The sequence below is a fragment of the Argentina silus genome (assembly GCF_951799395.1).
Source record: "Argentina silus genome assembly, chromosome: Y".
NCBI classification, from domain to species: domain Eukaryota; kingdom Metazoa; phylum Chordata; class Actinopteri; order Argentiniformes; family Argentinidae; genus Argentina; species Argentina silus.
The window spans coordinates 27,438,317-27,560,212 of record NC_139654.1 but is presented as its reverse complement, the minus strand read 5'-3'; the positions used below and the strand labels follow the sequence as shown (position 1 = coordinate 27,560,212).

Genomic DNA, 121,896 nt, shown 5'->3' with positions numbered 1-121,896 from the left:
ACGTTGTTCCATTTTTTAAGGAGATTTACGTGATACACCTGCAAGCTATCCCCCCCGTCCGAGCGTACTACCTCATAATCCACATCCCCCATGCGACGTGTGACCACAAACGGCCCTTGCCACTTCGCGAGTAATTTTGTGCTGGAGGTGGGTAACAGTACGAGCACCTTGTCTCCCGGTGCAAATTCTCGCAGGGTAGTTCCCCTGTCGTATAGGCGCTTTTGATGCTCCTGGGCTTGCTGCAAATGCTCGCGTGAGATAACCCCTAGGGCGTGGAGCTTCCTCCCAATTTTCTTTAAGAAGGTCTAGGACACCCCGGGGCTTACGCCCGTAGAGTAATTCAAACGGGGAAAACCTGGTGGAAGCTTGGGGAACTTCCTGTACCGTAAACAGCAGGGGATCTAGCCATTTATGCGAATTCCGACTATCCTCGTTGTACAGAGCCTAAATTCTCGGGAGACATTTTTGGCGCCCAACGTGGGGCTCTCAGGAGAAGCTACAAGCCCGCATTTTCTTGGAGCGGCACTGCTTAATCTTGGCAGCTCTTGACTTGGGACTGGAGAACTCAGGACTCATTCAGGACTCAGGACTCACTCTCAGTCAGAGAGGACTCATTGGGGACCTTGGAGGAACAGTCTTGAGGAACTGGGGCTCTCAGGAGAAGCTATAAGCCCGCATTTTTCAAGAAGCGGAACGGCTGGATCTTGGCAGCTCTTGACCTAGGACTGGAGAACTCAGGAGCCAGTGAAGAAGAACTCATTGGGGACCTCGGGGGACCAGTCTTGAGGAACGTCGACCCGGGAGAGGAAGAGAGAAGTAGTCGCTGGTGTTGGAAGGACGACATTGCGAGCGAAAACAGCTGGGGTCTGAGAAACAGGCTCTGCAGCAAACCGCGGGCACTCCCAAGGAGGGAGTGTCTTAGCAGACCACAGGTACGCCCAAGAAGGGGTGCCTTAACAGAACAGCCCACAAACCTCCACGGCCGGCCCAGGAGCACTGGGAAGGGGGAACAGCAGACTGAAGACAGTGAGCTCAGCTGTTGTGTGTAGGACAAAGGGTGTTGGGAGAAAGCATTCGTGACCAGGGCTTCTCTTGCCCCGAAGAAAATAACCCCAAAGAAGTATCAAAACCATAGACAACCTGGGGAGATACGTCGAGGTTGAAGAAACGACCAAGACTGAGCAGACCTGGAGGGCCAAGGCTTGCAAGATAACCTGGAGTCCTCGGTCTTTCCCGCTGCCGACTATCCATCGGCCCAGAGGGGCAAAAGATTCCAAATCAGGAAGGACCTGAGGAGGAAGAAACGAATACAGAAGTGAGAGACAAGCTTGAAAAGAAGTTCATCGAAACCAGCACCAGCCTGGACGAAGACAGAAGTGAGAGACGAGCCAGTTTTTCAGACAGAGGAACCCCCGAGACCATGGAGGGGGAAACCACCTATGTGATACCCTTAGTAGAAGAAGAGGAGGAGCAGCGAAGGAGGTGAACCCATCCCCATGGGAAAAACTGGGGGCTAAGCCTAAGGCCCTACAAAAGGAACCACCAACTGCCCCAGTAGTAGCACACTGAGGGTACTGGGAGGAAACCATGGGGGGAAACCAAGGGGGCCCCTAGGCACCTATGTGGGGAACTTGTGGGGAACAATACGAAGAGTGAACAGAGAAAAATAAAAAGGGTGAGGTTAATCACCAATAGCTACTATTGTGCACAAGGTCTGAAGGAGGATCTGGACATATGGCAAGGAGAACGGTTTCGAGGGAGCTAAAGGCAAAGAAGTGGCTCACCGAGACCTATGGAAAAAGATAGCCGAAGTGAGGCTAAAACTAACAATGGAAATAGTGCACCAGCGAGTGCACACAACACAAGGAGAGCACTGGCGAGGAAACGCAGAAGTGGATCGCTACGTGCAACTCCGCAGAGTCATAATGGTCGGCAGTGGGAAGTGGGAGAAATCACCTAAGGGCAAGGTGGTCCCACCGGAAAGCGTGGTGGAGGTAGTGCAGGCTGTGCATGACAATGTGGGCCATGCAGGCCTGGTACCCACACGCAAGGAATTGGAGAAACTGCTACTTTGGATCCCTGAGCGCCATGTCCGTGAAGTCCTCAAAAGCTGTGATGTATGTGGTCAATATAACGCAGGCCGGAGAGGGCAGGAGTGGCAGGACAGACAATCAAGAGCACCATCCCATGGGGAGCCGTTCGCATGCACGTGGCCGGGCCCATGGGGGTGAACGGGAAAAAGGGAGAGAAATATCTCCTAGTACTCGTGGACTCGAAGTCCGGGTATGTGAAGGCCGTGAAAAAGGCCGACGGGAGCAGTATGGTGGTAATGTTGGATCAGACTTGTGGAATTCTGGGGGTGCCTAAAGAGTTAAGGACGGACAATGGATGGAGCACGAAAACACTGGAGCTAGGGGAGGCGCTGAATGACAGATGTCGAGAAGGCCGACCCTCCCCAGCAGAAGAATTAAACCGACGCCCATTCCGGTCAGAGGATATAGGAAGAGGCACCCCAGCAGATAAACCAGAGGCCAAGCCGAAAGTACCATTCAAGGTGGGACAGAGGGTCTGGATAAAAGCAAGATACCATCCAACCGATGCTGCAGTAAAAGCAAAATACGAAAAGTCAGACATAGTAGTACAGATACTCGACCATAACACAGTGTTATTACAGAGTACGGGGGTCCAAGGAGTGGCAGCAGTTGAAACCAATTTTTTAGCTGGATAAAACCAGGATCCCAAAATGGCCACGAATGTACAGAGTCTACCACCCTGGGTCCGTGTGGCCACGGTTAAGGGGGTGGTTGTTACCAGGAGAGATGCAAGAGGGCTCAGAGCAGGCCGAGCCCTCAACCTATTGAAATTAGCTAAGAACGGATTCATGTCAAATGAAAAGGAGGTGTTGGAATGGAAGCGCATTGGGAATGCATGTGCGATATGCCTGGAACCGTCCCCCCTGGAGGAGAGATGGACTGGCCCAGGAAAAGACAAACCAATAAGGGTGGACGCAAGAAATACATGCCCAGAAACCGCCCAGTCAAGACATCGGTGATGACATGGATGTGGGTGTGGCAAAGGTTTGATGTACCTGAAGGCACATATAAAGAAGACCTCCGGCTGGAGGGCAGACCACTCGGAGAAGCCAACTGGGGAAGACAATTAGAAGAGGATCTAAGGAGAGGAGCCTCTCTCAAGAAGCAACACCAGGAGTATCTAACACTAAAAACGGAAGGGATGCTTAGGAAAAACCCGGGGGAATTGTAGGCCGCAGTAAGTGAACCAAGAAACCACTAACAGACCTCCCTACCAACACGACCACGGACTGAATAACGACAATGAGATGCTACATGATAGGAAATTGTGTGATAGGGATGGCGGGCCTGATGGCGGTCTTAGCCATTCTTTATTTTTGTGGGAATGAACCATGGGAGGACACGCATGAGCGGGTATACTATACCAGTACGAAGAGGTTCAACCAGTCATGCTGGCTGGCGGAGCAGAAAATGGTAACCCTTCCCGGCTGGGAAGCGGATCTCCAAACAAAGGGAAGAAATAGTACCATCCCAGCGTTGAGAGTACTGCTGGAATTATGGAATGAAACTGAGGATGGAGGAAACCACATCCCTGGGTGGACAGAGAATAATTCCACAGCCCTGGATAATGGAAACACAGAGGTACTGGCCTACTGGCTACGAATATTGAGAAATGAGACCACACCGAAGGATGCCTTGGAGGGGGTAGAACCAGTGGGACAGAATTTAATGATGATTTTTCTAAGTCTGAATACCAAAACAAGGAAAAGGGTGCAATGTAATTGGATACACACAATGACATCCACTCCTAAATGGTACTGCACGGAGGGATGCGTCCTGGCACCTGGAAACAACCATAAAACATAAGGACACTGGATAAAAGACTAAGTATTTAGTGCTCCCTATAAAAATGAGTCATGTGTAATGATACTCCCTAAACAAGGACCGTTTTGGGGTACCTACAACCTGGCATGTAAACAAACTCTCCGGCCTATAAAATGGCCTAACGATACAAGAAGGCAACCAGGCCAGAATTCAATCGATACAATTGAGCAGACGACTGAGGAAAATGTGGAACCCCTCACCCTGGCTCTATTGGGAGTCAACACCACTGATACCATGGAGAGAAGGCGGGCAAGGATCAGCAAGAGTAAGGACCTGGCCCTGCAATGTTTCAGAGAAAAGATGATGCCCCTGACCGAACCACCATGCTATTGGAACCTAGGACTGTTGGCACAGAATTGTTCAAAGGGACAACATCGGTTGGTGCTAAGTCAAGTAAATAAACCAGTCTTTTATCTAAACAAAGCAACTTATATAAATACCCCATGGGTGTTTTATGATCATTGGCTGAACGACACTCTCCCTTGGATATGGATAACTAAAGTTAAGCATTTGGAGACGGACTACCGACCCGGGACTCGGATAACCGGCAGTAGCCTAGCAGGCCAAGTGGAACAGGAAATGTTCGTGCAAACCATGCCAACACCAGACGAGTTAATGGAGGCGCCCACAGGAGATTTCAACAGTATTGACGAATGCACAGCAGAGAAACTATTCGAAGCAATGAACGGGACCAAATTCGTCAGCAATGGAGCCTCACCGAGGTGCGAGTTATGGCAGGTCTGGGATGGCTTGTGGGGAACCTGGAAGAATGACTGCTCCTATGTCAAAGGCAACAAAACAGTGAAGGGTGTGATGCAAGCATGGTATGAGGGGTACAACCGAGACGCTGCTAGTACCTGGTGGGGCTTCCAAGAAGAGGAAGTTAAGGCATGGGTGAAATCGTGTTTAGATAAATCCAGTAACTACTGGGTGAAATATCAATACTTAGCCACTGTATACTCTAGGTCAGGGGCTATTCTACCAGGACAGTTGTCCAGTTATCAACCAGAGCTCTATGTGACGCCTAGACCATGGAAAATGACCTGTGACAACGCTAACACCACATGCCTGATCAAGCTGGCCAGGGGAGACTGTTCAATGGTGACAGGATGGGTAGGAAAGACACTTGCCCAATTATGGCCATATCTCCTGTTGTTGTTGGGCATACTGATCGTGGGGGTGGTTATACTGGTGATGGTGAAAGGAGGGGCAACAGCTCTGTGCGAGTCAATGATAAAACGACGACAAGATAGGGAAGGGCTTCTTCAAGGGGAGGAGCTCACACACGCATAAACGCAGCAGGCAACAAAAACTTGGGCTCATAACTGGCTCTGTAGTCTGAGATTACGCTGAAGGAAAAGAAGAGCATGACATTTAGTCTCACTGTTGCTGCCTTATCAGAACGACCATGACTTCTAACACCAGCTGCTGGAAGCACTCTGTACCTAATAGAACTGAAAAAAGCCTGTTACCATATTACAAGAACAGGAGGATTCTTCGGTCCGGAAAGAGGATGTTCAGAGCCGGGATCCAGGCCATGGAGGGGGTGTCGCCGAGGGCGAGATTAGTATGGCCTTTTCCCGGCCTAAACACCATTCCCAACGTTACCCAGTTAAGCACAGCAGGATTGGCCCGAGGTTTGAGAGCAACCTTGGTGAATCACCATGACACTGCTAGAAAGAGAAAAAGCTTAGCAGCTGGGGGCCCAACCTGACGAGGGACACCGCGGCTGCGGATGTTCCTGAAACACATTCTATCTTTGATCTATGCTTCAAATAGGTGCAACTGCATAACTGCATATGAATGATAAGTTGATTAAAATAGGTGTAAACTGCATTACTGCTTATAAATGATAAGTTGATTCAAATGTGTGAAACTGATTAATGATAAGTTGATTCAAATGTGTGTAACTGATTAATGATAAGTTGAGTCAAATATATATAATTGGTTCATGATAAATGAGTTCAAATATGTGCAAAAGGCAAAACTGAATAAGAGAAATTATAAGGGTAGTGTATGACTCCGGGTCAACATATCTGGTTGGACCTCGTAGTGATAACGGTTTAACTGATACTGAAGTAGGCAATCAAATGCATTAATGTTTGACTGTATAATTCTTACTCAGAAATGATTACTGAAGTAGGCCACCATACTAATGTTTGACTGTATAATTCTTACTCAGGGATGATTACTGAAGTAGGCTAATCATGTGTGCTAATGTTGATTGTATACCATATGTACTAAATGTTAACTTTGAGAAATGCCTAGATTAGTATGGCACAAAAAAGGATTAATAGTGTAGGATTGCAGAAGTCCACAATAAAAAGTGTCCTTGAGTCCATGTTTGAGCATGAGAGTGATGAGTATGACCAGTAGACATAACAACAGGTGCCCTTATGCCCATGACTAAGCATGGGTGCGAACTCAGGGTGATGAAATGAACTAGATCGAATTCTATGCCTGACAAAATGGGTGGGGGTAACAAAAAGCCCCATTGCAAGATTATAAAAAGAGCTCCCTGGAGCAGTACAACGGACTTTCCCCGCTGCGGAGCGTAACACCAGAAGGCCCGGAGCAGGACTGAGTGTGTTGAAGAATACCCCGGAGTGGAAACTGGAGTTTTTCATACTCTAGCACCTGAGCAGGATCTCCTTGTCCGGAGCTCACACTCTGATTAAATTCTGACTTCAGGACTCGCCACTCGAGTACAACGGAGGACCTTGGCGGACCTTTGTTTGTATAACAACAGCTCTGGCGGATAGAGGAACCGGCTTCGCTCTGATCAAGTGACACTGGGGCTTCTCTAAATTTCACAGGCAGAGTAGGGACAGACTGATAGGTTTTATTCTTTTCAAATTTTTATAATTTTTTGAATACTAGCATTTTACCATTTAATCACTCTGCCTGTAATGCTGCAATGTTTTAAGCCATCATTAAAGAATTTAACTTGCATTTAAAGGAACAGTTTTCTCAATTTTAATTCATATATATATATATTTTTTTTTCTTTTTTCTTTTTCTATTTTTTTTTTTTAGTCATTCCATCCCTCATAAGCCTTTTTACCTCCTCCTGGTAACATAAAATATTATAGACTACTGTGCATAATACATCTTAGGATCTGAAGGGTTATATCTGGCCCCTTATTACCTCCTTTGGGTAAATTATCTTTACCGATAAACCCTTTATCCGCAACCACACCAACTGGCACTCATATCAGATTAGAGCGGTCGTTAACCATAGAGACTACCCACTTCTGTGTACGGTTTTTATTTGGGGTGATTTTTCAGTGCAGCTGAGGTGGGTAGAGGAAGATATGGGAGGAACTATGGGATGTAGACCGTTAACAGCGGAGTGAATCTAATCGACACCAACCTACATAGGACCAGTCAGCATCTGACAGGGTAAGACCCCTCAGGCTGAGGATCCATAACCTGTTATCAGAGGGTTGGTCGGGGGTTCTGTACAGAGCCTAAATTCCCGGGAGACATTTCGACATTTCGGGCACAAACTTCCGGATCATCGATTTCAAGGTCCGATTGAACTGCTCACAAAGGCCATCAGTGGCCGGGTGGTAAACACTGGTTCGAATCGCCTTGATGTTCAACAACCCGTACAGTTCCTTAAGGGTGCGTGACATAAAATTGGTGCCCTGGTCGGTGAGAATCTCTTTCGGGATTCCCACCCGGGAGATTACTTGAAACAATGCCTGCGCTACACTCCTGGCAGAAATATTGCGCAGCGGTATTGCCTCGGGGTATCGGGTTGCGTAATCTATCAAGACCAACACAAATCGATATCCCTGTGTACACCAATCAAATGGCCCGATAATATCCATGGCAATGCGGTCGAATGGGTTCTCGACCAATGGTAAGGGCCGCAAGGGGGCCCGTGGAATGGCTGGGGGATTTACCAACTGACATTCGCGACAGGAAGCGCACCACCTACGCACCTCTGCCCGAATTCCCGGCCAATAAAATCGAGCCATTATACGGTTTAGTGTCTTATCATAACCTAAATGGCCCGCCATGGGGTTAAAAATGAGCCGCCTGGAAGACCATTTCCCGGCGGCTACGGGGAACCAACAACTGGGTTACTTCCTCCTGACTATGTGAGTCACGACTTACTCGGTATAACCTGTCGCTGATGATCGCAAAATAGGGGTGGGCGCGCACTGTGTCTGGCCGTACCAAAGTACCATCAATCCCTATCACTTGGTCATAGGCCGATCGTAGGGTCTCGTCACGAGACTGCTCGAGGGGGAAGTCACCTAGCAGCGGATAGTTCGGCGGGGAAATCTCGGGTTGAGACCCCCCCGCCGGCTCCGGCTCCTCGGCAGTGTCGCGAGGTGCCGCCTCAGCACAGAGCACATTACACGCCTCACACCTCCCTCTCTGTCATGCCCGGTAGCCCGCTTTACCGCTTGAGGAAACCCCTCCCAATCTCCACCCAGAACAAGGGGATGCGTGAGGCGCGGGCTAACCGCCGCCTGTACACTATGCTTTTTCCCCTCATAATGAATTTCGATAGCGACCACAGGGTATTCGTGAATGTCCCCATGCACACACTTCACCAACACCCTCGATGCCTTTAACAATGCCCCCGGTCGAACCAGGCGCTCCTGGATCATGGACTGCATGCAGCCCGAATCCAAGAACGCCTGGTGCGTATCGTGTTGTATCCTTACCGGAACACAATACGCCTCTCCTGGTCCGGGGGGAGGGCCCGGTATGTTGCCGATGCGGACGACCTGCCCCACCTCCATCACTGGGCAATTCGCCTGCACATGGCCCGGCCGTCCGCATCGCCAACACATCCCCCCTGCTTCCTGTGGGGCCAGGGCTGGTTCTCGATATGCCTGCCCCTGCCATCTCGTCCTCGGGGCGGGCGCCGGCCTCTCCTCGTCCGGCACCACGGCTCCTTCCGGGCGCCGGCCCCCCACCCCCTGGCGCGGGGCCGGGGTTGGTTGCCGGGGCTCCCGCGGTGGGAGGGAGAGATGGTCCTCCGCCAAGGTCACGGTGGCCGTGAGATCCTGGGGCCGGTGGTACTGGACCCAGGCGGCGGTCCGGGCCGGGATCCCCGTGAGGAACTGCTCCATCACCACCCGGTCCCCGACCTCCTCCGCCGAGCTGTTTCTTAGGTCCAGCCACCGCCACGCGCTGTCCCGCAGCCGCTGTGCGTAGGCAAAGGGCCGGCTCCCCTCATCCATCGTCAGGGCCCGGAACCGGCGACGGTGTTCCTCCGGGGTGAGGCCCAGGCGGTCTCGAATTGCCCGGGCTAGGGACGGATAATCCCACTGGGCGGCCGCTGGCAGGCTGTGGGCAGCGAGCTGCGCCTCACCTGACAGGAGGGGCAGCATATGGTACGCCCACTTGCCGTCCGGCCACCCCGAGATCCTCGCCGTCCCCTCGAACACCGCCAGGAACACCTCCGGGTCGTCCAGGTCCCCCATTTTCTGGAGGTAGACCTTGGGGGGGGACCTTGTGCCGACCCGGGCACCGGCCCCGCCTTGATGGCCCCGACGAGCTCCCGGAGGAGGGCACGGTCCTCAGCCCTCGCCGTCACCATCTCCCCCACCGCGGACTGCTGCTCCTGCTGCAGGTGGGCCTGCTGCTCCAGGATAAGGGTCATCCTGGAGATGGCCGCACTTAATGTCTCCATCTTCCTCTGTGCCCCACGTTGGGTGCCAATGTAGCAAGGTCCTAGACACAGAGGCGGACTCGGTGGTGGTGATAAGGGTAGATTGCCTGTTTATTTAGAATTCTGCTTCTTTCTCCGGTCCTCGTCGACTTTTCAGACTATTAGCTTTTCAGCCTTCTCCTCTACCTCTCCGTCGCTGTCGTCCAGCCCTCCGACTAAAAGCAGAGGCACACACATCTTAAACCATTCGTTAACGAGGCTTCATTCGCAACAGGTGTGCGACACCTTGGCCACGGTCCTGTAGCACCCTCTACAGGCCGAACGCTGCATGTGTCCCCACATATAAATAAATAGAAGCCTTTTTTTTATTTTATTTTATTTAATAAAGGCTGTGCAACCTTGCCAGTGTGTCTCTGGTTTGAATGAAGTTGAGAAGAAGTTTTAGATTTCTGTATTCTCACCTGATATGCATACTAGAAGGGTTGTTGAGTACAGTGGTAGTAAAAATCATGTTTAGCCTTGGAATATTATTTGTGTCCAGTCCATTATGTGTTCCCTATGCAATCTAGAGGTGGTACTTTTAACTGTTGGGCCACAGTAAAGGGTCAATAAATCTTTGTATGACACCCCTCATGATTGAAACTCAGTTGATATACAGTCGAAGTCGGAAGTTTACATACACCTTAGCCAAATACATTTAAACTCAGTTTCTCACAATTCCTGACATTTAATCCTAGTAACCATTCCCTGTCTTAGGTCAGTTAGGATCCTTATTATATTTTAAGAATTTGAAATGTCAGAATAATAGTAGAGAGAATTATTTATTTCAGCTTTTATTTCTTTCATCACATTCCCAGTGGGTCAGAAGTTTACATACACAGTTAGTATTTGGTAGCATTGCCTTTAAATTGTTTAACTTGGGTCAAACGTTTTGGGTAACCTTCCACAAGCTTCCCACAATAAATTGGTGGAATTTTGGCCCATTCCTCCTGATAGAACTTGTGTAACTGAGTCAGATTTGTAGGCCTCCTTGCTCGCACACGCTTTTTCAGTTCTGCCCACACATTTTCTGGAGGGTTGAGGTCAGGGCTTTGTGATGGCCACTCCAATACCTTGACTTTGTTGTCATTAAACCATTTTGCCACAAATTTGGAAATATGCTTGGGGTCATTGTCCATTTGGAAGACCCATTTGCGACCAAGCTTTAACTTTCTGGCTGATTTCTTGAAATATTGCTTCAATATATCCACATAATTTTCCTTCCTCATGATGTCATCTATTTTGTGAAGTGAACCAGTCCCTCCTGCAGCAAAGCACCCCCACAACATGATGATGTTCTTCGGCTTGCAATCCTCCCCCTTTTTCCTCCGAACATAATGATGGTCATTATGGCTAAACAGTTCAATTTTTGTTTCATCAGACCAGAGGACATTTCTCCAAAAAGTAAGATCTTTGTCCCCATGTGCAGTAGCAAACTGTAGTCTGGCTTTTTCATGGCGGTTTCTGGGCAGTGGCTTCTTCCTTGCTGAGTGGCCTTTTAGGTTATGCCGATATAGGACTCGTTTTACTGTGGATATAGATACTTTTGTACCTGTTTCCTCCAGCATCTTCACAAGGTCCTTTGTTGTTGTTCTGGGATTGATTTGCACGCCAAAGTACGTTCATCTCTAGGAGACAGAACGCGTCTCCTTCCTGAGTGGTATGACGGCTGCGTGGTCCCATGGTGTTTATACTTGCGTACTATTGTTTGTACAGATGAACGTGGTACCTTCAGGTGTTTGGAAATTGCTCCCAAGGATGAACCAGACTTGTGGAGGTCCACAATTTTTTTTCGGAGGTCTTGGCTGATTTCTTTTGATTTCCCCATAATGTCAAGCAAAGACGCACTGAGTTTGAAGGTAGGCCTTAAAATGCATCCACAGGTACACAACATTTTCAAAGTCAAAGTCAAAGTGGCTTTATTGTCAATTCTTCACATGTCAAGACATACAAAGGAATCGAGAGGACGTTTCTCACTCTCCCACGGTGAGACAGATAAAGTCCGTAGTGTTTTTTTTTGGGGGGGGGGGGCCTGAAGGGTTGGGAGGGGATCGGGGTGGTTGGGAGGGGGGGTGGTGGTTTCAGCTTCCTGACAGCTTGGAGGATGTGGCTGGGGGAAGTGAGGGGAGAGAATTTAGCTTCCTGACAGCTTGGGGTATGAAGCTTTTCGTGAGTCTGGTGGTGTGGGCACGGAGGCTCCTATACCTTCTTCCAGAAGGCAGGAGGCTGAACAGACTGTGTGCGGGGTGGCTTGCGTCGCTCACAATCGAGGTAGCTTTGCGGGTGAGGCGGGTGGAGTAAGTGTCTTGCAGGGAAGGGAGTGGGGCACCAATGATCTTAGCAGCTGTGTTCACAATGCGTTGCAGTGCTTTCCTACTGTGTTCGGTGCAGCTACCGCCCCACACAGTGATGCAGCTGGACAGGATGCTTTCAATGGTGCCTCGGTAGAATGTTGTCAGGATCGGTGTGGGAGCTTTCGCTCGCTTCAGCTTGCGGAGGAAGTAGAGGCGCCGCTGGGCTGTCTTCGCCAGTGATGCGGTGTTGGTGGTCCAGGAGAGGTCCTCACTGATGTGCACCCCCAGGAATTTGGTGCTGCTCACTCTCTCCACAGCAGCACCATCGATGGTCAGTGGTGGGTGTTCGGTGTGCCCTCTCCGGAAGTCGACCACAATCTCCTTCGTTTTGCTGACATTCAGCAGGAGGTTGTTGTCTCTGCACCACGTGGTCAGAAGGTTGACCTCCTTTCTATAGTGGGTCTCGTCGTTCTTGGAGATGAGACCCACCAGAGTTGTGTCGTCCGCAAACTTCACCATGTGATTGGTGCTGTGGGTTGATGTGCAGTCGTGAGTCAGCAGGGTGAAGAGCAGGGGACTGAGCACACAGCCTTGGGGGGCCCCTGTGCTGAGTGTGATGCTGCTCGAGGTGTTGTTGCCGACTCGTACTGCTTGTGGTCTCTCGCTGAGGAAGTCCAGCAGCCAGTTGCAGAGGGAGGTGTTGAGCCCCAGCTGGTCCAGTTTACAGATCAGTTGTTGCGGGATTATGGTGTTAAATGCTGAGCTAAAGTCTATGAAAAGCATTCTCACATATGAGTCTGCTTTTTCCAGGTGGGTGAGGGCTGGGTGGAGAGCAGAGCAGATTGCGTCCTCTGTGGAACGTTTTGCTCGGTATGCAAACTGAAAGGGGTCCAGGGTGGGGGGGAGGATGGACTTAATGTGAGACATGACTAGCCGTTCAAAGCACTTCATGATGATGGGGGTCAGTGCTACAGGGCGATAGTCATTGAAGCAGGATGGAGCGGATTTCTTTGGCACAGGTATGATGATGGAGGTCTTGAAATGTGATGGGACAGCAGCTTGACGCAAAGAAGTGTTAAAGATGTCCGTGAAGACATCCTTAAGCTCCTCTGCGCAGTCCCTCAGCACACGGCCTGGGATGTTGTCTGGGCCTGTTGCTTTGCGGGGGTTGATGGTAGAGAGTGTCCTCTTCACACTGGCAGCAGACAGGCACAGGACCTGATCGTGGGGGGGGGGTGGAGTTTTCTGTGGGCTTGTAGTGTTTGTTGCTTCAAACCGTGCAAAGAAGCTGTTGAGGTTGTTGAGCAGAGAGATGTTGTCGCAGGTCTGTGGCGCGGGCTTGTAGTCCGTTATGGTCTGAATGCCCTGCCACAGGCTCCGCGTGTCTCTGCTGTCCTTGAAGTGGCAGGTAATCTTATTTGTATAGTCCAGTTTTGCTTTCTTGATGCCACGGGACAGGCTGGCTCTCGCTGTTCTTAGGCCATTTTCATCCCCGGCTCTGAAGGCTTTGTCTCTGGCCCTCAGCAGCCGATGGACTGCCCCTGTCAGCCATGGCTTCTGGTTAGCCCGAGTGATGATAGTCTTTTTGTGGGTCACATCATCAGAGCACTTTCGGATGTAGGAGAGGACAGTGTCTGTAAGCTCCTCATTGTCCGTATGGTTGTTCTGTGTGGCTGCTTGCTTGAACATGTCCCAGTCTGTTGTTGCAAGACAGTCCTTGAGAGCAGACCTGGACCCCTCCGGCCACACAGTTATCTCTTTCCGGACCGGTTTTCCGACTTTCACTCTGGGCCTATATGCTGGCATTAGCATGACAGTGATGTGATCAGAGAGTCCGATGTGGGGGAGGGGGGAGGCCTTGTATGCTCCTTTGTGAGAAGTGTAGACCAAGTCCAAGGTGTTTTCCCCTCTTGTTGGGAAATTGACATGCTGATGGAGTTTTGGTAGGACAGTCTTAAGGTCAGCATGATTAAAATCTCCAGCGAGGATGGTAAATCCATCTGGGTGTGCTGTCTGTTGTTCACTGATGGCCTGGTACAGTTCACAAAGTGCCGCATTCCTGTCACTGTTGCTGGAGGTTGGAGGGATGTATACTGCGGCTAGCAAGACCGCAGTAAACTCCCTCGGCAGATAGAAAGGACGGCACTTTATGATCATAAACTCCGCCAGTGGTGAACAGTGTCTGCATACTACCACAGCGTCCCGGCACCACGCATCACGAATGTAAACACAAACTCCGCCGCCACGCTGTTTACCTCCGTTGACGAGGGCTCTGTCCGCTCGATAGCATGTTAGCTGCTCAAGTTGTACAGCGGAGTCGGGGATGTTGTCGTTAAGCCATGTTTCAGTGAAAACAAGTACACAGCAGTTACTCACTGTCCGATTCGCTGACCTCAGCAGTCGTATATGATCCATTTTGTTGTCCAAGGATCGTACGTTGGCCAGGATGATGGATGGTATGGCTGGGCGAGTTGGACTAGCCGCTAGCCTAGCCCGGATACCTCCGCGCTTGCCCCTCTTCTGCTTCCTCGCGCACCGCTTCCGACCTCTCCTTTCCGGGGGAGTGGTGGCAGTCGAGTCGAGTCGGGTCGGGTCGGGTCGAGTAGTCGCGGGCCGGCGAAGTAATCCGAGCTCTTTGAGTGTCTCTGTTGTGGTGTCCAAAACGTTGTAAATCTTGCTCTCGCAGATGTCTAGCAGAGCCTGTCGACTGTACTTGTATTTCGACGCAGACAGACGAGACGAACACGACAAACTTTCGGGCAAACACTTATTAAACAAACAAAACACCGCATTCTCTGGAGCGCGAGTGGTCGCTGCGTGTGCACGCGCCGCCATCTTGCTAACCTTTTCAAGCTGTTTAAAGGCACAGTCAACTTAGTGTATGTAAACTTCTGACCCACTGGAATTGTGGTATAGTGAAATATAAGTCAAATAATCCGTCTGTAAACAATTGTTGGAAAAATTACTTGTGTCATGCACAAAGTAGATGTCCTAACCGACTTGCCAAAACTATAGTTTGTTAACATGAAATCTGTGGAGTGGTTAAAAAATGAGTTTTAATGACTTCAACTGAAGTGTATGTAAACTTCCGACATCAATTGTATATACTAGAAGGGTTGTTGAGGACCAGTGGTAGTAAAAATCATGTTCAGCCTTGGAAAATATTTTGTGTACAGTCCATTATGTGTCCTACTTTGGCACTTTGAGGTGTTTGGCCAGAGTAAATAGCCAACAACATTTGCTAAGACATGGCTTTAGAGTCAAACTCATCTGATCCATATTCTAGAAGTGTTCCCGGGTATTCCCAGGTGAAACATTCCATGTATCCCAGGTGAAACAGGTGTGTCCGTACTCTCTGATGTGGAGACCAAGGTAATTGCTTTACCTTGACCCAACAGCGAATCTCAGCTCCTGAAAGTGAAGTTTAAAAGAAAATTGAATTACAAAGGCCATTACCATTTCCAAACACTGAACATGTGTAAAGTACTAGCAGCATTATCGAAACTGAGGGAGGTCCATTCCAAGTACAGAGACATATCAATAAGAGACGAGACCTTGCTTGTGATGAACATTGATACATTGAACATTGATGAGAGTGAGGTGACTGGGGCACAAAATGGTGAAGGAAATGACGATGTGATGGCACATATTGATGTAAACGAGGCTGAAAATGATGACACCTGATTCAGAACAAGCGAGAAATGAGCAGAGGGTAGGCATTGCCCTAGATACATGCTTACAACCAGCAGACATTGGACAGGAGATAAAGGAAAGCCCATGACCAGAGACGGACGCAGAATAAGCACAAGGTTGTTACAGGACAAACATGAGGTTGAAAAATTGGTCCACGGGGGTTTTAATATAGCAAAAGTGGGGAGTGGGGTACAAACAAACACGGGGACCAAACGATAAAACAAAGGTGGAGAAAACAAGCTCCATTAAATAATGTACACACTTAACAAGTGGAATAATAAGTCAAACGGGAATCACTGGAACGAACGATACAGGTGGACAGACAGGGTACTCACTACAGACGGGGAGAATCTCGGACAAAGACATGGGGAACACACAGGCTAGATATACAGATAGGGGACAGAACACACAGGTGAGATGATTCAGGGTAGATTGGGAGGCACTGACCCATATAGCCAGAGGGGGGCGCCAGAGTCACCAGACAGCAACCTCAGGCGTGACACATGGTTATTGAAAGCCAAGGAATGGGAACAGAGAGGACATAAGTACCACCTAATTTGACTTAAATACTGCTACATACACCCCTGCTCACTCACTCACTCATTCACTCTCACACACACACACACACACACACACACACACACGGAGTGGTTTAACATTCCTTGAGAGTTGGCTAACCCACCACCGTCTCCCCACCCTCTAAAGTTGGAATATCCCTTGGGAATGCTGATTGTTCCAGACCTTCATTCAGGAAGCACTTTCTTACTTTCATGTTTATATTCCGGCTTGTAGATGTACTTGCTTTCCTGTTCTACTTACACTCACCAAACACTTTATTAGGAACACCTGTACACCTTCTCATGGTGGAGGTGGTGTAATGGTGTGGGGAATGTTTTCTTGGCACACTTTGGGCCCATCAATACCAATCAATCATCGCTTGAATGCCACAGCCTATTTGAGTATTATTGCTGACCATGTGCATCCCTTCATGGCCACAATTTACTCATCTTCTAATGGCTACGTCCAGCATGATAATGCACCATGTCACAAAGCAAAACTCAAACTGGTTTCATGAACATGACAATGAGTTCAGTGTCCTGTAGTGGCCTTCCCAGTCACCGCATCTGAATCCAATAGAACACCTTTGGGATGTGGTAGATTCACAGCTTGAAAGTGCACCTGAAAAATCTGCAGGTATTGCGTGATGTCATCATGGACCAGAATCTCAAAGGAATGTTTCCAACATCTTGTGGAATCAATGCCACGAAGAATTGAGGCTGTTTTGACAGCAAAGGGAGGCCCTATCCAGTATTAGTATAGTGTTTCTAATAAAGTGTTTGGTGAGTGGTAGTGTTCCTAATAAAGTGTTCCGTGAGTGTATATATCTCTATCAATCTAACATTCTATCTATGACCTTCTGACATATTATCTATCTAATGTTCTGTCTTTCCAACCGTATAGCGAACCTTTCAACTACCTGGCCATTATCCTTTCACCAGTCACTACTGCTTCACTCAGTATAAGGCATACTGATTAACCTCTTAATTGTTTTGATCTTTCAATACCTCCCCTCTCTCATCTATCCATCCTCTCATTCATCTATGCATTCACCTCTCACTTTTTTTCAACTACCCAGAAAATCAACAACCCTGATAAAAGCTTTCTGATGCCCATTAAACCTTTAAAACGATAAAGCTTTTTGTAACTCTCATATGGTTAACCAACCAACTCTCTACCCACTCCACTGAAGTACCCCTGTCTCTTTCTATCTATCTAACATTTTATCCCACCGACCAACTAAATCATCTCTAACTTTATCCACTACCATAATAAGACTCTCACTTTCTTTCAACTACCCAGGAAATCTATCTGTCGAAACATCTTTAAACCTTTTCCACAACAAAATGACACTTTGCAAGCCCACAAAGTTTATTTTTTAAATTATTTGTTACAAGCATGCCAAATTAGGCTGCAAACTTTATGGATATTGGCTCAACCAAATTTTACAAACGGGTCATTAGGCCTATAGTTGCAGCTTTCCTTTTTTCTTTCCCTCGACCTTTTCATTTTTATTTTTCCATTATCAGAGTGATAGCCTAATGCTATGGGGGGCTTGGTAGATTCCTGTGCCACATTCTTAACGGGTATAAAATATTTTCACTCCTTTTATTGTTTTGACTGCTCCCCATAGTATGATCGGTTGAGAAATAACCTAGGAAGTCTATTAAACGAAGGGAGAGACTGCGAGTTGGATAGCCAGTTTAAGGGTGTGTTCGAGTCTCATTTGGGGAGACTCAGGGTACATATTTTTCTTATGTTTTACTTTTTTTATTACTTTGCGTTATGAGTTTTAACATGGTAATGAGGTTTGATATACTGTATTTGTTTGTTGAACACATTAAGGTCTCTCTGGCTAATATCTATCAAGATGTTTGATGGCACATAATAATCTTAAAATCTCAATCTGGAATGTGAGGGGTCTTGGGGATTACCTAAACTAAAACAGGAAATTACTAAGATTAAACATATGCAATCGAAAGTGGTGTTCTTACAGGAAACACACCTAATACCAAGTGAAGTTCTCAGGCTAAGGAGGTGGCTGGGGCAGGTTATAACAGTTGAATGTTCTTCTCAGTCAAGGGGAGTGGCCATCCTTATTCATAAATCTGTCCCCTTCCAAGTGAACAATGGCTCTACTGATCCAGGGGGTAGATTTACAATCCAAGGTGCTTTATTGGGTAAACATCTACATTTGATCAATGTGTATGGGCCAAATAGTGACAACTTTTCAATTGTCTGTTTTTAACCCTTCGTTGAGAGGTACTTGGGAGGTGCCTTTAACTGTACCCTCAATCCTCTCCTAGATCGCTCATCAGGCTGAGACACCTCCCATGTACAGACAAGGAAAGTGATCTCACAGTTCATGATGGATTTGAGTCTGTGTGATGTATGGAAGGTTTCAAACCCTAACAAGAAGGAGTTTTCATGCTCCTCCTCCACACACCACATACATTCTCGCGTAGACAATTTTTTTATTTCGAAAGCACGATTGCCAAATATCATGATGCTATGATGCTTCTATAATAGCACAGTGATTTCCGATCATGCTCCGCTGACCATCAACTATGCTGCAGCAAAAACATTTAGAGGGCCTCCAAGATGGCGTTTTGAACAAAGTGGTTGCATGATCCAAGCTTTTTAAAGCTTTGTTGATTCCTATGGAAAGTTCCAATCATAGATTCTGTTACAGAGGCTATCAATAGATGGACATTGCTTGTCCTTGATTGACCATATTAATGTTATCAAAATGAACCAATTTTCGGCTATCCAATGTTTATTGGTACTAATAGGTACTAATGTTTATTGGAAACCAGCGGTGTTCTGGTTTTCAGATGAGACTTGTATATCTTGGGTGCAAATCGAGCGCGGTACGCCATCCCCTTTGCCCTTGAATCTGTACCTACACTCACTGGCCACTTTATTAGGTACACCCTGCTAGTACCGGGTTGGACCCCCTTTTGCCTTCAGAACTGCCTTAATTCTTTGTGGCATAGATTCAACAAGGTGCTCGAAACATTCCTCAGAGATTTTGGTCCATACTGACATGATGGCATCACGCAGTTGCTGCAGATTTGTCGGCTGCACATCCATGATGCGAATCTCCCGTTCCACCACATCCCAAAGGTGCTCTATTGGATTGAGATCTGGTGACTGTGGAGGCCATTGGAGTACAGTGAACTCATTGTCATGTTCAAGAAACCAGTTTGAGATGATGTGAGCTTTGTGACATGGCGCGTTATCCTGCTGGAAGTAGCCATCAGAAAATGGGTACACTGTGGTCATAAAGGGATGGACATGGTCAGCAACAATACTCAGGTAGGCTGTGGCGTTTAAACGATGTTCAATTGGTACTAAGGGGCCCAAAGTGTGCCAAAAAAATATCCCCCACACCATTACACCACCACCACCAGCCTGAACCGTTGATACAAGGCAGGATGGATCCATGCTTTCATGTTGTTTACGCCAAATTCTGACCCTACCATCTGAATGTCGCAGCAAAAATCGAGACTCATCAGACCAGGCAACATTTTTCCAATCTTCTATTGTCCAATTTTGGTGAGCCCGTGCGAATTGTAGCCTCAGTTTCCTGTTCTTAGCTGACAGGAGTGGCACCCGGTGTGGTCTTCTGCTGCTATAGCCCATCTGCTTCAAGGTTGTGCGTTCAGAGATGGTCTTCTGCATACCTTGGTTGTAACGAGTGGTTATTTGAGTTACTGTTGCCTTTCTATCATCTTGAACCAGTCTGGCCATTCTCCTCTGACCTCTGGCATCAACAAGGCATTTTAGCCCAGAGAACTGCTGCTCACTGGATATTATCTCTTTTTCGGACCATTCTCTGTAAACCCTAGAGATGGTTGTGCGTGAAAATCCCAGTAGATCAGCAGTTTCTGAAATACTCAGACCAGCCCGTCTGGCACCAACCATGCCACGTTCAAAGTCACTTAAATCACCTTTCTTCCCCATTCTGATGCTCGGTTTGAACTTCAGCAGGTCGTCTTGACCATGTCTACATGCCTAAATGCATTGAGTTGCTGCTATGTTATTGGCTGATTAGATATATGCGTTACCGAGCAGTTGAACAGGTGTACCTAATAAAGTCCCTGGTGAGTGTATACTCTGACTCTCCCAAGAAGTTAAAGAAAAAAACACAAAACCCCTTTGTGCTTTAAACCAGATCTCTACTGTGTTTCTAACAGAGGTACTTACTGACTTACTCAAGCTGGAGAACAGGCTTCAGGCAGGATAGCCACTGAAAAAAAGTACTTACTCAGACTGGAGAACATGCTTCACCACTCACTCAATCTGAGTAAGTCCGTTTAATCTTGTTTCTTGTCAGAGTGCTATTAGGAGTTTTTTTTTTTTTCAGTGGCTATCCTGCCTGAAGCCTGTTCTCCAGCCTGAGTAAGTCAGTTAATCTGTCTCTAATCAGAGTGCTATTAAGAGTTGTTTATTTAGCTATCCTGCCTTAAGTAGTTTCTATTGGAAGCCATCTGTTTGAAGTCAATTAGCTGTGTAGTGCTGTCAATCTCCAGTGGGAGGGCCTAAACACTATTTAACTCCTGCTCACCCTGGACCACGACTAATACATTTGGGATTGAGTGAGTGGTGAAACCTGTCTGGTCGTTAACTGATCATCAGGAATCACAGAATCTGCATTTATTTCGTAACGAGCGCAGAGCGACAGCTTCTGTGACAGCCTCCTGAGACGAAGACATCGGAGTCTATCTGTGGAGGAAGGCCTGAGAGGAAGGCCATACTACTAAGTATTTGTATTCTATCTTGATAATTTCTTTATTACCCCGAGTGTATTGTGTATACTCTTCCCACTAACCCTCTCCCTCTACACCGGCAAAAAATCACAATGTGCTTTCTCCCCATTCCTGTTATTTCCTCCATTAGGAGGACACATCGACGCTACACCTCCCCTCGCAACCCTTCCAATCTAATCAACCCACCATCCACAACTGACCACGACCTCACTGTCACAGGAGGACTTTGGAACTGCCAATCGGCGGTCCGGAAAGCAGAGGCTATCTCAGCCTATGCCTGCTTCATGTCTCTCCACTTCCTTGCTCTCACAGAGACATGGATTACACCGGATAACACAGCTACCCGGCAGCCCTCTCTGATGCTTACTCCTTTTCTCATTCCCCTAGACTCTCTGGTCGAGGAGGAGGAACAGGACTCCTCATCTCGCCTAAGTGGTCACAAAATGTCCTTCCCCTGTCACACCTGTCCATATCCTCCTTTGAATTCCATGCTGTTTCTATCACCTCCCCTGTCAAACCTCACATTGTTGTTGTCTATCGTCCTCCAGGTCAGCTTGGCCACTTCTTAGATGAGATGGATGTCCTTCTCAGCTCCTTCCCTGAGGATGGCACACCGCTCACACTACTGGGAGACTTCAACATCCAGTCGGAGAAGTTTCACTCGTCTGGAACGCTTGACCTTCTATCCTCCTTCGGCCTTACCCTCTCCTCCCACTCATAAGGCGGGCAATCAGCTTGACCTTGTCTTTACAAGATCCTCCCATACCTCAAACCTCACTGTTACCCCTCTTCCGGTTTCGGACCATCATTTTGTATCCTTCTCCCTCCCTTTCAAATGCTCACCTTCCCAACCAGTCTCTACCCACACTGTGTCCTCTCGTCGCGGCCTGCGCACCCTCTCACTCACCACTCTTTCTTCCTCTGTCTTATCTGCCCTACCCTCTGTTGAATCCTTCTCTCTTCTATCCACTGACGCAGCTTCCTCCACCCTCCTGTCCTCTCTTTCCTCATCCTTCAACTCTCTCTTTCCACAGATCTCAAGGCCGGCACCATCCACTCCACGCGCTCCCTGGCTGTCTGAAACCCTGCAAGCTTCGTAGAATATGGCTCCGGGCAGCTGAGAGGAAATGGAGAAAATCTGGCTTTCCTGATGATCTAGACCCTTATCTCTCTCTCCTCCTCAACTACACCTCATCTGCATCAGCTGCTAAAGCCTTATACTACCATTCCAAAATTCAATCCTCTGTCTCTGACCCAAGGAAACTTTTCCTCACTCCTCAACCCTCCTCCTCCCCCTCCTCCCTCCTCTCTGTCTGCCGATGACTTTGTCACCTACTTTGAAAAGAAGGTTGATGACATTAGCAGCTCCTTCCCTCTACCTCTCACCAACAATGCTCCCTCTCCTCCCAAACCCACTGCGCAACACCCAGTCTCTGGTTTATCGGATTTCTCCCCCCTCTCCCCTGAGGATGTTCTGAAGCTGGTCACATCCAAGTGGGCAACCACCTGCCCCCTCGATCCTATCCCCTCCCCCTTTCTCAAATCCATCTCCAAAGACCTCCTTACGTTCCTTACCACCTTAATCAATTCCTCTCTATCCACAGGATCTGTCCCAGCTGCCTTCAAGACAGCCAGAGTCAAGCCTCTTCTCAAGAAACCAACTCTTGACCCGTCTGCTGTCCATAACTACAGACCTTTATCCCTTCTCTCCTTGTTATCTAAAACCCTTGAACGTGCTGTCTCTAACCAACTGTCTAACTACCTCCTTCAAAACAACTTCCTTGACCCTCACCAATCCGGCTTTAAAGCTGGGCACTCTACTGAAACTGATCTCCTCGCTGTCTCGGAGGCCCTCCACTCCGCTCGAGCTTCCTCCCTCTCCTCTGTTCTCATTCTTCTGGACCTATCCGCTGCATTCGACACAGTAAACCACCCGATCCTTCTCTCCACCCTCTCAAAATTGGGCATCTCTGGCTCTGCACTCTCCTGGTTTGCATCCTACCTGGCCGGTCGCTCCTACCAGGTGACGTGGAGAGGATCGCTCTCCTCTTGGATGTCAGCCCACCACCTAAAGCTCAACCTTGACAAGACTGAGCTGCTCTTCCTCCCAGGGAAAGCCCGCCCTCTCCATCACAGTAGAAAACTCTACATCACGCTCCTGTAGATTCTTCCTCAACAACATCAGAAGGATACGTCCATTCCTCACCAGAGAAGCAGCACAACTTTTGGTCCAAGCACTTGTAATCTCTCACCTTGACTACTGCAATGTACTCTTGGCCGGACTCCCCGCCTCCTCCATCAGGCCTCTGCAGCTCATGCAGAACGCTGCTGCTCGTCTGGTGTTCAATCTCCCCAAATTCTCCCATGTCACGCCCCTCCTCCGCACCCTCCACTGGCTCCCGGTAGCAGCTCGCATCAAATTCAAGACCCTGGTGCTTGCCTACCGGGCGGCAAAGGGAACAGCCCCTCCGTACTTGCAAGCAATGGTTAGCTCCCAAACCCCTGCAAGATTACTCCGCTCGTCCACCTCGGCTGCCCGCCTGGCACCGCCGCCTCTACGTGGATGCAGTGGCCGCGCTACTCGGTCACGGCTTTTCACTGTCCTGGCACCCCGCTGGTGGAATGAGCTTCCCACTACGGTCAGGACTACAGAGTCACTTCCGATCTTCCGCCGTAGATTGAAAACCCATGTCTTCAAGCTACATTTTAACAGTCCCTCCTAAAGACCGCTTCACCCTCACTACTCCCCCTATACTAACCCTAACCCCGAGACCTCTTCTCCCCTGCTACCCCCCTGTACAAGTTTTCTCCTGCTAATAAAATATATTTTAATAAAAAATTAGCCTACTGGCATTACGACTGCCAATGGCCCCTGGTGTGAGCATTGATTACTTTGTCTTATGATGACTGTTGGATAGATGATTCACTTACTTAAACAAATGTATTGTTGTCAGTCGCTTTGGATAAAGGCGTCTGCTAAATGCCATAAATGTAAAATGTAAATGTAGGTACTTTGGTACATCTTCACAGCTCCCTTCTCCTTTTCTCCTATCTGGGGTAATTTATACCGGGAACTCACAACCTTGGATTCAAAATGTGGGCAGACAAGGTGTGGGGGGACATGCAGCGTTCGGCCTGTAGAGGGAGCTACAGGACCGTGGCCGGGGATGTGTCGGCGAGACTTTGTTGCACACCTGCTGCAAATGAAGTCTCGTCGGCGAATGTTTAAGATGTGTGTGCTTCTGCCATTTCAGTAGGCGAGGAGAGCTGAGAGCTGACAGTGGAGAGAGAGACACGTTCTGGCGAGGCTGGAAAGCCCAGACAAGTGCGACAGTGAAACTAAATGAATAAACGGGAAAGTTGTTCCCTTACCTCAACGCTGCGTCTGCCTCTGTGTATAAACGGACTTTGTTACATTGGCACCCAAGTGCCGAGTGAAGGCGGAGAATGGAGACGCTAGCAGGGGACCGGAGCGGCACCAGGTCCCCCCAAGGTCCAGCTACAGAAGATGGGGGACCTGGACGACCCAGAGGCGTTCCTCGCGGTGTTCGAGGGGACGGCAAGGATCTCGGGGTGGCCGGTCCGAGAGTGGGCCTACCATCTACTGCCCCTCCTGTCAGGGGAGGCGCAGCTCGCGGCCCACAGTTTGCCGGCGGCCGCCCAACGGGATTACACGTCCCTGGCCCGGGCGATTCGGGACCGCCTGGGCCTTACACCGGAGGAACACCGGCGCCGGTTTCGGGCCCTGGCAATGGAGGAGGGGTGCCGGCCCTTCGCCTACGCCCAGCGGCTGGGGGACAGCGCATGGCGGTGGCTGGACCCCGAGAACAACTCGGCGGTGGAGGTCGGGTACCGGGTAGTAATGGAGCAGTTCCTCGCGGGGCTCCCGGCCCGTACCGCCACCTGGGTCCAGTACCACCGCCCCCAGGACCTCAAGACCGCCGTGGGGCTGGCGGAGGACCATCTCTCCCTCCCACCGCGGGGGCCACAACGACCAACCCCGGCACCGCGGCAGGGGGGGGGGGGCCGACGCCCAGGAGGAGCCGAGGGAGCAGAAGGAGAGAGGCCGGCGCCCGCCCCAAGGTCGAGATGGCAGGGGTGCACCCATCCAGAGCCGACCCCGGCCCCACAGGTAGCACCTCGAGCGACAGGGGGGGTGTGTTGGCGGTGCGGACGGCCGGGCCACGTGCAGGCCGAGTGCCAGGCGATGGACGTGGGACAGGTCGTCCGCATCGGCGAAATACCGGGCCCTCCCCCCGGACCAGGAGCGGTGTATCGTGTTCCGGTAAGGATACAGCATGATACGCACCAGGCATTCTTGGATTCGGGCTGCATGCAGTCCATGATCCAGGAGCGCCTGGTTCGGCCGGGGGCATTGTTGAAGGCATCGAGGGTGCGGGTGAGGTGTGTGCATGGGGACATTCACGAATATCCGGTGGTCGCTATCGAAATTGTCTGTGCCGAGGTGGCGCCTCGCGGCACTGCCGGGGAGCCGGAGCCGGCGGGGGCGCCTCACCCCGAGACTTCCCCGCCGAACTATCCGCTGCTAGGCGACTTCCCCCTCGAGCAGTCTCGTGACGAGACCCTAAGATCAGCCTTTGACCAAGTGATAGCAATTGATGGTACTTTGATACGGCCAGACACAGTGCGCGCCCACCCCTATTTTGCGATTATCAGCGACAGGTTATATAGAGTAAGTCGTGACTCACATAGTCAGGAGGAAGTAACCCAGTTGTTGGTTCCCCGCAGCCGCCGGGAAATGGTCTTCCAGGCGGCTCATTTCAACCCCATGGCGGGCCATTTAGGGTATGACAAAACACTGAACCGTATAATGGCTCGATTTTATTGGCCGGGGATTCGGGCAGAGGTGCGTAGGTGGTGCGCTTCCTGTCGGGAATGTCAGTTGGTAAATTCCCCGGCCATTCCACGGGCCCCCTTGCGGCCCTTACCATTGGTCGAGAACCCGTTCGACCGCATTGCGATGGATATTATCGGGCCATTTGACCGGAGTACACAGGGTTATCGATTTGTGTTGGTCTTGATAGATTACGCCACCCGATACCCCGAGGCAATACCTCTGTGCAATATCTCTGCCAGGAGTGTAGCGCAAGCATTGTTTCAAGTCATCTCCCGCGTGGGAATCCCGAAAGAGATTCTCACCGATCAGGGCACTCATTTTATGTCACGCACCCTCAAGGAACTGTATGGCTTGTTGAACATCAAGGCGATTCGAACCAGTGTTTACCACCCGGCCACTGACGGCCTTTGTGAGCGGTTCAATCGGACCTTGAAGTCAATGATCCGGAAGTTTGTCCACGAGGATAGTCGGAATTGGCATAAATGGCTAGATCCCCTGTTGTTTGCGGTGCGGGAAGTTCCCCAAGCTTCCACCGGGTTTTCCCCGTTTGAATTACTCTACGGGCGTAAGCCCCGGGGTGTCCTAGACCTGCTTAAAGAAAATTTGGAGGAAGGGTCTAGCGACAGTAAAAGTGAGATCCAGTACGTCCTCGACTTGCGCACAAAGCTCCACGCCCTAGGGGCTATCTCACGTGAGCATTTTCTGCAAGCCCAGGAGCGTCAGAAACGCCTGTATGACAGGGGGACTACCCTACGAGAGTTTACACCGGGAGACAAGGTGCTCGTACTGTTACCCACCTCCAGCATGAAATTACTCGCGAAGTGGCAAGGGCCGTTTGTGGTCACACGTCGCATGGGGGACGTGGATTATGAGGTTGTACGCTCGGACCGGGGGGATAGCTTGCAGGTGTATCACGTCAATCTCCTAAAAAAATGGAACAACGTGGTCACTGTTGCTCTGGCTACGGTAATTCCAGAGAGAGAGGAGTTCGGTCCGGAAGTCCCAAAATCGAAAGTTAGCACTCCGGTCGATATTGATAACCATCTCTCTGCTAGCCAGGCCGCGGACGTTGCAGATTTGCAGCTTAAGTTCGCCGACGTGTTCTCTCCCCTGCCCGGTCGGACTACGCTCATCGACCACCATATAGAAACGCAGCCGGGTTTAACGGTGCGCACGCGTCCCTATAGGTTGCCGGTGCACAAACGAGACGTTGTGTGCAGGGAGTTGGAAGCCATGCTGGAGCTGGGTGTGGTCGAGGAGTCCCGCAGTGATTGGTGTAGCCCCATCGTGCTTGTCAACAAGCCAGATGGGGCTATACGGTTCTGTGTGGATTATAGACGGGTTAATGCGGTCTCCAAGTTCGATGCATATCCGATGCCCCGGGTCGACGAGCTCTTGGACCGGCTTGGTACGGCCAGGTACTTCACGACATTGGATTGCACGAAGGGATACTGGCAGATTCCACTCTCGCCGGTGTCCCGGGAGAAAACGGCATTCTCCACTCCGCTCGGGTTATTCCAGTTCACCGTGCTCCCTTTCGGGTTGTTCGGAGCCCCAGCCACTTTTCAGCGCCTCATGGACCGTATTCTGCGGCCGCACGCCGCCTACGCTGCGGCCTACCTAGATGACATTGTCATTCACAGTGACACCTGGCCGCAGCATGTGCGGAGTGTGGCTGCTGTTCTGCGGTCCCTGAGGCAGGCGGGGCTGACGGCCAACCCGAAAAAGTGCGTGATCGGACGGAGGGAGTTCTGGTATCTGGGGTACCACTTGGGACGGGGGGAGGTGCGACCGCAGATTGAAAAGACTGCGGCCATCGCCGCCTCTCCCCGGCCCAAGACAAAGAAGGAGGTGAGGGCCTTCCTGGGGCTGGCGGGATATTACCGCCAGTTCGTACCTGGGTTTTCAGAGCTGGCCAGTCCCTTGACGGACCTCACCCGGAAGGGTGCCCCGGATCCGGTCCAATGGTCGGGCCAGTGCCAGGGGTCGTTCGAGGCCCTTAAGGGGGCTCTTTGTGGAGAAACGGTCCTGTATGCGCCTGATTTTAACCTCCCTTTCTCCCTGCAGACGGACGCGTCGGATAGAGGGCTGGTAGCAGTGCTGACCCAGCGCGTGGAGGGGGCCGACCGACCGGTGCTGTACCTGAGCCGCAAGCTGTCGGAGAGGGAGGGCCGGTACAGCACTGTGGAGAAGGAGTGCCTGGCCATCAAGTGGGCGGTCGGCACCCTCCGCTACTACCTGCTGGGTCGCGCCTTCACCCTCTACTCCGACCATGCCCCCCTCCAGTGGCTCCACCGCATGAAGGATGTAAACGCGAGGATCACCCGGTGGTACCTGTTATGGAAAATACATTCATAGAACCATTTTCAGGTTATACACTTTCATATGACTGATACAACTTGTGTAACTACTGTGATGACATTTTCTCTTGCCACTCCTCTAAAGTTCTATAGCCATTGTTCTGAGAAGCACTGTATGATTTACCATATGAACAGCGGTGATCTCTGAGGGAGTGGTAGGAGAGAGCAATAGTGGGGGGACAGGCGCATCCTGTCGATAGGTGTGAAATGTTGAACGGCGATTAATCAATAAGAAAGTCTCCCCATTGTTCATTCTCTCCCGCCCTTTCTCACGTAAGCACAGGCCCATCAGCCGATAGCCTTGGCGGCGCCTGTATTATGTTTAAACTGTATAAAAGACGAACCTGATCATTGTCTCTTTAGACTTGTGCTGAACGGACCCCCGGTTCTACGCTGGGCTGCTGTTACGCTCTTGTCTCTTGTTTGCAAGCAATAAATACCGGACTCAGATATTGTGGCTACTCAGGACTTGTTTCTTGATTCTTACCTCCGAAGAGCTAAAGTACAGAGTGGTAAATCCTAGACTTCCACCACAATTTGGGGGCTCGGTCCGGGATCGCCTGCCCTGATTTCGTCGTCTCTCTGCCAAGAAGGTCAACTCGTATACGGTCAGGATATATTCCTGGAGCCCAAATCCTCCCTTTGAAAGTTCAGAACGCAAAGGTTGAGAGAAAAGGCGCCTGAAAGGAGAGAGATGGCGTTTTCAGGCACGGCGAGTCCGAAAAGACGTTGAGCTCGGAAGAGGTAAGACCACAATATTTGTAAAAAAAAAAAAAAGGGGGAAAAAGGTGCTAGCTATTGGGTTGGATGCCCACACGGTTAGATTCCGTGTAAATTCTATCGGGTTGGATGCCCACACGGTTAGATTCCGTGTAAATTCTATCGGGTTGGATGCCCACACGGTTAGATTCCGTGTAAATTCTATTAGGTTGGATGCGGTTAGATTCCGTTGTAAATTCTATCGGGTTGGATGCCCACACGGTTAGATTCCGTTGTAAATTCTATTAGGTTGGATGCGGTTAGATTCCGTTGCAAATTCTATCGGGTTGGATGCCCACGCGGTTAAAAGTCCGTGTAAATTCTGGTTAGGTCTGCAGTTTGTTGTTTGTGTGTGTTTCTGTTTTTGTTTTTAATCTAGATAAACTTGTTGCTAAGAGCCGACGGGCTGATTGACACTTCGAGAAGTGGTGTCGAGGACACTCAACGTGTGGAAGGCACACATATATGAATATATACATATATTTTCTATTATAATTTTTTGGTATACCTAATAGTTAGAATTTGTATGAAACGCGTAAAGACCGGTGTGGAGACACGTGAATAAAAGGTAAGGAACTCACCTATTGTCGTTGACGACACTTAACCTTTTTGAAATACCTGAAAAAGTTGCTACACTAATTGATAATGGGGAAAGCGGCCAGTAAAGCCAACCCGCTGCCTTCGAGCACGGAGGGATGCGCTAAGATAATGATTGAAAAATATGGTCGATGGACATGCGAACAATTGCCTATGTGGGAGATTTTGGGTTTTCCATTGAACGGTAGCTTTAGCCAACAACAGATTAACATGCTAGAAGACAGGCTTGAAGTATTAAATTATTATGCTACAGATAAAATTAAGAAGTTACAACAAGGGTCACGCCGAGTAGATTGGAAGGCGTTTTGGGCTTGGAAAATGGAGGGGGCAGTCAGACAGTCACAACAAGAACAGGCTGAACAGTTTAAGAAGGTAAAACAAGTCGAATTAGAAAAGGTAAAGCCAGGAAAGGAACCACAAGTTGAGTCAGATAGGCCAGGGCTTTCTAACCAGTGTCCTATAGTATTCTTGTCCGAACAGGTTGATGCGGATCTCGACTGCTCCTCTGTCCGTCCTCCACCCTACAGACCCTTGACAGCACCACGGGCAGATCTGGCTCGCCCGAACCCAGCGTCGACTTACGGACGCAATCGAGGGCGAGGAAGGTTCGGAGGCAAGCGCAGCAAGAACGATAATTTTACGTACCCTAGACAGATGGGGTGCTTCCGCTGCCAAGCAGAGGACCACTGGCAAAGAGAATGTCCCGAGCAAGCGAGAAACGGAGAAGAACGGAGCCTTAAAACAAGGAATTACGGTCAACAATCCGAGGGGAACGGAGCGGGAAGGATAGTGACGGTCAGAGGAGGCGGGAGAGGTCCCATCAACGGCGGTACCCGGTGAGATAAAACCAATACGCAAGCACACACGTACACCACAAGTAGACATACAGGCTATTAGGAAAGAAAGTGCATATGAGGTACTACCTAGAATAACATTGAAGGTGGCTGGCAGATCGGTTACATTTGTTAATAGATTCTGGAGCAGGGTACTCTGTCTTAAGAACAGAGGATTGGCAACCCCCACCGAAACTCAGTGGAAGGGTAATCACCATAGTCGGAGCAGAGGGAAGAGGGGTAAAAGAGAGATTCACAGTGTATGATGAAGATAGTTATCAATATAGTAAACATTCATTCATATTATCTGACTGCTGCCCAATTAACTTACTAGGTAGAGACTTGATGTGCGGGATAGGACTAAATCTGTGGTGTTCAGAAGATGGGATTAGAATAGAAAGACGTGTAATGCAAACTATATCGTTGGGTAATGCACCACTAAATTATTTTTACGAATGGAACTTGCCCGTCTCTCGGCTGAGATCAATTGCACAGAAATTGTTGGCGGAAGCCGAGCTAAGAATTAGAATTATTAAGTATGTTCACGGATAAAGATAATTTTCATTGTATAGCTAAGGTCTCGGAAATTCAGTATGAGTGTTGGAAACGTTTGGTTCAGAGAGAAGCCATAGATGATATTTACACTAGCTTTTTAGGCATTATTGGAAAGAGGCATTATTGTTCCATGTCCTGACAGCCGTTTGTCGTACTCTCATGTTCCCCGTAAAAGAGGCCAAACAGGAAGGCCAACCACAAACCTGGCGCTTTGTTCGGGATCTTAAAAAGGCTAATGAAGCAGTCCAAGCGCGCGCCCCTATTGTTACGGATCCATATACTAATTACACATATACGAAGTAATGCTACATATTTCTCAGTGGTCGACCTAGCTAATGCGTTCTCCAGTATTCCTGTACATAAGGATTCCAGTTCTGGTTCGCATTTCGCTTTAAGGATAAGTGATATGATATGATATATATATATATAGATAGGTATAGATAGATAGATAGATAGATAGGTAGGCTGATTGATTGATTGATTGATTGATTGATTTATAGATAGATACATGGTCTAGAGCCCCTAGTAAGAATTTGGTGTTGAAAGGGGGTAGGCACCCTTAACATATTTGGCAGAACAGAGCCACAAGGCAAGCCTGCAGAGAATACTATTTGTAAAGGTGTTGCTGTTGTTGTTGTTGTTGTTATTGTTATTTGTTTTTGGGCCATAAGCTCACCAGGGAGGGCAAAAGCCAGAGTACAAACAGAATAGACACATTTACTAAAATACCTAAGATAATTACTCAGAAACACCTGTTATATATTTTTTAGTTTTTGTTTTGGGTTGGCCTAAAATGATAACCCATGTTTACCAAATGTTTATTTTATTTTGTTGTCACATGGAGAAGATCATGTGTCAAAAGGGGGGATGACGGATATTGTAAATAAGCATTATTCACAGAATTTGGCATAGTGTAGAAAGAGGGCAAATGGTTCCCCAATCAAGCCATCCTCCCCCTGATGGCCCATTTGATCATGTTATGATGAACTTTGTTGTTTTGTTGAGTTAAACCCCTGCGAGGGAAAGAAATATTGTTTAGTTTTTGTGGGCATGTTTTCTGTGAAGAAGTCGGACTGAACTGGGTTAAAGCTTTTCCATTGATCCTCACAGCTAGGCAAGGGAGGCCTAGAGCAAAGAACGGCCTGTCTCCTCATGGGATCCTGACTGGTAGACCAATGCTACGTGAATTACTCTATGCTAACATGCTGTGCTAACTTGACCAGAGTTTTAAGAGGCATCCACAGAACCATGAGGGAGGCACTCCTCACACCACTAGGGGGACCTCTCCACGACATCCAGCAAGGGGAGTGGGTGCTGATCAAGAACTGCAGGAGAAAACACTGGAGCAGTCCATGGTGGTTGGGTCCTTTTCCAGGTACATCTCGTCATGCAGTCTGCAGAGAGAGGCACGTGGGTACATGCCACACACGGCAAGAAGGCACCACCACTGGAGAGACCAGTGGGGACGTCAGCAGGCAGACCAGGAGCAACCCAGTGAGACCAGCCATCAGCGGGCAGACCAGGAGCGACCCAGCGAGACTAGACGTCAGCGGGCAGACCAGGAGCGACCCAGCGAGACTAGACGTCAGCGGGCAGACCAGGAGCGACCCAGCGAGACTAGACATCAGCGGCCAGGACCAGGCATGACCAGAACACGACAGGACCAGGCATGACCAGCCAGGAGGAGAGAAGCAGCAAGGCCCAAGACAAGGACAACACTGAGCCACCGCAGGGCTCCAACAAGAATCACGTGCTAGTAACCTCTGATTCCAACATAATTGAAACACCATGAAGCCGCCGAGACGATTGCGGCCTACGGAGTGGCTGTATATGAGCTACATAATGTGACATACTGTTCTCTAATAAGACAAGAGGCAAATTTTATCTGGGAAAGAGTGATTGTTCATGATAACGCAGGAAACCAAACCCAATTCGACCTCACCGTAGCTAAACCACTGCCAGCAAGTGTACTTAGTCTGCGGTCCAAAAGCTTACAGTTGTGTACCTAAAAATGCAGGTGGAACTTGCTATTTGGCCTATGTGACGCCCTTAATCAGGTGTGCACTTATCGCTTTCTTGATGAAAAATAGTTATATAGTGATGTCGGTGGTTGGCAAGGCATGTATAAGGAGGGCGGCCACCCATATAATGACAACTAACATGGTGCTCGAACGAATGGAGACAGGGGATGACTTTTCTAACCTGGATCCCTTTCCCGGGTTTAACTTATTTGATGAGGAGGATATGAGAACCTCCGTCCAGTGAAATATGATATTTAGGCTGAAGTGTTGTTAACATTCAAGGAATTAAATGTTAAAAGGAGGGATTGTTATGGAAAATACATTCATAGAACCATTTTCAGGTTATACACTTTCATATGACTGATACAACTTGTGTAACTACTGTGATGACATTTTCTCTTGCCACTCCTCTAAAGTTCTATAGCCATTGTTCTGAGAAGCACTGTATGATTTACCATATGAACAGCGGTGATCTCTGAGGGAGTGGTAGGAGAGAGCAATAGTGGGGGGACAGGCGCATCCTGTCGATAGGTGTGAAATGTTGAACGGCGATTAATCAATAAGAAAGTCTCCCCATTGTTCATTCTCTCCCGCCCTTTCTCACGTAAGCACAGGCCCATCAGCCGATAGCCTTGGCGGCGCCTGTATTATGTTTAAACTGTATAAAAGACGAACCTGATCATTGTCTCTTTAGACTTGTGCTGAACGGACCCCCGGTTCTACGCTGGGCTGCTGTTACGCTCTTGTCTCTTGTTTGCAAGCAATAAATACCGGACTCAGATATTGTGGCTACTCAGGACTTGTTTCTTGATTCTTACCTCCGAAGAGCTAAAGTACAGAGTGGTAAATCCTAGACTTCCACCACATACCTCGCGTTGCAGCCCTTCAACTTTTCCGTCGTGCACAGACCGGGGGCGCAGATGGTCGTGGCAGACTTCCTCTCCCGTGCAGGGGGGGGGGAGTAGGTCGTCGGCCGTCGGGTCCCCGGCCTGTGTCGGGCGGTGGGGGTATGTGGGGGGACATGCAGCGTTCGGCCTGTAGAGGGAGCTACAGGACCGTGGCCGGGGTTGTGTCGGCGAGACTTTGTTGCACACCTGCTGCAAATGAAGTCTCGTCGGCGAATGTTTAAGATGTGTGTGCTTCTGCCATTTCAGTAGCGGAGCTGGAAACGGCGAGACGGGCACGCTGTCGGAGAGAGAGAGCGTAACTTGTGAAGTGGCTGGAAAGCCAACCAAGACTTGTGACGAATCACTGTATGAATAAACGGGAAAGTTGTTCCCTCACCGTAAACGCTGCGTCTGCCTCTGTGTATCACGGACATTGTTACAATGACATACTCTTGACTTTCAAGGACTTGGAAAAAAAAAAAAAGACATCCCGCCAAAACATTTCTTTAAGTATTTACAGCTCAGGAGTTATATGTCAAGGACACAAAGTAATTCACTCTAACAGCCATCTCTTTCTGATGATGCTACATTACTCTGATGTCCGTGGTCAGGTGTCTTTGATCTATAACATATTTGTTAAGATGTCCGATGAGTCCTCGGAGAGTAGAAGACTTGCTTCTTGTGATAATTTGAATGTACTGGTAACAGATGATGAATGGGAGGAAGTTTGCCATAAAGGACTATTAATACAAGATTTAAACTATTACAGTACAAGTGGATTGTGCGTACATATATTACCCCATCTTTACGTCATCATTTTATTCCAGACCAATGTGTAAAATGTAATGTTGAGAAAGGCATACTGTTTCACTGCTTATGGGACTGCCCAAGAATCACAGAATTCTGGAAAGATGTACTTGATATGCTATCACAAATAATCTCTGAAAAATTACCAGTATGCCCGAGGTTGTGTAATCTCGGCCTGTCCCCTGAGGGTCTGAACATTAATGGCACCAAGAAGAAAATGATTACATTTTGTCTTCTCCAAGTTAAACATACACTCACTTAACACTTTATAAGGAACACCTGTACACCTTCTCATGGTGGAGGTGGTGTAATGGTGTGGGGAATGTTTTCTTGCCACACTTTGGGCCCGTTAATACCAATCAATCTGTTACACAGGAACGTCTGAGGAAGAAAATGACGGCACACAGAGAGGGTAGGGTTTAGCCCGAAGGCGTATTTATTATTAATAATAATAATAATAATAATAATAATAATATAGGGAGAGGGGTAGTGGAGAGAAGGATAATCCGAGGGGTCGTCGGGGTCCGGTCCGGGGTCGATAGCGGGAGGTCCAGTAGCGAAGAGGGGGTAGGGGCTAGGTCCGTGCAAGGGTAGACGGGGGGGAATCTGAGGGTTCTGGGGGGGCACAGGAGAACAAGGTGAGTCACAAGGGAAAAGACAAGACACAAGGAACAGCTAGGAACTCTAGAGGGCTAGAAGCGGCTGTGGGTCTCGTGGAAGGTTTACCGCAAGTACGATCTGGCACTGGGGCGACGACTGGACAGGGTTCTTATTGGTGTGCTGATTGGGGATAGGGAACAGGTGCGCTGTCGACTGGGGGCTGGGCGCTCCAGAGATGATCGCCGTGGCCTCGAGGTGATGCCAGAGGGTTGGTTAGGGGGAGGGACCGTAACACAATCATCGCTTGAATGCCACAGCCTATTTGAGTATTGTTGCTGACCATGTGCATCCCTTCATGGCCACAATTTACCCATCTTCTAATGGCTACTTCCAGCATGATAATGCACCATGTCACAAAGCAAAAGTCGTCTCAAACTGGTTTCATGAACATGACAATGAGTTCAGTTCTCAAAGGAATGTTTCCAACATTTTGTGGAATCAATGCCACGAAGAAGGCTGTTTTGAGAGCAAAGAGAAGCCCTACCCAGTATTAGTATAGTGTTCCTAATAAATGTTCGGTGAGTGTACAATAGCAGTCTTTTGGAAGAATCCAGACAAGCCGGTTATCAATCAGTGGTTCAAGGACCTCTCACATTGTCTTGCTTTAGAGAAATTAACCTTTTGAAAACCTGATGTTTTTCAATACATATGGGGACATTTCCTACATTTTATGGAAAATAATCCATTGGGACCAGTATTAACTAGCTAATAGTGTACTACTGGAAGTTTATAATATGAAGCGTATTCGCCTAATTATTCAGCTATCTAACTTTACTGTAACATTTCTGTCTTTCTTTTAATGCACTTTTACACTTGTTTATTTAATTTAATTTTAATTCTTATTTTGGCATTTCTGTTGTGTTTTACTGTGTATTTTATTATTTTCTTTGTCAGGGGTGGGGTGAGTGAATGGGGACATAGGGGGGAGTGGGTGGGAGATGGGAAGTGCAAGTTGTTGTATTGCGTTGTTTTTCGTTCATTGAAAATGCCAATAAATATATATATACAGTTGTGGTCGGAAGTTTACATACACTTGTAAAGAACATGTATGTCATGGCAGTCTTGAGTTTCCAATCATTTCTACAACTCTTATTTTTCTGTGATGGATTGATTGGAGCACATACTTCTTTGTTACAAAAAACATTCATGAAGTTTGGTTCTTTTATGAATTTATTATGGGTCTTCTGAAAATGTGCTTAAATTACTACGTAATTTTTTTTTTAAATACCTCAAAACAAACAACAACTGTAGATGGCTGCAGTACAGGCCTGGCAGAGCATCACCAGAGAATATACCCAGCATCTGGTGGGGTCAATGGGTCACAGACTTCAGGCAGTTATTGCATGCAAAGGATTGTCAATATTTGGACACGTTTGACATAGAGGGGTCCTGACATATATATATATATTTTTTTATATGTTTTTAGGGCATTTCCGCTTTATTGGGATAGAGACAGTAGAGATTGACAAGAAGGATGGGAGAGAGAGGAGGGATGACATGCAAGATAGGTCGAGGGTCGGAATCGAACCAGGAACCTTGCGATTACGTGGTAAGCACATTAGTGTGCTAACCCTAAGCGCCCCAGAGGGGAGTATGTTTAAAAAAATGTGTACTTTCTAAATGGTGAACCCAATGTGAAAAAAAACTAAAAAAACATTGAATTAAAGCTGAGAATCTCTACTTTGACCCCATAGAAATTGTTTGATTTTAAAATCCAAACTGTTGGTGTATAGAGCTAAAAGAAGACAAAATGATTCCTCTTTTCAATACTTATGGAGGGCACTGTATATCTATCTATAGATACAGTGGGGGAAATAATTCTTTGATCCCCTGCTGATTTTGTTAGTTTGCCCGATTACAAAGAAATTAGCGGTCTATTAAGGCCACTCAGGTCTGGAAGTAGATTCTGCTTCCTGTTAGCTATGCTCTGGTCTTTGTGATTGGCTTGGCTCTCAATGCCAGGGCAATGTATGTCATAGTGTTCCACACAAAACGCTGGAAACCCTCCATAGTCATACATGTTCAATCTGACGGTCTGCAACACTCTCTATATCCTCACCCTGACATTCCTCATCTACGCAGACGAGAATGACTGGCCTTTCAGGGAGCCCCTCTGCAAACTCATCTGCTTCCTCTTTTACGCCAACCTCAATGGTTCCACCCTGTTGTGCTGTATTAGCCTGCATTGTTTCCTGGGTGTGTGTTATCCAGTCCACTCACTGAGCTGGATTAGTGCCTGTTGCGCCCGCCTGGTTTCAGTAGCAATGCGGGTGTGTGTTGCTCTATCAGGCTACTTCTCACGCACAAAGGATGAGGGGACGGAGAGGGTGTGCGACGACACAACCAGCCCAGAATTATTTGACAACTTCCTGGTATATAGCTCAGCTGTGTCGGTGCTGATGTTTGTGCTCCTCTTCATGGCGGTGATGGTGTGTTATGGCCTAATGGTAAGAAAGCTTTTGGAGCCGGGCTGGGGGGCAGGTGTGGGTGAGGGAGGCACTGGGGCCTGGCGGCTCTGCACTCCAAAAACAGAACTTTTTTTTTTCAACCTTCAACAGTGAAGATGATTATTTTTGTGCTAGCGGCCTTCATGCTGTGCTTCCTGCCCTTACACCTGACCCTTCAGATACCTGAGGCAGGTCAACCACTCGCACGTGAGGTACTTCGTTTGGGTGCCACAGTACTATACTAACTTAGTATTACTGTAACTACTGTATTGATTACAGTAGTTAGCTGTATTGGCGTAACTATAACAAGCTTCCGAGGTGAGCTGCGAGCTGTTGGAGGCTGCTAGCCTGGCCTATAAGGTGACACGCCCCCTCGCCAGCTCTAACAGCTATGTTGACCCCATCCTTAACGGTCCCTCCTAAAGACCTCTTCACCCCCACAACCCCCCTGTACAAGTTTCTCTCCTGTTAAAAAAAAAATGCCATGAATGTAAATGTAATCCTCCTCTCCTCCTCCTACTTCCTGGTTGGACAGAGAGTCCGTAGCAGCGTCACATAGGAAACCAGGAAGTGTGACAGCAGCCCTATCGACGCAGCTTTGACCAACACAAAGGTCAATCCAAAACAATATCATTTATCTCTATAGCTCTGAGGATCTTTAGAACTTCCATTGGAATTAACCCCTTCGATATGTCCCAATGAAGGGACGGACAAGAGCAAAGACACTTGATAACTGGTCCCTCTGAATGGAATATCACCATTCCCAATCGGATCCCTGGGTACCCTGCAAAGTTTTTGGTCACCATAGCAGAGATATCATAATTGCACCTTGATAATATAGTTACAATACATTTTATTTGTATCATATGGCCATGTCTATTATTGTAGTGTGTGTCTGATACACATTTATACACTACGTAGAGGACCTACCCTTCAGAACAGGCAGTAGAAGTTATTTCGCCTACGGCATGCCTGTACTACAGTAGATTCTACTAGGGTGTGCCTGGCAAGTCATTACGGTAACAACACAAAGACACACAGAGTTGGATATTAGCCAGCTATAGATATCTGTATTAGAACCAACACAAGCTTACTGCTGGCATGGACAGTGAAAACTCATAAATGTGTGATGGATACCAACCTGTGAGTGCATGAGTGTTCTTAAATGTGCATACACATGCATGTGTGTGTGCGCATTTTGTGGAATCAGCTGTGATCGTGGTAATTAGGACCTGTTAAGAGAAAGCATAAGGAGATAGGAAAAGTACAAGGATATCTACCATGATCAGCTGCCAATGGATTCATTATACCTGAAGCTGATCAGAGTGATGAGAGCTGACCACTGGAGGGTAGTGAAGGGCCGGGCAGAAGAGGTCATAAGTCAACTTAAGAGTTTGGTGCCCCCGCTGCCATTGAAAGTAAATAAAGGCCTAGTATATAGAAGCACGGCTTTAGTGATTTTGGTGGTGTATTTGAATACTATTGCTCTGTTTGATATATTGTGTTTGTGACAATGTAGTGAACTTTTGATAACACAGTCTCTTTGTGAGTGTGAAGTTGTGTCCAGCATGAATTACAGCAGAGTTTTACTTCTTAATGTTATCTTGTGGGACCCGGAGAGTTTGTGGTCAGCAGAGCCTGGCACAGGGCAAGATAAGACGGGGAGAAGAAGTCGCCCATTATTTAGTGACAGTCTCACATCTGCACGTGATTTCATACCCAGCGAGAAATGTATGTTAACAGCTCACTGTATGGTAAATTTCTATAGCAAATAAAGAGAGAACATAGGAAAGGACAAAGAGGCCAAAAGTGAGTTATGAAAAACAATTATAAATGTTCCATAAGAAAACAGGTTGATGTAGAGAGGGAGTAAAATCAAGAGATAACCAGAGGTAGAAGTTGGTGCATGAAAGGATCAGAGCCTAGAGGAAGTAGATACCCAGAGCATGAGAACAGGAAACAGTAATAAGGAGTACAGGGGGTGATGTAATATTAACCAATTATAAACATTCCATATAAGACAGGACAAAGAGGCCAAAAGTGAGTTATGAAAAACAATTATAAATATTCCATGAGAAAACAGGTTAAGGGATAGAGGGAGTAATGATTTATGGAGGGAGTGATATCAGGAAGTGCCTAGACGTTGGTACATGAAAGTAGCAGATCCAGGGGTACCAAGCACTAGAAATATTTTAACAGGAACAGTACTAATCAGTACCAAGGATGATGTAATATTCTTTTTGATAATTACGATGAGCTCACCACCAATATTGTAGCAACCTGAGAACTATCTTTAGAAATGGAAGGGGAAACCAAGCCGTGACGAGGTATAGGAACTGGGTGAATGATATTGGTGGCGAACAGCCAGGAAGTGGAAATGATTTGCATATGAGGGATGGAACCTAAATTTGAATTGTATAAAAATGGTGTACTGGGAGACAAAGGGGGATGCTTCGTGAACCACCTCTGCTTTTGTTACTTGTAATAAAAGTCTCTGAATAAACCATCAGCTCTAGTCTTTGGCATTTTATTTCAAAGTATTTTAACTTAGAATTCCACGACAACTGTTGATTTGATCAGTTGATCAGCCCATCAGTGCAACGCTAAATCTGACATAGAACCAGGTATAACTGTGAATGCACAGGAGAATTATACTTTGAGAAATGGCTGGTCCCGAACTTTCTCCCAGGCACCTGTCTTGTCTGTTGCTTTTGGCCTGTGTTGTTTGCACCTGTCTTGTTCGTGGGTCCTTCTGCCTTTAGTTTTGTCTTCAGCAAGTGAAATGCATGCTCGATTGGGTTGAGATCAGGTGATTGACTCGGCCATTGCAGAATATTCCACTTCTTTGCCTTAAAAAACTCCTGGGTTGCTTTCGCAGTATGTTTTGACCCACGAACAAACAACAACTGAAGACAGCTGCAGTAAAGGCCTGGCAAAGCATCACAAAGGAGGAAACTCAGCATTCGGTGATGTCCATGGGTTCCAGACTTCAGGCAGTCATTGCCTGCAAAGGATTTTCGACAAAGTATTAAAAATGAACATTTTATTTATGATTGTTAATTTGTCCAATTACATTTGAGCCTGTGTATAATATACTGTGTATAAAAATGGTTGCAATTCCTAAATGTTTCATACGGGTAACAGGCTAAAGTCAAGTACATCAGAAGCGCACTGCAAACTCTCACCAAACTTGTACAAAACAAAAAGAGCTGTAATAAAAACCAGGGCAATTCAGTTTCTCCATTTCTCTCACACCTCTTTTAACATGTATACAAAAATGTACAAGGCCCCCTACACATCAAAAATGAATCTGATGCAGTCAAATAGTTAAAAGTATAATTAATGCTATGCCTGTTTAAAATCAGGACTATGTCTTACTCTGTCAATGTCCATGTGATGACGAGAGCTCAACCACAAGTATTGTCTGGTTAAGACGACTACATTCAAGATTATCAAGAGGGCCTTCAACAGCTAATCAGCATTTCAAATGTAAGAAGAGCTAAAAAGGCTATTAAACTATTATAAAAAATGTTGAGACCTAAGATTTGAGTGATGTTCTTCGTGTTGTTGTTTCATTGTTAATGGATGTGTGATTGTGTGTGTAAGTTTGTTTGTATGTGAAGGTGTACAGGTGTTCCTAATAAAGTGTTCGGTGAGTGTATTTGTGCATGCATGCTAAGTGTACCGTGTCTGCGTGTTTATTGCACAGCATTGAGTGCAGACAGTTAAGGTCCTCCACCCTATCCACAATCTTATGGAAGCATACAACCATGTGGGCTAGGTGTGTGTTGAGAGTGCATTTTGTTCCTCCTCTCTTCTCGTTTCCTTTATCTCCTCTCATTTCTTTCTCTCCTCCACTCCTTTCTTTTAAAAGATGAAGATTAATAAGAATAAACAATGGTCTTCCTTTCTCTGGTATCCCAAGTCTCCATGGAGGAGGTCTCTCAACCCCTGGCAGCCATTGTTGAATCCATCAATTATGATGTCATCAACAGCAAGATGGAGTTATTACCCTTCCAATGATTAGCTGTTTACCTGTGTGTGTGTGTGTGTGTGTGTGTGTGTGTGAGAGTGAGAGAGCGAGAGATGATTAGGAACATGTTGACACAGGATTTTTGTCTCATAGAGAGTTTACTTTAAGGTAAACTACCTTAAGGTTAGTCACTAGGTGGCCATGGTAGAATAAGCATGTATGTACACAAGCTCTTTGTACTCTTTGAGCTTTCAGGGTAAGTATTAGGATTAAAGGGGCATCTGGGATTCCAACACCAACAAAGCGGTCACCTCGCCACTTTTTCTGCTAAACAGCTGAGGATAGGGCTGGAGAAATCACTCTCAAATTCATAGATGGAGCTGAGGATGCAAGGATTGACCATCCATGAGATCAAAGTCATAGTTTTAACCATGTTTTTGACGCTATACAGTGTTATTTACAAATTACATTGTTAACAAACAATGGAGTAAAACAAGCCTATATTTGTGGTAAGAGAGTTGAACTAGGCATTTATAATGAAACATGTTTAAGTTAAAGTGTATTCTTCAAGAATCAATGGAATGGCTATATATAATTATTTTAAAGCCCAAAAATCAATGTACCAATCACAGATTGCCCCTTTAAGGTTAGGGTAAGTAATTCAGAGCACACCGAGATCGTGCCATACTTCTGTTGGCACCAGAGGGCAGTAAGGAGCTTCCTTGCTAACTAGACACTGACAAACCATACTGGGGAACAGGCAGGACAAAGGACGGGAAACAGTCTCAGAAACTCCCTAACCAATGGGCAGGGCCAGGAATGGAACTGAGCCAACGGAATGAGTGGACTTATGACCATGTGTGTGTTTGTCAGGACTGTGGACATTCATTGGAATCATTTCAGCAGACGATATGTAGCGTTTTTGCATGTCACAAAGAGACATTCTGGTGTGTGTGTTAAATAATTCAGTGGTAACTACAAGAACATGACCTAACTGCCTCTGTGAAGAAAGTGAGAGAGCAAGAGAGTCAAAGAGAGAGAAACAGCTAAAAAAAGAAAAAAAGGAATGAAAAAGAAAGAAAGAAGAAGAAATAAATAAAAATAAACACAGCTGTACATAAGCATTCCTCACCTGTTGCCTCCCCCTTGTGGCTAATTATGATGTAGGTGATGAAGAGTTGTTCCCCCCAAGAAGAGCTTTCTCCTTCGCTGAGTCTAAGTCATTCAACTCTGCGGGGGTTGTTCTTTCCATTGATATGGTCCTCTGCTCTGGGATCTGGGCAACCTGGAACCTATCAATCAAACAGATGACTGGCACATTCAATTCAGTTCAGTCATTTGCTTCTTGTGGATCCAAGTATTCAAATGTGTTGTCGTCCATTCTCACCTCCCAACAGACAGAATGGTCAACTCCTCAGGTTTCTTCCCCTTCCCCTCTGGCCCATCCACCTGGCTCTGAAACAGCTGGGGTGAGGTGTGTGTGTGCTGTGTGTCCACACACACTCCTCTCAGCAGAGGGGTGTCCAGGGGGGTCAGGAGGAGGGTATGGGGGGGTTTGATGGGGTTGAAGGGGGGGAAGAGGATGGGGGGCCATTTCCGCTGGGCACAGCGAGAGCAGCAATAGCCGTGTCGGGGGGCGAGGCCAGAGAGACCACTGATGGTGTGGAGATGGGACTGGTGGGGGCACAGTCTTGGCAGGGAACGGAATTGAGACAGGGGAGACAGCACTGGGAACCTGGGACACAGACACATGTGAGCTGTGCACTCTCGCACGCATGCACGCACGCACTATGTTTTTGTATGTGTGTATTTAGTGCCTGTCTGGTGGGGATTTCTACACAACTTATCTGCCACAACAGTGTAACTACTGTATATCATAAAAGTGCCAGATTGAAGTCTGAATCCCCAACCCCTTTAATGAAACCCCACATTGAGCCCCATCCTACCCGTCTATAAAAAAAGCACACTTCCCAACCCCAGCCCCCTGGTCCTGCATTGTTCCATTGTGTTGGGTAGAAAGGCTGAGCCATAGAAATGAATAAAGATATGGGCCCCAGCTCTATGCAAACTGGTGTGACCTCCACAACCCTGAATGACCCCAGGCAGGTGTAAAAGAGATGGGTATTTAGAGCTTTCCAGAATTAATGTGTGTGTGTGTACGCGCACTCAGAGCTTACCTGAACATACATGTGCATGCAGTTAGAGATTTCCAGAACCCAAAGCTCCCATGCTACAGCAGCTGAGCTACAGTACAGTGACTATAGCGACAGAGAGGCAATGGGACATTTTCGCTCATCTATCTATGATGGGCTGTAGCCACTATAGTTCTGTAAATTCTGATTATTGAATTATCATTCACTTTAGTACAGTGAGGCTCTATGGGGTGAAGAGAAGTACACTCACCAAACACTTTATTAGGAACACCTGTACACCTTCTCATGGTGGAGGTGGTGTAATGTTTGCTTGGCACACTTTGGGCCCGTTAATACCAATCAATCATCGCTTGAATGGCACAGCCTATTTAAGTATTGTTGCTGATCATGTGCATCCCTTCATGGCCACAATTTACCCATCTTCTCATGGCTACTTCCAGCATGATAATGCACCATGTCACAAAGCAAAGGTTGTCTCAAACTGGTTTCATGAACATGTGTTCAGTGTTCTTCAGTGGCCTTCCCAGTCACCAGATCTGAATCCAATAGAACACCTTTGGGATGTGGTAGAACGGGAGAATCACAGCTTGAAAGTGCACCTGAAAAATCTGCAGGAATTGCGTGATGCAATCATGTCATCATGGACCAGAATCTCAAAGGAATGTTTCCAACATCTTGTGGAATCAATGCCACGAAGAATTGAGGCTGTTTTGAGAGCAAAGGAGGCCCTACCCAGTAATTAGTATAGTGTTCCTAATAAAGTGTTCGGTGAGTGTAAGTATTTGCTGTAATCGAACACGACAGTTCAGCAGAGGAGCTGATTAGCATCACTTCACAGCACTGGGTGACATATGCTGTGACATTCAATCCCAACATGAAAGAGTGCTGTGCAGCACTTTGCAGCATATACAGTTGCAGAAAGTGCAGTATAACAGATATTAAATTCATCACAAATAAGAAGAGCCTGGGTCTACATCCAAAGCTGGCAGATGATGCTTCAAGGCCCTCACTCGCTATCAATCTCAATCCACCTCTATCCGTCCCTCCTCAAGCTCCATCTCTCTCTCTGTTCTTTATTCTTCTCATTATCGCCCTCTCTCAGTTGACCTTGAAGTGCATGACTAGGCTTAAAGGGTTGGTTCAGCCTATTTTCATGTTTAGGTGAAATATCATCTTACCCTGAGTTGTCCTCATAGGCGAGTAGCAGTGTTGACTACATTTTGCTACAACTACATTTGCTGTAGCTTGGTGGTAGTTAAACTAAATTCTAATCTTAGCAGTGTTTTCAGTAGTTAACTACTTTTTTGTCATGTAGTGGTATAGCTACTGTCACGACTCACCCCAAAAAACTAAAAAAAACAAATCACACACCAAATAAAAAGGAATTCCAGGAATTATTCCAGCCTTTAGACTTCAAAATACCCTACCACCCCCCCCCCCCCTTTTCACTTGGTTGCACCTCACTCTCTCTCTTGACTCAATAGTCTTGTGATTTCACTGTGATTGCACGCCTTCTTCAGTAACACACAAACTGTTTTGTACGAGTTGCAGTACAGTATGGACCAGGACCAAAATGTCACAGAAACACTGTGGCCATACTTAAGCACATTTATGAAAGTAACCAGGTCCACCCAAAATACTTGTGTTCACATGTGAGCTGCGCAACCCAAAGTTAATACACTTTCTACAACAAAGACGTTGAAAACAAACTTTGCTAGAATACATATCAAGGTGAGTTTGTTTGCTAGCTAGCTAGCTGCCCAGTACAGTAGATGTCTCATAGCTATCCGGTAGCCATATGTTTGACTCTGGCTAGCCTAGTAAGTTCGCCATCTTAGCTAGCTAAATATCAGCGTCATTTAGACTCAAATGGCAAATGTTAGCTAATGGAAAAAGGGAGCTTGCAATATTTGGATGAGAGTTGGTAGTCCTAGATTATCTATACTTCCTAAATGGAGTAGAAATATGCACACTTCTCTGTAATTGAATGTAATGTCAGAATAAATTGCATTAGGAGCTATTGTGTACAGCTAGCTTATGAAATACATTTTTATAATAATAACTAGTAGATCACAAAAGGTGTACTACAGGCCTCTCCCCATGTCTAGTTTACTGTCAACTGGTGGAAATATATTAACTTGTTAGAAATTATTTTTTATGAAAACAGTTCGTGACGGCCGCCGGGGTGTGCGGGCGCGTCACGGACCCAAACACAGTGTAAGCAGAGAGGTCCACACCAGAATTATAATCAAAGATATTTATTCGGTTAGCGGGGAGAGGGAAATGATAGAGAGAGGGTGGGGGTGAGAAGGCGTCGTGTCGTGAAGATAGCAGGGGGGTTCGGTACACGGTGGGTGGTCCTCTTACGTTCCAGGTCAGACAGGCGAAGGTTGGCAACGTAGCGGGCTCGGGCTCGGGCTCGGGCTCGGGCTCGGGCTCGGGCTCGGGCTCGGGCTCGGGCTCGGGCTCGGGCTCGGGCTCGGGCTCGGGCTCGGGCTTCAAGGGCTCTCTCTCACTCTCTCACTCTCTCACTCTCTCACTGCTCCTTGGTTCGCCATAGCAACCCTCCTCTACTGGGTGCTCCGTTGGCTCCTTTTGTACGGTCTCTGCTGCTCCTGCTGATGCCCTTCAGCTGTGCCTTGACGAGCAGGAACTCCATGTATGGGCATACGGTGATTATCTCCACGGGTTGCAGCTGTGGCCCCCTGGGGCGCAGGAACTCCATACATGGTCCTGCCAAAGACAACACGGGGCAAGAGAGGGACAGCAGAGACGAGGCGAGATATACACTCCATTTACCACCTTCCCACACTCGCGCATGGGCTTAGGCACGGGGCGGGCGCCACAAGTTCCATTATAATGCTCAATAGCAGACGAGTAAATAAAGCTATTCAGTTCTTTATTTTGAGGTGATTAAAATAATTGTTTTATAATCATCTGATTCAGGAAACATTTATCTTTGGTAATCATTAACTTTTGATTGAAAAGTTGTTGATAATTGTATTTGATATTCCATGTGCAAATCAATTGAATATTAATCATCTGATTTAGGAAACATTTATCTTTGGTAATCATTAACTTTTGATTGAGAAGTTGTTGATAATTGTATTTGATATTCCATGTGCAAATCAATTGAAGCTTCAAAACTGGCCTATGAGGACAACTCAAATTAGATGACAATTCACCTGAACATGAAAATAGGCTGAACCATCCCTTTAGTCTGTCTGAGTGTGTAGATCGAAGACCCATCTCTTCAGGCTACATATTAACGGTCCCTCCTAAAGACCTCTTCATCCCCACTACCCCCCTGTACAAGTTTCTCTCCTGTTAAAAGTAATTTTTCCTTCTTCTAGCATTGTGACTGCCAATGGCCCCTGGTCCGAGCATTGATTACTTTTTCTTATGATGACTGATGGGTAGATGATTCACTTACATAAACAAATGTATTTGTTGTTAGTCGCTTTGGATAAAGGCGTCTGCTAAATGCCATGAATGTAAATGTAATGTAAATGTGTGTGGGTGTACACTGTATACTGTATATGTGTGCATGTGAGTGTACAATGTATACAGTATGTGTGTGTATGCAAGAAGCTAGGTTCTCACTTGATTGATGAGGCTTTGCTGATGGCCATCTGTTTACTCTCGTACTCCAGCAGCAGTTCCTCCAGTGCAGCAGCATTCTCTGTCATGCACACAAAGTTACTGCAATCCGATCTTTAAAAACAAAATCCTGATTCAATGTGTTTCATTCAGTGTGTTTCATTCATGAATGTTTCCATGAAAGCTTTGACATTTACTGGGAATATTCCATCTATTTGCAACCCCAACGTTGACAGACCGAATTTGGTTCAAACCGAATGACTGAAGAAACTCAACAATAACTTGATAGTCCCAGGTGGGAAATCAATTGACTCCTGTTAAACTAGCCCTCTGGCACCACCTTGAGGCCCCGGCGATCATCGCTGGAGCGTCCACCTCCCAGTCGACAGCACACCTGTTCCCTGTCTCCACTCAGCACATCTGCGAACCATCTGCAATCACCGCCCAATAAGAACCCTGCCTGAACTCCACTCCAGTGCCAGAACATACTGTGTCCCACGGTAACTCTTCAAGTATCACATACGCTTCCAGCCTTTTCATATCCTCCCGTGTTTCCAGTGTTTGTTTTGTGTTTCACCGCGTTCTCCTGTGATCCCCTAGAACCCTCGTCTACCTTCCACGGACCTAGCCCATTCCTGTGTTTGTCTACCCGCCTGCCTGCTGACCCCTGCTCGTCTGACTACCTGTCTGCCTGCCGAACCCCTGCTCGTCTGACTACCCGCCTGCCTGCCGAACCCTGGACCGACCCTGGACTACTCTCACTTGGATTATCCTTCTCTCCCCTACCCTTTTCCCTTTTATTATTAAATACGCCTTCAGGCTAAACCCCACCACCTTCTCTGTGTGCCGTCATTTGGTTCCTCAGACGTTCCTGTGTAACAGAACGTTCTGGCCAAATGTCGGAACCAGACGGCATCAGATAGCCGGGTCGGAGGGAGGCACCAACCATCCCCTGCTCGTCATCATCCAACAACACGACGCCCTCCTGAACCGGGTCACGGACCGGATCGATGGCGCTTTCCGACAGATGAATGAGCGCCTCACCCACCTCGAGCTCCACGCCTCGACCTTACCCCAACCCTCTGTGCCAACACCGATGCCGTCAGATATGAGCCCAGCCCCCGGACCCAGTGTCCAGGCTCCTCACGGCCTCCGAGAGCCTCACCTTGCGCCTCCTTGCCCCTTCGGAGGGCAGTTCGATCTCTGCCGCGGCTTCCTGGCTCAATGCGAACTTGCCTTCCAGTTCCAGCCCAGCAGATTCTGCTCCGGAGGGGACAAGGTGGCCTTCGTAATCTCATTGCTGACCGGGCACGCGCTGAAGAGCTCCGCCTTGGCGTCGAACTACGAGGATGTCAAGGCGGAGTTCCGCTTCGTCTTCGATCACCCCCAGGAGGGTGCCGATGCAGCGTCCCGCCTCCACGTCATCCGCCAGGGGATTATTCCGCACCCTCGCGGCGGAGAGTGGCTGGGGGAATAAGGCGCTTCACAGCGCATTTAAGCGAGGACTGAACGATGACATAAAGGACTGGCTTCTGAAGAACCGCCCCTCGTCCTATCAGGAGCTGGTCACCCTCGCCCTGCGTTATGAACGCAGTCAGGTCAGGACTCCGTCTCCAGGGTGGACGACCACCCTTGGCCGCTCTCCTCCCAGTTCCCTTGCCGGACCTCCCCGAGCCCCTATTCCCACGGCACCCCCCATTCCCACGCCGGTTCCCAGGGTCGAGGAGGAACCGAGGCAGGTGGGCAGGTCCCGTCTGTCCGCAGCAGAGCGAGAGCAGCGTTTCCGGGACCAGCGTTGTCTCTACTGCGGGCAGACCGGTCATTACATCCGGGCCTGCCCGACTCGTCCGCAGCAAAAGGGCATGGCTTGTCAGGACCCCTCTCTCTAGTAAGCCATGCTACTCTCGCCCACCCTGGCACCCCTCAAACTCGGCTCATCCCCACAACTCTCGCCTGGAACTAGGAGTCCTATAGCCTGGGCGCCCTCCTGGATTCCGGGGCCGACGACAGCCTCATTGACGCCACCCTGGCTAAGGAGGCTGGGATTCCCCTGCTCCCGCTGGATGCCCCCATTCACGCCCAGGCTCTGGACGGTCGACCCCTGGGTACCATCACCCATCAAACCACCTCCCTTACCCTCACTCTGTCTGGTAACGACAGCGAGACTCTCCAGCTCCTTGTCATCCCCGCATCCACTGTTCCACTCGTGCTAGGTAGACCTTGGCTGGAGAGGCACAACCTCCACGTGTGCTGGACCTCTGGGAGGATCCTGGGATGGAGCGTGAGGTGTCATGCTAACTGCCTCCGCTCCGCCCCCCTCTCCACCCGGACCTCCCAGACAGGTCGCCCCGTCCCCAGACCTATCCGGCGTGCCTCCATTCTACCACCACCTAGCCGAGGTCTTCAGCAAGGAGCGTGCCCTTTCCCTTCTCCCTCACGGCCCCTACGACTGTTCAATTGACCTCGTTCCCGGTGCCGCCCTCCCGTCCAGCCGACTGTATAACCTCTCACTCCCGGAGAAGCAGTCCATGCGGGAGTATATCTCAGAGTCCCTGGCCTCGGCATCATCCGGCCCTCCTCCTCCCCGGGGTTCTTCTTCGTGAAGAAGAAAGGAGGAGACCTCCGGCCCTGTATCGATTACCGGGGCCTCAACGCCATCACGGTGAGGAACAAATATCGACTCTCTCCTGAGCTCGACCTTCGAGCCCCTTCGTCACGCAGCCGTCTTCACTAAGCTAGACCTCCTAACACTCACCTGGGGCACTTTGCGTATTTAGTGATGCCTTTCGGGCTCACTAATGCCCCGGCCGTCTGCCAGGCCTTAGTGAACGATGTGCTGCGTGACATGTTGAACATCTTTGTGGTGGTCTACCTGGGCGATATCCTGGTGTTCTCCAGGGGGAGCACCAGCAGCACGTCCATCTGGTCCTCCAACGACTCTTGGAGAACAGACTCTTTGTGAAGGCCGAGAAGTGCCAGTTCCACGCCGCCTCCGTGAAGTACTTGGGCCACGTCGTGGAGACGGGTCACCTACGGGCGGACGAAAAGAAGATCCAGGCGGTGGTGGAGTGGCCTCAACCCCTGAACCGCCAACAGCTAAGACGCTTTCTGGGCTTCGCAGGATTCTACCGGCGGTTCATCCGGGGTTTCAGCCAGGTGGCCGCCCCACTGACCGCCCTCACTTCCACGCTCCGCCCGTACTCCTGGACCACGGAGGCAGAGGCCGCCTTCTCGACGCTGAAGAGTCTGTTTACGGCGGCCCCGGTGCTCATCCACCCCGACCCTACCCGTCAGTTCTTTGTGGAGGTGGATGCATCTGACACCGGCCTCGGGGCCATCCTGTCCCAGATGTCCGCGGAGGACCAGAGACTCCACCCCTGTGCGTACTTCTCCCAGCGGCTGACACCGGCAGAGAGGAATTATGACGTGGGCAACCAGGAGCTGCTGGCAGTGTATGCGGCCTTGGTGGAGTGGAGACACTGGCTCGAGGGGGCCCAGCAGCCTTTTGTGGTCTGGTCCGACCATAAGAACCTGACCTACATCCGGTCGGCCAAGAGGCTCAACTCCCGCCAGGCACGCTGGGCCCTCTTCTTCACACGTTTTGAGTTCTCCATCACCTACAAGCCGGGCTCCACTAACACCAAGGCCGACGCACTCTCCCGCCTAGCCCCGGAGGAGGTGGCTCCGTCAACCCCCGGCACCATCCTTCCCCCCTCCCGAGTGGTTGGCATCGTCACCTGGGCCATCGACTCCGTGGTCCGGGCGGCCCAGCATACTCACCCTAGCCCAGGAGGCGGACACCCCGGACGTGTCTTCGTTCCCCCGTCAGCCCGATCCCGAGTCCTGGAGTGGGGGCATGGTAGCAAGTTCGCGTGTCACCCAGGAGGGAGCCGGACGCTATAATTTATCCGGAGGCGATTCTGGTGGCCCGCCATGGAGATGGACACCCGGGAGTACGTGGCCGCATGCACCATCTGCGCCCGGAGTAAGGCTTGGTCTCACACAGCCCTGGACTTCGTAACTGGTCTTCCTGCCTCCCAGGGTAAAACATGGTCCTCACCATCGTTGACCGGTTTTCGAAGTCCACCCACTTCATCGCCCTTCCCAAACTCCCCTCCTCTGCTGAGACCGCAGACCTCCTGGTGCTCCACGTTGTCCGTCTCCATGGCATTCCCCAGGACATCGTGTCTGACCGTGGTCCCCAATTCACTTCCCGGGTGTGGCAGGCCTTCTGCAAGGGCATTGGGGCCACGGTCAGCCTTTTCTCCGGGTACCACCCCCAGACCAATGGCCAGGTGGAGCGAGCCAACCAGTGCTTGGAGACGGCTCTCCGTTGTGTCTCCTCCCGTCATCCTTCCACCTGGAGCCAACATCTGCCCTGGGTGGAGTACGCACCCAATTCTATGACCAGCAACGCCACCTGGATGTCCCCCTTCGAGTGTTCCCTGGGTTACCAACCCCCCATGTTCCCCAGCCAGGAGGTAGAGGTTGCGGTCCCGTCCACCAGGGCCCACCTCCGTCGGTGTCGCCCCCACCTACCGTCCTGGTCAACGGGTTTGGCTACGGGCCAAGGACCTCAACCTCCCCTCCACCTCCCGGAAGCTCGCCCCACGCTATGTGGGCCCCTTCAAAATCGACCAGTTCATCAACCCCACCGCAGTACGTCTCACCCTCCCAACCTCCATGTCCATTCACCCTGTCTTCCACGTATCCCAGCTCAAGCCTGCAGTCTCCAGCCCCTTGTCTCCCCCTGTTGAAGCCCCCCCTCCGCCCCGAGTGCTGGACGATGGCGACCCCGTGTGGACCGTGAGGGAGGTCCGCCGTAGGGGTCGCGGTTTCCAGTACCTGGTCGACTGGGAGGGCTATGGGCCCGAGGATCGGGACTGGGTCCCGGCCTCCTACTTCGCGGACCCCTCCTTAATTGGCCGACTTCTATCGGGCCCATCCAGACGCTCCAGGACGGTCGCCCGGTGTCTCCCGTAGGGAGGGGGGTACTGTTACGGTTCCCCCTCCTAACCAGCCCTCTGGTACCATCTTGAGGCCCCGGCGATCATCGCTGGAGCATCCGCCTCCCATTCGACAGCACACCTGTTCCCTGTCTCCACTCAGCACACCTGCGAACCATCTGCAATCACCGCCCTATAAGAACCCTGCCTGAACTCCACTCCAGTGCCAGAACGTACTGTGTCCCACGGTAACTCTTTGAGTATCACATACGCTTCCAGCCTTTTCATGTCCTCCCGTGTTTCTAGTGTTTGTTTTGTGTTTCACCGCGTTCTCCTGTGATCCCCTAAAACCCTCGTCTTCCCCCCTTGTCTACCTTCCACGGACCTAGCCCATTCCTGTGTTTGTCTACCCAGGGTAATGAAGTGCATGCATCAGAGACACTGACATCATCAGTTAGGGACGCATACCTTTTTTCTCAGTGATGAGGCGTACAAGTACACTGATGGTGTCTTCATTGGGGTCATCTACTATGTAGGGACAACCGATACCTACAGAGGGATAGAGAAAGATAGTGTCGCCCGTGTCGCCGTTCCCAGCTCACCTACTGAAATGACAAAGGCACACACATCTTAAGCACTAGCCAACGAGACTTCATTTGCAACAGGTGTGCAACGAAGCCTCGCCGACACAACCCTGGCCACGGTCCTGTAGCTCCCTCTACAGGCCGAACGCTGCATGTCCCCCCACATACCCCCACCGCCCGACACAGGCCGGGGACACGACGGCCGACGACCTACTCCCCCCCCCCCCTGCACGGGAGAGGAAGTCTGCCACGACCATCTGCGCCCCCGGTCTGTGCACGACCGAAAAGTTGAAGGGCTGCAACGCGAGATACCACCGGGTGATCCTCGCGTTCACATCCTTCATGCGGTGGAGCCACTGGAGGGGGGCATGGTCAGAGTAGAGGGTGAAAGCGCGACCCAGCAGGTAGTAGCGGAGGGTGCCGACCGCCCACTTGATGGCCAGACACTCCTTCTCCACGGTGCTGTACCGGCCCTCCCTCTCCGACAGCTTGCGGCTCAGGTACAGCACCGGCCGGTCAGCCCCCTCCACGCGCTGGGTCAGCACTGCTCCCAGCCCTCTATCCGACGCGTCCATCTGTAGGGAGAAAGGGAGGTTAAAATCAGGCGCATACAGGACCGTTTCTCCACAAAGAGCTCCCTTAAGGGCCTCGAACGACCCCTGGCACTGGCCCGACCATTGGACCGGATCCGGGCCACCCTTCCGGGTGAGGTCCGTCAAGGGACTGGCCAGCTCTGAAAACCCTGGCACGAACTGCCGGTAATAGCCAGCCAGCCCCAGGAAGGCCCTCACCTCCTTCTTCGTCTTGGGCCGAGGAGAGGCGGCAGTCTTTTCAATCTGCGGCCGCACCTCCCCCCGACCCAAGTGGTACCCCAGATACCGGATCTCCCTCCGCCCGATCACGCACTTTTTCGGGTTGGCCGTCAGCCCCACCTGCCTCAGGGACCGCAGAACAGCAGCCACACTCCGCACATGCTGCGCCCAGGTGTCACTGTGAATGACAATGTCATCTAGGTAGGCCGCAGCATAGGCAGAGTGCGGCCGCAGAATACGGTCCATGAGGCGCTGAAAAGTGGCTGGGGCTCCGAACAACCCGAAAGGGAGCACTGTGAACTGGAAGAGCCCGAGCGGAGTGGAGAATGCCGTTTTCTCCCGGGACACCGGCGAGAGTGGAATCTGCCAGTATCCCTTCGTGCAATCCAATGTCGTGAAGTACTTGGCCGTACCAAGCCGGTCCAAGAGCTCGTCAACCCGGCGCATCGGATAAGCATCGAACTTGGAGACCGCATTAACCCGTCTATAATCCACACAGAACCGTATAGCCCCATCTGGCTTGTTGACAAGCACGATGGGGCTACACCAATCACTGCGGGACTCCTCGACCACACCAAGCTCCAGCATGGCTTCCAACTCCCTGCACACAATGTCTCGTTTGTGCACCGGCAACCAAAAGGGACGCGTGCGCACCGTTAAACCCGGCTGCGTTTCTATAGGGTGGTCGATGAGCGTAGTCCGGCCGGGCAGGGGAGAGAACACGTCGGCGAACTTAGCCTGCAAATCTGCAACGTCCGTGGCCTGGCTAGCAGAGAGATGGTTATCAATACCGACCGGAGTGCTAACTTTCGATTTTGGGACTTCCGGACCGAACTCCTCTCTCTCTGGAATTACTGTAGCCAGAGCAACATTGACCACGTCGTTCCATTTTTTAAGGAGATTGACGTGATACACCTGCAAGCTATCCCCCCGGTCCGAGCGTACTACCTCATAATCCACGTCCCCCATGCGACGTGTGACCACAAACGGCCCTTGCCACTTCGCGAGTAATTTCGTGCTGGAGGTGGGTAACAGTACGAGCACCTTGTCTCCCGGTGTAAATTCTCGTAGGGTAGTTCCCCTGTCGTATAGGCGTTTCTGACGCTCCTGGGCTTGCAGCAAATGCTCGCGTGAGATAACCCCTAGGGCGTGGAGCTTTGTGCACAAGTCCAGGACGTATTGGATCTCACTTTTACTGTCGCTAGCCCTGTCCTCCCAATTTTCTTTAAGAAGGTCTAGGACACCCCGGGGCTTACGCCCGTAGAGTAATTCAAACGGGGAAAACCCGGTGGAAGCTTGGGGGACTTCCCGTACCGCAAACAACAGGGGATCTAGCCATTTATGCCAATTCCGACTATCCTCGTGTACAAACTTCCGGATCATTGACTTCAAGGTCTGATTGAACCGCTCACAAAGGCCATCAGTGGCCGGGTGGTAAACACTGGTTCGAATCGCCTTGATGTTCAACAAGCCATACAGTTCCTTGAGGGTGCGTGACATAAAATTAGTGCCCTGATCGGTGAGAATCTCTTTCGGGATTCCCACGCGGAAGATTACTTGAAACAATGCCTGCGCTACACTCTTGGCAGAGATATTGCGAAGCGGTATTGCCTCGGGGTATCGGGTGGCGTAATCTATCAAGACCAACACAAATCGATATCCCTGTGTACTCCGGTCAAATGGCCCGATAATATCCATCGCAATGCGGTCGAATGGGTTCTCGACCAATGGTAAGGGCCGCAAGGGGGCCCGTGGAATGGCCGGGGGATTTACCAACTGACATTCACGACAAGAAGCGCACCACCTACGCACCTCTGCCCGAATCCCCGGCCAATAAAATCGAGCCATTATACGGTTCAGTGTTTTATCATACCCTAAATGGCCCGCCATGGGGTTGAAATGAGCCGCCTGGAAGACCATTTCGCGGCGGCTGCGGGGAACCAACAACTGGGTTACTTCCTCCTGACTATGTGAGTCATGACTTACTCTATATAACCTGTCGCTGATAATCGCAAAATAGGGGTGGGCGTGCACTGTGTCTGGCCGTATCAAAGTACCATCACTTGGTCAAAGGCCGATCTTAGGGTCTCGTCACGAGACTGCTCGAGGGGGAAGTCGCCTAGCAGCGGATAGTTCGGCGGGGAAATCTCGGGGTGAGGCGCCCCCGCCGGCTCCGGCTCCCCGGCAGTGTCGCGAGGCGCCGCCTCACCACAGAGCACATTACACGCCTCACACCTCCCTAGCTGTCGTGCACGCATCCCGGTAGCCCTCTTTACCGCTTGAGGAAACCCCTCCCAATCTACACCTAGAATCAGGGGATGCGTGAGGCGTGGGCTAACCGCCGCCTGTACACTATGTTTTTTTCCCTCATAATGAATTTCGATAGCGACCACCGGATATTCGTGAATGTCCCCATGCACACACCTCACCTGCACCCTCGACGCCTTCAACAATGCCCCCGGCCGAACCAGGCGCTCCTGGATCATGGACTGCATGCAGCCCGAATCCAAGAACGCCTGGTGCGTATCATGCTGTATCCTTACCGGAACACGATACGCCGCTCCTGGTCCGGGGGGAGGGCCCGGTATGTCGCCGATGCGGACGACCTGCCCCACCTCCATCGCCGGGCACTCGGCCTGCACATGGCCCGGCCGTCCGCACCGCCAACACACCCCCCCTGTCGCTCGGGGTGCTACCTGTGGGGCCAGGGTTGGCTCTGGATGGGTGCACCCCTGCCATCTCGTCCTCGGGGCGGGCGCCGGCCTTTCCCCTTCCGGTCCCTCGGCTCCTCCTGGGCGCCGGCCCCCCGCCCCCTGGCGCGGGGCCGGGGTTGGTCGTTGCGGCCCCCGCGGTGGGAGGGAGAGATGGTCCTCCGCTAATCCCACGGCGGTCTTGAGGTCCTGGTGGTACTGGACCCAGGCGGCGGTTCGGGCCGGGAGTCCCGTGAGGAACTGTTCCAGGACTACCCGGTACCCGACCTCCTCCGCCGAGTTGTTCTCTGGGACCAGCCACCGCCATGCGCTGTCCCGTAGCCGCTGGGCGTAGGCGAAGGGCCGGCTCCCCTCCTCCATTGTCAGGGCCCGAAACCGGCGACGGTGCTCCTCCGGTGTGAGGCCCAGGCGGTCCCGAATTGCCCGGGCCAGGGACGGGTAATCCCGTTGGGCGGCCGCTGGTAAACTGTGGGCCGCTAGCTGCGCCTCCCCTGACAGGAGGGGCAGCAGATGGTAGGCCCACTCTCCGTCCGGCCACCCCGAGATCCTCGCTGTCCCCTCGAACACCGCGAGGAACGCCTCCGGGTCGTCCAGGTCCCCCATCTTCTGTAGCTGGACCTTGGGGGGACCTTGTGCCGACCCGGTCCCCGGCGCCGGCCTGATGGCCCTGGTGAGGTCCTGGAGGAGGGCACGGTCCTCAGCCCTCGCCGCTGTCATCTCTCCCACGGCAGCCTGCTGGGTCTGTTGCAGGATAGTCTGTTGTTCGAGGATCAGCGATATCCTCGAGATTGCTGCTGCTAGCGTCTCCATTCTGTGCACCACGTTGGGCGCCAATGTAACAATGTCCGTTTGTACACAGAGGCAGACGTAGTGTATCGGTATGGGATTGCTCCCGTTTATTCATAAAGTCTCTGGTAATACAGTTCGATGGCTTTCCAGCCTCGTCAAAAGTCACTCTCGACTCTCGCTCTCTCTCCCGTGTCGCCGTTCCCAGCTCACCTACTGAAATGACAAAGGCACACACATCTTAAGCACTAGCCAACGAGACTTCATTTGCAACAGGTGTGCAACGAAGCCTCGCCGACACAACCCTGGCCACGGTCCTGTAGCTCCCTCTACAGGCCGAACGCTGCATGTCCCCCCATACTAACATTTCTAAATATACAAGATGCAGAACTACAGTCGTAAACCTGTTTACTATAGACAGGACCACAGAGAAGGAGAGAGTACAAGAGAGATTCTTGTGGTGTTGATTTACAACAGAAGAATGATTCAAGCTTTCAGCCTGTAGGGAGTAATGTTCTGTCTTTACCACATACTGTTCACATGGACAAGGTAGTCCATTAGTTATTCTGTTGTTGTTTACTTGTTAAATAGTCATGATCTTGACCTTATTCCTCACAACTGTATTTTTCTATGGTATGGAGGAAACACCCCTTGTAACTCTTGTCTATCTTAACTGAATAGATTGATAGACAGACAGACAGTCAGTAGCAGCCCACACACAGAGACAGACAGACGGATGGATGGATAGACAGATTACTCCATACCCAGGTAGACAGTCTCCGCAGACGGTGTCTGAGTTTGAAGTACCAGAGGTCACAACCTTTTGGTTGAGGACCCCGCAGGAGGAGTGCAGGCGGCACGGCTCTGAGTCAAATGTGTCTGAATACGTGCCGGCTGGGCAAGACTGGCATCGCACTGCCTCATCTGGCCCCTCAACCTGCCCGCAAGCCTAGCATGGGAAAATACCTCACAACTCAGAGAACAGAATCCGTAACAGCTGGCAAGGAAAAACACTTTTCAGGTGGCTCAGGTGGTTTGGTTGGTTGGCACATAGTGCTGGCAAAATGTGTTTCATACTGAATGTATATGTTCAATGTAAGTTGGAATGACCGTACTACATCTAAAATAATAAACAACATGAGAAGCTGTAAGACAGGAAAGACAGAATGAAAGACACTCAACATTTCGAAGCAGGAACTAAAATACATATGCCTATTCTTTAATATTATTTTTTTTTTTTAAAAGTACTGCATCAGCATTAGCATATCTCAAAGTAAACTGAAATGCATACAGTACCCATTGCCAAGAGAAAAATAAATACTTTAAGTATACTTAAATATTATATTTCGAGCATACTTGAGTTTAAATATACTTTAGTATATTTAAGGACACAAAAATGACCAAGCTTAAATTGTATTGAAGTTGTATTTAATAAACTGAAATTGTAAATTATGTAGGTTTTTAATATATTAAATATACTTGAAATATGTTAAATTGACCCCTCTTAATTCAGATAAGTATATATTTTTTTGTAACTTAATTTTTTATTGATTTCCCACAAAGATATAGACAGAACAGCTCATCCATATCCCAAAAAATAAAATGAAAAGTATAGTAAGACTTATGACACAAATAATAAAATAAAATAAAGAAATAATATTAACAGCAAATAGTTATTCACACAGTTATTTCTGATTAGGCATTCATTTAGTCAGTGTCACGTCTCATATAAGTGTTCCATTTATCCCAGTACTTTTCAAACATATTCTCTTTGATTCTCAAAAGGTATGTCAACTTTTCCATAACAAAAATATCTTGGACAATTTCCAGCCACTGTTCCTGATTTTGAGTATTTACATTGAGCCAATTTCTGGTGACTGCTTTCTTACTTGCCGCAAGTAACACTTTCGTCAAATAAAAATCTTCTACCATCATCGATATTCCCAAGATACATCACAGAGCAGGTCTTTGGGATTTCATATCCCAAAATAATTTTTACAACTGCATTTACATTCTCCCAATACAGCCTTATCTTTTTACAATTCCAGAAAATATGAGAGTGGTCAGCCTCCATACTCCCACACAGCCTCCAACAGTGTTGCTGTGCAGCAAGTTGCCTGCTTTTTATTTGAGGTGTTATGAAAAAACTAACTAAATTCTTCCAGCAGAATTCCCTCCATATCAGCGAGTTTGTGGACGTACATTGTGTCTTACACATTTGAAACCATTCTTCCTCTGTTATTTGAATCTTTAACTCTGCTTCCCATTTTGCTTTTATGCAGAGTGTTGACTCCCCCCTGCTTTCCCCCAATGCATGGTAGAAAGCGGAGATGACCCGAGGCCCCTTCTGTTTGTATGCATCCGCAATCACCCCTATCACATTGTTTGGTGATCCATCTTGTTCCAACCTTATCTCTTTTGTAAAGTAATCTCTTAACTGCAAGTATCTAAAAAAATCGTTGTTTTCAAGACCATACCGTGTCTTTAAATCCTGGAAACTCATAAATTCACCATTTTCTAAAACCGTACACATTGCCGTTATGCCTTTTTTGGGCCCATTCTTTAAATATTGAATCATACAACCCTGGCTTAAACTTTGAATCATAAGCAAACCACCTCAGTGCGCGAACCCCTCCCTTTAATTTGTATTTTCTTACTACAACATTCCATATTTCTAGCGTAAATTATACTATTGGATCCATAACATGTCTCAAAGTCCTTGTCAACTGTTTGTCACCCACCAATATCTGGATCTGGTAACCCTGTACCTCCCTTTCCATCTCTTTCCATCGAGATTCATAATCAGGTCTACACCAACAGGCCAAAGGCCTGAGTTGAGCTGCATAGAAATATTCCCTAAGATTGGGTAAAGCCATTCCCCCCTTACTTTTAGGCAGTTGAAGTGTCGTAAATTTTATTCTCTGCTTTTTGCCATTCCAAATGAATCTAGAGATCATCTTATCCCATGCTATGAATTTGTTTTGGGGAACATTAAATGGGAGATATTGGATTAAATATAGTAGCCTAGGTAGGATATTCATTTTAACCGTTTGTATTCTGGCACTGAAGTCTAAAGGGAGGGTAGACCACCTTTCAACATCCTTTTGGATGCTTTCAACAATTTTGTTATAATTGATTACAAACATGTTGGAAAATGTTTTGGTTATAGTAACACCTAGATAATTCATTGTTTTAGAATTCCATTTCAGATTATATGCCTCTCTGATTTGTTGGGATGGAGAATAATTAAATGAAAGAATTTGTGTTTTTGTTACATTCAATTTATATCCCGAATAGTGTCCATATGTTTCGAGTAGGCGCATTAGGTTTGGGAAACATACATCTGGTTGTTCAAGAAAAATAATAACATCATCTGCGAAAAGTCCAATGATATGTTCTTTCCCCTCTATATTAACACCCTGCAGGTCTTTGCTCTGCCTTATTGCTTGCGCCAAGGGTTCAGCATATAGAGCATAGAGAGTAGGCGAAAGACAACAGCCCTGTCTTGTATCTCTCTCCAGCTGAATCCTATTAGACAGGTTCCCATTTACCTTAATCCTAGCCGTAGGCTCATGGTAGATAGTCTTAATACACCGAATTGCATTTTCGTCAAAACCAAATCTCTTTAGTACTTCATATAGAAATACCCAACTAACACTATCGAATGCTTTTTCTGCATCTAAACTGACCAGAGCCACACTAGTATCCTTTTTTTGGGCTTTGTCTACAATATGGAGAGTTCTTCTAATATTGTCCTGTGTTTGGCACCCTCTGATGAATCCAGTTTGATCTTCGTCAATTAGATCTGGTACGAAAGTCTCAAATCTTTTGCAAATAATAGAGGTAAATAGTTTATAGTCCACATTTAAAATTGAGACAGGTCTAAAATGTTTACATTGTTCTTTGTCTTTGCCTTCTTTAGGTAAAATTGAAATAATTGCTTCCTTCCATGATGGAGGGGCCCTGCCCTCTTTAAGGGTCCAGTTAAAACAGGACAAAAGCAGAGGCATTAGCTCCTTCCTGAAGGCTTTATACCATTCAGCTGGAAACCCATCGCTACCTGATGATTTACCGGCCTTAAGTCTACTGATTGCAGCTTCCAGCTCCTCAACTGTAATTAGTGACGTAATGGTGTCATTCTGTGCCTCACCAATAGATGGCAGGTCGAGTGAATTAAGAAAATCTCTTATTGTTTTTTCATCAGCTGATGGTGGTTTGGAATAAAGTTTCTTGTAGTATTCTTCAAATATTCTTTGTATCTCATCAGGCTCCTGTGCTAATTGGTTGGTTTGAGGGTCCCTTATTTTATAAATTGTATTAGTGGCCTGCTGTTTACGAAGGTGTCTAGCCAGGAGTCTAGTTGCTTTTGGACCTGATTCATAATAAGTCTGCTTTACAAATCTTGCCCTTTTTTCTATTTCCTCCCTGAGGATCTCATCTATCTCCCCCTTTGTTTTCTTAATTTGTTGTAATACTGACTGATCCCCTGTGTTATTATGTTTTTACTCCAGTTCTCTCAATTTCCCTACTTTGTGTTCGTATGCGGCTAGCCAGGCTTTTTTTTGTGATGATGTCAGAGTGATCAGCTTGCCACGTAAAACTGCCTTCATAGCATCCCACAGTATTACAGGGTCCACATCCCCATTATCATTCTCTTCTATATACCTTTTTATCTCTTCCCTTATCTATTCCACATTTGCTTTCTTATTCAAAATACCCACATTGAGCCTCCATACAGTACTTATTCTCCTACTATTCAGGTGTATTGACAAGCTGATTGCATTGTGGTCTGATACATCTGCTACCCCGACTTTACATTCTGTGACCCTGTGACTTTCGCCTGTACTCATTAAAAAGTAGTCAATCCTGGAGTAGACAGAATGAGGTACTGAATAGTGTGTATAGTCCCTTTCTAGAGGGTGAAGTTCCCTCCAAACATCAATTAGTCCCATTTCCTGAATTGAAGCGTGAATAAACTTGGTCAGATGCATCTTGTTTTTCTTGAGGCTTGTTGTATCCAAATTATGTTTCATGACCACATTAAAGTCCCCTCCACATATCAAAATACCTTCAGTCTCTAAGGCAATAGTGTCAAACAGATTTTTGAAAAAACATTTGGTACTCTCCGGGGGGGCATATACATTGATCAGTGTAACCACTTTGTTTTCTAGCCTACCTTTCACTAATACATACCTTCCCTCTTTATCCCTAACTTCTTTATGGCATTCAAATTGGACTGCACAGCAAATTCAGCAGAGTTAAATTTCTGGTGTTGATGAGAATTGAGTCAATCTCACTCTACTTGGAGTTGATCTAACTCTGTATGTTGTCTAATCTGTTAGATTTCACACTGTAGCATGAAAGAGTTGGTGTCAAAATGGAGTGTTATAACAGTTTTCTTGAAATCAACTGTCATAGTGTCACATTGAAGATCTCCACACTTAATTTTAACACCTCCAGTGTAAAGCTTGCCTTGCGGTTAGCCCCACCCACAGACATTAGAATTTCAACGCCTAGAGTGAGGAGTGAATGACCCCACCCCTCCCTCCTCCCCTCTCTGGAATCCACGGCAGGTGAAAGAAATCGGCCATTTGACTTTTTGCATGGTGGCGGTAAGTAACCGTTAATCACATTTACATTTTTGGTTTTTAGCAGACGCCTTTGTCCAAAGCGACTTACAACATACATTTAAATAGATGACCATGAGTGATATTGTTATGCAAATACGTATTTAGACCTTGGTATGATGTTTAGACTGCAGTTTTTACTCAAGCTTAGCCAGCAGTAATGTTAGGCAGTGATAGAGTCGACAAACTAGGCTACCTAGCGTTTGTTTCGTCTACTTTTATACTTTTTTTTTTTTTTTGAAGGTCACGTTACATCATTTTCACTATCTTTTGAGTTAGCTAACTGCTCAAATTGGCTAGGTTGAGGTGAGAACATGCCCCCACGTGTTGCTGTCAGCAAAGGAGTTGGTATTGCAAAATCCTGATGTGAGGACTGGTCATATCTGTAACTTAAATTGTGGGTATCAGGACCACAGAAAACTTTTAAACTTTTTACTTGGAATTGTAGTTTTAGTTAAATAAAATGGAACCTCCGTTTTAATAATTGTTATGCAAATACTATTTAGACCTTGGTATGATGTTTAGACTGCAGTTTTTACTCAAGCTTAGCCAGGACTATGTTAGCCAGCTACCTAGCGTTGGTTTCTTCTACTTATATACCTTTTCTGATTATTAAGTGTTACTGTAAGCTTATGGTAATTCTCGTTGAGTTTGTAATGTTTGGCAGTGTAGGTTAAGTTACATCATTTTCGCTATTGTGGGAAAACGTGTTCTTTATTTGAAGAGAAGACAAACTACTTCTTAATTTTAGCTATTTATTTATATGTCAAAATTCTAGACTTGTACAAGGACCACTTTTGGCGAAGAAAATCACAGTCAGCAAGCTGTTAATCTGTAACCAACCCTCCAAAAATGGATGCATTCAAACAGTCAAACAAGGCATTTTACAGTAAACAGAATGATTGTGATTGGCTATTTGGTTGGGGAGGAGCCGCGGTTTAGACTTGGCTCTCCTCTCGTTGGTGTTTTAGGCTGGTCCCGGCCACTGACACACGATCCGTTCCAGGTAGAGATATCGCCGGTCCGTTCCCTCTGGGGAACGAGTTGACCTGCTGAAGAAAACATATACCTACTCTGATTTGTCCTTTCCTAGCCTAGTATTTTTCCATTACATCATTCTTATGTTATGTGTGTGTTGGAGCATCTATCTTGATGACCTGACCCTTACCTCTTCATGTATTAATCCAAGTACCATGGAACTAATGCTTGATTCATCTCTCATTTATCAACAGGCCATCACATTAGTAAATTTCAGATGATTAAAAAACATATTAATTCAATTGATTTGCATATGGAATATCAAATACAATTAGTAAATTTAATCACCCTATATATATTCCCTATATACCCTATATAATCACCTGAATAGCTTTATTTACTCGTCTGCTATTGAGCATTATGATGCAACCGTTTTTATAAAAATAATTTCTAACACTATCTTTTGTGTTAGCTAACTGCTCAAATTAGCAAATTGGCTAGGTGAGAACATGCCTCCACGTGTTAGCTGCGTTGCTGTCCAGCAAAGGAGTTGGTATTGCAAAATACTGATATGAGGACTGTGCATATCTGTAACTTCAATTGTGGGTATCAGACCCACAGAAAACGTTTCAACTTTTTACTTGGAATAGTTAGTGGAGCAGCTAGGAGGTGTTTTCTCCTCAAAATGAATGAAAAGCAACAGGCACATGCATGGTGAAAATCCTCATTGTTTCATGATTCTCCTGTAAATTGATAGCTTGTTGGTTACAAATAAATTGTAGTTTTCAATAATAGGCTACTGTGCAAATTCAAAAGGATTTTAAGGTTTGTAGAAAGGATGACTTTACATAAATTATATAAGTTTTTCATATAAAAACTACCTCAGTATCACTATGCACTGTGATATTCTTAATCTTGACACTTATGTTTTTATATTTTTATTCACAGCAGGCGGTAAACCTCACCTTGTTTCACTCTCTTCACATTGGTAAGCACTGTCATGTTTTAGAGAGGCATTATGATTCTGGCTCCTATTTGGACTGTGTTGGCCTGGCTTGATTAACAAATAGTTATTTAATTATATCCTTTTACAGGAAATGCTGGCTAAAGTGGAGATCCGAGGAGTGCAGAAATACGTTAGAGTTCCACAGACTGATCAAGTCTTTCAATTCGAGAAGTTCCTTCAAGAAAGTTTGTAGTTTATTTATGGAAATAGTTTTGCATTTAATGTTATCACTGTAGTTGAACATGCAATCTTACATATTCTGTAAATACAGTGATTAGTTTGCAAGTGCTCGTGTCCCATAGGTATTACACAAACTGTTCTGTCAGCAAACAGATTAATATTGTATTAATGCAATGTACTGTACTTTTGATTCTCCTAGTGTCTCCCGGCAATTCAGGCCCTGTACAGGTGCCCCGGACCAACCCTCTATTCAACAGGTATGGACCTCAGTCTGAAGGGTCTTACCCTATCAGCTACTAAAAGGTCCTATGTAGGTTGGTGTCGATTAGACTCACTCCGCTGTTAACAGTCTACGTCCCATAGTTCCTCCCATGTCTTCCTTTACCCACCTCAGTTGAACTGAAAAATCACCCCAAAAAACGTACACAGAAGCGGGTAATCTCTATGGTTAACGACTGCTCTAATCTTACATGAGTGCCAGTTGGTGTGGTTGCGGATAAAAAGTTTATCGGTAAAGATAATTTACCCAAAGGAGGTAATAAGGGGCTAGATATAACCCTTCAGATCCTATGATGAAATATGCACAGTAGTCTATAACGTTTTATGTCACCAGGAGGAGGTAAAAATGCTTATGATGGATGGAATACTAAAAATAAAAGTAAAAAGGTAAAAACTGGAAAGTTAAAAATAAAAATTAAGAATTAAATTGAGAAAACCGTTCCTTTAAATGCAGGTTAGATCCTTTAATGATGGCTTAAAGCATTGCAGCATAGCTGAGTTATCATAAAAATGGGTTACAGGCAGAGTGATTAAAATGTTAAAATGATAACATTTAAAAACGATAAAAATTAGAAAATAATAAAAACCCTATCAGTCTGTCCCTACTCTGCCTGTGAAATTTAGAGAAGTCCCAGTTTCACTTTTTCCGAGCGAAGCCAGTTCCTCTTTCCGCCACGGCCGTGGAAAGGAGCCGTTGTTGTACAAAGAAAGGTCCGCCAAGGTCCTCCGTTGTACTCGAGTGGCGAGTCCGTCAGTCAGAATTCAATCAGAGTGTGAGCTCCGGTCACAGAGAACTTCTCGGGTACTAAAGCATGAGAGTTCCTGTTTCCACTCCGGGGTAAAGTTTCCAACACGCTCCGTCCTGCTCCGGTCCTTCAGGTTTTGACGCTCCTCAGCGGGGAATGACCGTTGTACTGCTCCGGGGAGCTCTTTTTATACTCTTGCTAAAAGTCCTCCAATGCGACTTCCTTTTTGTCTAACACCTCTTATGTGGCTTTCTATTCGTGTAACCCCAGAGTGCAGGTACACACTTAGTGGGTTTGTGCTTGAATATTTGTGTTAAACATAGTGTGTTTTTTGTGCTTGTATTTTTGTGTTAGACACTGTGTGTGTTTGTAAGGTCATATGAAGTGCTTTTAGGGAAGTTCTTTTTAGGGAAGTGTCTCTGTCCCTCAACTCTCAGTGTCACAAGACATATAATAATACATTTGACCTTTATACCTACTGAGCAGTCAGGCATAGAATTCGATCTAGAATCCAGTACATCACCCTGGGTTCATCGTATTTCTATTAAACATTCTTATCACACTCATGCTTGATTATGGACACAAGGGTACTTTTTGTTGGGAATTTCCACAACCTGACCTACTTCACTCCGTAGGCCTTACACAATTAACTTCTTATGCCGTGATAAAACTTTATCATAAAAATTAAACTTCAGTCCTATGGTAGCCTACTTCAGTAATCATCCCTGAGTAAGGAAGTAACACAATCAAACATTAGTATTTTTATATTCTTGGTACTTTCAGTGTTAGTAAGCCGTCATCACCATGAGGCCCAAGCAGATATGTTGACCCGGGGTCATACACTCGCATTCTAATTTCTCTTATTTAGTTATGCAGTTACACATATTTGAATCAACTTATCATTTATAAGCAGTCATTTCCAGCTGCGGTAGGGTCATCTCGTAGAGTAGATCAAGGAAGCTCACTTCTGAGCCGTAGGCCATTTCTGGTGGAGAATTCAGCTGTAAAATCTCTGTGTCTAGAGTAAGGGTTGGCATTTGGTCATCCTCCGGTTGCACCGGTGATTGTGTCATCGTACGGTTATGTGCCCTCGTCCGGTTGGGCCCCCAGCTGCTAAGCTTTTTCTCTTTCTCGCCGTGTCATGGTGATTCACCAAGGTTGCTCTCAAACTTAGGACCAATCCTGCCGTGCTTAACTGGGTAACGTGGTGAATGGTGTTTAGGCCGGGGAAAGGCCATACTAGACTCGCCCTCGGCGACACTAGTAACAGAGAAGTTTAGTCTGGAAGAGAGTTTCAGTGGGGGCGAGCTAAGCTTGACTGATGTGTCAGGAACAGAGGTGGATGGAGATGTCTTCGATGAGCTTGTAAAGTCAGGTGTCTTGACCTTCATGGTCCCCTTCCCAGTAGGTAAGGAAAGTACTTGAAAAGGCAGGGGTTTTGATGAGGTATCACAGGCAGTGTGTGAACCCTGAGAGGCACATAGTGTTTTGTCAAATATTGTCATTATCATTTTGGAGGCCTCAAACTGTTATCATTTGATATTCTATTGATCATTATCTTTGGCACACATTATCCATAGATGGAAAGTACCTAAAATGTGTAAAAGATAATATACCGTACTTTAAAAAAAAATAATAAAATAAAAATTCTTCCATTTATTTGTTTTAATGCTTTTGTTACTGATGAATACATGTACATTTAAATGAATTTTGTCTGCCATTTTGTAGATCTGGATGTTCAGCTGGTCGAAAATGAGGCATTCTCATCTGTCGTGACTGCACTGTCCCCCACTTCATCCCATTCATCCTTGGTAGTGGCGGAGACTCCACTATCCCCAGCTTCATCCCATTCATCTGATTCTACAATTGTCCTTGAGTCCACAAGAAAGAGGAGGAACCCATCAGGGTTAATGGATCAATATGAAGCAAAACAGGTATGCTTTGAATAAATACATTTAAAATCCTCAATTAAGTCATTTTTATTATTGATAATATCTTTAAATACATATCTGCAGAAGAATATTGGGTATTCTGTATAAAGGAATGCCATAGAAAAGTGAATTGTTTTTTTGGGGGGAAAAAAATCACAAAAATCCTCTTTTAAATTTCCATAAGCAAGCTTCCTTACAAGCCTCCATTGTAACATGTTTTGGCAGAAAGTTGAAAATGTTCTGAGGGCCAATCCGAAGGGTGAGGAAATCTTTAAGGAGTATGACAAGACGAAAACACTACCAGATGCAACACGTAAACAGATGGTGAACATCCTGGTTGCAGATATGATGGAGTTACATGGGTAAGAATGTATCTCCATCTTCTCTCCCTTGCAAAACATACACACTGACAAGGTGGGCTCAAGTATAAACTATGATTTGTTTTGAAAGGAGGATTCCACCGTCAAGTGTGAGAACCAATTATGCACTGGGAATTGTGACACTTTTTCCGTACCTCCAAGATCCATTCTCCAAACAAGGATATGTAAGTTCTTGTTTTTTATGTGAAAACCCAAACCATTGTATTTTCTATACTTTCTTCCCTTTTTAGTTTCCTTGTTTGTATTTAAATCCTGTTTCAGATGAGTATATAGGTTTCTCAGCCTTGTATTTCCCACTAGTTTTTGTAAAGTTTTTGTAACACAGTCCGTGACACAGAGGCGGAGTCGAGGTTGTTGGTGTGGGAATCAACCCGTTTATTATTCACTATAATTATTATTTGGTCTTCTTCTCTGCGACTTTCCAGTCCCCCTAGCGGTAGGTAGGCCTATTATCATTACTAGGTTATTATTATAATTGGCAGTAGCGCCAGACTTCCAATGTGAGCTTGCAGGCATTATTATTATTATGAGTAGTGGTAGGCCTATTATCATTACTAGGCTATTGCTATATAATTATATGAGGTTACATGCTTTATTGTTGTTGTTGTTGTTGTTATTATTATTATTATTATTATTATTATTATTATCATTATCATCATCAGTAGGCCTATTATCATTACTAGGCTATTGCTATAATTGGTAATTGGCACCAGACCTCTGATATGAATTTATGATTTATTATTGTTATTATTACTAGGTCTAATAGTAGGCATATCATCTGCATTTTTTACAGAAGCTTGCAGGTAGGCGATGTTAATGTGAGACCTGAGCCTGCTTTGCCTTGCAAAGATCCTCAATTCTTGGCGCAATGTCTGATAAACATAGCCTCAAATCATCCTCGATTTGTGCACGATTGCGGTATTTCGTTTTGAGTGCAGTAATTTTTGAGAATCCTGCCTCACACAAATATGTCGACGCGAAAGGGAGGAGAATCTTCAAAGCGACGTCACAGAGTTGAGGGTATTCCTGCATCAATGCTGCCCAGAATGACGAAAGAGGGCAGGAGGTAAAGAGTTCCTTCAGCCTACTGTCACTCTTCAGCTCAATAAGCTGTTCCTGCATGTCAATTGACAGCTCGTTTGCTGTGCACACAAATGGATCTCGAACCCACGCAAAAGAGCGATAATCCTCTTTTAAGTACGTCGCAAATTGTTTTCTCATTGCTGACAGGTGCTCAGACGCTGATTGAAATAGAGAGGAGAAATCGTGTGACGTGCCTGCATCAGTGATAAAGTCTACAAGGCTGGGGAACATGTCGCAGTTCCCTCGACTGATGTGGCCATGCCAGAGGTCAAGTTTTTGTGTGAAGGCGTCCACTCTGTCTGCGAGGAGCAAAATATGAGTTTCGCGGCCTTGCAAAGACAGGTTGAGGCCATTCAAGCAGTCAAATATATCGACCAAATAGGACAGAGACGCAAGCCACATAGTGTCATCCAGATGCTTCGCCAGATCTGATTTGATTTCTGTCAAAAACCACTTCACCTCCTCTCGCAGCTCATACAACCGCTGTAACACCCGCCCCCTGGAGAGCCAGCGAACTTCAGTGTGCAGAAGCAGCTGTTCGTGCCCTGATCCCATCTCCTGGCAGAGGACCCCAAACAAGCGAGAGTTTAGCGGCCGTGATTTGATGAGATTTATCATTTTCACGGATTGGTTCAGCACAGAGTCAAAGAGAACCGGCATTTTTTTTGCAGCTAGTGCTTCGCGATGGACCATGCAATGTGTCCATTTCACAAGTGGAGCTACTTGCTGAACGCGAGCAGCTAGGCCACGCTCACGGCCCGTCATTGCCCGCGCACCATCCGGTCCCAAGCCAAACCATTTTCGTGGATAAATATATCGAGGACATTGAAGATGGCTTCTCCTGTAGTGTGCGACTGAAGAGGCCGGCAAAACAGGACATCCTCCTCAATCGCCTTGTCCCGCAGATACCTGACATAGGTGAGAAGCTGGGCCTGCCCAGCAATATCAGTGGATTCGTCCAGCTGCAGCACGTAGTAAGGACTCTTTTTTATGAACTCTATCAGTTGCTCTCTGATATCATTAGACATGTCTGAAATTCTCCTAGCGACTGTGTCATTGGACAGTGGTACTGTACCGAGTTTGGCTGCTGCACTATCTCCTATCATTATTCTGCACGTCTTGCGCGGCCGGCAAAATGAGAGTCTCGGCAATTGTATGCGGTTTACCCAGTTTACCTATTCTTTTGGCCACTGCATACGATGCCTCCAAACACTATTTAGACACAGTGCTGTGCACTGAAATGGTTGCCTGTTGCTGATGGAGGCCATCAAGCTTTCTTTTAAAATATTCAGCCGGTTTATCCTTAATGCCAGCATGCTTTGTTTCGAGGTGCCTTTTTAGTTTGCAGGGATTCATGCTGTCGTTTGCCAGCACCTCGGCACACACGACACACTGAGGTCTCGGATCAGCCGTGACTGTAAACCCAAACTGCAGGTATGCTTCATCGTACCTTCAAAGCTTTTTTGCAGCTGGTGGTGCGTCGGTTGCCTTGTTGGTCCTCAATAGAAATCTCTCCATTTTTGTTTGGTTTTGAAATAATTTGGATGTGGATTAGTTGTGTTTTCAATAAAGTTTAGGCTATGATGTAACGATGTGTGCGGCTATGTTGAGAGACTAGTATCGGGGGCTAATCAGTCGGGACTTAGGCACGATCTTTAATACAACAGTGCACAATAACGATTTTGCAGGCAATGCAGATTTTATTTTAAGACTTAACAATTGTAGTCCTTTGTGAGTGAGTGAGTGGGTGAGTGTGTGTGTGTCTTAGTCGCGTGGGTCGTATAGTTGTGTTGCAACACGGTGAAAAAGTTGCTAGCTAGTTAGCTAAGTGCACGCCTAGTAGTTAAAAAATTACTGGCTAGGGCTGAGATGGGGATAATCTTTAAAAAGACTGTTTGGGTTTTGAAGTATAGGCCTAAGTAAATCGATATCGAGATTGATAACAGATAGACTAGCGAGAGCTGGCACAAGCGAACTTGGCAAGAGACTAGACGAGAGTGATTGGAGCTACGACGCGTGTGCGGACGCTTATTGTTAGAAATTATTTTTATAAAAACAGTTGCATCATAATGCTCAATAGCAGACGAGTAAATAAAGCTATTCAGTTCTTTATTTAGGGTGATTAAATTTACTAATTGTATTTGATATTCCATATGCAAATCAATTGAATTTATATGTTTTTTAATCATCTGAAATTTACTAATGTGATGGCCTGTTGAGATGAATCAAGCATTAGTTCCATGGTACTTGGATTAATACATGAAGAGGTAAGGGTCAGGTCATCAAGATAGATGCTCCAACACACACATAACATAAGAATGATGTAATGGAAAAATACTAGGGTAGGAAAGGACAAATCAGAGTAGGTGTATGTTTTCTTCAACAGGTCAACTCGTCCCTCAAAGGGAACGGACCGGCGATATCTCCACCTGGAACGGATCGAGTGTCAGGGGCTGGGACCAGCCTAAAACACCAACAAGAGGAGAGCCAAGTCTAAACCGCGGCTCCTCCCCAACCAAATAGCCAATCATAATCATTCTGTTTACTGTAAAATGCTTGGTTTGACATTTTGAATGTATCCATTTTTGGAAGGTTGGTTACAGATTAACAGCTTGCTGACTGTGATTTTCTTCGCCAAAAGTGGTCCTTGTACAAGTCTAGAATTTTGACATATAAATAAATAGCTAAAATTAAGAAGTAGTTTGTCTTCTCCTTCAAATAAAGAACACGTTTTCCCACAAATTTGGTGACGTCCCGACGTGATTTGAAGAGAAGAAATTGGACCGAATTGAACCGACGGCGAAGTCCGGGAGACGGAAGCCAGACGGAGTTGTTTTCTTGTAACCCCTCAACACTCACAGAGGCTGGCCAAAAACAAAAAGGTAAGCAGAAACCTGTTGTTATAAACCGAATTCTGCATAGTTAACTTTGAATAGTGTAGACTGTGAGTGTGGAGGAGGTAAGAGTAAACCAACTACCAAATTTACAAATCTATGTATACGTAATGAAACCGTTAATGAAAATTTAACAATCAAAGTAATATATGTCAGAATTCTATTGTTCAGGGTTAAAGTCCCTGTACATTTTGTTTTAGGTTCAAGTCCTTTCAGGTTAAAGTCCTGATAAATGGGTTAGAGGCCCTCAGGGTTAAAGTCCCTGTAAATTTTTTGTTTTAGGTTCAAGTCCTTTCAGGTTAAAGTCCTGATAAATGGGTTAGAGGCCCTCAGGGTTAAAGTCCCTGTAAATCTTTTGTTTTAGGTTCAAGTCCTTTCAGGTTAAAGTCCTGATAAATGGGTTAGAGGCCCTCAGGGTTAAAGTCCCTGTAAATTTTTTGTTTTAGGTTCAAGTCCTTTCAGGTTAAAGTCCTGATAAATGGGTTAGAGGCCCTCAGGGTTAAAGTCCCTGTAAATTTTTTGTTTTAGGTTCAAGTCCTTTCAGGTTAAAGTCCTGATAAATGGGTTAGAGGCCCTCAGGGTTAAAGTCCCTGTAAATTTTTTGTTTTAGGTTCAAGTCCTTTCAGGTTAAAGTCCTGATAAATGGGTTAGAGGCCCTCAGGGTTAAAGTCCCTGTACATTTTTTGTTTTAGGTTCAAGTCCTTTCAGGTTAAAGTCCTGATAAATGGGTTGGAGGCCCTCAGGGTTAAAGTCCCTGTAAATTCTATTGTTCTGGGTTGGAGGCCCTCAGGGTTAGAGTCCCTGTAAATTCTATTGTTCTGGGTTAGAGGCCCTCAGGGTTAAAGTCCCTGTAAATTTTTTGTTTTAGGTTCAAGTCCTTTCAGGTTAAAGTCCTGATAAATGGGTTAGAGGCCCTCAGGGTTAAAGTCCCTGTAAATTTTTTGTTTTAGGTTCAAGTCCTTTCAGGTTAAAGTCCTGATAAATGGGTTGGAGGCCCTCAGGGTTAAAGTCCCTGTAAATTCTATTGTTCTGGGTTGGAGGCCCTCAGGGTTAGAGTCCCTGTAAATTCTATTGTTCTGGGTTGGAGGCCCTCAGGGTTAGAGTCCCTGTAAATTCTATTGTTCTGGGTTGGAGGCCCTCAGGGTTAGAGTCCCTGTAAATTCTATTGTTCTGGGTTGGAGGCCCTCAGGGTTAGAGTCCCTGTAAATTCTATTGTTCTGGGTTGGAGGCCCTCAGGGTTAGAGTCCCTGTAAATTTTTTGTTTTGGGTTAAAGTCCCATTCAGGTTAAAGTCCTGATAAATTATATTGTTTTATCAGGACTTGTGTGTTAGAGTTAATCTTGTTGTGAGTGGAGAGCGTATAGCCAGGTTGTGTGAATAGGTAAAGCATTGAAGCTGAGGGAGGTGAGAGAGTTTGGAGAGTAATTGTGTTTGAAAGTAAAAGAAAGTGACATATTGGTGTAAACATATTGGTGTAAACTGTTATAGAAATTGTGCGAGAGTTGTTGTTGTCTCTAGTAGTTGTTGACTCTACTGTTGTTGTGGTTGTTCAGTAAAGTGGGAGGCCGGCCCCACCCTGAAAAGTTTTCTTTGTCTCGTTACTTCCTTAAAGCAGAGCAACTAGTGTTTTGGCTTCATCTAGTGTTCAAGTTCAGCTTTATTGACTAGCTCCATTTAATGTTCATGTTTAGCAATTATTGATTAGCTCCAACTAGTGTTCATGTTCAGTAATTAATGATTAAGCTCCATTTAATGTTTATGTTCAGCAATTACTGATTAGCTCCATATAGTGTTCAAGTTTTGGAACTACTGCTTGACCCCATCTATACAGGCCGGTGATTGACACTAATTTGATTAAAATCAAAATTCATCCATACATGACCAGCATGGTGGAAAACTATGTGACAGAATGTGACACATGCAATGACCACGACCCAAAGATGGTCTACAAGTGTCCCATGGGAAAGTTCCCAGTACCAGACGCACCATTCAAGGACATCAGATATGGGTGCAGACAACAGAGTGAAAGGCTACAGATACCTACTAGTAATGGTAGATAGGCTCACTAAGTGGGTGGAAGCCACTCCCTGTAAAAAAGAGACAGCCAGCACTGAAGTAAAATGGCTAAGGAATGAACTCATTCCCAACCAGTATGCCACGACACCAGATTGACATGGCTAGATGTACTTCCCCTAGCACTGATGTTGATGAGGAACTCATCAAACAGCAAAACACATCTAACACCTCATGAGTTGTTGACAGGTCGCTCAAATGCCAGGTCCTCCAAGACATGGAGGCCACCTGCCGTCCTTAGACATTTGGCACATAAATTGCAATGACTACATGAATGCATTGACTAACTTGTCTCGAGTTTTGTCTAACTAGGTACGGCAGGTGGAGGCAGAGCCTGAGACCGCAACACCCAAGACTCCTGTGGTAAAGGTTTAGTTCACACCTTAAGGGGTGTGAAAGGAGGGTTTTGTTGAGAATGTTTTATAAAAAACAATTTATTTTTGGTTCACACCTTAAAAGGTGTGAAAGGAGGGTTTTGTTAGAAATTATTTTTATAAAAACAGTTGCATCATAATGCTCAATAGCAGACGAGTAAATAAAGCTATTCAGTTCTTTATTTAGGGTGATTAAATTTACTAATTGTATTTGATATTCCATATGCAAATCAATTGAATTTATATGTTTTTTAATCATCTGAAATTTACTAATGTGATGGCCTGTTGAGATGAATCAAGCATTAGTTCCATGGTACTTGGATTAATACATGAAGAGGTAAGGGTCAGGTCATCAAGATAGATGCTCCAACACACACATAACATAAGAATGATGTAATGGAAAAATACTAGGGTAGGAAAGGACAAATCAGAGTAGGTGTATGTTTTCTTCAACAGGTCAACTCGTCCCTCAAAGGGAACGGACCGGCGATATCTCCACCTGGAACGGATCGAGTGTCAGGGGCTGGGACCAGCCTAAAACACCAACAAGAGGAGAGCCAAGTCTAAACCGCGGCTCCTCCCCAACCAAATAGCCAATCATAATCATTCTGTTTACTGTAAAATGCTTGGTTTGACATTTTGAATGTATCCATTTTTGGAAGGTTGGTTACAGATTAACAGCTTGCTGACTGTGATTTTCTTCGCCAAAAGTGGTCCTTGTACAAGTCTAGAATTTTGACATATAAATAAATAGCTAAAATTAAGAAGTAGTTTGTCTTCTCCTTCAAATAAAGAACACGTTTTCCCACATTATATAGTAGCACTTACGTGACGTCGCATCACAGGCTCAAAATACTACCCCCTGTATTGGTAGATTTGAAGTGAAACTGTGTGGTTGATTTGTTTGTGTGTTATAATAGTCCAACCACTTACATTTCGACATGGGGGGGGGAATCTGTTGCATCTCCTTTGTAGGTCTACTAATAGCCAGTGAGTCCGTGATTTTTCGTGGGTTTTTTTGGTTTTTTTTCCCTCCCATCCTGTAGCCTACTCGCGCCCACCCGGGAGAGTGGAACTGCCGGGAATAGCCAGCCAGCCCCAGGAACGCCCTCACCTCCTTCTTAGTCCTGGGCCGCGGAGAGGCGGCGATGGCCACAGTCTTTTCAACCTCCCCTCGACCCAAGTGGTACCCCAGATACCGGATCTCCCTCCGCCCGATCACGCACTTTTTCGGGTTGGCCGTCAGCCCCGCTTGCCTCAGGGACCGCAGAACAGCAGCCACACTCTGCACTTGCTGCGCCCAGGTGTCACTGTGAACGACAATGTCATCCAGGTAGGCAGCAGCATAGGCAGAGTGCGGCCACAAAATGCGGTCCATGAGGCGCTGAAAAGTGGCTGGGGCTCCGAACAACCCGAAAGGGAGCACCGTGAACTGGTATAACCCGAGCGGAGTGGAGAATGCAGTCTTTTCCCGGGATACCGGCGAGAGTGGAATCTGCCAGTATCCCTTCGTACAATTCAATGTTGTGAATAATTTGGCCGTGTCAACCCGGGGCATCGGGTAGGCATCGAATTTGGAGACCGCATTAACCCTCCTATAATCCACACAGAACCATATAGACCCATCCGGCTTGTTGACAACCACGATGGGGCTACACCAGTCACTGCGGGACTCCTCGACCACACCCAGCTCCAGCATGGCTTCCAATTCCCTGCACACAATGTCTCGTTTGTGTACCGGTAACCTATAGGGACGCGTGCGCACCGTTAAACCCGGCTGCGTTTCTATATGGTGGTCGATGAGCGTAGTCCGACCGGGCAGGGGAGAGAACACGTCGGCGAACTTAGCTTGCAAATCTGCAACGTCCGTGGCCTGGCTAGCAGAGAGTTGGTTATCAATACCGACCGGAGTGCTAACTTTTGATTTTGGGACTTCCGGTCCGAACTCATCTCTCTCTGGAATTATTGTAGCCAGAGCAACAGTGACCACGTCGTTCCATTTTTTAAGGAGATTTACGTGATACACCTGCAAGCTATCCCCCCGGTCCGAGCGTACTACCTCATAATCCACGTCCCCCATGCGACCACAAACGGCCCTTGCCACTTCGCAAGTAATTTCGTGCTGGAGGTAGGTAACAGTACGAGCACCTTGTCTCCCGGTGTAAATTCTCGCAGGTTAGTTCCCCTGTCGTATAGGCGCTTTTGACGCTCCTGGGCTTGCTGCAAATGCTCGCGTGAGATAACCCCTAGGGCGTGGAGCTTTGTGCGCAAGTCCAGGACTTATTGAATCTCACTTTTACCTTACTCCCAATTTTTTTTAAGAAGGTCTAGGACACCCCAGGGCTTATGCCCGTAGAGTAATTCAAACGGGAAAAACCCGGTGGAAGCTTGGGGGACTTCCCGTACCGCAAACAGCAGGGGATCTAGCCATTTATGCCAATTCCGACTATCCTCGTGTACAAACTTCCGGATCATTGATTTCAATGTCCGAATGAACCGCTCACAAAGGCCATCAGTGGCAGGGTGGTAAACACTGGTTCGAATCGCCTTGATGTTCAACAACCCGTATAGTTCCCTGAGAGTGCGTGACATAAAATTGGTGCCCTGGTCCGGTGAGAATCTCTTTCGGGAATCTCTTTCGGGATTCTCACGCGGGAGATCACTTGAAACAATGCCTGCGCTACACTCCTGGCAGAAATATTGCGCAGCGGTATTGCCTCGGGGTATCGGGTTGCGGAATCTATCAAGACCAACACAAATCGATACCCCTGTGTACACCGATCAAATGGCCCGATAATGTCCATGGCAATGCGGTCGAATGGGTTCTCGACCAATGGTAAGGGCCGCAACGGGGCCCTGGGAATGACTGGGGGATTTACCAATTCACATTTGCGACAGGAAGCGCACCACCTACGCACCTCTGCCCGAATTCCCGGCCAATAAAATCGAGCCATTATACGGTTTAGTGTTTTATCATAACCTAAATGGCCCGCCATGGGGTTGAAATGAGCCACCTGGAAGACCATTTCCCGGCGGCTACGGGGAACCAACAACTGGGTTACTTCCTCCTGACTATGTGAGTCACGACTTACTCTGTATAACCTGTCGGTGATAACCGCAAAATAGGGGTTGGCGCGCACTGTGTCTGGCCGTACCAAAGTACCATCACTTGGTCATAGGCCGATCGTAGGGTCTCGTCACGAGACTGCTCGAGGGGGAAGTCACCTAGCAGTGGATAGTTCGGCGGGGAAATCTCGGGTTGAGACCCCCCCGCCGGCTCCTCTGCAGTGTCGCGAGGCACCGCCTCAGCACAGAGCACATTACACGCCTCACACCTCCCTCTCTGTCGTGCACGCACCCCGGTAGCCTGCTTGAGGAAACCCCTCCCAATCTACACCCAGAATAAGGGGATGCGTGAGGCGCGAGCTAACCGCCGCCTGCACACTATGTTTTTTTCCCTCATAATGAATTTCGATAGCGACCACAGGGTATTCGTGGATGTCCCCATGCACACACTTCACCAACACCCTCGATGCCTTTAACAATGACCCCGGTCGAACCAGGCGCTCCTGGATCATGGACTGCATGCAGCCCGAATCCAAGAATGTTGTATCCTTACCGGAACACGATACGCCGCTCCTGGACCGAGGGGAGGGCCCGGTATGTCGCCGATGCGGACGACCTGCCCCACCTCCATCACTGGGCACTCCGCCTGAACATGGCCCGGCCGTCCGCATCGCCAACACCCCCCCCCTGTCGCTCGGGGTGCTTCCTGTGGGGCCAGGGCTGGCTCTCGATATGCACGCCCCTGCCATCTCGTCCTCGGAGCGGGCGCCGGCCTCTCTCCTTCCAGTCCCACGGCTCCTTCCGGGCGTCGGGGCTCCCGTGGTGGGAGGGAGAGATGGTCCTCTGCCAAACTCACGGCGGCCGCGAGATCCTGGGGCCGGTGGTACTGGACCCAGGCGGCGGTTCGGGCCGGGATCCCCGTGAGGAACTGTTCCAACACCACCCGGTCCCCGACCTCCTCCGCCGAGCTGTTCCTCGGGTCCAGCCACCGCCACGCGCTGTCCCGCAGCCGCTGGGCGTAGGCAAAGGGCCGGCTCCCCTCCTCCCTCGTCAGGGCCCGGAACCGGCGACCTCGAATTGCCCAGGCTAGGGAGGGATAATCCCGTTGGGCGGCCGCTGGCAGGCTGTGGGCAGCGAGCTGCGCCTCACCTGACAGGAGGGGCAGCAGATGGTATGCCCCTCGAACACCGCCAGGAACGCCTCCGGGTCGTCCAGGTCCGCATTTTCTGGAGGTGGACCTTGGGGGGACCTTGTGCCGGCCCCGACGAGCTCCCGGATGAGGGTACGGTCCTCAGCCCTCGCCATCTCCTCCTGTTCGAGGATCATCGTCATCCTGGCAATGGCCGCACTTAGTGTCTCCATTTCCTCTGTGTCTCAGGTTGGGCGCCAATGTAACACAGTCCGTGACACAGAGGCGGAGTCGAGGTTATTGGTGTGGGTATCAACCCGTTTATTATTCACTATTATTAGGTCTTCTTCTCGGCGACTTTCCAGTCCCCCTCGCTGCTCTCCCGGCCCTCCTACTGAAAGCAGAGGCACACACATCTTCCACCATTCGTTAACGAGGCTTCATTCGCAACAGGTGTGCGACAAAGCCTCGCTCCCGCACCCTGGCCACGGTCCTGTAACACCCTCTACAGGCCAAACCCTGCATGTCCCCCCACAGTTTTATATTGTCAGTGTCTAAACTTATTGTGTTGAGTAATTTATATGAATATGTGTGCCTTGGTTTTGTTGTCTTAAACAGGAACAGTACTATGATCCTGAGGGTAACACTGGCTACATTGCATGGAGGATCAAGACGGTTCAACGCAACACCTCTGCTGGCTCCCGGGGTCATTCCAAGACAGTTATTCAGGATGGTCCAAAAACCAGACGAGAATCTGTCAGCCTGTGAACAGCTATTTGGTGAGGAGTGCAGGGAGGCGATATCTACAATCAGACATTCAACTGATGAATCTGTGGTCAGAGACAAAATGAGAGTGACTTTTGAGTATCGACAGAAGATGGTCCATGATGAGGATGCATCATCATCAGTCCTGGATGTGTTCCTTCGTTTCCTTGATGTGCCTGGATTGGTAAGAAAATCTTTAGCTTTTGTAGTAGTTTCAGTATTTGACCCCACCATTTCCCTTTGTCATCTATACTTAAATCTGTATATCAAAATATTGTCTCCTTGTTTTTAGATCGACCAGGATTTCTCCATGATGTTTGGTGACGAAGTGTCTCAGAAATTCTGTTTTGTGGTCAACATTCTTCAAGCCAAAAGTCATCGCAGACTGCAAAACTCTTCCACCAAATCAGTACATTGTTGAGCTGCTGTCAGGAACTGAACCTCAACCTGAGGACAACCACGGTCAGTATAGACGGTTTTGTATTTCCAAAATATTTCATTAGTGTTCATTAGTGTCTAATTTCATTCTTTTGTGATGTCTTTAGGATGGGACAGTGATATGTTGTCAATCCTTTTGCTGCTGCATCTGCTCCCTCCGACCTCAAGAGGCCAGAAAAAAACAGCCAAGATCAGTTCAGCTCAAGCAGCCAGCCATCTTGTGAGATATCTTAAGGTATGCAAAAGTTAATTTTTAAACCTCAGATGTGCACTTTGAGGTGCAGATTATTTTGGAATTCTGAGACATACATCATCTCATTTTGTTCATTCCATCTGTAAATAAGCTGTGATGAAACGCTTGGTGATAAAAAACCATGCAAAGAGTTTAATTTTCATATTTACTTTGGCTCCTTCCTGTAGGTCAGAAAAGGGACAGTGTGACTACCTTCCTTGAGACTGCTGACACAAAACAACCATTCCTCCTCTGCATCGGTGAGCAAAGGAATGATATCCAACGGTTCTACTTTGTTATCGACCGAAAACCGATACCATGCAAGGCACATACATCAGTGGCAGCTTTTGATGAACTGTTCAAAACTCACGTCTTCAGTCTTTCATATGACGAAGCTCTTTGTAATTTCTACACATTTATCCAAACCACAATTTACAACATCGATATCGGAAGAGCAAAGGAGAGCCCACGTGTTAAAGAACTTAGAGCAAGACTGCTGCAGCGAGAGGACTGAATTTATAAACAGCCTTCAAGATGTTCACATGTTTTGTATGTAAAGCGCACCACAAAAATTGTTTGGTTCTTTGTCAACATCTAAAATTTCAACATGGTCTATATCCTGGCAAAACTTTACGTTTAAAATGTGGAGAGCTAGGTTGCCCATTATCATTTTGTACTTATAGTGGCTTCCGAAAGCACCTCAACAAGGTGCATAGTCACAGCATGGATCAAGGATGTTGCAATCAGGATGTTGCCACTCAGAAAGAATGTGAGGCGGAATGTTCAAGTGATCGCCCAACTGTTGTTGCCACTTTGCAGATTCCACCTGTACCAACAAAGCTTTGTGAAGTAACAAGTAAGCTATCTTCAATGTGTGGATCAATTGTTGCACATCTGCAAGCATCAGGTCTCCCTGAAAGTGCTGTCCAAACAATTGTTTGTTCAATGGAAGAAGTCATGTGGAAGTCACGTCCAAAGCCAAGCACGAGTAGCAGTTCTCAAAACGGTTTCTCCTGAAACTAAGAGTTCAGACATTTCTCAAAAAATAGAGCACTGTTTTGATCAATTAGGTCTTCCTTTTTCAGAATTAAACACGGGGGCAAAGAGGCATAAATATTACAATGAAAAATGGGAAATTGTTGAACCTAAAGAATATGTCCTTGGGATGAGACTGGATTTGCGCAGAGATAGAACTACAGGTGTCTACAATCAGGTTCCTGTAACAAACAAGTGCATGTATGTGCCGATTCTGGGTACACTCAAATCCATATTCAAAAACAGCCAAGTAAGAGAGAGCTTTTTACAGGACAAACAAAGTGAAAATGGTATTTACAAAGACATCAATGATGGGTCATATTTCCAAAACCATGCCCTGTTCTCACAGCAAAAGCATGCTTTACAGATTCTACTCTATTACGACGAAGTTGAAACTGCTAACCCTCTAGGTTCCAAGAAGGTGATACACAAAATTGGGGGTGTCTACTTTACTCTAAAAAATCTTCCACCCAAGTGTAACTCACTGATGAATGTATCTTGCAGCTCTATTCTACACTGAAGATCTGAAGACATATGGTTTTGATGTGATACTAAAGCCTCTTATTGATGACCTGAAAATCAAACCATTGTTTGGCTCAGTAATTCAAGTAACAGGAGATAATCTGGCTTTAAATAGCTTGTTGGGGTTTGTGGAATCTTTCAGTGCAACACATTTTTGTAGGTTTTGTTTAATGAGTAAGGAAGAAGTGCAATCTGTATTTACTGAGAATCATCCTGGGTTAACTTTCCGTTCCAAAGAGGGTCATACTGAACATTGTAGGGCACTAAATGAAAATCCTGAACTGCGGTCATTATATGGTGTTAAAAAGTAATGTGTGCTCAATTCATTAGAGTATTTCCATAACACTGATAACTATGCTGTTGATATAATGCATGATTTGCTAGAGGGTGTGGTACAGTATGAACTTAAGCTGTTTTTTGAGTACCTTGTTAAACAGGGCTATGTCTCTTTGAACTCATTGTCAGACAGGATACAGAGCTTTAATTACGGTTACACAGAACATAAAAACAAACCAAGTGGGTTAAAGATGGATGATAAGAGCAAACACCTGGGTCAGAATGCCATCCAGTCATGGTGTCTTCTGCGCAACACTCCACTTATATTGGGTGATGTCATTGAAAGGGATAACAGTCACTGGAACTTTCTTCTGCTTCTAATACAGATAGTCAATATAGTGTTTTCCTACACCATAACTGATGGGATGATATCTTACTTGAAACATCTGATCTGTGATCACCATACTCTGTTCAAAGCATTGTTTCCCGACAAGAAGTTGATCCCCCAAGCACCATTTGATGGTACACTATCCGAGATGCATACAAAAAATTGGCCCTCTTATCCATATGTGGTGCATGCGATTTGAAGCGAAACACACATTTTTCAGAAGATGTGGTAAGATTTTCAAAAATCTCACCAAATCAGTGCCAATTGGCGTTTCAATTTGAAAATTATTGTTTTAGACTATTTGAATTTGGTCCTACAACATCAAAAACAATCAGCACCTTGCAAGGTGGGGAAGAACTTAGTCAGACATCTGGGTCAGAAATTATGGTACTGAGTACCAGGTTGGTTTGTTCATATGCACTGGATGTACCGATGATCTCCCTGCTTTCAAAAAGATCTGTGATATTATTATACACGAAGAGCGTTGCTTTCATAATAGCCTGTAATGTAGAAACAAAGTACTATGATAACCACTTTAATGCCTACTGTATAGAAGACCAAATGGATGAGTTTTCTGTTATCTGCGTGGATGAACTGACTCATTTCAAACCATTTGACAAGCAGTGCTCTAATGAGAATAGTCACAAAGCATACATAGTGCCCTATTCTTATATGTAGAAAAGTTCTCAGTAAATACAGATTGCACTTCTGTCACAAAGTTGTCGCAGTGAAGTTGTTACATTATTTTTTATTTTGAATAAATAAGCCTCAAAGTCTGGTACTATTCTGCGACATACATCATCTAATTTTGTTCATTCCATCTGTAAATAAGATGTGATGAAATGCTTAGTAATAAAAACCATGCATATTTACTTTGTACCTTTGCTTACCTACAGAAGGGAGCCAGTGTGTGTACATTTAAATTGTCTTTGTTTTGTCTGCCATCAAGATCTGGATGATAACAAAATAAAAAATGTTTTTTATAAAGCAATCAACTTGTATGTCATTCTTATTTTTAATTGGTTTATTACGAATTCTTTAAATATTTAAATGTTTTATTTTAATTGTAAAGTAGCATATTTTCACTTTATAGTGTTAATGAGGCAACTCCTTTTATAGTATGCAAATCACACAGAGAGTTAATTTCTAACACGAAGCACTGGAGTTGAAAAAATTTAACACTGGTAAGTGTTAAGCAGTGTTAAATTTCAACTATAGAAAGAGTTGATATTAACTCTATTATAGTGTAAACATGGCAACACTTTCAAAAGTGTTAAATTCACTGTGGGGAGTGGACCCCTCCGGACACTTTAAAAGTGTTGAAATTAACTCTATTAGAGTTAATTTGAGTCTGTCGATTTTGCTGTGTGCATTTGCGATAAGGATAGCCACTCCCCTCCTCTGGCTAGGTTTGTAGGAACTATAAAATGCATTTCTGAAACCAAAGCGTTTCAATTTCTCATGTTCAAGTTCAGGCAGATGAGTTTCTTGTAAAAAATAATACTTGAGCCTTTTCTTTTTTCAATTTAGCCAGTACCTTACTCCTTTTAACTGGATTATTCATCCCATTGACGTTAAGTGACACCAATTTTATATTATTATGTGGCATTTAACTTACCAAATCTTGCATTGCAATCATAAACGTCCAGACAACTTAAAACTGCACAGGCCTGAACAGCTGGCCAACGTGTGCTAAACAAAAGAGGGCCCCTTACTAGAGGTGAAACTCGCCATGTCACGCTTCCTAGTAGTCCAACGTCATCCGATAGCACTTATTTTATAGTCTAAACAAAGTCGTGACAAAAATAGAAATATAAGATATTTGAAGATGATCCGCTCAAACTCCTATAGTCGTTCTCATGCTCGTCGCGCTATCTCGTTCCCGACTTCACTCCTCTCCCCGGCACGCTGCCATGTCGTAAGCTGAAGAAGACGTTCCTTCTCTGGGTCTGGCTCCGTAGCGCTGCGACCCGGTGTCTCCACGTTGTATCCTCTCTTTCTCAGCTCCTGCGCTGCATCTTGTGCGCTGTCAAATGTGCGTGTTCCCGAGTCCCAGTGGATGCGCATCTTGTCTAGCGGTGTCTGGAAGCGGATACCTTTCTCCTTCAGGACCCTCTTTATTCCCATGTACGCCTTGCGCTTTTGAACAACCTCCGTTGCATAGTCGTGATCGAAATTAGGACGTCGCCCTTCAATCATGATCGCCTTTCCCCAGGCCTTTTTCAACACCATTTCTTTGATATTAAACTCCAGAAAGTTCACCACTATGGACCTAGGAGGCGCATTCAGTTCCGGTTTGCGAGCCAGGGCTCTATGGGCGCGCTGAATCTGTAGGCTGGTGGCCGCCATTAGTGAAAGTTCGGTTTTCAAAAGTTGCTCAACAAAGTCTGACATGGAGTTGCCTTCCTTGTCTTCGGGAACGCCATAGATGTGGATGTTATTCCTCCTAGACCGTCCTTCCAAGTCCGTCAATTTTTCCTGCATGGCTTTCTGCTGTTTCATTGAATTGATCAGAGCACTTTTCATGACCATGCTAACTGTCTCCGCCTCATCGACTCTTGCTTCGGTTTCATGGGCCTGGATTCTTGTGGAGACAGCAGAGAGTTCTTGATAAATGTCCTGTTATAATTCTTTGAGTTCGGTTTTTAAGTCTTCTCTGAGTTCTTCTTTTAGTTTTTGTAAATCCACTTTATGCTCAGCCCTGAAATCACGTATTTCCTTCCCGATACTGTGGAGCACTGAGCACATGTTATCTGCCGAGTCGTCGTTCGAGCCTTTAGTGTCTTCCATCTCCGTTGATTTATGTCCTTCTTGTCCGTCACGTTTCTTTTGTCTCCTAGTTTTTGCTCCCCCACTCATTCCAATAGAAAATAAAAACAATTTGTATGAAAATTACTGAATTAGGGGGCTAGTTTTGACTGGCTATCGGGAGCTAAAATTTAAGCAGTCACCGGAAGTCCAGATAAGTATATTTATAATAAGATTACCTGAGTTTTACTTTCAACACACTTAGAATGTAATCTTAATCATATTCAAAGCAACAAGTGTCAAATAGTATGAAGTATAAGTGTGCAAATAATCACTAGCATATTTCAATGTATTCTAAAAGTGTATTCAATTAGATTCAGACAATGCATTGATATTTATGTTCTTTTTCATTTCAATCTTTATTAATGCATGTCCCATTGAGTCCCATTTAGTTTTCTAAGTATAGAAAAACATGCATATATTTTAAGCATATTAATAACTCCTTTAATCTATTTATATCAATACACTTAAGCATACTTTTTTCTGCCTAGGTTGGAATGAAAATGGGCAGAAATACAGTAATCTGCATAAGTAATGGGACAGTGAAGAATTCTTTCTTCTTTTGGCTCTATACTCCAAAAGTTTGGATTTGAAATCAAACAATTACTATGAGTAGAAAGTAGAGATTATCCGCTTTTATTTGAGGGTATTTGTGTACATATTGGTTTCACACTTTTTATACATTGTCCCCCGATTTTTATGAGAAAAAAAAAGCACTGGTGAGCTCAGCAATTGCAAACGGGCTAACGGGCTGGTAGGCCAGGGAAGACTTCTACAGTGGGTGACTGAAGAATATAAGATGAGTGATTGCAAGTGTAAAGTTTGGAGAAAAAAGGATCTGCACAAGGTTACAGCATAACACTGCATCTATGAAACATGATGCAGGGGGTCAGACATCTTGTCTGCTTGAGTACAAGCAAATGCCTCCAAATTCATTGAATGGCGCTTCATCATACAGTAAGACGATGATCCAAAACATACTGCCATCGCAACTAAGGAGACAAAAAGCGGAAAGTTCTTGACTGGCCAAGTCCATTTTCAGATTTAAATCCAATGCATTACATTTCCTGATAAGATTTTAGGCAAAAAGACTAAAAAACAAACAACAACTGAAGATGGCTGTAGTACAGGCCTAGCAGATCATCACCAGAGAATATACCCAGCATCTGGTGGGGTCAATGGGTCGCAGACTTCATGCAGTTATTGCATGCAAAGGATTACGACCAAATACTCAACATGAGTGCTTAATTTGAGTTAACATGAGTTGAGTATTTGGTCATTATATGAATTAGTTATGGTACCCATTACTTATGGTGCCCTGACATAGTCCCCCTATGTATAAAAAGTGTTGTCATTTCTAAATGGTGAAACCAATATGTACACAAATACCATAAAAAATAAGATGACTTTAACCTCATAGTATTTTTTTTGTTGTAAAACAAATACTTACTTATGCAGAGTGTATATGTATGTCATATTGGTTTTGTTGGCATATGAAAACAAATTTGAACCAATCTGTGCTGAAATCAACTACAATATGCCAGGACAAATTCCTCATTAAACATTATTGAATTGAATGTCACAAAAGTATGACTAGATTTACTGATTTGGGGATAAATGGAAGAGTGAGGGATTTGGGCTTCTAGTTGGAATTGGGTTCTTTCTCACCTTTATGGGCTCCTGACCAGTGGGGCATTCCGGACACACACAACCCTCCCCCAACCGATGCTGCACGGCTACAGTCCCCCCAGAGCCAAAAACCTGTAACACACACATGCACTGTAAAGTAACACGCACACACGCTCACTCACTCACACTCACACCGTGAGAAGGACAAGAACTGAGCAGTAAAGGTGGTTCCTCATCTTCTTCCAGATATTCTTCTATGAAAATAGGGTGAGAAAGAGAGAGAGAGAGAGAGAGAAGGATGATGCAAGTGATTTCATAAGACAGAATGGTATACCCATATCTTTGTCCTGATGCATCGAACTCATGTGTCAGTTTACAGGTCTTTGTCATACACTAATGTGGATTGACTTGGCAACAGACTGAGGATGCTACAGATGCTGATAGAATGCTGAGTCAGGCGCACACACACATACCCATGAACAGATTCCCACTCTCTGACTCACAGATACTTAAGATAGTTATCTTTCTCAGTATTGCAGAGTGCTGCATGTGTGACAGTCAGGCAAACAGTACGCACACACACTGTAACTCTCACATAAACACACCTACAAATACGCAGTTCTCCCTCTCTCTCTCTCAGTACAACAGAGTATTCCGTGTGTGACAGTCTAGGCTCCAGTGTAACTGTCACTACCTGTCATCCCTAATACTGTCATTCTCTCTCAAACATGCATACTCAAACACACACATGCGCACACACACACACACACACACACTTACAGCTCTCTCTCAGTCTTACTCTTCGTGACTCCTAGACTGCAGTGTACCTGCAGCTGTCTTATACTGGCATTATGACCACAGCCACACCCCTCTCTGCCCATAGGACACCCCCCCATTGCAACTCCTCCTTTTACCCACATTACACACACTTACACGCACACACTGTTTGTATGTTTGTGTGCTGACCACACACGGTGAGAAATGAGGGGTTGTGGATTGATGTAGAGGAGTGTTGGTTAGCTCATTGACACTAACATGTTTTACTGTGTGGTTTAGGAACTGTCAAGTACTGGAGTCACCAAACAATCATTCACGCTGATAGATAAGAGTGTGTGTTTATGTATCAGTTATAACTTAGCACAGGTCTGGAAGGCAGGCCCATCCCTCCCAACAAGAACAAGAGGATTGGAGCTGTTAGGCCTATGCCAGAAACTAGAGTGCATGTTCGTGCGCACACACACACACACCAACACCAAACTGTCTCTTTGTACAAACAAATACATAAAAAATGTAATGAGCTTGTGATTTTGGACCTAACCATGGCTGGCTGGTTCAGAACAATAATTTCAGGGAGAGAGAGAATAATAAACAGCGAATTTAAAAACCACTACTTCGAAAAAACAACACAGAAACTGACGACGAAGGATTGTCTTTCAAAGCAGAGGCAAAGGGAGAGGGAGAGAGAGGGAGGATCGGCGGTAGCCGTACATTATCCCAGCCGATAGAACATTATATTTAGGCCATTCGTTAAAATGCTATAAAAGGCCGGAGGAAGGGTAATTACAAGTCATTCTGGACGCACGCACGTGCGCACACACTGAAAAACACTGAAATCAATAAAACAACGATCTAGAGAAAAAAGTGACCTTCAATTAGGAGTTGCCATTTTGGAAAGTGTCAAGTAACAAATTGGAATGGTTTGGAAGGGTAACAAATGTTATCACCTCTTCTCTTGAGACGAGTTTTAAATCTGATTGTCAAATGAGCAGCAGAAAAACACTGATAACCAACCCCCTGCTTAGAATCAAAGAACAGAAAAAAAAAAACATTCCAACATAACCAGTACAGAGTGGCCTAGCCTTCAGTGGTCTATAGTCTTTATACAGAACAATACCAATATCACCAGCACTCACAGAACACTGAATGGCGTAGCAGTGGGATTATGTTACCTTTCATTGTGTTCGCTTAGAGAGAACTGACAGTGGACCAACTGTTCAGTTTGAGAGATCTACATTCCCTTTTTTAGCTCTGCACATTTCCTTTCACCCATTCTCTGACCAGCAAAAACAGCTGTCTCTCTGTGTGTTGCATGTACAACCAGCCGACTACAGTACATCCAACCCCACAACAGACATGACTGCCACACGTGGAAATTCCTTGCTCCCTGTAGGCACATGTCATATCCTGTCTCTCTGTAACCCTTTGCATCCTTCACGACTGGCAGCCAGTGGCAGTTTAGTCTGTAGTGGGCTGTGGGGACAGTTTGTGTCGGCACTCAGAAATAGCCTAACACTTTATACTCTGTTGCCGTCCAACTACTTCCCTACCTCTATCCCTCCATTTAATCACCTCAGACTTGTTAGCAATGGTGGTGAGATGAACCCAAGTGCGGACGAATACTCAGACGAAAGACGTAGTAGTAAAATAAAGAATGTCTTTAATAAGAGGGTTGACGCACAGCACACAAACAAACACTGGGATAAAGGGTAAAATAAAGGTGGAGAAAACCAGGCTCTGTCAACAAAGGTTGACTTTAGTCCACTTAACAAGTGGACTAAACTTTGAACTTAAGAAATAATAATAGCAGTATAGGGCAACAGGGCAAACAACTGGATCCACGGAACCGGACTGGCAGAGAGGGTACTCACAGACATACAGAGAGAATCTCCGACAAAGACATAGGGAACACACAGGCTATATATAACAAACAGGTGATATGAATCCTGGTGATTGGGAGAGCACTGGCACCGGACCGCCAGAGGAGGGCACCAGAGTCATCAGACAGCAACCCCAGGCGTGACACAGACTCATTCTCTTTCTAGCTCTTTTGTCTTCAGTGGGGTGAAGACTGCAATCACAGCCAAAGGGTGTCAGTCCTTTTTCTGTATCATTTATGTCATGCTCCAGCTGCATTGAGAAAAGCCTCTGGATTAAAGAACCACAGAGGGGAAATAAGCGAATGACTAGAATAGGCCCTTTTCATCTCAGGGTAGGGTTTGTAGATGGATTTTGGTGGCGTCAGCCTTGATTTAAATGTGTATACCTATTTACAGTTGAATGAGCATGCCATGCGGACATCCTGAAGAATTCGCACCCTCGCCATTTGTCAATTCCTTTGCGATTGTAATGTGTCTCACACCTTGTCCTTTGTTGGGAATGATACTTAAGGAGAGGGACAGCAAGATGTCCTTTGAGTTACTCTGGTTAGGCCCATGGCCACCGGTCTCCCGTGTTGTCCTCGACACACGTCTACGTGTGGTTAAAACTTACAGTCATATGTTGCTTTGAAACTGTTAAATTGGTTATTTTGTTGATATTCTATTCTCATTCTTCCCATGTGCATTAATGTTGTGCGCTAGATAAAGGTTCTGTTAAAACAGCACAACATAACCTGGTCACGATTATCACAGAGTTGAATCTAGGATCCGATATGATCGAGTGTCTGTCACACAGGGGTGAGCAAATCATTATCAGTCATTATTAACCATAAAATATCTTTTGGAGTCAGATATAACGTAAAGTTAACTTGTGTTAGTTGGTCATGTGACCACTTGTGTTGCGTTCGATTCATCATGTCCATAACCGTTTGAAGTAATTGTTGTGAATAAATGTATGTTATTTTTTACCCGTCCTCTATTCTTCAGTGTTTTCATCAGGTTCAAGCAGAGCCTGTTAGGGCTGGTGGTAGTGTGGTGGACCCAAAAGCGGAGAGATACTCAGACCACAGCGTGAAGTGTGAGTGAACGGGGTAATCTTTAATACAAAAAGGGTAGGGACACAGGAACAAACAAACACTGGGATCAAAAAACGATAAAACAAAGGCGGAGAAAACCAGCTCCGAACAAAGGTACTCACTTCAAAAGTGGAAGGGTAATTATAACAAGGAACACAGGGACTGGCGACAATAGCGAGGCAAACAGACAGACTGGGAACTAAGCAGACACGGAGAGAACACACAGGTGATACGAATAAGGGTGAGATACTCAGGCTGATACTCAGGCTGCGGGAGGATTCCGCAGCACAGCGTGAAGTTTTAGCTCAGCACGAGCAGGGGATGCAGCAGGTGGCCGAGAGCCTCCACCAACTTACCATCATGGTCCGCTCCATGTCGGAGGCTCAGGAGGCCGCCGCTGCACCCGCACCGACACCGCCTGCTCCAGCTCCCCAGACCCCAGCACGGGAGTCGCGCCTACCTCCGCCTGAGCGCTACGGCGGACGTCCGGTGGGCTGCAGAGAGTTTCTCACCCAATGTTCCCTGGTGTTCAGTCTGCAGCCCTCATCCTTCCCCACGGAGCGCTCCAGGGTGGCGTACATTATCACCCTGTTGACGGGCCGGGCTCTCTCTTGGGCTACGGCCGAGTGGGAGTGTCAGACGCCGGCATGCTCCGACGTCACTCTCTTCACACCTCCCGGGTGGCCTCGGGGCAGGAGGCCGGTCGTCGCCTCACGGCCTGTCGGCAGGGTGAGCGCTCCGTGGCGGACTACACCGTGGAGTTCAGGACCCTGGCGAGGGAGGCAGGTTGGGAGGAGAGCGTGTTGGTTGTCCTCTTCGCCCAGGGGCTTTCGGAGGTGATGAAGGACGATCTCGCCTTCCGAGAGCTTGCTGAGCAATTGGACAACCTCATCGACCTCTCCATACGCGTGGACAACCGTCGCCGGGAGAGATTAAGGGAGCGACGATTGACACGCGGTACGCCTCCCCCTGAGCCTCCCTACCCAGAACCCTCTCCCCGTCTCCCGGGGGAGGACCCTCTGGAGGAGCCCATGCAGTTGGGAGCAGCGCACCTCTCGAAGGCGGAGAGACAGCGCTGCCTGAGCGAGGGGTGCTGCCTGTACTGCGGCCGGGCGGGTCACCGCTGCGCTGCCTGCCCGGAGAAGTCGGGAAATGGAGGGTCCCGCTAGTATCTGAGGGGGTGCTAGCGGGACGGGATCCACCTTCCATGCCTGGAGATTCCCGGACCTTTCTCCGGAGCGCAGTGCAGTGGGGCTCCGGCCCACAGAGGGTCCTCGCCCTGGTCGACTCTGGAGCAGCGGGGAACTTGATGGACACGAGCCTGGCGGCTGGATGGGGAGTCCCGCTCATTTAGCTAGCGGAGCCCATCCCGGTCCGGGCTCTGGACGGTCGGCCCCTGGGAGCTGGCCTCATCACCCAGCGCACTATCCCCGTGCGCCTCCAGGTCGAGGGGGCCCCTTGGGAGGAGGCTCATTTTTACATCATTGAGACTCCTGACTGCCCCCTCGTCCTGGGTCACCCCTGGCTGGCTTCCAGCAACCCCCGGATTAACTGGGCCACCGGGCAGGTTGTTCTGGGGGTAGGATCGACCGTCCACCCATGTCCATCCAGTTCCCTTACCCCCATTCCCCACCCACTGCCACCCACCTCCCCCGTTCCCGATCTAACCGGTGTTCCCCCGGAGTATTGGGACCTGTGCTGCGGCCTACCTGGATGACATTGTCATTCACAGTGACACCTGGGCGCAGCATGTGCAGAGTGTGGCTGCTGTTCTGCGGTCCCTGAGGCAGGCGGGGCTGACGGCCAACCCAAAGAAGTGCGTGATCGGGCGGAGGGAGATCCGGTATCTGGGGTACCACTTGGGTCGAGGGGAGGTGCGGCCGCAGATTGAAAAGACTGCGTCCATCGCCGCCTCTCCGCGGCCCAAGACGAAGAAGGAGGTGAGGGCCTTCCTGGGGCTGGCTGGCTATTACCGGCAGTTCGTGCCGGGATTTTCAGAGCTGGCCAGTCCCTTGACGGACCTCACCCGGAAGGGTGCCCCGGATCCGGTCCGATGGTCGGGCCAGTGCCAGGGGTCGTTCGAGGCCCTTAAGGGCGCTCTTTGTGGAGAAACGGTCCTGTATGCGCCTGATTTTAACCTCCCTTTCTCCCTACAGACGGACGCGTCGGATAGAGGCCTGGGAGCAGTGCTGACCAGCCGGTGCTGTACCTGAGCCGCAAACTGTCGGAGAGGGAGGGCCGGTACAGCACGGTGGAGGAGTGCCTGGCCATCAAGTGGGCGGTCGGCGCCCTCCGCTACTACCTGCTGTGTCGCGCTTTCACCCTCTACTCCGACCATGCTCCCCTCCAGTGGCTCCACCGCATGAAGGATGTGAACGCGAGGATCACCCGGTGGTATCTCGCGTTACAGCCCTTCAACTTTTCGGTCGTGCACAGACCGGGGGCGCAGATGGTCGTGGCAGACTTCCTCTCCCGTGCAGGGGGGGGGGAGTAGGTTGTCGGCCGTCGTGTCCCCGGCCTGTGTCGGGCGGTGGGGGTATGTGGGGGGACATGCAGCGTTCGGCCTGTAGAGGGAGCTACAGGACCGTGGCCAGGGTGACGGAAGCGAGGTTTTGTTGCGCACCTGTTGCGAATGAAGCCTCGCTAACGAAAGGGTTTAAGATGTGTGTGCCTCTGCTTTCAGGGAGAGAGTGTTTGAAAGGCTGGAAAGCCAAAGGACTGAGAAGTCCATAGCAACCTCGAAAATAAACGAACAATTCCCTCATCCCAACACTGCGTCTGCCTCTGTGTGTCACGGACATTGTTACAGCGTACAACCTGGTGAGGATCCGGGAGGGGGATGAGTGGAAGACCACTATGGGTCACTATGAGTACCGGGTCATGCCCTTTGGATTGGCCAACGCCCCGGCGGTCTTCCAGGCGTTGGTAAACGACGTCCTTCGGGATCTCCTGGACCAGTCTGTCTTCGTCTATCTGGAAGACATACTCATTTTTTCTAAGGACCTGGCCCAACATAGGCTGCACGTTCGCCAGGTCCTGCAACGCCTTCTCCGCCATCAACTTGATGGCGGCGCGCATGCATCGCGACGCTCAGTGTCTCTCCAGAGTTTGCGAACTAGTAGTTATTTGCTTGTTTATCTTAAGTATTCTCGCTAAAAACAGTTTAGCGTACATATCGTACAGCCGACAAGAACTTCTGGACATCGGTTCCGGCACTCCAGTCATCTTTATCGACGATATACCCGAGATTAGCAAAACAGCGGGTCCAGCTAACTCCGCTACACCGACCGGAAGAGGCCCCAGACCGGCTCGGAAACGAAAACACAGGCGTGGGAGCCGAGGTGGGCTGAGAGCTAGGCTAAAGCTAACTCCACACCGACTCTCACTACCTAGCCTTTTCCTTGCAAATGTTCGTTCCCTGGCAAACAAGATGGATGAACTGCGGCTGCGGATCACCACCCACAAATGGATTAAGGAATGTAACATCATGGTTTTCACTGAAACCTGGCTCAACAGCGAGGTACCCGACAACGCTATCGAGCTAGCAGGGCGCTGCGTTCTCCGAGCAGACAGAACAGCAGGCGACTCCGGTAAGACCAGAGGTGGAGGTTTGTGCATTTATGTGAACAAGACGTGGTGCACGGACACTACCATCACCGAGAGTCACTGCTCAGCTAACCTGGAGTTTCTCATGGTTAAGTGTAGACCTTTCTATCTGCCCAGAGAGTTCACGTCTACTGTTATCACGGCAGCCTATATCCCCCCGGATGCTAATGCTAAGATTGCTATGAAAGAACTGCATGCTGCCATTAGCAAACAACAGACTCTGCATCCCGAGGCAGCCTTCATTGTCGCGGGTGACTTCAATCACTCCAACTTAAAGACTGTACTGCCCAAATTCCACCGAAATGTCTCATGCCCCACCAGAGGAGACAGGACATTGGACCAAGTATACACCAGCATGGCTGATGCGTACAAAGCCGTTCCCCTCCCCCACCTAGGTCAATCAGACCACCTCTCATTGTTCCTACTGCCCAAGTACTCAGCACTCATCAAACGAGTGAAACCTACAGTGAGGACAGTCAAGGTCTGGCCAGAGGGAGCTGACTCAGCGCTCCAGCAGCGTTTTGGAAACACTGACTGGGGTGTGTTTGCCACTCAGGCCACCCATGACTCCCACACGGACATTGATTCATATGCCTCATCTGTTTTGGACTACATCAATTCCAACATCAGCAGTGTCACCACACTCAAGCGGATCACCACTTTCCCTAATCAGAAGCCATGGATGAACAGTGAGGTCCGACTCCTGCTGAAGGCACGCGACATTGCCTTCAGATCAGGGGATGCTCGGGCCTATAGCTCATCCAGGGCTAATCTGCAGAGGGGCATCAAAAAGGCCAAGCACAACTACAAGCTGAGGATAGACGATCACTTCAGAAACAACTCTGACCCCCGACGCATGTGGCAGGGCATCCAGGCCATCACAGACTACAAACCAACTAACACCTCACCCCTCTCCGTTGACGCCTCCCTCCCTGATGAGCTGAACCACTTCTACGGCCGCTTTGACAGGGACAACAAGGAGGTGGCCATCAAGGCTGTGCTCCCTGCGGATCACCAGCCCCTCACTCTATCTCCCACCGACGTGTGTGCGGCACTGAGCAGGACTAACGCACACAAGGCTGCTGGTCCTGATGGGATTCCCGGACGCGTCCTCAGGGCCTGCGCTGTGCAGCTGACTAAGGTTTGGACTGACATATTCAACCTGTCCCTAGCCCAAGCAGCTGTCCCCGCGTGCTTCAAAACCACCTCCATCGTGCCGGTGCCAAAACACTCCACTGCAACGAGCTTAAATGACTTCCGACCAGTGGCACTCACGCCCATCATCATGAAGTGCTTCGAGAGGCTGGTCTTAGCTCAACTCAAGACCTGCCTACCACCCACACTGGACCCCTTTCAATTCGCCTACCGGCAGAACAGGAGTACAGAGGATGCCATTTCAACGGCACTTCACTCCGCCCTGTCCCACCTCGACAAGACTAACTCTTATGTGAGAATGCTGTTTATTGACTTCAGCTCAGCATTCAACACCATCATCCCCTCCAAACTGATCTCCAAACTCAGGCAACTGGGCATCAACCCCTCCCTCTGCAACTGGATTCTAGACTTCCTGACCAACAGGCCGCAGTCTGTTAGGCTTCACAACCACACCTCCTCAACCCTCACCCTGAACACCGGCGTTCCACAAGGCTGTGTGCTGAGCCCCCTCCTTTACTCCCTCTTCACCTACGACTGCACACCTGTACATGGCTCAAACACCATTGTTAAGTTTGCAGACGACACAACGGTGATCGGTCTCATCAGCAACAACGATGAGTCGGCCTACAGGGAGGAGGTCCAGCACCTAACAGTGTGGTGCAACGACAATAACCTGGCTCTCAACACCAAGAAGACCAAAGAACTCATTGTGGACTTCAGGAAGTCTAAAGCTGGCGCACACACCCCCATCCTCATCAACGAGACTGAGGTGGAGCGAGTCACCAGCTTCAAGTTTCTGGGTGTCCACATCTCTGAGGACCTCTCCTGGACCCTCAACACCTCCACCCTGATAAAGAAGGCTCACCAGCGTCTCTTCTTCCTGAGGAGACTAAAGAAGGTCCATCTGTCTCCTCAGATCCTGGTGAATTTCTACCGCTGCACCATCGAGAGTATCCTTACCAACTGTGTCACAGTATGGTATGGCAACTGCTCGGCATCGGACCGGAAAGCACTGCAGAGGGTGGTGAAAACTGCCCAACGCATCACCGGTTCCTCACTCCCCTCCATCGAGGCTGTCCAGGGCAAACGATGCTTGCGTAAGGCACGCAGCATCGTCAAGGACATTTCTCACCCCAACCATAGACTTTTCACCCCACTCCCCTCCGGGAGGCGCTACAGGTCTCTCCGCACCCGAACCAGTAGGTTCAGAGGCAGCTTCTTCCCTGCGGCTGTCACCCTACTGAACTTGAACACTGCACCGACCTGACAACCTACTACCCCTGCAACCCCCACCCACCCCCCCCCCACCCGGACAATTGCACTATTGCACTATTACTCCCCTCCCCTGCTCTTACTCAATACCACTGCTCTTCTGTACATACCTGTCCATACTGTTCATACTGTTCATAATGCACATAATGCACATATCCTTATATTTTCTTAATACTACTGCACATACTGTACATACCTGTTTATACTGTTTATACGGCATTCCATATCCATATTTATATTTATTCTGCTATCTACCTCATGCTACTGTTAATACATATATACTGCTAGACTGCATTACCCATACAGCTCATATGCTGCTACACTGTTCATACTGTAACTATTTATTCTGCTATAATGCTACTGTTACTCATATACTGCTATACTGCACTGCTATATTATACTGCACTACTACTGATCATATATTGCACTACCTGTAAATACTGTTCATTGCACTTTCTGCTATTTTGCACTTCTGGTTAGACGCTAACTGCATTTCGTTGTCTCTGTACTTGTACTCTGCACAATGACAATAAAGTTGAATCTAATCTAATCTAAAAAACTTTTTGTCAAGGCGGAGAAGTGCGTTTTTCACCAGGATACAGTCTCCTTCCTGGGATTCATTATTTCCAGGGGGGAGCTGCGCATGGACTCTGCCAAAGTCAAGGCAGCGTTGGACTGGCCCCAGCCCTCCTCATTAAAACAATTACAACGCTTCCTGGGGTTCGCCAATTTTTATAGGCGGTTCATCCGGGGGTTTAGTGCACTGGCCGCCCTCCCTTGACCGCCCTCACCCAGTCCAGCCGCCCTCAATTCGCTTGGTCCCCCGAGGCAGAGAACGCCTTCGCCACACTCAAGCGGTGCTTCACCTCCGCCCCGGTCCTTGGGCATCCGGATCCTGCCCGACCCTTTGTGGTGGAGGTGGATGCCTCCGACACTGCAGTGGGGGCGGTGCTCTCCCAGCGGTGCCTTACGGACGGGAAGGTCCATCCCTGTGCCTTTATCTCCCATCGGCTGTCCCCAGCAGAGCGGAATTACGACGTGGGCAACCGTGAGCTGCTGGCGTTGGAGGAGTGGAGGCACTGGCTGGAGGTTGCCGTCCAGCCGTTTGAAGTGTGGACGGACCACAAGAATCTGGAGTATATCCGGGGGGCCAAGCGGTTGAACTCCCGTTAGGCGAGGTGGGCGCTGTTCTTCACCAGGTTCACCTTCACCATCTCATATCGCCCAGGGGCGAAGAACGTCAAACTGGACATCCTCTCCCGTCAGTTCGACCTGGTGGACGGGTTCACCCGACCTTTCATGTCTCCCTCCTCAAGCCCGTCATCTCTTGCCCCCTGGCCCCCCCTCCCCGCCCTGCTCCCCCACCCCCCGCCCTGCTCCCCCACCTCGTCTCATCGGAGGACAGCCAGCCGACACGGTGGACCGGATTTTGGGGTGTAGACGGGTGGGGAGGGGGCTGCAGTACCGGGTAGATTGGGAGGGGTATGGCCCGGAGGAACGGACTTGGGTGCCCCGGCGGAGTATACTGGACCCCGCCCTTATTACTGACTTCCGCCGCCTGCATCCTGGGGCACCTAAGTAACGGCTGGTGCCGTTCGTTGGAGGGGGGTACTGTCATGCCTGAGGTTGCTGTCTGGTGACTCTGGCGCCCCCCTCTGGCTATAGGGGTCAGTGCCTCCCAATCTACCCTGAATCATCTCACCTGTGTGTTCTGTCCCGTCTGTATATCTAGCCTGTGTGTTCCCCATGTCTTTGTCCGAGATTCTCCCCGTCTGTAGTGAGTACCCTGTCTGTCCACCTCTATCATTCGTTCCAGTGATTCCCGTTCGACTTATTATTCCACTTGTTAAGTGTGTACATTATTTAACAGAGCTTGTTTTCTCCACCCTTGTTGTCACGCCTGAGGGCTTTGTCTGGTGACTCTGGCGCCCCCCTCTGGCCACACGGGTCAATCCCTCCCAATCAGCCGGGATTCGCCCTGATCCCCTTCACCTGTGTTTTCTATCCCTTGTTACTATTTAACCTGTGTGTTCCCTCATGTCCCTGTCTGAGATTCTCCCTGTTGTTTTGTAAGTACCTGTCTGTTGACCTGCTTTACTTGTTTCACCTGTTCCTGTATTCCTCGTCCAGTTTATCTGCCGCCTGTGTAGCGAGTACTTCTGTTACGGAGCTTATGTTCTCTACCTTTATTTTATCCTTAGTCCCAGTGTTTTGTTTGTTCCCGTGTTCCCATCCATTATTATTAAATATACACCTTCAAGTACATTTAGCGCCTGTGTTCTGAGTATCTCTCCGCTTTTGGGTCCACCACACTGCCCCCACTTGTAACACCTTGTTTTATCGTTTGGTCCCCGTGTTTGTTTGTACCCCACTCCCCACGTTTGCTATATTAAAACCCCTGTTTTAAGAAGACTTTACGCTGTTGTCTGAGTATCTCTCCGCACTTGGGTACACCACACTACCACCCACAGTTTCCAATATCATACACATATACTTATGCATTTAAAATATGTAGCAAAGTCTAAATGTGTTGTTGAGTAGATGCCATGTCATAATTTAGTATTTCAGACAGTCATAGTTAACCATCAAACATGTCTGTAGCGCTCGCATGAATGACTATGTGGCAACACCCCAAACCATCACGATTATGTTTGCATGATAATATAGTGATACACTTTCTAACATGAGAGCGACACACAAACGCAGGTCAAGGCGTTGGTATCCATTTTAACTCTGCTTTATTAGCACCAGAACATTACCAATTACACTTAACAGGTGGCGTAGAGCGCCACCTAATGCATGGTAATAACAAGGCATTACAATTGACTATCAATTGCATACATAGCATTTCCTCCCAACATAATAAGGTTGTTAACATAACTAAGGTCTCTTCAGCAACACCTTTAGAACTGAAATAAGCAATAGCATGTCTATGCATTTGAACTTGTCTAATCTTTCAACTAAAGAACAGTGTCTTTGAAGGCAACTTTGTGTTATTGTTTTAAAGTCTCTATGTTGCCTTATAACGGTCAGGTGCTTTAGGGATCCTTGAAGGATAACACTTTGTCTCTGATATCTCCAGCATGTGAAAACTCACTGTGGTGACATGCTGAGCATGGCTCAGCTATCACAGTAGCTTCAGCTTCATCCTGTTCTGGTTGAAGTGTAATGCGGGCTGGATTGGGATGAGCCAGGGAGGTAGCACACGTGTCAGGATACTGTGAAGTGTCCAATTGTGCCTCCTGGTCTGGATGTGTCTTACGTGTCAACATCTGGTCCATGTGGAGTTTCCACACTCCTGCTGCTACACTCACAGTGTAGGAAACTGGTCCTGTCTGGGATGTCACGACTCCTGGCGTCCAGGGGGAGACCCCTTCCAGTAATCGCGAACAAGGACAGTCTGGACTTGGAGTGCGTCTGGCGGTGTAGCTGCTGAGAGTCTTGTGTGTCTTACCACACTAGCTACACTGGGCTTGAGGACATCCAGTCGAGAGCGTAGCTTGTGGTTGAGAAACAGCATAGCCGGTGACTCCTTGGTAGTGGTGTGGGGGGTGTTCCGGTATGTCAACAGAAACGTGTCCAGTCTCTGCTGAACTGGAGCGCTGCCTCTTGAAGACTTTAGAGAGTGCTTGAACGTCTGAACGAAATGCTCGGCGAGCCCATTAGTGGAGGGATGGAAGGACGCTGACCGAATGTGCTTCATTGCGTTTGACCTCAGAAACGTGGCAAACTCCTCTGAACAGAACTGAGAGCCATTGTCACTGACAAGGACATGCGGAACGCCATGGTGACTGAAGAGGCGCCTCAGTACTTGGATAGTCTTGCTAGAGGTTGCACTGTCCATGATGTGAACCTCTGGCCACTTAGAATGAGCTACGGTCACCATGACCATGATCTTCAAACGGGCCAGCAAAGTCAATCCTTTCCCATAGACAGCGGGCCATATCGAGGGGTGGAGAGGCGCGAGGCATGGAGCTTTCTGTACTCACTGGCAGGAGTGGCAGGACTGAGGCTCAATCTGGGCGTCAATGCCGGGCCACCATACATAACTGCGAGCTCAGCTCTTCATTCTTACCACACCTGGGTGTGTGACGTGTAGCTCTGACAACACACGGGGGGCGGAGCTTCAGAGGTACAATCACCCGAATGCCCCACTTCAGACATCCTTGAGCTTGAGCTTGTTGTGTCGGCCCAGGAACGGTGATAGCTCACTTCTGGCATGTTTTTCAGCTCGGAAGCGTCCCATTGTTACCATGTCAAAGACAATAGACATTGTGGGGTCAGCCACGGTGTCTCGTCGTATCTCCCTGCTGCTGACGGACAGTGTTTCCATCTGGTGGGTGTAGAACTTTGCCTTTGTGTTTCACTTCGAGTGGCAGCTGTGAAAGTCCATCTGCATTAGCATGCAACTCAGCTTTCTTGTACTCAATGGTGTAATTATGAGCTGACAAGACGAGCGGCCATCGTTGCATTCTGGCTGCCTCCATTGAAGGAACACTCTTTTGAGGACTCAAGATGGTAGTCAGAGGACGATGGTCAGTGAGCAGTGTGAATTTCCTGCCATAGAGGTACTGGTGGAACTTCCGTACTCCGAAGATTATACCCAAGGCCTCCCTCTCGATATGGGCATAATTCTGCTCTGCCTTGCTGAGAGTTCTGGACACAAAGGCGATGGGTTTTTCTTTGCTGCTGGGCAGGACGTGAGAAATGACTGCACCCACCCCATAGTGATGCGTCGCAGGCGAGCCGGATGGCCTGCGTAGTGTCATAGTGAGTCAATACCTTTTTTGAGACGAGTAACTGCTTTGCTTCCTGGAACGCTGACTCACAGGCAGTAGTCCAACTCCACCACTTGCCTTTGCACAGAAGTCTATTGAGTGGATTCATGATGGAGGATAGGTTTGGAACGAACCGTCCGTAATAGTTTATCATTCTGAGAAAAGTATGTAATTGACTCACGTTGGTGGGTGCAGGGGCGTCAACAATGGCTTGGTACTTTCTCTGGTGACTTGTGAAGCCCTGCAGCGTCAATGGTGTGACACAAGTATTCCAGTGACTTCCTGAAGAAATCACAGTTTCCTCGCTGAACACGCAGGCCGTAGTCCTCCAGCCTGCCAAGGACAGCATCCAGGGTTTTCAGGTGCGATGTGTCGTTCGGACCCGTTACCAGTATGTCGTCGAGGTAACAGTGAGTGTTAGGAAGCCCCAGAAGGACTTGGTCCATAGCCCTCTGAAACAAGGCTGGAGCCGAGGCTATTCCAAAGGGCAAATGGTTGGAACAGAAAAGTCCTTTCTGTGCAGAGATAGTCAGTAGCTTACATGATTTTTCTTCTACTTTCATCTGTAAGTAGGCTTGTGACAAATCTAGCTTACTGAAGCACTGGCCTCCAGCTAGAGATGCAAATAGGTCTTCAATGCGTGGAATTGGGTCACGATCCACACATACAGCTTGATGTAGTGTGACTTTAAAATCACCACAAAGTCTTACTGAGCTGTCCTTTTTAATGACGGGTACAGCTGGCGTAGCCCATTCACTGTACTGTATTGGTGATATCACTCCGAGCTCTGTAAGGCATGTCAGCTCAGCCTCTACTTTAGGTCGTATGGCGTAGGGTACAACGCGTGGCTGACAAAAATTCCTATGCAAATCAGAGACCCTATAAAAACAAAGATATTAATTCCAAAATTAATTAAAGACAATATAAGGGTTTGTAATCCCACACCTAGGGGAAGAGGTCACAAGAAAACAGATGGTCCTAGAATATTTGGAGAATGCAATCAAGAGGGGTGAGGTCAGATTGAGAGGTTTGATATAGGTGAAGAAAACAAAGGATCAAAGCTGGAGAAACCAGGATAGAGTAATTAAAAGTTAGGGTAAATAAGTAATAAACAAAGTTGTAAACAGCCAGAACAAAAGGCTTTTGAAATCAGCTTGGGCGTCAGCAAGATCTGACCAGACAAACTGACGCCAGCCAGGTGTGCGGCGCACACCTTGATGACGAAATATAGATCTTGAATGTTATTGGTGCAAGTAGACAGGAAACAGAAATACGTTGAATAGAAGGCGTTAACCTGTGCGAAGTGCATAAAGGCAGGTGACTGAGGAAATAATGGGGTCAGCTTTGCAAACCTGAACGGCTACATATTCTGCGTGAATAAAGTCTTTGAATGAATCAACAGCTCTGGTTAACGGTATTTTATTTCAAAGTATTATAACTTAAATTCTACGACAGTATATACACTGCACCATCCTCAAGTTCAAAGGACACAAGGACTATTTTAGATATAGTATATAGAAATCATTTTTATTATTATTATTAGCCTGTGTTTTAAATCTGTCCTTTTTTATTATCAGAGGATACATCCATCACAATCTGAGGAAATGGATACATTGCAGCAAGATTACCGGAAAAGACCAAGACATCGTCAGTTCTACAAATACTTATCCTTTAAATTCAACACAGGTCTGTGTGTTGCATGTGAGCAGCATTTCAGTGTCAGATAAGGACAACATTTGTTACTGGCCTCGAAACATGTTCTACAAAGTGTTTCAACAATTTGCCTCTTTGTTTAATAAATTACACATCCTGTTAGCATTCGACAGAGTGATCTGTTCTGGCAGTCATGTTTCTTATTTTTTTATAATTTAATTTAGTAGTTTTGATGTATTGAACTACTTTTTCAATGTAGCTTTAGTTTGACAAACGATATTTCTCTCAAGGGTAGCTTTGGTGTAGTTTAACTTCTTTAATTGTAAAGTAATTGGTCATTTGGTTAACTACATTTTCTGAGTAGCTTTCCCAACACTGGTGTCTATCTTATACAACCTCACCTGTATGCAGTTATTCTGAGCTTCTCCTGAAAGTTGGAATTCTGCTGCGTGTTCCAAAACCTGCCACAGTCATTCTGATCACTGACATACAGAGCTCTGGGTCGGGAATAACTAAAGTTTGACTACATGTGTTTGTCTATGTATGTGTGTGAGATTTTGTGTGTTTCTTTGGGATCACTCTTCTTTAATTATGACATTCCCGAGCGAGCCCTATGTCCAGAGCACTGTGTAACCTAGGTTAAAATAGCCATAAACAGATACTTGAATAAATAACAGTAAAAATATTTCTGAATAAATATTCTGACATTAGAAATAAAAGTCCATGATTTAGTCTAATAAATAGGATTAAAAATAATTCGTTTCAATATTGATTTTTACAGGAAGTTTTGTCACTTAAACTAGTCAGCCAATCAGAATGGCTGGTTGCAACTTCCTTTTTCATTGAGAATGCTAGTCAGAGACAAAGCAAGTTGAGCAAAAGCTAGTGGAACTAACCAGTGAGCAAAATAACAGCAAAAACGTTTAATTTCTTTGATTTGAAAGTGTTTTATGTTGTATTCTGTCTGCAAAGGTAGACTGTGGTTTATTTAGACATTATATAGGAGAGTAAAACCGTGTATTATCCGGATCGTTCGGAGCCACGCTCCCGCTGGCGAGCCTCCTACATTCTTGAGAAGAACCATCGGATCATCATCACGTTGCATCCACAAGATTCATCTACATTCTGGAGAAGAACAAGGACTCTTTCATCGGATTTGCGGTAGGACTGTGTAAAGCCTTCGTTATTTCGTTGCAAGAGGATTCGTTTGGACTTTAATTTGCGGTAAGCGTGGACTCAATGAAAACTAAGTTCGCACGTGGCATTCGCTGGACTGTTCGCCTGGTCGCTAGCAAGGTTGAATTCGTTGACCGTTGTATACGGTCTATGATTGAATTGCATTGTTGACTGAAAAGATTGATTAGCATTTAACTTGATACTTGATAGTTATTCACTATACGTTCATAGCCTTGATGTTAATGTTGAATGGTGAATGTTTTACTTGATGTTTGATTGCATTATTGTTAGCCTACTGGTTTCATGCTAATGCCAAACTGATTTTGATTTAGTTTCTGAACTCGCTAAACATAGTAGCTCACTGGTTTATATTCCTAAAATAGGAGATTAATACTTGATTCTAAATAGGCCTAGTGAAAATATTGATTTAATGAAGATTTAAAAGATCTAATGATACTTAGATAGAATAATCTTATGGAAAAGTAAGATAGCCATTGAACTTAAAATAGTTAACTATTGAAATTAGAAACCAAATAGAACTTTAAAAGAAACTTTAAAGGAGACTTCACTTTAGAAATATTTTCTTGAACTGAGAGACTTTGTTTTTCTTGATATTCCTTAAAGAAGAGGTTTATTATTGACCCATTTGCATTTAGATGCAATTGTTTTCAGTATTCAATGTATGTATGTGTAATGTAAACTGTCTTATGGTACCAATTTTCTACTTCTAACCTTTTCTACAAATGTGTATAAACAAGCCGGCATTTAAAACTTACTTGATGGTCTGTGGTGTGTCTGATTATTATTTTGCTATTATTACTGTTTTAACTACTACTGCTCCCTACGAGCCTAGTCACTGGTCCTAACATAGCATACTTATCTACAACTCGAGGTAAGTGTTACAACTGGGTCCAGGTTGGATTTGGACCCAGGGTTATTGAAGTGGGAATTTCCTTGGCAGAGAGATTCCTAGCTGACATTGGGAGAGGGACCGCAGTGGCAGGGGGCCGGAAAACCGTCTGGAGGCATTCCCGACTGCTCCTTGGATGGACGGCAGGATTGATGATTTAATTAGAATCCATGAACAATCCCCATGTCATGCATGTACTTTTGTGTCTTTGCTGGGTTGATTGTGTGTGTGTGTTCAAGTTGAAGTAAGATCGACTAAGAGTATACCTGACTGATTAACCTGAAGGCTATATTATGCATCACTGTTCACTGTGTGTGTTTGTGGGCACATGCAGTAAGTACTAATCTAAATAGGTTATACTCTTGTCCCACATTCTCAGATGTAAACAGTGCAGATATCTTCCTGTGAGTTACTATTGCTGTTGGAGTAACTACTGTTACAGTCAAGGGGGCAGTGAAGAATTGGATCGTGGAGTCTCCTCTGCTCTCTGTCTGCTGTGTGTGTGAGGAACTTATCGACATACAGTGCCCTCCATAAATATTGGAAAGAAGCATTTTGTCTTCTTTTAGCTCTATACTCCAACAGTTTGGATTTGAAAGTTGAAGTAGATATTCTCAGCTTTAATTCAATGCTTTCTTTTGTCAGATTGGTTTCACCATATAAAAATTACAACCCTTTTTATACATAGTCCCCCTCTTTCAGGGCACCAAAAGTATTGGAAAATTGGCTTGACAGGTGTTTCTGGTTACATTTACATTTATGGCATTTAGCAGACGCCTTTATCCAAAGCGACTTACAACAAATACATTTGTTTAAGTAAGTGAATCATCTATCCAACAGTCATCATAAGACAAAGTAATCAATGCTCACACCAGGGGCCATTGTCGTAATGCCAGAAGCCAAGTTTTTTATTTTTATTATTATTAACTTGTACAGGGGGGAAGTGGGGGTGAAGAGGTCTCAAGGGTTGGGGTTAGGGTTACTACAGGGGGGGTAGTGGGGGTGAAGAGGTCTTTAGGAGGAACTGTTAAGATGTAGCCTGAAGAGATGGGTTTTCAATCTACAGCGGAAGATCGGTAGTGACTCTGCAGTCTTGACAGTGGTGGGAAGCTCATTCCACCAGCGGGGCGCCAGGACAGTCAAAAGCCGTGACCGAGTGCTGCGGCCGCTGCATCCACGTAGAGGCGGCGGTGCCAGGCGGGCAGTCGAGGTGGAAGAGCGGAGTGATCATGCAGGGGTTTGGGGGCTAACCATTGCTTGCAAGTAGGGAGGGGCTGTTCCCTTTGCCGCCCGGGAGGCGAGCACCAGGGTCTTGAATCTGAGCTGCTACCAGGAGTCAGTGGAGGGTGCGGAGGAGGGGCGTGACATGGGAGGTGTCAGGTGTGTTCCATCATTTGTGCATGCATATGGAGCTGTCAATGTCTAGTATTGATTATAGGCTTTGCATTTGCCTTTGGAGTCTGCTATTGGTGTCTGTCAACATGAGGACCAAAGACACATCAATGAAAGTCAAGGCATTATGAGGCTGAAATATCAGGAAAATGTGAAATCAGAAGTCTTTTCAGTACAAGTACAAGCAAATGCCTTGAAACTCATTAGATGGCGCTTTATCATAGAGCAGTGTGACGGTCGCAACTACGCTCTGCCCGGGTCTGTGTGCAGCAGGCTCCATATGGTCCATGGTCCGAAGGCTCCGCCCACTTCCTGGTTGATCCAATCACCATTCCACCAATCAGCCCAAGCCACATGGACTATAAAAAGCCTGTTGAGTCTGTGTTCTGGAGCTGTGATAGCTCACCACCTTGCTTGTGTTTGTTCGACTCAGATTTTGTTTAGTGATCATCCATATAGGGATATTCGTTGCTGTGTGTGTGAGATTTTGAGGAGGTTTAGGTTGAGAAACAGGTAAAAGTATTTCGCTTTATATTATTATTCACTGATTCACATAGTCACCTTGTCACGTAGTTTGTTAATGTTAGAGACACTAGGGCAAGGGGCGACTGTGGGTTTATGTACTTTTGTTTGAGACTGTTGTTTAGTTAGTGAGGTTTTGGGTTTATTGGTATTTACTTTTATTTAGCTCAGACTTTTTGGAGTTTTCTTTTGTGGTTATTGTCTATTTGTTTCTTTGATTTCCTCAGTGCCCATAGGGAATTTGCCTCCTTTTCGTTGTAGTTTGGGATCTAAAGACATTACAATTTCCTTGTTAATAAATAACTTTAATTTTACCCACACCATCGGGTTTATGTTGCTTCTCTTTTACCTAGCGAGCTAGGGTCGTAACATGCAGGACAATGACCAAAAACATACTGCCATAGGAACTAGGGAGTTTTTCAGGGCCAACAAGTGGAAAGTTGTTGATTGGCCAGGTCAATCTCCAGATTTAAATCCTATTGAACATGCATTTCATTTGCTGAAGAGGAGACTTAAGGCAAAACGTCCTCCAAACAAACAACTGAAGATGGTTGCAGTATAGGCCTGGCAGAGCATCACCAGAGAAGAAGATACCCAGTGCGTGGTGGGATCAATGGGTCACAGACTTCAGGCAGTTATTGCATGCAAAGGATTGTCCACCAAATACTAAACATGAGTGCTTAATTTGGACGTTTGACAAATCTGTCCCCTCACTTTTGGTGGTCTAAAATAGGGGGACTATGCCTAAAAAGTGTTTCTGAATGGTGAAACCAATATGTAGTTTCCCATTTATGTTTTATATGGAGGGAGCTGTTTGGTTCCATAGATAATAGGACTTGATATATACTTGATATAACCTTTTCCCTTGGGTTGCACAACTGTATATTTATAAACAACTTCTCAATTGCATATGGAGTTTTTACTTTATCAAATGTATTATGTTTATTAAGAAGATCTCTAATCTGTAAGAATCTAAAGAAGTAAGTTCTTGGAAGGTTGCACTCCTCCCTGACTTGATCAAATGACTTAATGTTGCTTTGTTGAAGCAGGTGGTGTAAATAAATAAGACCATATTCTGACCCCTTTCTGAAATCCCCATCAAGGCGAGAAGGGATAAAATGTTTAATTTCCCCAATAGTGATGAGGACTGAAGGAGAGCTGGGTAGCCCAAATGCTTTCTGTATCTCTCCAGATGTTTAGAGTAACTCTAGTCCTACATTCTTTCACAGACATACCCATGAAGGACAGTTCTGATAACACCTGTTGGCAAGCATATTTCTCTATATTTAACCAGCACTTATCTACTGTATAATATCACTAATCCAAGCAGTCAGTGGTTTAAGATGGGCTGATGAATGGTGGTTGGGTCTCCTTATCAACAGCTCTCTCTCATACAACAGATCTCTCTCATAAGTATACAGTATTATTAAAGCCTCAGTTGATTCATTCTATTTGACATTTCTTGCACTAAATCAGCACAAACTCAACAATTATTTGCACATAGTGATAATCACATTGGAGTCAGATTATCAATACAGTGGAACCTCGAGATACGAATGCCCCAATATACGAATGTTTTGAGTTACGAATTGAAATTTCGTAGAATTTGTGCTCTGAGATACGAATGAAAATTTGAGATACGAATCCTTTTTTTTTCGCGAGAAGTGGCAGCCGCGCGCGAGAACTGGCAGCCGCCTGCACACGAACCCTTTTTAAAAAAAAATTGAGATACGAATGTTTTGACTTACGAAGGAAGTCTCGGAACGGATTAAATTCGTATCTCGAGGTTCCACTGTATTAGATATGCTTTGCTATCAACAAAATACACAAAGTTTGGGCCAAAACCAAGGCGAGTCAAAGTTTGAAATAAATATTCCCAGGACACTCTGTCTATGCCTTTTCAGCAACGAATGATAAAATCATGACTTCCCCTCTGTTAGTCTGCGAGTGGGTGATAACATTGATAAGACTGCAAATGTTGTCACCTGAATAGCGACCTGGTATAAATCCAGTCTGATCTGGGTTATGATTTTGTTAACTCGTCTGGCTAAGATTGATGGTAGAATTTTTAGATTGCCCTGGAGGAGCGATACAGGATGGTACACATTGCACTGTGTTGGGTCTTTACCCTCTTTGTGGATAACCATTAAAGTTGCGAGCCACGGTCCCATTTTCCCGGGAGCAATGGAAGGCTTCTAAAAGCAGTGGGGATATCAAAGGTTTTATAGAACTTGTTAATGAAACCATCGGAGCCAGGGCTTTTATTATTTTTGAGTGTTGATCACCTCATCAATTACCCAATCGGTTATGGGTTCATCAAGCTCTTCCGTCTGTATTTATTCCTGTTCTTTTTGGCACATGAAAATTATATAATACACCCCCTGAGATAGGCCTTAGCACAGTCCCAAAGCGTGAGTGGTGACACATCCGGAGTTCTATTAAGATCCAGATAGAGCTGTAACTCTGTTTTGACAATTAAGAAATTCAGTATCATTAAGAAGGGACGCATTTCGTCTCCACCTTCTTGGGACAGATTTCTGACCTAAATCCCATACCAGCATTAACAGAGTGATCTGAGAGAGTTATTGGGAGTATCTCACTTTCTATTATACTATAAGCCTCACTCTTGGGTGTGAAAAAGTAATCAATGCGAGAATAAGATGAATGTCAAATTTGAGTAAAATGTAAAGTCCCTACTGTACCACTTGGATATAAGCGTCTACATACATCTACCAGCCTTACTTGCAGACAATGATGATTCAATGACTTGCTCTTTCCAGAGCTCGATACCGATGACACTGGGGACTTATCTGCTGTTTGGGACATAACACAATTAAAGTCCCAAACAGCAGATAAAAATCAAGAGAAAAATTCAAGTCTCCTGGCCACCAATCAATTATTATTAATGCTCCATATTAGTTTGCTAATTTAGTGCCTTTGTTTACTTTGTTAGGTAACTAGTTAGACAGCCAACAATAGCGTTGCTGTGGCTATTGTTTTGCAATCTAGCTTCAGCAAACATTACCAGCCAATATTATCAATCAATGCTCATGCTACAATAGATGAGCTAACACTGTATAAATAAATAAAATAAAGAAGCTTCCTGGTCGCCAATCAAATAATGTCTCATTTGTTTGCTAATTATGCCTTTGTTTTGCAATCTAGCTTCATCTAGCATAACCAGTTAATGTTATCAATAGTCAATGATCATGTTGATACAACAGATGAGCCAACACTGTCCATGAAATAGCACTCCAGCTAATAACAAACAGTCCTCCAAATGATACTTCTCACCAGCTGCTTAAGATGTTGTCTCCTCTTGGTTGCTAACCAGTACTTCGATGTTGTGTACCACTTTGCGATTCAACCATGGGCCACAGTTCCGATTCCGTCCTCAAGCTGTCTGCCACCCGATGTGGTTGAGCTCTCTCTCCAGTCGTTAATCTTCTGACAGGTGTGCAGTGATGCCCATTTGGCGTGGACCCTACGCAGCCTCCCGTGCTGAGGTGAATATCTTGATTCCATCTTCCAGGTGGACTTTCAGTATTGCAGGGTATGGGGTCTGAAATCTGATGTTCTCCCACAGTTGTTTTTTAATGTCTCCACGTTTTAGAGGGAATATTACCTGCGCAATGTGGCAATTCCGTTTTGCGACCACCTGTCCATGGAATTCCAGAATCGCTTCAACCTGAAAAGGTGTAGAAATCTTTGCTCTCCTTCCTGGAGCAATTACAATCCTATAGTTTCCAAAATGTTGTGGAAGGATTGATGTTCTTTACTCTGCTGTACTCTTCCTGTCGGAAGCTGTGAGGCAGAACACTCATTTTCTTGCCTACGACGAGTCAAAACCTACCTGTGCAATAGAATGGGAGAAGGTCGACTTTCAGGACTCACCCTGATGAACATGAATCACAGCATGGAAATAGATCACATGTTTATAGAAAGGAACAAACAGAAAATGTTTAACAGTGACTTACTGCACCAGTAGATTTATCCAATCTTTTTTTCATCAGTAAATGGTGCACACTTGCCCAGTAACAGCAGTGTTACACTTGTTTTAGGCGTGGTAATAACAGCAAACTACATGTAGCCTACGTCAGTGGTGACTTTTTCGGTTATGTTTCTGCATTGTTATAAATTAGATAGAATACTACAGTTAAACTGCTTGTGAAATATATCCGTATAGGTTCTCCATCCACATATTGTACAAGCACCACATAATTTGGAAATACTGGCATGATTTTGTTCAATACATGTTGCAGCATGCAACTTGTTATTCAGAGGACATTAAAGATCATATTTCACATTGCCTTTGCTTTGATCATTTTGTGTACAATACCGGTATATCATTATGGACCCCCCCTTTTTAAAAAACCTGGATCCGCCCCCGAACCACCTATGAGTCACAAACTAAATGCGACCACCATGACTTCTTCAGCATGCTAGCTTATCGCTCTTACACCAAAATATCAAAATGTATCATGTCATCGTTAGAATTACATCACACTCGCTTAGTGTCTAACAGGGTACTGTAAATGTCACAAGGTGCAAGTCTGAAACAATTCATGATACAATTTTGATAAAACTTGGGTGTATGATGGGTCTTGCCATACACATGGGACATTTACGAAATTCACTGATTGGCCCCATTTTGATGAAAATACGGTGAAAGATGTTTTGAGGTGACGTCATCAACACTGATAATGACTCAAGAAGCAATACAGGCTCTGTTAACTTCAGTCTGGCTACGAATGCAGCTGTAGGCAATAGCCTAATGCATTGGGAATGATATTTGTGTGTGAAGTCTGTTATGCAGCTAATTTCTTACAGAACTGGCTATATCAATATGGAACCAGCTGTGTAACCTTGGTTTAAGCAGTCGCTTCTGTAACCAAATAATTTGCGGATCGGGAATAATATTTAGAGAAATCAACACAAGCTGTAAGAAGCAAGACTGATGGAAATATTGGATTGCAAATATTTTGTCTGAGCCTATTGGTGGAATTTGTGTTTATTTCTCTTTGGTCACAGAAGGTGATCGCACAAAGAGAAAAGCCTCCCTGTGCGCAACTGTTTAACAGAGACAACAGTGCATCATGTTAAAGGTTTATGGATTAACCCTTAACCCTTATCTCTCTCTCCTCCTCAACTATACCTCATCTGCATCAGCTGCTAAAGCTTCTTACTGCATTCCAAAATTCAATCCTCTGGCTCTGATCCAAGGAAACCGTTCTCCACATTTTCCTCACTCCTCCTCCCCCTCCTCCCTGTCTGCGGATGACTTTGTCACCTACTTTGAAAATAAGGTTGATGACATTAGCAGCTCTTTCCCTCTACCTCTCACCAACACTGCTACCTCTCCTCCCAAACCCACTGTGCTACACCCGGTCTCTGGTTTATCAGATTTTTCCCCCCTCTCCCCTGACGATGTTCTAAAACTGGTCACATCCAAGCGGGCAACCACCTGCCCCCTCGATCCTATCCCCTCCCCCTTTCTCCAATCCATCTCCAAAGACCTCCTTCCATTCCTTACCACCTGAATCAATTCGTCTCTATCCACAGGATCTGTCCCAGCTGCCTTCAAGACAGCCAGAGTCAAGCCTCTTCTCAAGAAACCAACTCTTGACCCGTCTGCTGTTCATAGCTACAGACCGGTACCCCTTCTCTCCTTCTAAAACCCTTGAACGTGCTGTCTCTAACCAACTGTCTCAAACCAACTGTCTCACTATCTCCTTCAGAACAACCTCCTTGACCCTCACCAATCCAGCTTTAAGGCTGGGCACTCGACTGAGACTGCTCTCCTTGCTGTCAGAACGCTGCCGCCCGTCCAAATTCTCCCATGTCACTCCCCTCCTCCGCACCCTTCACTAGCTCCCGGTAGCAGCTCGCATCAGATTCAAGACCCTGGTGCTCACCTACCGGGCAGCAAAGGGAAGAGCCCCTCCCTACTTGCAAGCAATGGTCAGTCCCCAAACCCCTGCCCGATCACTCCGCTCTTCCACCTCAGCTGGCCGCCTGGCACCGCCGCCTCTACGTGGATGCAGCAGCCGCACTACTTGGTCATGGCTTTTCACTGTCCTGGCGCCCCGCTGGTGGAATGAGCTTCCCACTGCTGTCATGACTGCAGAGTCACTACCAATCTTCTGCCATAGATTAAAGACCCATCTCTTCAGGATACATCTTAACGGTCCCTCCTAAAGATCTCTTCACCCACACTACCCCCCTGTACAAGTTTCTCTCCTGTTAATAAAACAAAAATCCTTCTTCTAGCATTGTGACTGCCAATGGCCCCTGGTCTGAGCATTTATTACTTTATCTTATGATGACTGATGAATAGATGATTCACTTACTTAAACAAAAGTATTTGTTGTAAGTCGCTTTGGATAAAGGCGTCTGCTAAATGCCATAAATGGAAATGTAACAGTTTGTGTAGTCTGTCTGTCATGCATGACCTTTTTAATCAAATAGGGAGGGGAAGGGGATTTGATTAATTAATTGCATTTCCAGTGACAGCAAAAATATATATTTATGATTATATTAAATATATACACTCACCGAATACTTTATTAGGAACACTATACTAATACTGGGTAGGGCCTCCCTTTGAATCTCCCGTTCTACCACATCCCAAAAGTGTTCTATTGGATTCAGATCCGGTGACTGGGAAGGCCACTGAAGAACACTGAACTCATTGTCATGTTCATGAAACCAGTTTGAGACTACTATTGCTTTGTGACATGGTGCATTATCATGCTGGAAGTAGCCATTAGATGATGGGTAAATTGTGGCCATGAAGGGATGCTCATGGTCAGCAACAATACTCAAATAGGCTGTGGCATTCAAGCGATGATTGATTGGTATTAACGGGCCCAAAGTGTGCCAAGAAAACATTCACCCTGGGGTGCTTAGTGGCGTAGCACACTAATGCGCATATCACATAATCGCAAAGTTCCTGGTTCGATTCCGATCCTCGACACATCTTGCATGTCTCCCCTCCTCTCTCTCCCATCCTTCCTGTCAATCTCTACTGTCTCTATTCCAGTAAAGCAGAAATGCCCTAAAACATTTTTTGTTTTTAAAAGAAAACATTCCCCACACCATTATACCACCTCCACCATGAGAAGGTGTACAGGTGTTCGTAATGCTCGGCGAGTGTATACCTTTACAGATTGGAACTGGCCTTCTTCTCTGTCCAGAGGGACAATGCCATGATTGGCCAGGTCTACTACACCATGTGAAAGTGTAACAGACTGGTTCACCCAGGGACAAAGGGCAAGAAGGCCACATTATAGGTGTTGGCCATCTGAGGGGCCAGCGCAGGGTGACTTCCTGTAAGAGGGCAGGGCACTTTTTATTTTTTTTATTTACTTATTGAGTTTTAATGTTGAAATGCATTTAGTAATGTTAATAAAATGATTTGTTGCACCTTATCCTGCTTAAGCAGTTATTTGCATCTGCTGTGACTGAACTGCAAATATAGCATGGCATATATATCTATAACAATAAAATAAAGTCAGAGCCGCAATTACCCTTGTGTGCAAATTTGTGGGTGCGACCAAATTATGTGCTGGTGCCCTTAACTGAAAAAGTTAGTGGCACCAGCGCCGCCAATGTAAAAAGTTAGTCTGGAGCCCTGGGTTAGATTCAAGACTAGGCGTTGCGTTCCTGTGTCTCCAAGGCTGCTCTATACAGCATACTGCACAGGGGCGGCAAAGATGACAGAACTACAGCCTCTTAAGGCTCAGATGGCAGGCTTCTGTCAGCTGCGGGCATGATCCCTGCAGTTTAGATTGTTCGGGGGTCCTCTATAAGTCTCCTCAAGGGAGTAAGGAAACACAATTTATCAATGATAAAAGTTATTAGACTCTTCCTCTAGAGCACAGCTGGTGTCCTCTAGGAAGAGGGTGTTTTAAGTCACTATGTAGATTCAGTCGCTGAGTAGCTTTCTAGGTGTTTCTCACGGCTGCATGGGCTTCTAAGGCGTCAATCGCTATGATTCTCTCACACTGATTTGAAAATGGATGAGCATTTGTTTACATCACTCTCAAAAACTTAGTTTGATAGAGGTAGCATTGTAATTCCATTGTAATTCTCAAGTAATAGTTGCATTGTATCCCATTCTCTTCCACGTCCTGCTATTTGCAATGCCGACCACGGACGATGCCTACAAACCGATGTTCATCATTGAGGAGCATGACCAGATGCCGGTGCCAATGTGGGCTAAATCCGGGAACATACATACTTCACTCCTTCTGCATCAGCGCTGTCACCTCAGCTGCATCAACCTTCTGTGTGTCACACACACGCACACATACTCTTCCAGGCACACACACACACACACACACACACACCGCAGGCTATGTACCTACCACCTACCCCCCCGGAATCACTCTGTATAGTAAACAGTCAACATTAGCCATGTGCGCAGTGCACAGTTAAAAATTCATCAACTGATGATCAATTTGATTCTTTCAGCATTTAGCTGGTCATAGATAAAAATTCATGTTATATCAAAAAACTATAACGGTTGGTTAAAACTATGCTTAACACCACTATAGCAATAAAGAGGGGGATCCTAATATCACAACTGAGGGAATGGTGTAAAATAAAACTGCATGAAAGGAATACTAACCAGACTTTGGTACTGCAGCTCCAAGCTTTTGATGCAACACTGAAAAGGGTTTCAAAATGCTGTCTTCTGATGAATTAAAGTTCCTAATCAAAAATGAAAAGTCCAAATGTTCAACTCAAAGTCCATAATCCCAATATAATTCCCAAAAGTGATAGTCCTTCCAACTTCCAACCACCCCCCCCCCCCCCGGACTGGTAATGTTGTCGGCACCCTGGCAAGGAAGCAACTTTTTCTGCTGGTCATGACTGTTCAAATTTCGACCCTCATTGCCTGGGGAGATGCCCATAGACTTACGATATTCATGCCATTTGTGTCGTTCAAAATAATATCACAGCCCCTTTTGGTATAGGTTCTCTGATAATATGTCCATTATTACATAGGCTACCGGTTGCAAGTGGTGTAATAACGTAGTAGCTACTGTATCTCACTTCACCTGCCAGTACGTTGCTCGCCTAATGGTAGACATTTTGAGATGTCAACCAGCGTCATATTTATGAATAACCCTTCTTAAATATTTTAGCTTTTCTAATAAGGTTGTCTAGCAAGATAGAACAGCGATGTATAATTACATTCTGACCTTACGGTGAATAAACCCAGGACATTAAATATAAAAACATACTTTTGTCTGAGATATTATGGGTTGTCAAAAGCCGCAAAAAACAGGATTATTGTTGAGCCGAAACCTAGACAGATAAAAAGTACGAAATACAGGGGTTTGGACATTGCTGTTTAAACCTATCACACAAGGACACATTATGATGAATATATGGGGATATTGATACCATCATAATCAATAACGATAGGCATGCCGTATTTATCTAGCTAGATAACACACTGTAACCTTGATAATACCAGTTATTTGAGGCAGTAATTTTAGCTGCCCCAATGCTTGAACGCTACCTGCACAATTTGTTTGTTGACACGTGAAGGTTAGAGGTCATTGCTGTGCTGATGCTGAAGTGCGTTTCAAATGTAACTGTTTTTAACCACTCTGCATTCTTGCCAGTATGATCTTTCAAGTGTTCTTATAGGTATGTTCCTGTAAGAACGGGAGATGCAGAGCGCAAAAACACTTTGGAACACAGCCATTGTTTCCCAGGGGGTTATGCTATATTCAAATGGCTGTACAGTCCATACGTTCCTCTCACCGTTACACGTAAAGACTTGGTTCTCATACATATGCATACTACCCCCACTGTCTACTGCTCGATACTTATACTTTAATTATTGCTTTTAACTTAGTACTTGTATTGCGCCTTACTTAATTGTGTATTGTTGTTATTTTTACTTATGTGTTATTACTGCACTGTTGAGAGTAAGCTTGCAAAGTAAGCATTTAATTGTACAGTTTACAACCTGTATACTGTGTGCATATGACCAATAGACTTGACTTGACTCAAGTGCAAACTTATCCATTTCAAACGTAACCTATTGGTCAACAGGTTTAAATCCAACTTCACTCTATCACACTCTCTAAACACCATAGCCTATTACCACCATCCTTTGTCATTATGCTGCAGCTCATTTTGTCCTCTTGTTAAACACCTTTTCCAGCAAAAATACTAATATTCCATGTAAACAATTCCTGTAGTGTGTTCTCCTTTTCCACACACACACACACAGGCATATGCCTGCGCACAATGTTAGAAATTATTTTTTATAAAAACAGTTGCATTATAATGCTCTGTAGCAGACAAGTAAATAAAGCTATTCAGTTCTTTATTTAGGGTGATTAAATTTACTAATTGTATTTGATATTCCATATGCAAATCAATTGAATTAATATGTTTTTTAATCATCTGAAATTTACTAATGTGATGGCCTGTTGATAAATGAGAGATGAATCAAGCATTAGTTCCATGGTACTTGGATTAATACATGAAGAGGTAAGGGTCAGGTCATCAAGATAGATGCTGCAACACACACATAACTTAAGAATGATGTAATGGAAAATATTAGGCTAGGAAAGGACAAATCAGAGTAGGTGTATGTTTTCTTCAGCAGGTCAACTCGTTCCCCAGAGGGAACGGACCGGCGATATCTCTACCTGGAACGGATCGTGTGTCAGGGGCTGGGACCAGCCTAAAACACCAATGAGAGGAGAGCCAAGTCTAAACCGCGGCTCCTCCCCAACCAAATAGCCAATCACAATCATTCTGTTTACTGTAAAATGCCTCGTTTGACATTTTGAATGTATCCATTTTTGGAAGGTTGGTTACAGATTAACAGCTTGCTGACTGTGATTTTCTTCGCCAAAAGTGGTCCTTGTACAAGTCTAGAATTTTGACATATAAATAAATAGCTAAAAGTAAGAAGTAGTTTGTCTTCTCTTCAAATAAAGAACACGTTTTCTTACAACAATCACACAGCAACTCTTACTAGGATGGAAATCGAAATGTCTGATACTGCCTGAGTGCCTTGTAATTATGTTATTTGGGGACTTGTATGGATATAATAAGCACCAAAAATGTGATAATATGACAAATGTCTTACATTGCAATTTCGAGACATATCAATCTAAACATTTGCCCATTTCCCCTCACATGCAACCACTGGGCCTAAATTGGGCGGGATCAACGCAGGGGGAAACCTTTCGCTCATTGCATGCACCAATCAGAAAGATGTCTCTGCACATTATCCTCCGCCCACAGCATCAAGCTACATAGTGTTTTAATTCAAAAATTATTACAGTTTGCCATCAGACAGTAGTACAAAAATGCTCTGCTCTGCCCGACCCGGTTGCAGTCAGACTAGCTCTCCCTCTCTTTCACGCGGCATTAGCTCGCCGAACATTTCACTGGCTTTATAGTTAACTAGGGCGGACGTCTGCTATTTACTCAAATACAAAAAAGCCCCAAACGGAAAATGTTAGCGGTTTCCAGTTTGTTGGAGACAAGACATTGACGAAAACAATCATATAAAATTCGCCTTGTTGGATTTTAGTTAAGGCAGTGTGGCGCCCGGCCCGTGCCTAAGCCCATGCGCGAGTGTGGGACGGTGGTAAATGGAGTATATATCTCGCCTCGCTTTGTCTCTGCTGTTTCTGCTGTCCCTCTCTTGCCCCGTGTTGTCTTTGGCAGGACCATGTATGGAGTTCCTGCGCCCCAAGGGGCCACAGCTGCAACCCGTGGAGATAATCACCGTATGCCCATACATGGAGTTCCTGCCCATCAAGGCACAGGTGAAGGGCATCAGCAGGAGCAGCAGAGACGGTACAAAAGTAGCCCACGGAGCACCCAGTGGGGAGGAGTTGCTACGGCGAACCAAGGAGCAGTTGATGAGAGAGAGAATAAGCCAAGTCACCATTGTCCACGACGCCTTCTCACCCCCACCCTCTCTCTATCATTTCCCTCTCCCCGCTAACCGAATAAATATCTTTGATTATAATTCTGGTGTGGACCTCTCTGCTTACACTGTGTTTGGGTCCGTGACGCGCCCGCACACCCCGGCGGCCGTCACAGCAGCTAGCCAGTGAGGTCAAGGTAAAACAAAATGTGTTCACTTGTTAAGCCTAACCCAATCATGTGACGATAAAACAAGGGTTGGCTCTTATTTGAGTGATAGTTTGAAAAACCAAGAGAGAGTGTGGTTGGGGACTTCATTTGAATAAGTGGAGTAACAAATATTGCTGTGGACATTTTGCTTTTAAAATGGGCCTAGAATTCTAACAGCGGCTAAATCTTGACTGGAGCCGTTGTGAGCGGAAATCCGACTCGGTGTGAAAATCTACTTGGGTAACGTCTATTTCTGGGTCATTTCCATATCGCATAATAATCAGAAGTATGAGTGTATTTAATGCATGTTTTCAGGTGCAATTTAGCTATCGAGCAATCGAGCTAGCTTTAATCCGAGTCGGATTTCCACTCACACAGTGATAGACCATATTCTTGTTGCCTCTGTTCAAAGCTAGTATGATACAAATGCATATTCCCTTAATTACACCTAATTTATGATCCATAAAGCTAGCTCGAAACGAACAAACACATATTAGCTAAATTACACTTAATATACAATCCATAAATACAAACGCATATTAGCTAAATTGTACCCGAAAACTCTTCAGGTGTGATGAAGAGACAGGTCCCGCTAGATAGCAATCTTTCCCTCAGCGATCAATCACAACTGAGGCTTAGGCTATTTATCCACACACTTTCACGAACAAGTCATCATCACTTTCCATGGGGAAAAAGACAGAATCAATCTCATCACTCTCGGGCTGCCTCATCCAAGCTGAACAAACGAGGGCCCTTCGGCGTAGACATTTTCGTGACTACAGTGTTACAACATGAACATTTTCCGTTTCCGATTTTACAGTGACAACCTTGCGTGTACAATGTACTGTAGCAAATGGCGGGGTAGAGTAACTTGCCTTAAGCGGGTATCGAACTCGCAATCTCTCGCTTACAAACCGGCCGCGCTAGCCACAACACCAAGAGAGTTAACTCCCTTGGCGGAGCTGCTAACGGGCCTTACACAGGGTCGTCACAGTACTATTGTTAGCTAGTTAATTTTCAGTTCTTGATACATTTAATAGGTTTAGAAAATCAAGGCCGTCCACGGGCGCTGTAGTAAAATGTAGAACGTCGCTATGGGGGCTATAGGGTCAATACACATACACTCATACTTCTGATTATTGCGCAATATCAAAACCCGGAAATAGACATGACCGGAGTGGGATTTCCGTTTACACCGTCGCTGCGGTGTTTTTAAGTGTACTTGTCGACCAAAATAACCACTCTTAGATATTAATTGACTTGATTCGTTTCAGAGTTATTTTTTTATGTAATAAATCACCAAATTGCTGTTTATAAATATGCGTTTATTATTCAACTTCGTCTTTTGATTTGCTTGCTGCACAAAGCACATGCGTGTATGCTTGTCAACATAGGCGTAGTGCGAGTTGTAAGTTTAGGGAAGCTATTTTTTTTTACGGGAGTCTTGGGGTCCTCCCCCCATTAAATAAAACAGAGCAAAGTTGGGTCCAGCTACAGAAGATGGGGGACCTGGACGACCCAGAGGCGTTCCTCGCGGTGTTCGAGGGGACGGCGAGGATCTCGGGGTGGCCGGACCGAGAGTGGGCCTACCATCTGCTGCCCCTCCTGTCAGGGGAGGCGCAGCTCGCGGCCCACAGTTTGCCGGCGGCCGCCCAACGGGATTACCAGTCCCTGGCCCGGGCGATTCGGGACCGCCTGGGCCTGACACCGGAGGAACACCGGCGCCGGTTCCGGGCCATGACCATGGAGGAGGGGTGCCGGCCCTTCGCCTTCGCCCAGCGGCTGGGGGACAGCGCATGGCGGTGGCTGGACCCCGAGAACAACTCGGCGGTTGTTCTCGGGAACCGGGTGGTATTGGAGCAGTTCCTCGCAGGGCTCCCGGCCCGCACCGCCGCCTGGGTCCAGTACCACCGCCCCCAGGACCTAAAGACCGCCGTGGGTCTGGCGGAGGACCATCTCTCCCTCCCACCGCGGGGGCCACAACGACCAACCCCGGCCCCGCGGCAAGGGGGGGGGGGCCAACGCCCAGGAGGAGCCGGGGGAGCAGAAGGAGGGAGGCCGGCGCCCGCCCCGAGAACGAGATGGCAGGAGCACGCCGATCCGGAACCAGCCCCGGCCCCGCAGAGAGAACCTCGAGCGACAGGGGGGGTGTGTTGGCGGTGCGGACGGCCGGGCCACGTGCAGGCCGAGTGTCGGGCGATGGACGTGGGGCAGGTCGTCCGCATCGGCGACATACCGGGCCCTCCCCCCGGACCAGGAGCGGCGTATCGTATTCCGGTAAGGATACAACGTGATACGCACCAGGCGTTCTTGGATTCGGGCTGTATGCAGTCCATGATCCAGGAGCGCCTGGTTCGGCCGGGGGCACTGTTGAAGGCATCGAGGGTGCGGGTGAGGTGTGTGCATGGGGACATTCACGAATATCCGCTGGTCGCTATCGAAATTCATTTTGAGGGGAAAAACCATAGGGTACAG

The 121,896-nt window shown here is 46.8% G+C and overlaps 1 protein-coding gene and 1 pseudogene across 2 annotated transcripts; one reads left to right on the top strand and one right to left on the bottom strand.

Moving 5' to 3' along the window:
• Positions 1-2,203: 2,203 nt before the first annotated feature.
• LOC310824052 (P2Y purinoceptor 4-like) lies at positions 2,204-38,117 on the top strand (annotated as a pseudogene). The gene is made up of 3 exons: positions 2,204-2,542; positions 37,151-37,901; positions 38,013-38,117. The product of its transcript is annotated as a P2Y purinoceptor 4-like (transcript).
• A 4,933-nt stretch (positions 38,118-43,050) lies between these two features.
• LOC310824051 (tumor necrosis factor receptor superfamily member 19L-like) lies at positions 43,051-87,334 on the bottom strand (the record flags this gene model as incomplete). The annotated part of the gene is made up of 7 exons (XM_083696943.1): positions 43,051-43,402; positions 47,424-47,502; positions 52,835-52,915; positions 57,654-57,670; positions 58,024-58,208; positions 87,138-87,230; positions 87,293-87,334. 7 exons carry the CDS (start codon positions 87,332-87,334, stop codon positions 43,051-43,053), a joined length of 849 nt encoding a protein of 282 aa, XP_083553069.1.
• Between the last annotated feature and the right edge of the window lie 34,562 nt (positions 87,335-121,896).